This window comes from Vicugna pacos, unplaced genomic scaffold (genome assembly GCF_048564905.1).
Source record: "Vicugna pacos unplaced genomic scaffold, VicPac4 scaffold_21, whole genome shotgun sequence".
NCBI classification, from domain to species: domain Eukaryota; kingdom Metazoa; phylum Chordata; class Mammalia; order Artiodactyla; family Camelidae; genus Vicugna; species Vicugna pacos.
Window position 1 is genome coordinate 8366908 of NW_027328742.1, and position 144179 is coordinate 8511086.

General features: G+C 45.6%; 1 protein-coding gene, 1 long non-coding RNA gene and 4 pseudogenes across 2 annotated transcripts; 5 read left to right on the forward strand and 1 right to left on the reverse strand.

Moving 5' to 3' along the window:
• Nucleotides 1–26401: 26401 nt before the first annotated feature.
• On the forward strand, nucleotides 26402–27218 carry LOC140694337 (olfactory receptor 5G3-like; annotated as a pseudogene).
• Nucleotides 27219–30939: 3721 nt separating this feature from the next.
• LOC140694487 (olfactory receptor 5G25-like) lies at nucleotides 30940–31742 on the forward strand (annotated as a pseudogene).
• Nucleotides 31743–40084: 8342 nt separating this feature from the next.
• Nucleotides 40085–40879, forward strand: LOC140694338 (olfactory receptor 5G9-like). The gene has a single exon (XM_072957618.1). It carries the CDS (start codon nucleotides 40085–40087, stop codon nucleotides 40877–40879), a length of 795 nt encoding a protein of 264 aa, XP_072813719.1.
• Nucleotides 40880–51344: 10465 nt separating this feature from the next.
• LOC140694339 (olfactory receptor 5G9-like) lies at nucleotides 51345–52464 on the forward strand (annotated as a pseudogene).
• A 20992-nt stretch (nucleotides 52465–73456) lies between these two features.
• LOC140694482 (uncharacterized) lies at nucleotides 73457–85838 on the reverse strand. The gene is made up of 2 exons (XR_012070119.1): nucleotides 85775–85838; nucleotides 73457–73718 (listed from the first exon to the last, which is right to left on the reverse strand). It is a non-coding gene; the product is annotated as an uncharacterized lncRNA (long non-coding RNA).
• LOC140694522 (olfactory receptor 9G19-like) lies at nucleotides 73739–76554 on the forward strand (annotated as a pseudogene).
• Nucleotides 85839–144179: the final 58341 nt, after the last annotated feature.

Below are 144179 nucleotides of genomic sequence, written 5' to 3' on the forward strand. Positions count from 1 at the left end.
CTGGTAATCAGTCTGTTCAGATTTTCTGTTTCTTCCTGATTCACTCTTGGGAGATTGTATGTTTCTAGGAACTTACCAATTTCTTCTAGGTCATCCATTTATCATTGTAAAATTGTTTGTAGTAATCTCTTCTGATCCTTTATATTTCTGTGGTGTCAGTTGTAACTTCTCCTCTTTCTTTTCTGATTTTATTTGTTTGGCTCCTCTCTCTCTCTCTCTTTTTTTTTCTTTCCTTGATGAGTCTTGCTAAAGTTTTGTCAATTTTGCTTATTTTTCAAATATCCAGCTATTAGTTTCCTTGATCTTGTCTGATTTTTAAATGTCTGTTTCATTTATTTCCACTCTGATCTTTAATATTTCTTTCCTTCTACTAATTTTGGTTTTGTTCGCTCTTTAGATGTAAGGTTAGGTTGTTCATTTAAGATTTTTCCTATTCCCTTAGGAGGCTTGTATTGCTATAAACTTTCCTTTTGGAACTGCCTCTGCTGCAGCCATAGATTTTGGAACTTTTTGTTTCCATTTTCATTTGTCTCAAGGTATTTTTTGAGCTCTTTGATTTCTTTAGTGATTGGTTGCTTAGTAGCATATTGTTTAGCCTCCATGTGTTTGTGTTTTTTGCAGATTTTTTTTCCCCTTGTAGTTGATTTCTAGTCTTATTGGATTGTGGTCAGAAAAGATGCTTGATATGAGTTCAGTTTTCTTAAATTCACTGAAGCTTATTTTGTGGCCTAACATGTGATCTATCCTGGAGAATATTCCATATGTACTTGAAAAGTACATGTACTATGCTGTTTTTGGAAGTAATGGTCTTTATATATATATATAGCTATATCTTTATATATCTATATCTATATATTCCATCTGATAAAATGTGTTCTTTAAGACCAGTGATATTTTTAAATTGATTTCCTGTCTGCATGATCTGTTCATTGATGTAAGTGGGGTGTTAAAATCCCCTATTATCACTGTATTAATGTCAGCTTCTCCCTTTATGTCTGTTAATGTTTGCTTTGTGTGTTTAGTTGCTCCAATGTTGGGTGCATACATAATTACAAGTGTTGTATTTTTTGTTGGATTGATCCCCTTTTCATTATGTAATGCTCTTCATCATGTCCTGCTACAGCCTTTATTTTAAACGTGTTTGTCTGGTATAAGTAGTGCTACCCAGATTTCATTTGGATTGGCATGTAATGTCTTTTCCCATCCCCTCAGTTTCAGTCTATATGTGTCTTTACATCTAAAATGAGTCTCTTGGAAGTAACATATACATGGGTCTTGTTTTTTATCCATTCAGCTCCACTGTGTCTTTTGGTTGGAGCTATAGACATGCTGGTGTGTGTGACTGGCCCCCCTGTGTGAATGACTGTAAGGCCTGGCAGCAACTCTATTGATTATTTTTGTGTGTGTGGCCAGTCCCCAAGGCAAGTGCCACTTTAGGGGTTCACTGGTGCTAGCCAAGAGTGCCTGCCAGCACTGGTGGGGCTCAGGAGCCTGCTTTACAGGGGTTCCAGTGCTGGATAACGGCATCCACTAGGACTGGTGGGACAGAAGGGGCTGCTTTGGAGGGGCTCCAGTGTCAGCTGAGGGTGCCCACCAAGCTTTGTGAGGTGGGAGGGCTGCTTTGTATGAGTGCCATCTGGGTTGGGTCCTTTGGTGAACCCAGGGTGGGGCAATCAGTGCTAGTAAGTTAGATGGGAAGAGTGAGAAATGGTGTTGCCAGCACAAGGCCAGTTAGGTAGAGGATGAGCCAAAAATGAACAACCAAAACCCAAACTTGTGCCTGGCAGTTACTCTGTACACAGAGGAAGTTCCAACAGATCTCTGCTTTTCAGTCACATGCCCTAAAATTAGTTTTTTCACATATGGCCCACTTGCTTTTCAAACTGCTGCCTCTGAACTGGGACTTGAAGTGAGTGAGTTTTTACGTGCACCCTTTAAAAGCAGATTCTGTTTCCTTCAGTCCTCCATTTCCCCCAGATTTAAGCCCCACTGGGTTTCAAAGCCAGACATTATGAAGGCTATCTTCCTGGTGCAGGTTTCCCAGGCTGGAGTGCCTGGTGTGAGGTTTGGCACCCTTGCTCCCCAAAGAGGAACTCTGAGGCTCTGACATCCCTCCTGCCTGTGGGTCACAGCACCAGAACTGTGGGTCCCAGCCAGACTGCATCTCCACCCCTCTTACCCATCTCAGCGTGGCTTTTTCTTTTTATCTTTAGTTGTGGAAAACCTTTTCTGCTAGTCTTCAAGTCATTCTCAGGGTAGTTTCTCTATGTGTAGTTGTATCCTTGGGAGAAGGTGAGGCCAGGATCTTCCTACTCGGCCATCTTGTTCTGATCTCTTATATAACCTTTTCATTATTCTTTAGATGAAAAATCTTCTTCTGGGGGCAGAGCCACTAGATATAACAGAAAGCATTGTAGAGGAACTGAAAATGAAGGCTAATGTGCCTACATTCTTTGAGTGAGGGTCAGATAATGGTCAGAGAGTCAGAGAGTAAAAGAGGTAACAGACACAAGATCATGCTACCTTGATGGGATTTGGATTTTATTTAGGGTACAACTGGTAACCAGTGAAAAGTTTTAAGTAACTGAGAAACATGATCTGATCTGAGATTTTCAGAGATCATTCATCTGGAGACCATGTAGAAAGAAATTAGAGAAGAATGAAAGTGGAGAAACCAGTTAGAAGCTCTTCTAGTAATCCAGGTAGGAAGTGATGATGGATGGTGTTACAGAAGTGGCAGTGGAAATGGAGAGATTGTGCAGCTGAATTTATTCTTCAAGATTCTTCTCTGATCTATAAAACAGTTCAATTTTAAAAAGGCATGTCCTTGGTCCATGTAACCATTTCCCTGTACTCCTACAATACCCAATGCTTAATCCCATCAGAAGCCACATTAAGTTGAATCATATGTAATTGTCATTTTTTGGATGTCAAGTCAGTCAAATATCATGTTTCATATGGCTCAGGGTAAGTAAACTTAATTCAGTTGAACACATGCTTTTTTGACGTCTATTTTGTGCCAGCCTTGTGCTGGTTCTTACTATGTTGTGTTGTGTCTCTTTTAATCATCTGACTTTGCTGTCACACAAGGACACTTACTAAGAGGCAGAGACCACAACTTGTATATCTGCATTTCCAATCATCTGTACAGTGACTGGCAGATTTTAGCAGGAAGAGAGTAACTGTACAGAAGAAGCAAACCTGAAAAGGTTGGAGTCCTTGGCCAAGTCAGGAGAAAATGTGAATAGAATCAGCAAAGATAGTGACTGTGGGAATGATTTTCTGGTTCAAAATGTCACTGTCCTTATGTTTGGTAAATGATTGCAGACACAGAGGGAAGTGGGAAGAATAGAGAGAATTCTGTAATTCTTACCCAAACCTAAGGGGACATTGGTCTCATCCCTTTAGTGAAAGTCCAATGAATTTTTTATTTTTACATCTAAAGTTGAAATTCAGCTGACCCTGTGGTGTGGCACTATGGTCTCCAAGATTGGCTCTTGCTTTGGAACCTTATTCTGAAAGTATGAGGTTGGAGTCTAGTTGAATGACAGAATAGCCAATGAAAGTCTTTTATAAAATAAAGTAGATTTAGAACCTCAGGATGGGTGTATACAGCTCTGCAGAAGCAGCATGTGGCTTTGTGGGGGGTGGGATTTCCTCTGCAGATCCTGTGAGAGCCACATGACCTTGTCAGCAACCTAATACATGTGATCTTTGAACTTAATCCTTTGCACCCTGGGCCAAGTCCAAATAACGATCTCTGTGGCATGCCAGTAAACAAAACGGGCTCTCCTCTGACAAGTAAAATAAACACACCCAGGAGCAGCACATTTGTTTGAAATAATGATGATAATAATGGTAACAATAATAAAACATTTATTAATTACCCAAGATGTGCCAGCCCTCTTCCAGACACTTCGCATGCATTAGAAAATTTAGTCCTCACGGCAATCCTATGAGACAAGTACTGAGCACTTTCATAACTTGCCCGTATTTGCATAGCTCGTAAGTAGTAGGGCTGGGAAGTCACTTACACCGTGACAAATTTTCTAGCCATAGCTACACTTCACTGCGCTACCGTGAAGCTTCCTTCTCCTGTGCAGATCTTACCTTTGTTTTTGTCATATGATTTGTTTGAGAGCCTCCTCATTTTACTTAGCCTGGAAAATTCCTGGGTATGCATTAAGACCCATTTAAAGAAATATGTGATGACTTCTCTAACTTTTTTGTGTTTTCTTGGGACTTGGTACATTTTGCTATCACACTAAGTTGTTATTATTGGTCTAAATGTTTGCCTCCCTTTAGTAAACTGTGAGCTTCAAGAGGAACAACACTGTGCTTCTTTCATCATCTTATCCTCGGGACCAGGACCATGCCAATGCCTAATAAATGTTTTATGAGTGGGTAATGAAAGAATGACTTTAATAACTTAATTATCTGAACAGAGCCAGAATTCAAACAGTAAGCAGCCCAAATGAATGGCCCAGCACTCATGAGCTCAAGTGCATGCATTGCCCTCAGAGAAGCGTTGTGAAAGTGTGTCAAGTTATCTGTCCATCATCTCTTTCTAATGGGATGGCCCCAACCTCTGATGATGTAGTCTCACTGGAGCAACTGTGTCTCTGTAATGTGATCCCTCACCTCTAAGCACAGTGGCTGATTCAGGAGAGCTACTGAGCCCTAGATGAGCCAGTGAACTTCTTTTGGAATTGGCTATTATCTTGAACAGAGGACATGAAAATTTAAGAGCTGTTGACAGTGGTAGCTTTCCACCATTTGGACTGGGAAGCCCAAAGGCTTGTCTGTAGCCAGTGGGAAAAGTAAGGAAATACCTGGAAAAAAGAGTCAAGTTTATAAATTCAGGAAGATTTCCTGTATGGAACTCTTCTAGTAGTACCCCAGTGACTGAGATCAACAGATTCTATGAGAAAATGGCCATTTATATTGTGTTCACTATTATGTCTTCATGTCTAGCAGAGTGGGCATTTAATAATTATTTGTTCAATGAATAAATAAGCAGGGTCCTGAGAAGATGGAACACCTCAAGGCAGGGAAGGGACAATAGGTCCCAATTACCTTGATTCTGGAATTTCTTATATCTCATGTAGGATTATAATTGATTGCCATAGCTGACTCCATCATTTAACTTAGAAGCTTTTGCTTTGAAAAATATTGCAGAAGTTCATTTGGGTGGATTAGATAATCATGAGTTATCTGGAGAGCTTTTGTAAACATTGTGTTCTGGGTATCAGCCTGTGGAAATTATGATTCAGTTAGTCTGAGTTGGGGTTCTAGATTCTGCATTTTCCAAAAATTCCCTAGGTGACTTTTTTAGCATTTCATGGATTCCCTTACCCTGTGATTCACCCATCTCCTAGTTCTAATTAGACTTTTTATTGCATTAAATGTGTGTTTTAGGTAGCATTAATTTTCCTTTCACTGTTTATCAAATGTATGTAAAGCATAGCACAAACTGCCTGCTCTGCTTTTAAATTTTCCTAGTAGGAAAGCAGTTGCCACCTCCCTTCAATGAACAAAAAACTAACACTTAACTTTCAGGTCAGAGGTTTCATGATACCATCTCATCAGAATGTAAGACAAATCCCTCCACTATGTGTGGTCACGAATCTGTAATATGACAAGGTCAGAGAATGTGGATTTTTAAGAAACTAAACTCCCAGGTTGGAGTCATTTATCCTGACCCTTTTTGCTTGCTTTTCAGAGAGACAGGGCCCAGACTTAGTTCGAGGTAAACAGGAAGCTGAAACTCTGACCATGAAGGTAAACTATGTCACTGTGAATTATGAACTTGGGTCTGGGCTTAGAGATCCTGAAAGTCATGGGACCAGTGGCTGCCTATTCAGAGGGATGGTGGCTAAACTGTGATAAAGCAACCATTCATCCAGGCATCTGGGATTCTAGTCCCCATTTCTGACTAGCTGGATGCATTACAAAGCCATTTCCCTCTTCGGGGTAATCCTCATGTCCCACTGAGAGATGGCATTGAAGTTGAGTTGTTCTAAAACTCAAGGCCTCTGGGATCCCAAAGAGCATGAATTAGAAGTCAGAAGTTACCACTTTGCCTGATCATTTGGAGTCAAGGTGTTCAAAACCACAAGCACAATACTTGAGTACCACAATTGTATGGTAGAACTAGAAAATAAGGTGGTCATCCATATATATACATGTATTTATAAGCATTTGAATGAAAACAGAATTTTTCACAGCTTAGTTAAGAATCACTGCATTGGATAGTATCTGAAGTTCCTTCCAGCTCTTAGATAAAAAGAAGCCATGTTTGATTTCCTTGCTCTTAGAAGTTTTCATTCTTCTTCCCTGACCATAGACAAAGTGCACTTCATTCTACTCCATCATTTATGGAGATTAAGTCTACAAATAACATGAGGTTTCATAATAAACCTGAGCACACATGTGCCAAACATCCTACTAGGCATTCTTAAATGAGACACAGGAAAGGGAGAGTGTGTGATTGCTGCTCACCATGGTTTACCATCTCCTCCCCTTCTGCATGTCCCACACTCCTGCACCAGACTGCGTGTGGCATCACAGAGAGGACTCTGCCTTCGCTTGTACACACCACCTTGTCTTTTGAGGTGGCTCCTGTTCATTCTTCAAAACTCAGTTTTTTAAGCAGCACTCTGATTTTTCCATGCTGCACCTTGATAAAGCTGAAACTCCTTTGTGTTCCCACTGTCCCTTGGGCACGGTGTGATTGACACTCTTGTTGCATCATGTTTGTGTTGTTGTCACCATTGTTGTCTCTTTCCTCCACTAGACCATCAGTTGTTTGAAGGCAGGGATCATGCCTTTTTTCACTTAGGCAGTTTTCAACCAGGCACCGACTAGTGCTCAGTGTTTGATTACACAGTGAGTGAATGGCTCAGTGGATAACTAAGACCCAGAGATGTTCACTGTCTGCTCTGTCATAGGTTCTCTGTGACAGAGGGGCAAGGTGGGTGGGTGCAAGGCCCCCTTACAATAACCCCCCAGCTCCCGTCTCATCTTAACAGTGCCAGGCCTTGCGACTCACTTCAGCATTGTCTCTGATTGTTCTTTCTCACCCTAATTAGAAATGTCCTTAGGTCTTTAATTCCAGGTGGACTTTTTTTTTTTTTGGATGTGCTATTTACACTCTTGTATCATTTGCATCATCATTAGAGCTGATGATAATTGCAGCGTCTGCTAAAAAAAAAAAATTCTCATGAAGGGCTAAAGGTGCTTTCTGAAGTTCTAACAAGCTCTTCAAGTGACAAGAGAAAGACCCAAATCCCAGTTTTCTAAGAAGTGTTTGCTGCCGCAAGAGGCAGTCTCATGCCTGTAGGTTCAGCACGGCAGGTGATTTTCTGATTCTTGCAGCTGTTTTTACTTTTTACTGCATAACTACTAGCTTCCAAAATGTTCATTGCAATTTCTCAAGCAGTCGTAACTTGACCTTTTGCCTCATTTTGCAGGTGAGATTCAGAATATATGGGAACCTGCTCAGGGCCACACAGCTGGAAAGTGGCTGGAGTAGAGTTTGGCTGTGGTTGCAGCTGGTTTCATAGGGGAAGCTCTGTCTGTTTTTGGCACAGTGTCATCCTGCTATGACTCATTTTATTGTCAAACCACGTCCTAATGACCCTTCATCTTCCCCCTTCAGTTTGGGCAGAGCATTTAGGTATTTTATAAAGGAACCTTTCTTCAATATCTGACCTCTATGGAAAATAGTATGAAGGTTCCTCAAAAAATAAAAATTAGAACTACCACATGACCCAGCAATTCTAATTCTAGGTATATATCCAAAGAAAACAAAAACACTAATTCAAAAAAGATACATGCATGCCAGTTTACAATAGCCAAGATATAGAAGCAACCTACCTGCCCACCAATAGATAGATGAATGGATTATGTGTATGTATATATATATATACATACATACATAAAATGGAATATTACTCAGCCATAGAAAGGAATGAAATCTTGCCATTTGCTACAACGTGGGTGGACCTAGAGGATGCTGTGTGAAGTGAAGTAAGTCAGACAGAGAAGGACAAATATTGTATGATTTTACTTATGTGTGGAACCTAGAGAACAAAACAAATGAACAAACATAACTAAACAGAAACAGAGTCATGGATACAGGACACAGGCCATTGCCCAAGGGGAGGAGTGTGAGGGGAGGAGGGAAAAAGGTGAAGGAGACTGAGGTACAGATTTCCAGTTACAAAACAAATGAGCTGTGACATGACTTGCACAGTGTGGGGAATATAGTCAATAATAATGTGATTCTTTGGGTGGTGACAGGAGGTAAGTAGACGTACCATGGTGATCATTTCTAAATGTACAGAAGTGTCAAATCACTGTGTTGTGCACCACTCCTCCAGTTTAGAGCCAGCCCATAGAGGAGGGGTCAGAAGTTGAAGAAAGATTCCTTTATAACTTATCAAGCCTATTTCTTGATTTGTTTTCCTTATAACTTCTTATCATTAGCTGAACTTTCTCTAAGTTTTTATAACTTCCTTGTGTATTTGACATTTTGTGTCTCCTTCATTATAAACACCAGGGAAAGAGGGCATTGCCTGCTTCTATCACAGCTGAATCTCAAGGACCCAGAGATGTGCCTCAGGTCTGAGACACAGTTTTCAAATGAATGAGTGTACCCGAGGAGAGATGCATAGAAGAGGCTCAGCTGGTTTTAGCTCTTTTTGTCTTGGGCTATGTATTTATCATGGGCATTTTCTCCCCATGTTAATGACCCAAATACTAGACTGGAAGCACGTATTTATTTGTTTAACCTTAACAGGGAGACTTACCTCATTGAGGTAGCATTTGGAGTAAGAATTAAATAAAATGAAAAGCCTTTAGGAAACAAAGGCCACTCTTCTGCTCCCTAGGTCGACCTATTACATTTAATTAGACTTCTGATGTCCGTCTAACCTCGTTACAATCTCCCTGTGGTTTGCTCCACTACAGATGGAAACCAATGACCGAGCCCTCTCCTCTCAAAAATATAGGCTCAGAGTGGAGGCCGCCTTGCAGCTGCATGTGCCTTGGTGTCAGATAATTGCTCGTAATTTGTTTTCATATCTTATCACAGATGGAGCCTAATTATCTTCTCCTGCTGCAAAGTCTCTGGAGAAAAGGTTTAGTATCTGTTTTTTTCTTCCTTTTTTTATTTTCTCCTTAGGAAAAGTAATATCTTTGAACTTGATTTCACCTTGGGGAAGCAGAAGAGGAAAAAATTATATATTTTTAAATTTTCTTCATGCAAATAGTTTTTTTTTTAAACCCTGGCTTTCTGATTTTCTAGAGAAATATTTAGAGTGGCATCAGGGAGTTAGGCCCTGAACACAGCGTGTGTGCGGTGGTATAAATTAAGTTCACTCCAATCCACGTGCTTCTTCCTCTGGACTCCCTTTCCCCACGTCCAAGTGCAGTGGGACCTATGAGAGGCTTGCCTTCATGCTAAATTTAAAATGTCTGTTATAATGTCATCTTCTATAACATTATATGCACATATATACCTGTGGGTGTATAGTTTTAGCAAAGTGAGGTGGAGAGATGCATTATTTTCTAGTCACTTTGCCTGATGTCACCAGCTTATCTGGCTAATTCCAGGCCCTTCAGTAGCAAATTTTCAGGTGTTTATTATTTGGTCAATGACTTCAATTTCCCACTACACGTATAGAGACTGAATTAATGAGGTGCACAAGCTGGGAGAGTCATATATAATATTACAAACATTATGCAAAGGAATCTTGAAAGATTCTGCTTCGCACTTAAGAGCTTAACAGAGATGTCCAAGATGTGAGTCTGGAGAGGTATACACTTTCTGAGAGATCCAATTTACTTCCCCCGTGTGAGTGTGCATGAGTGTCTGTTATATTTCTTGTCTACCTAGGGTGCGAGGAAATAGAGTTTTGTGCAGGTGCTGCTTTCCTGGCTCAGGGAATTGTAGATGATCAAGTGACTCATTTCAAGGTCAGAGACTGGACTCAAACCTTGTGATCTTCCTCAGTGTGAACCTTCTTTCCCAGCATGAAGCAAACTGATGTCTGATAAGCCAGAGCAGGATCCACAGGGTAAACCAGGCAAACCTGCAGCTTTACTGCCTTATGTTGATAAAAGCTCAAGATAGGGAATGTGTCTTGTTCAAAACTGTACCCATCCAGTAGCATACAGTGGGCAATCAACTGATGGTTACTTTTCGGTATCCCTAAATAACAGCGCCTTCGGTTTACAAAGCACTTTGAAATGCACCAATATCTTCTGTTTTTATTTCATTTAATACAAATGACAGTAGTTCAAAGTTGGGCCTGTAATGCTTATCTTATAGATCAGGAAGCTGTACTCAGAGAATTTAAGAGATTGCTCCAAGTCACAGAGCAGGTATCTGCTGGCACCAGCTTTTCTGTCTCAACTGACTCTTGTTGCTCTGCCTTACCTGCCCTCGTTTTCTGTGGTGTTCAAAAGAAATATGAGTGAATGAATGAATGAATGAATGGTGGCTAAGGAAATGTGCTGTGCCCTGGGATTTGAGAGGTTGGCCTGACAAGAAGACCCCTACAAAGGATTCATCAGGATCCTCTTGACAAATCCAGGCTGTGGGGTTGGATTGCCCATGACAAATGTAGCAGGGGGAAACCCACTTATATTGTGCTTAGATCTGCAAATTATCTGTATTGCAACATTTTTTTCTATACGTGTATTTCCTTTTCAGTGGATCTGCTCTTATGGGTCCATATGCTGCTCAGTAGTAGGAGCCACGGTGCTGAGTTCCATCTGTTGAATGCAGTTAAAAGATCATGTGTAAGAGTCCTGTCTTTCAGGTGCCTCTTCTCCCTGCTCCTCTCCAGATCGGCCTCTGGAGGGGTTGGGGAGGGACTATAGAAGACCTTCTGGAGAATGAGATGGGAGGAGTCTCGGCTTCAGGTCTGGGAAATTGTACTGTCTTCTGGCTTCCCTGGTCTCCATGGGAACCTTCCTAACCTCGCTGTTTCTCATCCTGCCACCTTCCTCAGCTAGCAGTTTCCTGGCTCATTCTCTCTCAGCCCAGGCAGGGTGCTGTGATCTTTGGTTTTCAGGGCTTAAATGTGGTCTCGTCGGTGATGATGGCCTGGGTTACGAGAAGTGCAGAGAGCCTGGAAGGCACTGGGTACTGACTGATTCAGTCCATAGATAGGGTCCGTATCCCTAAGTGTTCAAAGCAAAATGGACCTCAGACTGTTTCGAGTGTCAGGGCTAAGAGCACACTCTCTACTCACCATCCCACCATATCACATCTCTTCCCAGACTGGCTTGCGCTGAAGGAGAAATGATGAAAATTCTTCTGCTTAGTCAGGGGATTTATGGGGAGCAGCCAGTTCTCCTTGGAGGATTCGATTAGCATCCTAAGAAGTCATCTGAAGGAGGCCTCAGGTCAGTGGACTCAAATCTGCAAAAAGGATTGTAAAACCTCTCTGCCCACCACATATCTTCTCAGAATGTTCCCTGTATCAGTGAGGTGGTCTCTCTGAGTTAGGCAAGCAGTGAGGGCCTTTGGCTCCTAGGTAGTGGCTGGATATTTGTTGGGAAGGAACATCTGGTTTTGACCCAGAGTTAATGAATCTCAAAGTCTCTTGACCTACCTGAGGGAAATGCTTTTCAAATTCAGAGGTAGAGTGAATGCACTATGAGAAATTAGAGTAATCTAAATAAAAATGCATATATATTGAGTGTCTATGATGTGCTGACACTATTCTAGGCACTGGGAAAAAATCAATGGGGTGGGAATTGGGAGGAGGGAAAAAAATCAAAATATCCAACTTCATGACACTTATATTCATTATGGGTGTCAGATAATAAAATAACTAAGTGAAATGAAGTAACTATGTTAAGTGGAAAAAATAAAGCAGTAAAGGAGGATGTGGGGGAGTTGTGTTTTAAGTTGCTTTGGTCAGAACACATCTCACTGAGGAGATGACATTTGAACAAAAACTTGAAGGAAGTGAAAAAGTGAGCCTCATGGATATCTGGAAGAGAATTTCAGGTAGAAGGTAGGGCTGTTTTAGGTATATTGTGGAGGAATAGGAAGGAGGTCCATTGGGCTGGAAAGTAATGAGTCAGGAGAATACAAAATGAAAATGAGGTTAGAGAGATGAAGGGTTAGGGCCGTGATCATGGAAAGGGCTTCTGGTTGTATGTCAGGTGAGATGGAAGCCGCCGGGATCTTGAGGAGAGTGACGTGGTCTGATTTCTTAGAGAATCACTGGGTCACTGTGCTGAGACTCTACCCCACTGCTCTAGGAGGAGAAGTGGAGGCAGGAAAACCAGTTAGGTCAGGTCACAATAGTCCCAGCAAAAGAGTTATTAGCATCTTGGGCCAGAGTGGTGGCAAAGAAAAGAGTAAGAAATAATTGAATGTGGGTGTAGTATTTTGTAGAAGAACCAGTAGTACTGATGAATGGATTTGAGGTGGGGTGGAAGAGAAGAAGGAAAATTGGGATGACTTCAAAAGTTTTGGCTTGAGTCACCAGAAAAATGGAAATACTATTAATTAATGTGTCAAAGGCTGTAGGTGGATTGGGTTAAGAGGGGAAGATCAAGGGTCTGTTTTGGGACATACTAATTTTGAGATGCCTATACAATATCCTAGAATGTTTGTTCAGTAGGTATTTGGAGTCTGTGTTAGGGAGGAGGTCCCCTGGACATAAAAATTTGGGAGTCATCCACATACGACAGTGAGATGAGATGAGAGCACCACAGGAGTGAGCGTGGACAGAAATAAAAACTTGGTAACACAGCAGAGCCCTTCCCCAGCGCCCCAGACCTTTAAATCCAACTTCCTGCTGGATGTCACCACCTCAGTATCCTGCAGGCACCTCAGGCTCAACGTGTCCAAAACTCCACCCATATTCTGAGTCCTTCCAGAGCTTCCTAAGGAGTCACAGTGCTAGCACTTCATTCAGTGATTTTAAAAGGCAATATTCTCGAGCTCTTATTATGTGTCTGGCATTTTGCTGAGCCCTTCACATGCATTATTTAAGTTAATCCTCACCATATCAGCTGGAGTAGCTATGCTGCTTTCTTTCTATTGCAGATAAGAAAATTGAGGGTTGAAAGTTTAAATGAAGTGCCCAAGATACACAACTAGCAAGTGGGAACGTTTGATGGAAAGCCCAGCTCTCTTGGATGCAGAACTTATATTCATAACCATCAAGGCACGCAACATCTTAATATTCAGGAAGAATGTCTAGAGACTTTTATGGATCCTCAAATTCATGACTTATCACAATGTTTTGGGTCCTGGGGTCTTTTGAATAACATAATACAAGCTATGAACAGTTCCTCTAGAAATATGCACATAGGCAAAGAGAGCCAACATTTTATATTCATTTCAAGGTTTCACAGGCACCTTAAAATCCATCCAGGGACTATCACCACTTAAAGATCAAAGATCTCTGCAAAAGAATTTCCACATTATGTCGCTCACATTTTCCATCATCAAGTGTAGTAAACACTTACTGCAAAATTTAAGTGACTCTTAGACTTTGTTTTACTTATTTTATAGAGCATATATTCATACAGGTCATAAATCAATACGATGCACCTTATTCCAGGCCTCATTCCTACCTCTAGTCCTATCTACTCCTTCTTGAACCTGCTAATGCCTCATATTTGTAACAACTTCTGTTACTTTTCTTGAGTCTCTATGCAGAGTCTTTTTAATATAAAAATAGCTATGAATGTATTTGCTGGTCCCCCACTCATCTCTTTCTTATATAAACATAACATAGTTTGCTGTTAGATCTTCATTTCGCTTTAATTGGTACATACTGGGTATCTTTCCAGATCAATACACAGAGAGCTTCTTCATTCATTTTTTATTGCACTATATTCCATTCGTCCCACACTGGTGGACACTTGGGTACTTTCTAATACTTTCTATCACAAACAGTACTTCAGCAAATAACTGACAAAAGTAATTGTATGCACATGCAGGAATATCTATCAGATCGAGTCCCATAAGTAGAAAACCAGAGTTAAAGAGTAAAGACATTTATAAATTTGATAAATATTACAAAGTTGCACTCCTTAGATACTGAAACCTCCTGCATACTCGCCAGCAGTGTAAGTCAGTACCTGCTTCTCTACAGCATCCCCAGCAGCTGGCATAGTGGTACACTTCTGAATTTTTGCCAGTCACATAGGTGAGAAATATTTCTGTACACTCTTAATCTGCATTTTTCCTTTCATGAGAGGGATGAGTACCTTTCACATGTGTTAGGGCTGCATTTATATTTCATTTTCTGAGAACTTTGTGTTCTCCTTTTTCATTCAGGGTTTGGTTCCTTTGGACATTAATAATTGTATAAATATGTGACTAAAATATCTATAAAATTACTAAAAATATATTTCTAAAATTTATTCTACATGGCATTATCCAAGCTTCTTTTTCTTTTTCTTTCTTTCTTTTTTTTTTTTTTTGGTACAGCCAGTACGCCTGTGGTAAGCTCTCATTGTTATCTCTCAGTGCCAGGGGTTTTCTTGATGGTGGAACAAATCCAGCTTAATAATAAAGTCTGCAGCATTGTCCCGCTCTGCCCCAAAGATAAGTCAGTCAGTCAGTGTTAACCTGCTAAATCCAGAAGCTCATTTTAACTTGGATATCTTTGTGTGCCAAAGCATTTTCATCTAATACATGTATGTTTTGTGTGTTGAGCATTTATTCTGGTCCATCCTTCCCAACAAAGAGCTTTTTCAGCTTTCAGTTGAGAAAAAAGAAAAACCCCAAACCCAAAACCAATGTTCTTTCTTCAATTAAATTTACATTAAACAAGGAGAAAACAATTCTTAAAATTCTTCCACCAACCTTTACTTGATGGTAAACCTTGTTTGACCAGGTTCACCAGCTCCTTTACCACTTATGATTTAAGAATGTGTATTTGCACGTTCCTGGCTTTGTCTTGCAGTACATTCTCACCAAGAGGCTTTTGTTACCTGTGTTTATCTTCTCATGGCTAGTCAACCACCTGCTCAGCTTTCGCTACTGTTGTCTCTCTCACTTGGTGAGTGATGTTTTTCACTAGTGAGAACACATACTGAAATAGTCCTGTTAAATTTTTTTATTTCTGTCTAGAGCGTACTTGGACCCATTCACCTTGGACTCATTACCAAACTTGATATTCCACTTCCACGTTCAAGCAAACCTTTTGCTTTCAGTCTGAGAATTATTACTTTCTCAGAGTCTTCATTTCTATCTCCAATATTAGAAATTGGCTTTCTTTATAGGAACATTAAATTTTTTTCTTTTATCCTTTAATTTTTAAAATTTAAAAAAAATGAAGTATAGTCATTTTACAATGTTGTGTTAGTTTCTGGTGTACCGCAGAGTGGTTCAGTTATACATATCTATTCCTTTTCATACTACTTTTCATTACAAGCTATTACAAAGTATTGAATACAGTTCCCTATGCTATACTGCAGGACCCTGTCTGTCTGTTTTATATATATGAGTTTATATCTACAAATCCTGGACTCCCAATTTATCCTTCCACACCCTGCCTCCTCCCAGTAACCATAAGTTTGTTTTCTATGTATGTGAGTCTGTTTCTGTCTTGTAAATAAGTTCATTTGTGTCATTTTTTTAGGTTACACATATTAGTGACATCATGTGATAGTTTTCTCTTTCTGGCTTACTCCATTTAGTATGACAATCTCCAGGTCCATCCATGTTGCTGCAAATGGAACTATTTTATTTTTTTATGGCTGAGTAGAATTTATATATTTATATATATATATATATACACCACATCTTCTTTACCCAGTCATCTGTGAACGGACATTTAGGTTGCTTCTATGTCTTGGCTATTGTAAATAGTGCTGCTATGAACATTGGGGTGCATGTATCTTTTTAAAGTAGCGTCTCCTCCAGATATATGCCCAAGAGTGGGATGGCTGGATCATATGTAAGTCTACTTTTAGTTTCTTTAAGGACTGTCCATACTGTTTTCCATAATGGCTGTAATAGGGACACTTTAAAAAATCACAGTGACCTCCCCACCAAAATAAGGTCCATCCCTTTACATGAGTTCACAACAAACACAAAACTACAAATCTGCATGGAGTACAAGCAGATGGCTAGGCTCTCATGAGGACCCTCATGCAGACGGCGTGATGTAAGTCTGTAGCAGGTGGGCTGTATGCGGTGAGGCTGACTCGATTTCCTGAGGACCTCGACACCTTTGGTGGGGGGAGGATTTGTCTGAAGGCCACAAACCTTAAAATATGCTGTGTTCATCCTCACAAACCCCCAAATAGCAATGGGTCTTTTCGTTCTATAAACCTCCATCATTCCCATACTAATGATGTAAAGGTGAACTTCATGTTAAGCACTTGGGGTCTATACTTGTACCAGAAGCATCCCTGGCAGGTCATTTCTAACTGGGACGGTGGAGGCTGCAGGTTAACCACAAATTCATGCAGCAGAAACTCTTAGTTGGAGCAGTGAACCTCTTAGGGCTGGAATTGGGGCGCGGACAGAGGCTCTTTGTGAGACTCCTGCTACGTTTGCCACTTAGATAGATCAATGATGCCTTTTTATTTTAATGCAGATTTGTTTTTAACATCTTTCTCATATGTTAATAGGCATTCATACATCTTTTGTGAACATTTTGCTTTTGAAAAAAAATTTGTCAATTCTTCAAAGAAAGGAGCTGGCTTTTTCACATTTAATGACAGCCTATCAAATTCAAATTCAAAGTGCATATTCTCCTTCTGTCCTCTCATTTTCTGGCCCTTACAACTTCCAGGAGCCACTCAGCTTTCTGTTTTGGAAGAGTTTCCTTTTCCTCTCCCCTGTCCCATCTCTGACCTCTTTGCCCTATGCTGCTTCTGTCTGGTCCCCGCCTTCTCTGGGATGAGTTGCTCACAGGGTGTCTAATCTCTGGGCCCAGCTCCCTGGAAAGGGGAGTTCATCCTCCACTCTTTTTTTCCCCCCAAGGCTATATTCATACCACTTCTGAGCTTTATTTTATATTTGCAAATAGGCTACGACTAAATGCTTTGCCTGGGCTGTGGAGCTGAGGAGAGAAGGTTGTATACCTAGATTCTATGACACATCACATACTATTAAATCCCCCTTTCCTCTGCTAGACTGTGAAATCTGAAGACAGCACTCCTTTCTTTTTCATTTGCATAAATTCCACCAACTCTTGGCAAGTCTTATAGAAATAGGTACTTACTAAATGCATAATCAAATAAATCAATGAATTAAGAAATAGCTGTTTAGTAGAAAAGAGTTCTTTCATTTTGAAGAGTTACTGAGTGTTGACTGGCTGGTAACATACCTCCCAGGTGTGTTTGCATTCCAAATCTATCAGGTGATAAAGCCTTAAGCTTACAAAGTGATGCTGTTGAAATCATGCATATCAGACATTGCCAGATGGTAGGCGAGTCAGGTGATCAGGTGTTTGTATATATTCCTAAGTGGGGGCTTTCACAGAGACTTAAAATGATGCCACACAGATTATTGTGACCATGGATCCACTTTGGAAGCTGGAAAGGTCAGTGAACTTTCATCTAGTTTAAGTTGGGGTTAATTCTACCCTGAATAAAATATCAATATTATTTTTATTGAGGTCATTTAACACAACACCAATGTCCCTTACTGTCAGCCTGGAAGCTTGCCACCCAATGGTTACATGATCATGAGTCATATTGCTTGTGTGAGACCTGTATTTCCTTATTTGTAAAGTAAGAAGTTGAATTCTGTAATCTCTGGAATGCCCTTCAGCTAAATATTTCATGTGGCCATGGACAAATAAATTACCCAAATACACTTGACTAGAAGGCAAGTGCTTTGTGTGAAATCAGTGAAATAATCACCTTTCACTGTCTTGACAAATGAAAGAAAGAAGGTGTGGCATGGAGGATTAACAAGTCACCTTTGAATTGGGAAAAAAGTGTGATTTGCCAGATTTTTGGAGGTCAATTTGTTTGGCCTAAAACTGTATTACACCAAATCATCCAACTGTCTGATTGCCCATATGACTGGGAAAGAGACTACATGGCAGGTTACTGGCCATCATCAAGTCTAGGATGAGGTCAGGTGACCATTTCTTTCCATCTCTGCAGGACAAATGTGAGTGTGTGTGTAAGTAAGCTGAACATTCACCAAAGTGGACTTGTGAGTATTTGAACGTTGTCCATGTATGTGAAATGTCATGAGAGGAAGCTGAGCAACTGCCCAAAGATCTTACAAAAATATTTACTTTGGACAGCTCTAGTCCAGGACCTAGTTAGGTTGTCAAGTACAGAATCTTGATGTCAAGGGTAATTGGATTGATGGGTTCTGACTTGAACCAACGGATGATATCTGAAAGTCTCCACAAAACTAAAGCAGAGCTCTTATGATTGCAGCACCAGGCGTGTGGTTTCCACGGACAGCAGAACCCGCACGGCCTCATTCGTTCAGATTCCCTGGAGAATGTCTACATATGCGTGTGGAGGGTTCCATACACCACTTTGAAACTTGCTTGTTGGATATGGAAATGAGTAAGGGAGTTGTGGCTAACAGTCAAATATTCAGTGACATCTGGTTGAGCTGCCATAAGAATGATATTCCAATTTCTTACCCCATATAATACATGTGGGTAGGAACTTTCACCCTTAGCCTCTCTTTTTTGAGTGGTTTCTTTCTTCTTTGCTTGCTTTCTTTCTTTCTTTCCTTTTTTTTTTTTTTTTGTGCTTACATTACTGGCAAATCTCTTCTAATGGATGTACTCTGTCTTTAGAAAGGCAATAATTTAATCTTATTTTTGTCCAATGAAACAGGATAGATCTTTCAAAAGTGACTTTGGATTTTTTTGTTGTTGTTCTCAATTATTTTCCACTCACAGTTTTATTCTCATAATAGACAATTCTTTTTATTAAAAAAAATTATTTTTGGAGAGGAAGATCTGTGGACATAAGGTAATTTTTTTCACTTGATAAATACTAGGAATAAATTCTTAATTTAATGACTCCATTAATTGAACATGAATTATTAAATTATTAATAGCTAAATCTCAGATGCAGTGATGCTCCCTAATTTCTTAAGAAGTGGTTTTTGCTTTTGGCAAATCAATTAATTAACTATAAGGATATCAGGAACAAACCATTTTGAGACATTCTGCTTTGAGTTGGTAGCAGAGTTCCTAATTAGGGATCTCTGAAGCTTACACAGGCACAGGAGACACTGTGGTGTGGTCAGGATACTGATGCTTGAGTTTGGATATTCTGTTGTTTTTGAATAGGGAGAGGAAAAACATTTGAAGAGACTGGAAATCAGTTCCGCTGACCTCTTTGCATGTGGATATACTGCCACCTGTTGGTCATTTCTTGTCATTGACCAGCTTCTGAAGGCTGATTCAGTGGATTATTTTTTGTTGTTGTTGAAGGGTAATTAATCTACGATACCACATGAGTTTCAGGTAGACAACATAGTGATTTGACATTTAAATACATTACTAGATGATGACCACACTATTTCAAATTACCATCTGCTGCCATACAAAATTACAGTGTTATAGTGACTGTATCCCCAATGCTGTGCTTTACAGCCCCATCATTTATTTATTTTATAACCAGAAGCATGTACCTCTTAATACCCTCCACCTGTTTCACCCAACCGATGAACCATGAGTTTGTTCTCTGTATCTGTGAGTCTGTTCCTGTTTTGGTATGTTTGTTTGTTTGTTTGTTCGTTTCTAGGTTCAATATATATTGAAATCATGCAATATTTGTCTTTCTCTGTTTGGCTTATTACATTCATATTTAAAGTAGGATTCTGTTGGGGTCATATTGTTGAGGTTGCTTTATTCACAATAAAAAATTTTACCTTTTGATTGGGCTATTTAGAGCATTTATAGAGTGATAATTGGTATGCTTGGGCTTAAATCTGTTGTCTTGCTTTTTGTTTTCTTTTTGTCTGTTCTTTATTAGTTTTTGCCTCATCTTCCTTATTTCCTTGTATCAGTCTTTAGTTGAAATCTGTGCCTGGGGAATGTTCATTTTTTTGGCACATCTTGGTGGTGGTGGAGAAGTAGAGGAAAGACAAATCCTGAAATAAAGAAATGCAGGTGGTGGCAGTGAAATTTGGCTGGTTTGTATGGAAATGTTAAGGGTGGGGCACAAACGGAGTCTGCCATGCTAACCAGTGTACAAGTGGGAAGCAGAGTGTGTCCTACACTTTCTGTAGTGCCTGAAATTTATCTCAGATGTGACTTTGAAACCTTCTTGCTGGCTAAAAAATGTAGAAACATTCTAAAGGTGTGGCAGGAGTGCCCAGTAAGTCATAAAGGCCCATTTTAAATTTTGCCCCAATTTAGGAGAAACTACAAATATGTCTTGAATAAACAGCTGGAAATATTAGGATACGGTCTAGTTTCATTTATCATGTCACTGGTGTCAGCTTTATAACTGCTACTTGGCTGTGTACCAGGGAGTAGATACTGGACACAAAAGGGCTTACATAGCAAAGAATTAAAGATGGTGATGTGACATGGGACATCAAGAATTAGAAGGTCTGCAAGCTAGGACCTCTGAGTCTACTGACACCTGCATCATACCTGTTGAAATGCATCTGCACTTTCCAGAAAAGTAAACTTCTTGTTTTATGTCTGGTCACTTACATGTTCCATTTATTTTTGATAATACTATAGGAAGAAAGTAAAATTTTTAGTTTTAGAGGTGAAGACATAAGTAAATATTAGATTTGGAAGTAATTTCTTAGTCAGATCATAATACAATGCATATTATTTTTCACTCTGTTTTTTTTCAGTTAATAAATAATATGAATATCTAACTCTTCATCTGATTAAATATCCCTTTCAACATAATTTTCAGTGTTTTTTTACACTTTCAAAGTATGATTGCACTTAGTACAAAATTTAAAGTACATAATACCAAATGTAAATAAACGTTGTTTCCCATTCTACTCCAAACATTCTTAAGAAGATATTTAAAATTTTTTTAAATCGAAGTACTGTCAATTTATAATGTGTGTTCATTTCTTGTGTACAATAGTGATTCAGTTATGCATATATATATTCCTTTTCATATCCGTTTTCATTATGTGCTGTTATAAGATGTTGTGTAGAGTTCCTTGTGCTGTACAGTAGGACCTTGTTGCTGATCTAATTTGTGTATAGTGGTCTCTGCAAACCCTAAACTCCCAGTTTATGTCTCCATTCTCCCCTCCTTTTTCCACCCTGGTGACTATAAATTTGTTTTCTATGTCTGTGAGTCTGTCTCTGTCTTGTAAATAACCTCATTTGCGTACTGTTTTTAAAGATGTCCCATAAAAATGATATATGGTATTTATCTTTCTCTTTCTAGCTTGCTTCACTTACTATGATGATCTCTATTCCCATCCCTATTGGTGCAAATACCATTATTTTTTCTTTTTTAATGACTGATAGTATTCTGTTGTATATGTGTGTGTGTGTGTGTGTGTGTGTGTGTATACATATACACACCACTTTTTATCCAGTCATCGGTTGATGGACATTTAGGTTACTTCCATGTCTTGGCTATTGTAAATAGTGCTGCTATGAACATTGGGGTGCAGATGTCTTTTCAAATTAGAGTTCCTGAGATATATGCCCAGGAGTGGGATTGCTGGACATAGGATAAATCTATTTTCAGCTTTTTAAGGAATCTCCATCCTGTTTTCCATAACAGCTGCATCAAACTACATTCCCACCAACAGGGTAGGAGGGTCCCCCTTTCTCCACACCCTCTCCAGCATTTCTCATTTGTGGATTTTTTTAAAGATAACCATTCTGACCTGTGTGAGGTGATGCCTCACGGTAGTTTTGATTTGCATTTCTCTGATAATTAGTGATACTGAGCAGTTTTTCATGTGCTTGTTGGCTATTTGTATGTCTTCACTGCAGAAATGTCTATTTAGATCTTCTGCTGAATTTTGATTGTGTTGTTTGTCTCTTGGTTATTGAGTTGTATGAACTCTTTGTATACTCTGGAAGTTAAGGCCTTGTCAGTCACATCATTTGTAAATATTTTCTTCCATTCTGTAAATTGTACTTTCATTTTGTTTATGGTCTCCTTTGCTGTGCAGAGGCTTACACATTTAGTCTTGTCTCTTGTTCAGTCTTTAAGCCATTTTGAGTTTTGTGTGTGTGTGTGTATGGTGTGAGAGAGTGTTCTAGTTTTATTGATTTGCAGGCAGGTGTTCTGCCTGTGTTTTCCTCTAGGAATCTTATAGTGTCCGGTCTTTCTCACATTTAGGTCTTTAACCCACTTTGAGTGTTCGTATATGGCATTAGAGAATGTTCTAATTTCACTCTTTTATAGGTAGCTGTCCGGCTTTCCCAGCACCACTTACTGAAGAGACTGTCTTTTCTTCATCATATATTCTTGTTTCCTGTGTTGTAGATTAATTAACTATAAGTGCATGGTTTTATTTCTGGACTTCTGTTCCATTGAGCTACGTGTCTGTTTTTGTGCCAGTTAGATACTGTTTTGATTACTGTAGCTTTGCAGTATAGTTTTAAGTCAGGGCGTGTGATTCCTCCAGCTCTGGTCTTCTTTCTCTAGATTGTTTTGGCTATTTGGCGTCTTTTGTGTTTCCATACAAATTAAAAAAAAATTTCATTCCTGTTCTGTGAAAAATGTCATTGGTAATTTTACAGGAATTGCACTGAATCTGCTTATTGCCTTGGGTAGTATGGCCATTTCAACAATATTAATTCTTCCAGTCAAGAGCATGGGATATCTTCCCATTTCTTTAAATCATCTTTAATTTTCTTAATATTTTATAGTTCTCTGCTTATAAGTCTTTTACCTCCTTGGTCAGGTTTGTTCCTAAGTATTTTATTTTTCATGTGGAGTCTTTAGTGTTTTGCATAGTAGCATGTTACCTGCCTATAGTTTTGTTAATGGAATCCTTCTTCCTGTTATTTTCTGTATTTCTTTTTTTGTAGATTTAATGAAGTGCTATTTTTAAAAATCTGTTTTTGTTGTTTTCTCATTGCTTTTAAGTGGTTTTAAGACAAATAACAGGTATAAATACTTTTTTCCTGACATCTTTAATCAAAAGTAGATAGCATAATTTTATCTACTAAATATGAACCACTATGAATTACACAGGTTTTGGGGATTTGTTTTCCACTAATTCAACAAATATGTACACAACACCAATTATTGATGAACTTTCGAGACAGATACTTAAAAGGGGTTAAAAATGAGCTAGCAATGAAGTGTTATGGGGGTTGACAGAATGAGTTATCAGATCTTCTTGATGGGATAAACAATTAGGTTCTCAGAGAAGCTGGTGACTGAGACAGTTCACCCTCTGTCACCAGACTCTGTGTTTCTTCTCTCTCTTGTGACCCTCCCCTCTCAAACAACTGCCTTGACTTAGCTTCCTTGCTTCTGTCCATCTTATTAGCACTGCCTGGAATGCCTTTCCCCTAACTTCAGCTTATCCAAATTAAACTTATCTTTGTAGACCTTTTCTTCTTTGAACATTTCCTCATATATTCAAGCTGACAGTCATCTGTCATACTTTAGGAGTCTGGTGACTGTTTTTCATTTTTTGCTTTGAGATAAGAAAATGCTACTTTGAATTTATGTTTTCTTTTTTATCAGATACTGTCTAATTTTGGAGATAAAAAGAATGAGGCACAGAGAGATTTAAAAATTTGCTCAAAGTGACACAGCCAGTAAGTGATGAAATTAAGGTTTGCAGGCAATGTGGATCCAGAAACTAGGCAGCAAACTACATCCTCCCAGTTGGTGCTGGGTTCTCAATGCATCACTCCCCACTCATAGGAAAGAGAGCACTCTTTTGATGGTGGACGATCCTAAAGTGGGAAAAACCATGTTGTTTTCTTAGCAGTCTTCTCTTTGAGAAAAGATACAGTTGGTAAATAACACTTGATCCAAATGCCACTGAGACCATGTTAACTTTGTCCCTCTAGGGATAAGCTCTTGAGCTTTTAGTTCTTTGGGGACCTGGCTCTAAATCTTTGAAAATTCCAAAAGAAAAATTCCCTTATTCTGTACAACAGGTAAATCAATGTGCAGGTCAAAGAGTATCCCTTTACTGCCAAGATGTTCAAGATGAGGGCTTTGCCTTCTTTGCCAAGTACCTAGAAAATCTAAGAAATATTCTTTAAAAAGTTTGCCACCATGAGGGAAGTTGAAAATTCCATCCTTATTTCTAGAAAATGGTTATTTCCCTTGAAGCAATTAATGGAGATACACAAAGGATATCCTTAGAGAAGTGAGGACATTGCATTTTGGATACTGAAGTTTTTGAAATATGATGGAGAAGCAGCAGAATGAGTTTGCACTTTAGGAATGTAATATCCCCCTCCCCAGCCCAGGTTCTCTAAAGACAGCAGACTGGCATTTTGTTCACATCCTTATGAGAGTAAGTAACTGGTCTATACGGTGATTTTTTTCTGAACTGATTTTCTTGTTTATTTCTTTTTGAGATAGAGATACTGTGATGTCCATAAAGAATTCTAAGGTCAAAGAATGTTAGCTATGAAAGCAACATAGAGATAATCCTGCATTTTTAAAAATAGAAGACTGAAAATGACTTACATTTAAATAAATAAATAGTGGTTTAACGAAAGACCAGAAGCAGTCTGTACAACCCCCTACCTCCACACAACTATACTGGCATATTTGGATGGATAAAAAGGAAAACATTCGTGCAATGGATAAGGCTTCATATCTAAACCTAGACTTTTCTTTGTGCTTAAAATATACTCCATGTACCACTAAGCAAATGATCATGATAATGATAAATATCATACATCAAATAGATATATTCACTATTTTCTCATAGACTGAGCTCCACATATAATTATTGTATAATTCAAGAGTGGTATATTGATTTACATTTTTTAAATTGAAGTATAGTTATTTACAGTGTTTCAGGTGTACAGCAATGTGATTCAGTTTCATATATGCTCTCCTTTTACAGATCCTTTCTATTATAGGCAATTACAAGGTATTGAATACAATACTCTGTGCTGTACGGCAGATCCTTGTGGTTTATCTCTTTTATAGATAGTAGTGTGTATCTGTTGATCCCAAATTCCTAATTTAATTCCTCCTCCCATTTCCCCCTTTGGTAACTATCAGTTTGTTTTCTGTATCTGTGAGTTTATTTCTGCCTTATAAATAAGTTAATTTGTATCATTTTTCAGTCTCCAGATATAAGGGATACCATAAGATATTTGTCTTTGTCTGACTTAAGAGTAATATATTGCTTCTATTTTACTGAAAGAAGACATTAATTTCAGCGGTAATAAGTGTTGTTTGAAAGTGTCTTTTCACAAAAAATATCCTACATAGTGATCTTCCCTTAGGAATTTAAAACAGTTGATTTTTTTCTTCCTTGCTAGTGAGTCAGAAATAACATATTCTTGAATGTGTTCTCTGCATAAGCTGTTATGCATTTGACATTTTACATATATTATTACTATAATTGATATTGCCTGACAGATTTCAGGATAAGTGCCCTAAAAGTAGTTTATATGAAATATGAGCAATCACATACAGTAATTCCATGTGATTTTTGGTGCAAAGGGTGCTTAGTTTTGTACACAATTTCCATGACATGTTGCTGTCCAACATTTACCAGATCACTTCATCTTACAGGCACAGCCTCCCCATTCCCTCTATGGCATCATATCACTTTATATGAGTAACTTCTGTCATTTGTGTGTGTTATCATTTCCACATCTTTTTACAACTGGGAGTAGGGAACAGGCTGAAAAACACACATGTGAATTGTGTCTTAATAGTATTACAATGGTACTGATCATTCTGTAAGACCAAGAACTCCCCTGGTTAGTCTTTCCCAGATGTCATACATTAAGATCTGAGTATCATTAGTTTTACAGTATTCCCAGTAAGGTCTTCCAATGTTTTATTTTTTAATCCCATCGTACAGTAAGATGAAACTTGGGAAGCAGTTCATGTACAAGCTTATAACTTGAAGGAGTTTTAGATAATAGAGTTGGACTCTTGATGAGAGAGAGCAGAGGTCAAGGGTGAATATCCAAGTTGACACAGGATCTTTGCATCAACTGTCCTGACCTAGTATCTAGGAATATTATCTTCCAGTTTGATATTATTTCAATACTTTTCTGTAACAAGTCTGTTAAAGATGTTCTGTTATTGAATAATATATTATTTGTTACTCTTATTGATATATTTTTAAATAATAAAATGTTTCTCTTTCTTATTAACAAATTACAGATGACCAATGGAAGATAAGAAATAGACAGCAGTGATTGAATTCCTTTTCTTGGGCCTCACAGATCATCTCCACCTGCAGATTGTCCTCTTTGTTAGTTTTCTCTTTATCTGTCTTGTCACCCTGGGGAGTAATTTGGGGATGATCACTCTCATATGGATCGATCCCAGACTCCACACACCTATGTATTTCTTTCTCAGCCACTTGTCCTTTGTAGACACATTTTCCTCTTCTTCCATTATCCCCAAGATGCAGTGTGATATCTTTGTAGAAAAAAAAGACATCTCTTTCATAGGTTGTGCTGCACAGATGTGGTTCTTTGGCCTTTTTGTGGAAACTGAGTGTTTGCTCTTGGCTTCCATGGCATATGATCAATATTTGGCCATCTGCAAGCCCTTGCTGTACACCCTCATTATGTCCCAGAAGGTCTGTGTGCAGCTGGTTCTGGGCCCTTATGCTGTGGGTCTTCTAAGCACCATGACATACACAATTCATCTTTTTGCTTACCATTCTGTGGTCCAAATATCATCAATCACTTTTTCTGTGATATTTCAGCACTGCTTTCCCTAGCATGTGCAGACACCTGGATCAATAAGTTGGTGTTTTTCATCTTTGTGGGAGCCATAGGAGTTCTCAGTGGCCTGATCATCATGGTCTCCTATGTTTGCATCCTGGTGGCCATGCTGAGGATCCAGACTGCTGATGGGAGGAGGAAAGCCTTCTCTACTCTCACCTGGCAGCTGTCTCTATCCTCTGTAGGACTCGTTTCTTTATTTATGTCTGACCTAGCTCAAGTTCCTCCCCAGATATGAATAAAGTGATTTCTCTGTTTTATATTGTGGTAGCCCCCATGTTGAACCCACTCATCTACAGCTTGAGGAACAAAGAGGTGAAAGATGCATTCAGTAGGAAGTTTGAAAGGAAAAAAGAATTTTTAGTAGATAAAATAGAATTCTAATTGTGCTGCACCACTCTTGTTAATTCAGTTATGTGTGGTCAAGAGAAGACAGTACTGAGAATGAGACATTCCCCTTAGTTCCTGGGTCTGCTGTTTTCAAGGTCATTCATATACTAGACATATTGTTTATATTGTTCTTCTTCAGTCTGCTCCTTTGCAAAATGTTGGGGAATATAAAACATTTTACATACATGTTGAAAGTAGAAATGTAAGTGATGCCAGAAGGAAGTCCAGGAGAACATTTGTGTCTTCTTACAGGTGAGAAGACATTTTATTCCAGCCCAGAAAAGCAAACATTGTAAGAGAAAGATCAACAAAGTCCATCCGTAAAGGTTTGATAGACCTTGATAAAAGCTGAACTATGGAAAGTGAGAGAACAACTGTAGAACAAGTGACTCACAATGAGTTAGTGTCCCAACAGGAAAGCGTTGGAACATGTATATACATATATATGAAACACAGTAGAGAAATGAACCAACAGATGAATGGGCAATGACATAACTGGAAATACAAATGGCCAAAAGCATAAATATATACAAAAATTGCTCAAATTCTCAGTTGCTTAAGTAAATGAAATGAAAATGCAATCTGGTTTTGTTTGTTTGTTTGTTTTTGTTTTTCCATCTATCAGATTGGTGAACATTCAGCTGATTAGGTTACAATGCTGGTAAGGTCACCATTTGGGTATTCTATACTTAGCTATAGTGGGTACATTTTCAGAAACTAATTTGCTGATTTCTAGTAAAATGCACTTGATCTTTGACCTAGCTAGCTTACATTCAGAAATTTATGCTATAGAAATGTAAATATCAGACACAAATATTGCAGCATCATTTGTAGGGGGATAAAAGGAAACAGTATAGTTTTGTATCATTAGGAGAAGCAAATCTTCTTCCTATGAATCATTGTGCAGCTAATTATAAAAAGAATGTTTTAGATATCTGTGCTTTTGTTTGGAAGAAACTCCCTGATACTATCGTAGGTGAATGGAAAAAACTCCCAAGTCAAAGTAATATCTGCAAAAATGATTACACTTAGTAAAAATAATGTGTGGGCAGAGTCTACCTACTGTGTAGAATATATTGGCATGCACATTATACAAGATGATGGAGAGAAGTATGGAAGGCTACAGACTGAACTGTGAACACTGGTTACTTCAGTGGCATGCCCATGGGAAGCAGGAGGGTGGGGTGGTGCTCCATCCTCATCTGGGTTGTTGAACTTGTTTTATAACAAATATGCCTACCTTTTTAATTAAGATTCACTTTTGAAAAGCCACAGTCTGTGTCAAAACTGAATGAATAAATTTATCAGTAAATGGATAAATTGAGGAGGATGGATTCATGTAGCCTTCTCTTAAGGCTCTTTCTACATTCCACCATTCTCTGACTTCATGAAACACTTCTGAACATTGGTGACTGAAATATTGTTCAAAACCTAAGTAAAATGGAGAGGTTCTCAGCCACTCTGTGCTTTAGTCTCTCACTTTTTCCCTCTAAAGATATGCATTTTCCTCCACCCCCATAGTTTATAACATCTATACATAGCGATATGCTTTCTCTTGACTAAAACCTTTGAAATGATAGCAGAATGCTAAAAGTGACACAATGCAAGTGTGATGAGATTTGAAAGGAACAGTAAATATTACCTTAAATGTATCCATGTAAAACTAACATCGCTAATTGTCAGTCTTGTAAAATTTTCCAGCACCATTTTACTAAGAATTGTTAAAACTTGGGCATAGGTGTGACAAAGGGAAAAGGTATTTTTCCTATTTTTATCTAGAAGGACGCAACAGTTTCTTTACCAGTCAAATTTTGCCTTAAAGTGCCTCTATTTTGCATCTTCACTGTGTAACATGTCTCAAACCACAGGTCACCTTTTCAGATGGTCACTTCCTAGTATGATGCTCGAAGTGTCTTCTATCTTTTTAATTGTTCCTTAAGCATTTATGATTTAACATCCATTGAAAGGGGATTGGGAGAAGAACCGTAGGAAGCAAGTGGTAATTATAAATTTCCTCAATGGCTCTGAGGTCCTTCTCTAAATATATGCAAATATGTGCAAATATATGCAAAACCAACTGTCCTCTGAAGCTCTAGTTACTGCTGTTCTGATGCCCTGATGTTTTTTCTGTCTAGAATACTCTTTGTACCATGGTTACATGGATAACTCTGCTTGTTTTTCATGCACTGCTTAAGCGTGGCTTCCATTCGGAGGATTAATTACCCTGTCATTACTGCAGCATCACATTCTTTTCCTTCATAAGTGTAACATGTTGCATATTAGGATAACGTTTTTGGTTTTGCTTTGTTTTTATTAGTGAGGAATATTCCCAGCTGATTCTTCATATTAGGCGTGATGGAAATTCACATGGAGTTACATTTTTTTGTTCATCTCATAGGTCTATAAGTGGTTCTCCATATTTTGGAATGAAAGGGTGGCTCCCAATATGAGGAGCAGAGAAATTCTACATCAATGAATGCCTCCAGACACTGAAATCCCCTGATATACAGTATTGGTGCCTTGGAGGAGGGCATCAACTTTAATGAGATACGGTTTCTCAAGAGATGTTGTTTTTTTGTTTTTGTTTTTGTTTTTGCTTCTGGCTTCCTTCAGGATGTTTTTTCTTTATCTTTGAATTTTTTTGTATTTTGAAATTTTTAAGCTTAGGTATAGTTGTTTGTTTGTTTTTGACATTTATCCTCCTTAGTGTTCTCTGAGCTTCCTGGATCTGAGATTTGGTGTCAAACATTAATTTGAGGATATTCTCAGTCATTATTCTCTAAAACACCTACATTCCTCATATTGTTAGTATATACACTGATTAATCTTGTCAAACTCCATTGAAGTTTTTAGTCCATAGTAAGAGACTGGTTCTTAAATACTGAGTCAGTGTTGTAACCAATGGAGTATTAGCAGAAGCTGGGAAAGAAAAATAATATCTTCAGGATGAAAAGGACACACCAGGAGGTGTTTTGGAGAAGGCATCACAGAGCAGACACTGCTGTGGCCTTTGAATCCTGTTCAAAAACCAGCTTCTTTTGTCTGAGCTTGCAGTCCTTCTTAGGCTTCAGAAGTTATCCTTTAGATACAACACTACTTTTCTAGAATCTAAAGGAATTGACAAGGAAGATACATTCTTAACAGCCGTCACCCAAGGTGAAAGTGAGCTATCAGCCTGAATTCATCAAATTCACATAATACCTTATCTATAAAATATGTCTTAAAATATCCTCTGTTCAAAAACAGGGGCTTTTGAACACAGTTAATAATCTGGACTTGCCTTGGGTAATCTCCAAAGGGAGCTCCTACACCTAAAAAATCTGATTCCCTTCAAAAATTCTGTGTTGATCAAGAAGAAACTGAAAGGCCCAGTGAGGTTCAGCGACTTACTCAGTATCACACAGATAGTTAGTAGGTAGTTATGACCACCTAGAGGTCGGAGGCAGGAGTGTCACCTGTCAGTCTAGTCTGTGAATTGTAAAAATATAGAAGTTGTATTTATTTTTAAAAATAAGAAGCCCAAGTATGAATTGATTCCAAAGAAAAATCTCTCTTTCTCTTTACAGATTAGATCAGAGAAGTGGATAATGGAAATCGCACTTTGGTGATTGAGTTTGTTTTTGTGGGCTTAACAAATCACTTCCAGCGCCAGCTTCTTCTTTTTATGATATTTCTCTTGGTTTATCTTGTCACTTTTCTGAGAAACATGGGGATAATGACTCTCATTTGGTTGGATTCTCGACTCCACTCCCGAATGTACTTATTTCTCAGCCACTTGTCCTTTGCAGATGTCTGCTTCTCTTCTGTGATATGTCCCAAAATGTTGACTGACATCCTTGTGGAGAAAAAAGTCTTCTCTTTCTTTGGTTGTGTTGCCCAGATCTGGCTTTTTGGTCTGTAAAGACTGAGTGTTTCCTTCTGCCTTCCATGGCATATGATCAGTATATGGTCATCTGTAAGTCCTTGTTGTGCACACTCATGTCCCAGCAAGTCTGTATGCAGCTGGTGGTAGGGCCTTATGCTGCCATGGGTCTTAAAATCACCATGATCCACATAACTTTCACCTTTCACCTGCCTCACTGTGGTCCGAATATCACCAATCACTTCTTCTGTGACCTTCCTGTTCTATCCCTGGCATGTGCAGACACACAGATCAGTAAATTTTTACTTTTCATCTTGGCTGGAGCTCTAGGAGTACTCAGTGGTGTGATCACCTTGGTCTCCTATGTTTACATTGTCATCGCTATCCTGAGGATCCGTTCTGCTGATGGGAGGTGGAAAGCCTTTTCCACTTGCTCTTCACACCTGACACCTGTCTCCATCCTTTACGGGACACTCTTCTTTATCTATGAACGTTGGAGTTCTAGTTTCTCCCTGAATATTAACAAAGTGGGTTCTGTGTTCTACACAGCTGTGGTTCTCATGTTAAACCCACTTACCTACAGCCTAAGAAACAAAGAGGTCAAGGACTCATTCAGAAGGACATTTGAAAGGAAGAAATTTCTTTTGAGTAAGTGAACTATGACAACATTTGTATTATAGATTGAGAAGGTAAATAAATTAGAACATCATTTGTACTACAGAGTGAGAGCTAATATATATGTACGATGGAAAAACTGCAAATTGTGTGTTGAGATTCACTCTTTATTACTCTGTGTCATCGATAAGTCACACAATGTCTTTAGGTTACAATTTTCTCATTTTGTTTTTCTTATTTCTTATTCAGTAGAAATGAACTTTAGAACTTTAAACTCAGATAAGTAGATTACTGAATCCCAAGACTTTAAAAAGCATTGTTACTCATATACACACAAAAATTTATGACTAGGATATGAGAGGTTCTTTGTTAAATCCTGAGTAAATGTTATCATCATAACCAGTGACTTTAAAGTACTTCTATTTTGCTTATAACATGTTGAGAGCTCTCATTGTCTGTGACCTTGGCCTTGACTCATTAAACACAAACTGTTGAAAAGTATACTATGGTCAAAATGTAAAAACTTCCACTTATAGGATAAATATGTCTGGGGCTGTAACATACAGTGGTGACTATAGTTAACAATACTGCATTGTATATTTCCAAGTTGCTAAGAGAGTAGATCTTAATAGTTCTCATCACAAGAAATAAAATTTATAACTCTGTTAGGGAATTGATAAACTTATTAGGGTAATCGCGTTGCAATATATATAAATACTGAATCATAATGTCATACACCTTGGGCTAACACAATATTTTATGTCGATTGTATATTAATAAAATTGGAAAAAAGTGAATTATTCAGGAACCATGCAACCATAGCACTCTCTACTACTACTTTCATGTTTAGAGGAGGTGTTTTACCAAGGTGTTTTACATCCCCTATACTTTTTGCTCATAATAGTCACTTGCTGGGCTTTTGCCATGATTTGTGCATGTGAAGTGTAGAATACATTCCAGTTCTTTAATAAAGTGTTACTATTACTATTGTTATTTATTGATTTTTGTGTCATAGGCAGGAAGTTAATTCTATTTTTACAGACAATGAGCCAAACAGCCATGAAGAATCAATGGATTGCCCATGACCTCATAATTTGGTCTCACATTTTTATTTTCTCCACTTACAATATTCTTTCAGCCATATTTCTGTGTTTTATTTACTGGAACATAGCAACACATCCAAGACATGAGGGGGATAAACCATGTTTTTGTATCATTGTAACTTAAGACTCAATGAGATCCACACTGTCATCTCTGAAGGCTTTCTTTAAAAGACATGCTTAGCATGCATGAGGTCTTAGGTTCAATCCCCAGTACCTCCGTTAAAAGCAAATAAACCTAATTTTCTCCCTTCCTTGCCAAAATAAAATAATACAATGATGTAAAGCTGTCAAAGACAATAACTTCTGCTTTATCGTGCAGTGTACTTTGGGAAGGCAGTATTCACAAATTGATCCTGATAAAGTTTCTGCTCATTTCAGTATATTTTCATTTGAAAATACTGATATACTTTGAGTAAATTGGTTTGACAGCAGGTTTCTTCCTGTATAATTAGCATCCTCATTTTCTCAACAATATTCACTTAAGACAAAGCTGATGCTGGGGACAGAAAAAATGATTTTAAAAAATGATGTTGGATCCATTGGATGTCTGCATGGAAAAAAAGTGGAATTTACCCCCATCCCACAACACACACTAAGATCATCTCCAGATGATTTGGAGATCAAGATGTGAAAGGCAAGGAATTAAAGCATCCAGAATATATTAGAGAATATCTCTTTTACAGGTGGTTGCAAATTTAAAAAGTAATAATAAGGTACAAACATACTAAACATGAAAGATAATATTGATTCTCTGAATCACATTAAAATTGAGAACTTAGGCTTACACTGAAGAGCATAAACATGTAAACCACAGCAAGGGAAATGTATTTACGACGCATATAGTTGATATACCTGGAATATATGGATAAATATTAACTTTTAAAAAAGACAGGCAATCCAGTCAAAAAATGTGAGCAAGGCACTTGAACAGGCAGTTCATAAAAGTGGTTATGTAAATGTCCTATAAATACTGCAATAGGTTGCTCAATCTCGCTAGAAACCAGGGAAATGGTGGTTAAAGGCACAATGACATACCACTCCACACTCACCGAGATGGTTAAAATGACAAATACTGACTCTCATGCACTACTAATGGGAGTGTAAATAATGGGTTTTGGAAAATTCCTTGAATTAGCAGTCAATATGAATATATATGTACCCTCTAATAAGGAAATTTTACTGTCAGGTATCTTCCCAAGTGATATGTGTGCTCATGAACACCAAAGGACATGGTGTTCACTGGATGATCGTTGGAGAAAAATTCCCAAAATGTAAAAACTGAGAGCAACTCAAATGCCCAACCACACAGAAATGGATCAATCATTTGTGAAATACCAATGTATTAGAATACTAACAGCAGTGCAATATATGAACTAGAGATTTATTCAACCAGGGATGAATTTCACAGACATGATGTGGATGGTGGAAATGGTGTATTTCTTGATGTAGGTGGTGTTTGCGTGTTTGTGTTCACTTTGTAGTAATCACTGAGCAGTACACTTAAGATGTGTACATTTTTCTCTCTGTTATTCATCAATAGAAGCTTAAAAATGTAGCATCAGGCTTACCTTTGTCAGTGAAACCTCTTTCAATTTCTCAGGAAAAAAAGCTACATGAATAGAATAGAAATTCTTCATACATTCTGATTCTCAGTGATTTTCCTGTCCATGTTGGGAAAAAGATAAACAATTATAATGTCAAATAAGGCACCCTTGTGCTGGATCCTCTATTATAATGTACTTTAGTTGAGCAGTTCCAGAAATTTTGTGGTACTTCTTGTGGGGAAAATGCAGACATTATTTCATCATTGCACTAAAATTTACTCTTTAAATAGTTTAAGAAGGAGGCAAGAAATAAAGCATTTATCTAAACAATTACAGTGATCCCAGTGGATTTTTAAAAGTGTTTAAAGAAAGCAAGAACATTTTAATTTACATCCTTCTTAGCAATAAAATCCCCAAGTTATGGCATACTTTAGGGACATAAATTCTCCCAGGACAAAAAATGATGTAACTACTTCTGGAAACTTTAAACCACGAGACTATTATTTGTTTCCAAGTGGAATCATTAGTTCCTTGGGAAGAAAACTAAGAATAAAACCAAGTGGCTCCTAGAAAGTCTGACTTCTCTGTGCAGAGCAGGGGGTGGGGGGTGGGGCGAGGGGAGGTGGGGAGATGAAATGCATGCTGAAAAAGAATGCAATTTGTACTCCATTTTAACTTTAATTCTCTAAAAAAGAAAGGAATTCGTTGAAATGTAAGTTTAGACTTTTTTTTACTACTATCATTTCTGCTTCTCTGTTTATCTTCAAGAAGTTCAAAATGAGTTAAATGGATTTATGGGAAAATAAAAATGTGTAACATTTAAAATGTGTTTATTTGGTACATAGACACGTATCTGGTTAGAATGTTGCACACAGTCTAAGAAGAAGTAATGTGAAATCCTGTAAAATGCACAGAGGTTATAGTCAAGTGAAATCCCTCTTAAGGACCCAGTGACTCTGAGGCGGGAAGCCCCATAGAAAGACTGGCAGGACCCCTAGGCAGGGCCGCTGCTTTCCTCCCAGCACCGTCTGTTTCCCTGGCCTAGAGGTTTTATCTCACTTTTTGCTTCTAAAGCGGCTAACTTACACCTAGAGTTCTATTGGTTCCCTGAGCTCACTTCTGATTGGTTATTACTCTGACTTCTGATTGGTTATGACTCTCACTTATGATTGGTCCACTTTCCTAACTTCTGATTGGTCCATTTGTAATACTTCATTTGCATGGAGCTCACTCCTGATTGGTCTATTTTTATAGAGCTTGTTCCTGGTTGGTCAAATTCTGTTGCACTTTATTTGCATATGATGTTGCAAAGTGTAAAACTGGCAGCGTATAAAAGGCCTGTGTAAACCTACAGACAGGGTCCAGAGCTTTAAGTGTTAAATCTTCTGGGTGCGCTGGCATAATAAACCTGAGTTCTCCAACTCTCCGAGTGCTGCTTGGTCTCTCTCCTGGATCCAGGGTGTTGTCACAACTGAGCTGTAACACTGAGCTGTAACACATTTTTCTGCAACAACTGTGCCCTGAATGGGAGAGAGGCTGGGCACAGCCACCCCACCCCAAACTCTGAGGTGTGGTGCCATCTGGATGCAATATTACACTGGCTTATGGGCATCATGCTCAAAGCACAGAATGGGAAGGTTAATGAAAAAACTATTAACAAGAGCACAGTTTGCAGATGTTTGAGAGCCCCTGTGCTTAAGTAACTTTATTTCTCTGAGACCTCATTGCTTTCTTTGTAATCAACAGACCCTTCAGCATTAAATCTCCACTTGGACAGTGGCTGATGATTCTGTATCCCATGAAGAACATGCAGAATTTGGTTGGGACATCGGGAGGTCTAGGTTCCCTTTGGGAGAGTGACATCATTGAAAGGATAGACTGTATTCAGCCAGGGCGGTGTCTTAATCTCAGATAATTCTATGAGATCCTTGCTCTCAGGCTTTAGGCTCCACCTTCTGCACTTACAACCTCTACTGCCTGCTCTGTAAAATGGGGATAACAAAGTGTTTCTTATCCAGGTTTGGGTGGAAATCAAGTGACCTGAAGTTTGCAAAGCACTTGGAGCAGAGTCTGGTAAGACTTGAATATTCTATAAATACTTGTTCCTTGTTCAGTATTCATTGCAACCTCAATTGTGTTGTATCATGAAGTCAACCATGGGCTTTAGCACAGCGTGCTGGTAAGTGATGGTGTATTGGTCACCGTCCCTCTGGTCTTGGCTCAGATATCTTGGGAACTCAGTTTTCTTATTTGTAAAGGGTGAATTTGGAGTTCTCTCAGCTTGTTAGAATTTTAGAAATCTAGGACTCCAGATGCATAGCTTGCAATTGTTTCTCACTTTCTCATTTTCTACCTCCTAGGCTTCACACATTTCTCATCCCAAATTGATCGTAGCTGTTTTCTTTTCTTCTCTCTCTAAAATTGCTGGAATACCTTAGGGGCATGTTTTAGATTACTACACTTTTTGGTTTTGTTTTCGATTACTTTTAAATATAAAGGTAATGCGCATATACTTTCTCCTTGTACCAAAATCTCCCTGTATCAAATTTGCATGCACATGGAGTCACCTTTGATTACCCATCGCATACCAGTTCACGGCCCCTCTGTGCTCAGAAATTATGATTGCAGATTTGGTGTATATCCTTACAGAATCTTTTATTCTATTTGCACACATTTAAATAATTGTAATTAATGAACTTATTAAGGTTTAAAACTTGTTCCTAAAACCACACTGCAGAGATCACTCTAACTTGCTGCTTCTTCACATATTTTGGAAAAATAACCATGTTTGCATATATAAAATTACCTATTTTTTAAACTTCTGCACAGTATTCCATGACTGTACCAAGGTTTATTTTGCTGTTGCTCTTGTGGACAATATTTATGCGGATTCCAGCTTTTTTTTTTTTTTATCATTTTAAACAATGATGAAGTAGACATCCTTCTTTTTCCATTGTTTTTCCTTGGGGTAGATATTATGTAATGGAATTTGTGAGTCATTAGGTACTTGCTTTTTCAAAAAAAGTCAAAACAGTGAAAAATTGCCATCCAGAGGCTCCACCCTGCAGCATGAGTGACTGCCATTTTTTTCTGGCTGTCTCATCAGTGTTTTATATTCTTAAATTTCTTTATTTTGCCAATTTGACAGGTGAAACTAGTATGAGGTTTGTTTTTTTTTTTCAATTTGGCTTTCATGATTATTTGTGAAATTAAGCATTTTTTTTTAATTCTTATTGGGATTTTGGGTGTCCGCTCTTGTGGCATGCATTATATCTTTTGCCTATCATTACAATGAGTATTTGCTATTTTAATTGATGATTAACGGTAGTTCTTTGTGTGTTCTGATTTTAATCCTTTGTAATATATGTTTCAATATTTTTTCCCAATCTGTGTGTCTTGATACTTAGAATGCATGTTGGCATACATTCGTTTAAAATTGTGATGTAGTAAAATTTACAACATGTTCTTCATGTGGTTTTTATGTTCTGTTTAAGAAAACCATTGAAAATAAATCGTAACACTATTCTTCGCTATTTTCATATAATACATTTATAGTTAAGATTTTTTTAGTTTAAGTGATGCAGAGTAGAATTTTAACAGTATTTATTTTCTCAAATGGCCATTCAACTATTGTAACACTTTTTTATGAATATTGACTTGTTGAATCTTGACTTTCCTGACTTGGAATAAAACATTTATTCATAGTCAGTTGACATACATGCCTAGGTCTGCCTGTGGATTTTCTAAAGGTTTCCTGTCCTTTTTTATTCATCTCTTTGTTCTAGTAAAAACACTTTACTCTTTTAATTATGATAGCTTTAAATCTACATTGAATATGTTTTTTTTTTTTGAGAAGCTATATTGGCTATTTTTAAATACATTTTTTCCATAAATTTTTAAAGCAGATTGTTTCATTAAAATTATATTTAGATGTTGGTTGAAATTGCATTAAATTAGCCACATAGTTTGGTGAGTGTCCTTGCTCAGTCATCCTAAGACAACCAGAAACAAGTCTGTAGTTGGACCAAGCCAGCTTTATTGAGACATTCCAATGAGATGATCACACACCAGAAGCACCATGGGTATGTCACTGAGCAAAGAGGAAATAAAGTTATTGTGGGATTTTTAAATAGGGTGGAGTTTACATGAAATTTAAATCAAGAAAACTTTGGGAAGCTCAAAACGAAGCAGGCTGTATGTTAAGGGGGCAATATCACAACACGCCCACAGTGCAGACACAGGGTCCTGTTTCCCTAGAAACTACAAAGTGTAGATGGATGTGGAATGTAGTGTCCTGAAGTCCCTCCTGTGGAGCTCTGTGCCTGTGCAGGAAATTGAGACTCCTTAGCCATGTCAAAGTGACTTACTTAGATCTTCCTGGTCAGAGTGGCATGTTTCATCTTGCTGGTATAATTAACAATGAATGTTTTTAGCTAGCCTATACTTTTAGAAAATACATTTTCTCAATGAGTGACAAGGCAGTTGTCACTCAGAGAAAGTGTTGTTAGATGCTGGCAGCTGCGGTGTTATCTGTGGGAGAAGTACTGTGTCCTGTTCTCCTCACAGCTGACTTACCTGTGTCTGCTATTCCCACCCAAAGGATGGCCACACAAGTCCTTACTCCCTGAGTCTGAGTTAATTTTTACTTTCTCAGGAGGAAATGGATCTTTATAATTGAGTCTGTTTCTGTTTTATACATAAGAAATACGTAAAACACATTTTTTTCCACTGATTTAGGCATTTCTTCCTTTGCTTCAGTAAAGTTCCACAGTTTGTACTTTTCTTCATACAAATTTGGAAGAGTCCTTGTTAGGCTTATTTTATTGTTTGTTGATCAGTTTGAGTTGATGAATATGAGATTTTTCATTATAAATCATAAGCAATTGTTATTGAATTTTTTACATTGATCTTCTAAACTATTGAACTCTTCAATTTTTTTCTTAGAAAAATCTTATTAGTTGACTCATCCATTTTCTACATGGGTGACTATTTTGCCTGCAAACGCTGACTGTATTTTCTTCTCTTTTTTTTACATTCTTATATCTTTCCTTCTTATATGTTAGTGTTTTGGCTGCAATCTCCAATATATTGTTCAATAGTATAAATTGTGAGCATCCTTACATAGTTTCTGGCTATAATGGGAATGTTCCTCTTGTTTTACTCTACACATGCTTCCTCTGAAAGCTTCAGGAAGGTTCTTTCTTACTATGTTAAATAGTTTCCTTTTTCTTGTCCATATTGAAAAGTTTTTTTTTTTTTGAGAGCCACATTTAATCAAATTCTTATAAAAATTTTATTGAAATAATACTAATGCTTTTCTTAATATGTAAATATGGTCAATAGTTTTATAGGTTTTCTAAAGTAGACCAAATTCTTAGTTAAACTTTAACTTTCTCTTTAAAACATTTAAGCCATATTGCCCTTTAGATCTGTAATGTATTTGATTTGCCAGCACTTGATTTAGGCTTTTTTTTTAACACCAGTGTTCCTAAATCAAAAATCTGTAATTTCTTTTCTTGTGTGTCACGTTATGCTTTCAAGAAATTTAAAGTTGTATTCGCTACCAATTCTCTTTTTCTGACTCTAGAGATCAAAACTCACTGATGGCTGCTGAGAACTCTACAAAGATCACAGAGTTCATTTTCATAGGCTTGAAGTACCATCCTCGGCAACAAGTCTTCCTTTTCTTGCTCTTCCCTACTCTTTTACCTCATTACTATGACAGGAAACTTGGGCATGATTATCCTCATCCGGCTCAATTTCTGCTCCCACACACTGATGTACTACTTTCTCAGTCACCTGTCCTTTGTGGACATCCGCTTTTCGTCAGTGGTGAACCACAAGATGCTCGCCGACTTCTTCACTGAGCAGAAAGCCATCTCCTTCCTGGGATGTGCCTTGCAGCAGTGGTTCTCTGGGCTCTTTGTGGCCATTGAGTGCCTTCTCCTGGCATCCATGGCCATCTGTAACCCGCTGCTGTATTCCGTTGCCATATCCCAGAGGCTCTGCATACAGCTGGTGGCGGGACCCTACACTGTGGGGTTTCTGAACACCATGACTCACACAACAGCTGCTTTTCGACTTCCCTTTTGTCGCTCCCAAGTAATCAATCATTTCGTCTGTGACTTGTCCCCTCTGCTTTCTCTCATGTGTGCAGACACCCAGATCAATAAGTTGCTAGTTTTCATTGTGGCTGGAGCTATCCTCGTGGTCAGTAGCCTGACCATTGTCATCTCCTATTTTTACATTCTCCTTGCCATCCTGAGGGTCTGCTCTGCTGCTGGGAGGTGCAAAGACTTCTCCATGTGCTCTTCCTGTTTCACAGCCGTTTCCATCTTGTACGGGGCTCTCTTCCCTATCTATGTGAGGCCAGGGGCAGTTTTCTCTTTGAACCTCGATAAAGTGGTGTCCATATTCTACACAGCAGTCATCCCCATGTTGAATCCTCTCATCTACAGCTTGAGAAATATAGAAGTGAAAGCTGCCATGTGTAGGACCATCACCAGAAGGAAGTTTTGCATCAGAAGATAGACTTCCATCTAAAATACAGAAGAGAGAAGAAGAGTAAAGCTTCTTTTTAGACATGGTTAGATTACCTGTCATCATCCAAAGAGGCCAAAGAATTTGCAGAATTTAAGGGGATGTCATACCTCCATTCTTCTGTATGATTTTTGGTACCTTTTTAAAAGCTCCATTTCATTATGTCCCTACAAATGATAAAAATCCCCAGTCACCCATGGACTCAGAGCACTTCTGCTTCCTCAGACACCTTCATTACTGGAAATAGGATAAAATCTTAAACTGTGGGGACCACCTAGCTACTAACATTCTTGCACTAGTTGGACCAATGTAAATGTCCACATTGCGTGAGAGTCTTTGAAACAGCATTTATGTTCCCTATTTCTAAATATGGAATTGAAAAGAGTAAACAGAGTAGTTACTTAGCTTACAAATGCTTTTTTTAACTAAATGAATCCCCCGTATCATATTCTTTTTCATATCTTTTATGCCTATTTGATTTATTCTTGCTTTCTAAAAATACAATGTCATGAACATTACAGGAAAGGAAAAGAAAATGTAGACAAGCAAATGAAGAACAACATTAACAAAAAAAAAAAACTTATACTCTTATTCTTCCACAAAGTGATGACTCCTGGTAATAATTTCCAGATGCCTCTCTGCCTATTTGCGTTTAGTTGTTCTAATTATAACTTCACTAATTGATGTTCAGTTTTTCCTAGTTCTTTTAAATAAAAGATAGCTTACGACAGAAATTAGAAATAAGGTGCAAAAGAGTGAATGAGAAAATGAGAAAAATCCTAAAAAATCAGAGACAATAGGTGTTGAGAAGTTAGAGGTAAACTAAAATGGATAAAATGTATATCTTATTTTCATGTTAGTCTTTTTTGTTGCTGTTGTTTCCAAATTAAAAAAAAATCAATACAATAGAATGAAGTTAAAAACATTTAACACCTTTCTACCCTGCTCTGACTCTGAAGATATTTTGAAGAATTCAAGAGGTATTATAATCATTTCAAGGAAGATTAGTGAGTGAGATGACTGTCACAATCAGTCTTCCTCACTCCAGGGTTAGTTGAACTTGCTTTGAATATTGCAGTTATTATAAACACAGTGCATTACAGGGAATGGGCATGGAGTGGCTTGGGTTCAGAAGTGAACAAGCTATGCAGGGAACTGGATACCAAGATGTGGAGATGGTTTACAGGCCGGTGCTTATCATAGTTTCAGTGAAGCAACTGTCTCAGACAGAAGGGACCAGTCCCTTGCCACATAACCAGAAGGATAGAAATAGTGCCAATAGGATGCAATTAAAAGGATCAGGATGCTAGCTGAAAACTTTCCTCCATTTAATTTATAATACTTTTTGTGGAAGCAGTTAATTAGATGGAGGGTGAACAGTTTCAGATGTATATGTGTTTGCTGCTAGTAGTGAAATAAAGTGACATCTCTTTTTCTTGCTGGAAAGTAAATTATCAGTGTTTAGATCTGTGCCTTAGAGTAGAGATTCTTTAGATTCTTGTGGCTGGTAAGGGGCTCCTCTTATCACCCATGGTATATACATACCTTCTAGAAGCCAGAGCTCTGTTTCCTTGCCATGTGACACAGATGCTGTGTCAGGGTGGTGGGCAGGGTTTATGCTGTTGCGTTCATGAACACTACCATACTTCATGATCCCTGTTGATTTCCAGCTACTCTCCATCGTCATTTATGAAACATCTCCCGACTATTCACCATCAAATATTCTGGCACCTCATGAAGCATATTTTTACTTTAAAACATTCTTATTATAGAATTTTTACACGTATAGAATAATAAAGTAGTAAAGTGAACCCTTCATCTAGGGTTCACATCATCCAGATTGCTGCTCTTTGATTGTCCTGGAGTGATCGCACACATCAGTGGTTTAACCATCTGGATAGTCTCTGCTTCTTTGCTGCCATTGTGAGACTCCACTGAGCTGCTGGAGGGCGCAGCCCTCCACTCTTGCTTTTATCATAAATTATCTCTATGCTGCATGGGAATCACTTCTCCGTCTATGACTTAGTCTTTCCCGTTTTCCTGGCTTTCTCTAAAAGAGTGAGGTCTCTAACATGGAAGTCTTATCACCAAAAGGAGTAACTATAAAGAAGATTTTTTTTTTTGCTAAGATCTAAGTTCATATCCAGGAAATGGAAAAAAAAAAGAACTATGCAAATGAAATGGATTGGGAATGTTCCTGTGCTTCTAGGCCACTTAGCAGTGATTCTCAGTAGCTGGGCAGAGGCGTGGCTGCCTGTCAGAATTTGTTTTTGTCATCTGGGTGCCAGCTTGTTCCCTCCTTTCCCAGGGAAAGGGTCAAAGTTCAAACCCCATGCTCAGCAAGTCAAATTCTGCTTCGAGGAGACTGCACTCCATCCTGACTTTGAACCCCAGACATGCCCTCAAAACTCGTTATTGGATCTCTGCACCCAAGAAAGGTTCTAGAGCACTTCCTCCTTTCTGCCTGCCTCAACACCCAGTGAATACTTCTTTTCTGGCAGTTGAATTTATAGTATCTAACTTTGATGCTATAAGATACACTCACAATTCTGATCTCTTTTATCCATGATTTTGGACTAAGAAAAATATGCAACATTAAAAATAAAAGACCCAAATTCTACTGCACCTGAGTTTTTGGGATCCAGGTAGCTCTGGTTGAGCCTGGGGCCCACAGGGAGCTTTGTAGCCCCACGCACCCCTGGGATGAGTGAGTGATGCTGGACACCTCTGAAGTAATCTGGGAGAAGGACAGTTACATAATGGTAATGCTAGGGAATTCATTTATGGTTATCCAGTGGCCAGTCTGAGTCTCAGCTCCATAATTGATCCAAGTCACAGTCCAGCATCCTCCTCCCATAATGCTTGACTCTCACAGCCCTGGGGAGCTGAAGTGATGAGAGCACCAATGTGGGTCATAGAGTCTTAGATTTTATTCATCTCACAGTGTCTGGAGACTCCACTAGGACAAGCTATACTGTGTGACCCGGAAAGCAGCTTTAATGGTTGGACCTTAAGCAGTCATCTTGGACCATGAAGAAACTTTGGTGTTCCTGATATTGTATATCAGCCATATCAGCCCTATGTTGGCTACCCCTAGATATATTTTATGACAGAGAAAATAAATCCCTTTAAATATTTTTGAACAGTTACTTTTATTTTGAGTTTTCTGTCATAGGAATAGGAAATGCTAACTCAAACGGACACAAATGGAGACAGAGGGTGGGATCGGAGCATCCACACTGCACTTTGGTTGGCTTTTGGCGTGATTGTTAAGTTTAGTGCATTAAAAGATAATGAAATTCAAAAGATAGGGGAGAAAATGAGTAGAAACATTTTGACATCCTTCAAGAGAAACCAATGCTATGAGTTTGGCTCAGTTCTTGCTTACTGACCTGGTGGCTGTGTCCAGAGTGTTGGGGTTCCCTGACTGACTTCCCCTGCTGGACCAAGTGCTTACCTCTGTGGTTTGGGAAAGGCGGGGTCTCATGATTGACAGCCTCACCAGGTATGGGATGGACAAGTTTTCTATGATAAAGAGTGGTTCTGTTGCCAAAGAAGGGAAACAGGAGATCTGGTCAGGCAGATAAACATATTTGAAATAGAACTTTGAGGAAAGAGAGAGAAAGGTTTAAAGAAGATGTTCTGGAACAAGAAAGAGACCATTTTCACACTTTCCTATCCCCTACCAACATGAGAAAGAAAATGAAAAAAAAACATTTATTTTTAATATGCTTAGTGGTGTGTGTGTGAGAGAGAGAGAGAGGGAGAGAGAAGGAGAGTGAATTTAAATGAGAATGTCACAATTATGTTTAGGTTATGCAGTATTGCAAAATTCAAAGTAAGAATCAATATCTGACATTACAGATACTTCAAACCAAAAATTTCATGTAGTCATCTGTGAGATGGGGATAACATTATGTAGGGCACTGTATTAATATAAAATTAGGTAAGACTTTATAGATAAGTGCCCAAGAGATTGTGACTGATATTTCTATTCTTCCTCTTGATATTTTTTAAGTTAATAAAAATTCCATATGATCATATTTATAAATTTTAGGAAGGCATTGGATACAATCTGCTCCTGATTAATTTGATAAAATTTTAGTAGCCTAGAAAGAGAAGAATCCTCCCTTATCACATGTCCTGGGTAAACACTACTTCTTTATCATCGGGGTCTAAGACAATATGTGACACTGAAGACGTTATTCACTGGAAGTTTGTTAAATCAATCTGAGGTCATTTTGGAGGGAATGTGATAAAACATCATAATTTTTTAATTCTTTTTATTAAAGTGTAGCCAATTTACAATGTTAGTTTCAGGTATACAGCAAAGCAATTCAGTTATACATACACACACACACATACACACATACACATACATATATATATATATGTATATATATATTCAGTTTCTATTCTATTATGCTCATTACAAGAAACTGAATATGGTTCCCTGTGCTATATAGACAGTAGGTTCTTGTTGTTTATCTATTTCATATATAGTAATGTGTATATGTTATTCCCAAACTCCTAATCTATCCCTCCCCCTGCTTTTCCACCCCAGTGACCACAGTTTGTTTTCTATGTTTGTGTGCCTATTTTTGGTTTGTAAATAAAATTTGTATCTTTTTTTAAGCTTCCAACTGTAAGCGACATCATATGACATTTGTCTTTCTCTGTCTGACTCCCTTCACTTAGAATGATGATTGCTAAGGCCATTCATGGTGCTGCAAATGTGTTATTTCATTGCTTTTTATGGCTGAGTAATACTACATTGTAGATACACACATTTTTATCCAGTCATCTGTCGATGAACATCTAGATTGTTTCCATATCTTGGCTGTTGTAAATAGCTGTGAACTTTGGGAGGATTGTGTCTTTCAGAACTAGTTTTCTCTGGGTATATGCCCAGGAGTGGGATTGCTGGATCATATAGTAAGTCTATTTTTATTTTTTTCAGGAACTTCCATATTGTTTTCCATAATGCTTACACCAATTTACATTCCCACCAACAGTGTAGGAGGGTTCCCGCTTCTCCACACCCTTTCCAGCATTTATTGTTTGTAGACTGTTTAATGAAAAACATCATTAACTTTTAAGGCTGGTATTAGTCCTGCTCCAATTTCATGTTAATAAAGGTCCCCTCAAAATGACCTTATTCTCTAAATTCTTAAAAACCTAGTTTTAAATATTTAGTATTATTTTTGAACATGAGGGTCAAAGTTTGTTAAAGTTTGTTATACTTTCACCACCATGAGATGCACTATTTCACATTCTTAATTAGCTGTCCCCCTTCTGCTCTTTATTCATCTCCTATTAGCACGGTCTCTGTGAGTATACACTTGTTCAAATAAAGAGTATGCACCATTTCTTGTGCAATGACTGACGTCATTCCTTTTTAAGATGTTGTTAAACTCTGCCACTAGGTGGCAGCATCAGCGTGTCAATCACACTGAAATTGTCCACTAACGTTTCTTTTTGTAATCAAAAGAATTGTGAACATAGTAGGCTTGGAAAAAAGCTTTTGAAAGTCTAAGAGCTGATTTTGAAGGGCTGTGAAATTGTATACAAGTTTTGTGTGTTTGGACCTCTGTACAGGAAAAGAAATGTCTTACAGATTCTTTAAAGTTCATGGCACATAAAAATTTAAAATCCCTCATCTCTTCAAACATTCTGATTTTCATTTTCTTATTTTGTGAAACTAAAGCATAAAGTAGGAAAATGATTTTCTTATTATACATAACAGAATTATGGCACACATGGAAACACATGGTTCAGAGATTTTTACTCCATCAACATTCTTATAATTCCTTACATCACCATAATGATAATAACAGACTTTCTAACATTAGCTACAAATATTTTCTAGTCTATCCAAGGCAATGTTAATAAATAAAATTATGTATTTTTAAAATTTTTTATTACTATTTTCATCTTTAAATACATATTGACCATAGATTGGAGTGTTTGGCAAATATTTATTTTTATGTTTTATGGTTTTGCATACTTGTATTTTAATCTAATTACTCAGGAATTTTAAAATACCTAAAGAGTAATCACTTTTTTCTTCATGAAATAATACTTGAATATTAATAATAATGGTAATTGTAAAATGCTACTGTCAGTTGAGCTATTAAAACACTCCTTAAGAAGAGGTGAGGTAAAATTCTTAAGTAGCAAGTGGTGGTGTAAGTCCTGGAAAGATGATTTTAAGATAACTCTGTAAGGTAGGAATTGTCCTCATTCAAGAGACAAGGAAAACTGAGGGTCCTAAAAGGGCAGTGACTTCCTAAAGCCTCACAGGAAATGGCAGACACAGACATCAGATAAATCCTGCTTTGTTCTCAAGCCCCTTCATCCACTGTCTCCCTTGTCATATGTATGACATCTTACTGCTACCTGTTTTATTCAGTCTTTCGCTTAGGTCCCAGTATCACCCGGTTCTAACTCTTACTGTTCTACAGTGTCTTTTATTTAGTAGGTCAGTATGCCTGGACCTTTATGCCCCACTTACCACTTTTGGAATTTTTCTCGGTATATTTACTAATGAAATGTTTTATGTACATCAATAATCTATTTTTTCAATGAAATGTAAATTTGAAAAATTCCTTATAAAAATCTGGTAATTTGTCAATGGAAATTTTCTATATAAATTGTCAATGGGAGTCACTTCATTCAATCTGTGGTTTCTTTTCCCTGACATTCCTCACTCTGACAATTCCCATTTGAGTAATACTTTTCATAGCACTTTATTGGTTAAGTTCTTATTTCTTAAACTGAATTTCCATAAATCCCTGGGTGTCCGCTGTAATTCTCTACTATGGTACAAGAAAAAAATACTTACATTTTTGTCTGGGTGGCACCACTATAAATATAGATAAACATTTTGAGAAGCAGTGGTCAGTATTAAGATAATAAAAGACTAAGCATTATTAATGCTCCAATGTCTTCACTAAACAGATTTCCTGCCACAGATGACTCCCCTATTGTCTGCTGCCAAGTGTCATTTCTGCCAATGTGGTTAATCAGTCTAAATGATCTGAAACATCTGAATTTCCAGCTGTGAGCCCTGGAATTTAAGTTAATCCTTGCCTGGTCCTTCTGTTAGTGAAAGTAGAGGAATAAAATTTACCTTGGTTCTTATTCACTCCCCCCAAATAATGAATTTCTTACAGGAGATAAAGAGCGTGATACACCCCGAGAATTGGGAGTGGGCCAATGCAAGAGAGGAAAAAAATGGCGCCACTCCTTTGTGTTTCCTGTTTTTATGTCCTGGCTTAGGGGTGTTTTTCATGATCGATTACTGATGGCTTATCTTCTCTGAGCGCTCAGGCTGACTGACAGCACGCATTCCTCTTGCTCAGGCACAGACACACCCATCACTTCTATGCATGTTTTTACCCATGATGCACACATGAAGAATTATGTTTAAAGGACATCCCAAGATGATTACGATGCACTGGATGTGGAAACAGCAGTGAGCTTCAGGTGAAATTATTTTAAGCAAATGAAATTGACAGACTACCTGATGCATCTAAAACTCTTTTTGTGGTTTGGGCAAAGTCTCAGGAAGTTGAACTTCTTTGGCAATATGTGGTGAATGCTGTGTTTGAGGAAAGTCCATTTTCCACATTCTTTGCCCTTGTTCCCAAACCATTAATGCACAAGAAAGAAGGACGTGGAAAGCTATGTCCTCTAGTGGCACCACCGTCTCTGCTGCTTTCATTTACAAAGGATTCCACAGAGTCTCCTTGCTTAGCTTGGAACTAGAGAAAATGGAGAGCCTATATCCAGGCAGAAACAAACATTAAATCACCAGAAAATAGATCTCATGGGACTTCCTTATGCTATGAAGCAAAATTTTAATTGGGCTTTCCCCGAGCAGCTCGTCCTCAGGATATAGTACACTTTGGGGGGCAAGCATCTTCCATAGCAACAAGAAAGACAAAATGATGCAACTAGTTCAGGGGGCTTTTAGCTAATTGATGAAGATGCTGAATATGTGTTACAGTGGAGTCTTCCATGTTTTCTTTTTGGAAGAAAATACAGAATAAAATTAAATGACTATTGAAAATTCTGACCCGTTTTTGTGTGTGTGGAGGTAGCCACGTTAAGGGAAGATGAAACCTGGGAAACTGGCTCGCTTTTGCTATAGTTCTTCGTGCCATCTTTAAAGAAGAGGGAGCCCTTTACAGCATAAGTTGTGACTTTCTGCATCATTATCTGTTCTTTCTGCCTGACTTTTAGCAAGCTAGGATAACATAAAAGAAAGTGGGACTGAAATAAGTGATATATGTGGTTCCTGGCCAAGATCAGCATGATCCTCACCATTGTTTGATGACTGAGGAAGGTCTCAGGAGGGATGACATGGGGAAACATGTTTAGGTTCTGCAACTGGGTCAAAGTATAATCAGTAAGTATGAAATGGGACTGGGATGCTGCAGCAGCAGGTCCGGGGGTAAGGCAGCACAGAATTCAGCTCACAGCCCGGTCTAAACCACCGGGTGATATCCTTGCTCCGACAAGGCTGTCATGGGCTGTGCTGATATTATCCTTGGGCTCCAGACCTGAGGTCTGATTGTGTCCCCCACCCCATATGGAGCACTACATTCTATCCTAAGCACCAAGTGACAAAGGAAAAACTGAGACATTAAAATGCACATGGAAGGCTTGGGCAGGCTTAGGAACCAAGGCTGACAAGGAAGCATTGAGGACCTCTGGGCAGTTGTCAAGTGGAAGACTGAGAAGTAGCACTGACAATAGTGGCTGATCCTGGAGGAGCTGTCAGACTCTTGAAGAAACTTGAGCAAGAGGTGCGTCTGATGGGTGGACAGTGTGACTGGCTAATCCATCTTTTTCTTTAATTCCCCTGAAGTGAAGGATGGCATATTAGCTGTAGTAGTTGCCCTCAGAGGAGGCCTTGCTAAAGTCAAATGATCAATTTCAAGTTAGAGAAGTGAAGGGAACTGTCTAGCATAAGGCTGCTGTTGAATTCCAATGTTCATGGGCTAGTAAAAAGAAAAGTTAAAAGTAAAGTGTAAGAAGTTTTCTGAGCACTCATCAACCCTCTCATTCTAAGTGGATGAGAATTCTGGGAGATCAAGGGTTTAGCCACACTGAATGAATGCAGCAACTCAGGTTCAAAGAGATCAGCTGATGTAACCAAGGTTACCCGTATAGTGGGTGGAAAAGGACATATGGATGATATAGAGGTGGCATAAGATAGGCTCTTTTCCCGGCTTCTTCCCTGTACTGTTTCCATAAAGGGGATGTTAAGCTTGACACTCTATTATCCAGTGGCCTTCCTACCAATGACCAGTGGCTAGAACCTAACACCAGGAAGAGGAAGCCAAAAATGCATTGCCTGTACTTATACTGCAATGAATTTTGAACCTCTTTGAGATGACAGGATCTGTGAAGACACAGGAAACATTTCCACAGTGTGAAAAATGAAAGGGCACAGTCTGTTTTGATCAATACATGTTCTAAGCCCTTTTCTGCCATTTGCTAGCATTATGAGCATGCCTTGATCTTCAGTCTTCCTCTTTTGCAAAGTGAAATAAGGGGGGGAGGGTAAAGCTCAGTGGTAGAGTGAGTGCTTAGCATGCACGAGGTCCTGGGCTCAATCCTCAGTACCTCCATTAAAGAAATAAATAAAAAATAAAGAAATTAATTACTTACTAAGCTTAATTTCCTCCCCCCATCAAAGTAAAATAAATAAAAAAATAATAAAATTAAAAATCAAAGATAGCGTTAAAAAATAAGGTGAAATAATGATATTTAGTTTTCAGGATTATTAAAGGGACTACATAAGGCAAAAATACGAGCAATTATTCTGCACTTATTTTGGTTCTTAATAGGATGCTGCTACATGCTTTGCATGCATTATCTCATTTAATCCTCACAACAATTTACAACATAGTTGTTACTATTATTAATCCTGCCCCACAGATGAAGAAAAGTCAGGGTTCCCAGGGTCAGACAGGTAGATTCCAGGGCCAATGGAGAACATACACTTAGCCTTGGGTTGTATCATCACCAAGCACACAGCATTCAGCCTGAAATGGAGTGGCTGCTCCTTCTTCTCCAGCTTGCCTCATTTCCACTCTCCTGCATCCCTTCACCAGGTGTGTGACCGCCTGGTGAACTCAATGAAGCTGCAGACACTGGGTGTTTATTCTGGAACTATCTCTGCTATCAGTTAGTTACAGGGACTCGAGCTTCTAGGCTGACGCTTTCTCATCCATACGTTGACAGGGTTCTATAAGAGTCTTAAAATTTTGTAGCTTCAGGTCTGGTCTTTTGCGCTGGCTTCTATCTTGCCTGTATTTCCTTAGCCATAGTGTGTAGCTAAGTTATATCCTCTCCAAAGCTCTCCTGTGTCCTCCTTTTGAAAGTATGTCCACCCAATCTGTTGTGATGCATCTGCTCTCCGTGGTGGAAACCAGCATCGGTCATGGCCAGTGAAAACTACACGCGGGTCACTGAGTTCGTTTTCAGAGGTTTGAATTACAACCCCAACTGCAGGTGCTTCTCTTCCTGCTCTTTCTGAGTTTCTACGTCATCAACCTAACCGGAAACTTGGGGACGGTTGCTCTGCTGCAGATCGATGCCCGCCTTCACACACTCATGTACTTTTTCCTCAGCCACCTGTCCTTTGCGGACATGTGCTTCTCCTCAGCCGTGAGCCCCAAGATGCTCGCCGACTTCTCTGCGAAGACGAAAGCCATCTCCTTCCTGGGCTGTGCTTTGCAGCAGTGGTTCTTTGGGTTCTTTGTGGCGGCAGAGTGTTTTCTCCTGGCGTCCATGGCCTACGAGCACTATGTCGCCATCTGCAACCCATTATTGTACTCTGTTGCCATGTCCCGGAGACTCTTTACCCAGCTGGTGGCTGGCGCCTATGCCATCGGGTTCGTGAACACTATGATGCACACAACAAATGCATTTCACCTCCCTTTTTGTGGCCTCAATGTCATCAATCATTTCTTCTGTGATATGTCCCCCCTGCTTTCCCTCATGTGTACTGACACCAGGCTCAACAAGTTAGTCGTCTTTGTGGTGGCAGGAGCCATTTGAGTCTTCAGCGGTCTGACCATCCTGGTCTCCTATGTCTGCATCCTCATCACCATCCTGAAGATCCACTCTGCTGAGGAGAGGCACAAAGCCTTTTCCACCTGCTCATCTCACCTGATGGCCGTCTCCATCCTGTATGGTAATCTTGTCTTCATTTGCGTGCAGCCTCGTGCAAGTTTCTCCCTGGATCTCAGTGAAGTGGTGTTGGTGTTTTACACCACAGTCATCCCCATGTTGAACCCACTCTTCTACAGCTTGAGGAAAAAGGAGGTCAAAGGTGCTATCCACAGGATGGTAACAAAGAGGAAGTCCTGTAGGGCCTAGATTCTTATCTCCAAAGGACACTGGGGGAGGAATCAAAGAGAACAGACCAATTGTGTAGATTCCTAAGGATTCCAGGCCACCTGAGAGTGGGGGCTTGGTGGCACCCCTTTACCCATTCCTCCATCCAGTTATTCATTCATCTGGTCACTCGATGTGGATTCATTAAACCATGCATGTGATCTTCTATTACCGTTCAAACCCACACCCACTTAATTTTGTTTCTTTCAGACACCTCACAGTCCAATTATTTTCAAAACAATGTTATTATTTAATATCACTTACTAAGTGTTTAAATCATCCCACTAATACATTTTCTTTTTCTGCTGACTCCTTGGCAAATATTCCAATTCCCAAAAATGGGAATTTAAAATTTTTTGTGCTGGGTTTTACATGCACATCTAGCTCCCTTCAATAGGCATCTGTACAAAAAAATGATGTGGGGCTTTATGTTTAACCTCATAAGTGGAATGAAGCTCTTGGCTGTACACACCACTTTGGGGGACAGCCTTGAGACAAAGGACTATGCTTGTGTCAGGAACTGAAGATGGGCCCTGTTTACAGTAATAAAGGCCCTAGTGTTTATCTCCGACACATTTCATACCTGAAAGGGCTTCTGACCGAATGGGGTAAGACTGTATTTTCTCAGGATTCAATTTTCTGGTAGACGTTTAGAGGATTAACTAAGCGTCTCTGTTTTGGGGCTCGGTTGTACATAGGCCAGCACCTTCTGAACCCTGACAATGAAGTCCTTCCCCAGTCAGGAACGTACAGGGAAATGCCGTGGTTGGAGGTAGGCTCACAGTCTAGATCTGCCTGTTCTTAGTAAGGTCAGTACATTTGTAGCATCACAAGGAACCGCATCCATGCAGCTCAGTTGGATGGTTTTGACTCCTGTGCATATTGAGTGCTGGGCAGCCTTCTGGTCTGAGTGCAGTGACGGACCACCACTGAACGGGGAGAGTGGTCACCCTGCCAGGGTCTCCCCATTCTCTTAGAGACCCAGGAAGGGTGCCCCTTCTATCCTACCTCTCTTGGTCTGGCTGTGCCTTTTCACTTTGGGATGAAGGGACCAAAAAGAGACAGCGTTTCACTGAGGAACTGCATCAGCCTTTGTAGATGACATTCCACTGTCATGCTATAGAAATGTCCTCAGAGGTTATAGGATAGCAGGTCTAAGATGTACTAATGTTCATCACCCTTTTGGTGTACCCCTCAAGCCCACAACAAGATAAATGGAAGTACTGATAATGGCTACCTTATCATAAGACCACTGTAAAGATTAAACTAGAGAAGGCACGTGGAATTACTTCATAAACTGTAAATATATCTTGCTGCCTCCTCATAAAATCTATTCAAGTGAATGACCCTGCCCTGGGACTGGCTGGGCTGGCCCCATTTACCAGAGAGCCTGCTCTAGCCTAGGGCCCAGCTTCACCCACCATTGGGCAGACATCAGCTGTGAGAAAACTAGCTTCACAGCCTGTGGACCCAGGCCACAGACTAGCAGGCCAGACCCTGCCCAGGGACCAGCTGGGTGCTGGCCCACCCACTAGAAGGCTAACACAAGCTTCAAGACACTCAGACCCCTGCAGCCAACTGTGTAAGGAACTGACCCCAACACCAGGGATCCAACACCAGCTCTGGGACCCCTGGGCCCTGCAACCAGACCCCAAGACCCAGCTCTGCCCACCAGTAGGCTGCCATGAGCCCAGGACTACCAGTGGGTGGGCAACAGCCCTGGGATCTCCTTGACCCTGACTCCACCCACCAGTAACCCAGAACCGGCCCCCGGGCCCCCAAGGATTCCACAGTCAACCACCTCCTGACCATGTTCCACCAACCAGTGATTTGGTAACTAACAGGACTAGGGGTCACCCAAGCCTACAAGGCTGCCCCCGCAGTCCTCCCACCACAGACCCTCACAGCCCTCGTGAGGGGTACCCCTAGGGCACAGAGCCCTGGTGATGAGAGTGGTGTGCTCTGCTGGGACACATATGGGACAAGCTCCTACAAATGGCAACTTCTCCAAAGTTGGAAAAGTAACCAAACTACCAGATACATAAAAACAACTCAGGCGAAAACCACTTAGTGGAAACAGCAACATTTTCAAACCAAGATGTTATAGGGTAAATGCATAGTGTTTCAGATTCCTCAATATTTCTTCCTTTCCAGGAGTTTGCAATGTGGTAATGGGAAGGGGAGTGGAGGCAGTATGGAGCAGGGAAGAGCTGGAGTTGTGGAGAAGTCACCCACGTTCTAATCCTGGATTAAGAATCCTAGATCTCTCACTTGAGTTTTATGATTTTAGGGTTGTTTTTTTTTTTAATTTTATTTTTTATTGAAATGAAGTCGATTTACAGTGTTAGTTTCAGGTGTACAGTGAAGCGATTCAGTTATACATAAACATACACACACACACACACACACACACATACATACATTTCAGATTCTTTTCCATTACAGGTCCTTAAAAGGAGTTGAATCTAGTTCCATGTGCTTGACAGTAGGTCCTGGTTGTTTAGGGCTGTCTTTTAACCCAGCCGACAAGCCAGGGAGAATAATGCCGAAGCCACCGAAGCTTTGTGACCTGTTTCGTAAAGGAGCTGATGTTCACAGGAGAGAAGCAGGAGGCAGCCTTACTCACTTTCATTATTGCCCCTTCAAAATGCTGCTGTGCTATTCCAGCCTTTCCTACCACTCCCTGACATCACAGACAGGTCCAAGAGCTTTTCCTTTCACTCAGGAGAAACACATGATTTCCTTTTCCAAGTATCAAAACGTCAAGTCCCCTGTAATGTCCAACGACACACCCTTTTCCAAATTGAAACATCTCCCTTCCTTCATCCTGGGCTCTGGAGCCTGAGTGGTGAAAGGGGGCAAATCCAATTCTCGGGTCATTGTGGCGCCTCCTTTCCCACACTCACTGCTGTGTGTGGCTGGTCCTCGATCAAAGGCCAGGGTGGAAGGAAGAGGGTCCAGAGGGCAGGAGAAGTGGACGGGCCAAGTTGGAGTCTGGTGCCAGGATCCGTTAATGACAGATGCCCGATTACTTGCTCTTTCTCTCGGAGGATGCTTTGGTGGGTTCCTCAGAGCCAGAGCGCCCCTCGCCCCAACTACCTGTGACCCCCGAGTTCAGCCCTTCAGTCCTCTGTGAGGCCAGGTCCTCCTCTGGCTGGACAGCCCTGCAAATCTCTGGCTTCTGACCCCGACTCTGGGCTGTGATTATCCCACCCCTCCAGAAGGCTGACTTGAGGCAGTCCCTTTTTAAGACAACCCAAAATGTTCCCTCTTCCATGAGGCCAATCTCTGACTCACAGGGACTGCAGGCACTTCTGGTCCTTCCGAAGTCTGCAAGAGCAGGTCTGTCCTTTGACTTGTAAAGGGAAAAGAGTAGCCTATTGACAATTCTCTCCAAAGAAACCCTCCCTAAATTGTCTTCACCTCCTGTCCACAACTTCCTCTTGCCTAGGGTTAGAGAGGTCAGAGGTGAATGATCTGATCTGCCAACCCTGGAGGCTCCAGGGTGAGACGTTCCCATGGCCTTAGGGAGGGGGTGTCCACATGCTCTGTGTGAAAATTCAGCAAGTTCGGCCACGGAGTATTTTGTCCATGATTCAGGGGCCTCTGCTAAAAACTCCGAGACAGCATCTGAGCATCCTGTTATAATTTAAATCAGAGAGTAAATGGCAGGCACCTAGTTATGTGCCTTGTTATAACAAATTCTCAATAAATAGAGGCTATTTTACAATGGTGACATTGACTAAAGCATTTTTTTCCCACCTGTGACAGTCCCTAAACATTGCTTCATGTAAAATAAAAAGTTGGTTTCTGTATTATTACCTGATGCTTCATTACCAGTACTTTACAAATACCTTACAAATTTTCAATACTGTGAGATTTCCACCGACTGAGAAAATGTACATAATCACAGAGTTATTTTTTGTATTTCTGTGGTAATGTTTTCAGAATAAAGATCTTTATGTTTGCTTTGTATAAATAATGAAACTGTTAGAAATAATAGCTTAGTTAATTTATCCTATAATTCTGCACTGGGTTTCTTTTTTTAAATTTTTATTGAACTACAGTCAGTTTACCACATTGGGTCAATTTCTGGTGTACAGCACAGTACTTCAGCCATTTAGGAACATACATATATCCGTTTTCAAATTTTTTCCACTGTAAGTTACTACAAGATATTGAATATGGTTCCCAGTGCTATGCAGTATGAAATTCTTGTTTATCTATTTTGTATATATTAGTTAGTATCTGCAAATCTTGAACTCTTAATTTATCCCCCACCCCCACCGCTTCCCCTTTGGTAACATGAATTTGTTTTCTATGTCTGTGAGTCTGTTTCTATTTTGTAAACAAGTTCTGCTTTTTTTTTTAGATTCCAAATATAAGAGACATCATAAGCTATTTTTCTCTCTTTGCACTGGGTTTTAAGTACTGTTTGTGTCCCACAATTTATAGTGCTCTCAGCTTGTAGGGAAAGCAGTGAGACCCAGAGAGGCATGGAAACCCCCTTCTCCGCTGTATATTGGAGGAGGGGATGAGAATAGGAATATGGGAACCCTCATGAATTATCTGCATGCTTTTAAGTGGTTTTTCTGCATGTAAATCAAGGACAATATTTATCCTATAGTATTGTTTCTGAGAAGTATTTTTTATTTTATCTTATTTACTTTCTGGATAATGGGAGTTTTTCAGAATAAGATGTTTAATGAAAGACTCTTTTGAAACAAAGATCAACATACCATGATAAAGCCACATTTGGGATGAGATTCTCTGAAACACTACAGAAGGCAATACATTATTAAGCACTTTACACACCGTCTGGATCACAACAATCACTGAATGCGTGGATTTGTATTGATCTTGTATTGCCTCATGCTGCCCTCAGACATTGCAGCCTAGAGACCCACATCTGCATGTCTGCTGCTCCTGTTTTATTGACTTACTTACTTTGTGGCACAGATGGCTTCTTGTGACACTGTCACATACTCCAAATAGACTTTAATGAAACCCAGCCTGCCAAGTGAGTTGGTAACTGCTGATCCATTATGGGGATTATGTCCTGTAAGGAAACCAGTGAGCTGTGGGGGCTACCCTGATTCATAGGCAGATCTCCACTGTAGCCAGTGCCTTAATCACAGGCAATATCATACCTGTGATAGGCATTGATAATCAATAATCAATGCCTGTCATAGACATTAATAATCAATAATCAATAATCAATGCCTATCATATGTCAGTCTTCTTCATTCTTTGGCCTTTTGTGTGCTTGGGACAGGGGCAGCAGAAGATACCACATGGACTAGTGAATCTTCCCAAAGTAGCATGCCCCCCAACTCTGTGAGTAATTAATAGACATAGAAAAAGATCATAATGAAATAAATTGAGGAAGACTGCATCTTACACGCTTCACTGCCCCACCCCTTGGTGACTCATACAGAATGTTCATAGACATCTGACACTAAGTAACTTGTTTATATTTGATGAAGTTAGTGTTTCCCAAACTTGTTTAGAAGTAGAGCCTTTTGTGAAGAACTCTTAGTAACATGTACATGGTGGAAATACTGTTCCAGGTCACAGTTTGAAAACCATTGTCTCATAGGGAAAGGGAAGATGTGGTTGAGATACAGATATTTCCTTCCACTTGAGGTAGAATTAATCGCACTTTGAGGAGTGACAAAGAGAAGATTTCCCAATATTCTTTACTCATGTCTTCTACATTTTTCTTTGTTTCTTAGAAATTGAAAAGAGAAAGGCATGAAGAAGGAATATTTTTCAAATTATTTTTTATTGAGTATAGTTGACTTACAGTATTACATTAGTTTCAGATGTACAGCAAAATAATTCGATATTTTTATAGGTTATATTCTGATGGAATAAATTTTCATATACTGAGGTTTGGAGAAGTCGTTCTGGCTTATACATGATTTAACTTACACTTTATGCTAATTGGAACAGCTTGCTTTGTGGCCTGTTAGACATACATTGTACATTTGTGTTAACCATAAAAGAAAAGGGTGCACTGACCAGGAGTAAAAATCTCCTGGTTTTTAAGCATAAAGATGAAATGCCTCCCATCCTGGGATGCCAATGCTGGTACTCCTTTGATGATAAGACTCCCTTTCCAGGCACCAAGGCCTTACTGATTTGCTGTGTATGAGCTGATCGGCCTTTTTTGAAATTTTGATGGAATGTACTCTTGTCATGTTTAATGTTCTTTGCTTTGACAAGATGTAAAACTGTGCTGAAAACCATTCAGGGACTGGCAGACTATGGCTGGTGGGACAAATCCAGCCTGCCACCTGCGTGTGTACAGCGTGCAAGCTAAGAATGGTTTTTACATTTTTAAATGGAAATCAAAAGCAGAATAATCACCTAAGAAAATTATTTGGAGTTCAAATTTGGGTGTCCATAAATAAAGTTCTATTAGAAGACAGCTATCTTTATGTTAGAGTTTCTCAGCAGCACCATTATTGACATTTTGGGCTGGATAACTGGCTGTGGGCACCATTCTTTGCATTGTAAGATGTTTAATCACTACCTAGCCTCTAGTTTTTAGACACTTATAGCATCCTCCATCCCGGTCATTACAACAAGAATGTACCTGGATGTCCTCTGTGGGACAAAAATATGTAAACCAGAGCCACTGATTTATGCTTGTCCATAGCTGCTTTGGGGTGACAAGGGCAGAGTTGGGTAGTTGTCACAGAGACAGTATTCCAACAAGTCCTAAAATATTTACTAGTAGCCCTTTATAGAAAAACTCTGATGACTCTTGCATTATTCTATTCTATTCCTTTAAAACAATGTTGGTCATGACCTACTAAACTGATTTTATGCATATTTCCATTTATAGGGCTTCAATTGCAGTTTGAAAAGTGGTATTCTCATTTAGCTCTAGAGAGGCAGTATATTAAATATTAGATAATAGCCAAACATGGGTTCATGTTTTGTCTGTGGCACCTACTAGCTGTGTGAACCTGAGCAAGTTACTTAACCTCTCTGAGCTTCTATAACCACATATATAGAGTGGGGATGATGATAACCATGGTTACATAGTTATTTTTGTAAAACGACCAGAATGGTGCCTTGGTAGGTAACGAGCACTAGTTGTTTGCTATTAGCACTGATGTTTGTGTTTGTCAGGGTCCTCTAGAGAAACAGAACCAATAGGAGGTGGGTGTAAAGGTAGAATGAGATTTACTTTAAGGAATTAACTTGAGATGCTGGAGGAGCTGCAGTGTGGATGGCAGACTGGAGGTGCAGGGAAGAGTCCACGAGACAGTTCATGTCTGATGTGACCATCAGGCTAAAGACCCAGGAAGAGCCGATGTTGTACTTCAGATCTGAAAGAAGCTATCTGCGGCAGGATTCCCTCTTGCTCAGGAAAGATCAGTCTTTTATTCTATTCAAGCCTTCACCTGATTGTATGAGTCCTACCCACATGCTGGAGTGCAGTTAATTTTACTCCAAGTTCACTTAAATGTTAATCTTATCCAAAACCCCCCTCACAGAAGCATCCAGAATAATGTTTGACCACATATGTGGGCACTGTGTTTCAGCCACATTAACATATAAAATTAATCATGGCAGTGCTCAACATAGTCCATGTCACAGTAAAAGAAAAAAATGATAACTCTTCAGCACCCTGAAGACAGTGGAAGAAGACTCAGGTACCTAAATGGGACTTGTTCAGATATTTTATTATTTTAAAATATATAATAACAATATACAAAATGATGGGGAAGATGTTTTGAATTTATATAAAAGCTATAAATAATTTTTTCCAAAATTTTGAATGGGAAACTTGAGTTTGTTTCCAACAGTTTTTACCTTAGGTTTTTGGTTGAAATGACTGTGAACAATGTCTGAGGAATAATTAAATTTTTTTTAAATTGAATTATAGTATATTTTCAATGTTGTGTTAATTTCTGGTGTACAGCATGAAGAATAATTTTTAGTAATAATTTAAAATTTAATTTTTACATCTCTTAAATATTTAAAGGACTGACATTAAATTGAAAGACATGATGTTAAAGCTGTTTGTTTTCTCTTCTTGACAAATGCAATGCTGAGATTTCTCATTATAATGAAAATGGTACATCTATTGAAAAGCTCTTTTTGTTCACTATCATTCCTATGCCACAGAGTAGTTGCTTAAGACTATTTTTTGAATGAATGTTTATAAATGACTAATATTTATGTGATCATATTCATCCTTATCTCAGCAGAAAATCCTTGCTTTGTCTTTGCATGTCTGAAAAGGTGATTGATACTGATAGCAATACTATTCACTGTAGTCGAAAATGTGGAAACAACCCAAAAACCCATTGACAAAAAAATGGATAATCAAATGTATATCCATACAATGGAATATGATTCAACCTTAAAAGGAATGCAATTCTGACACGTGCCACACCATGGATGGAGTTTAAGACATTAAGCTAAGTGAAATAAGCCAGGACAAATACTGTGTGACTCCACTTAGAAGAGGTACTAAGAGTAGTCAAGTTCACACAGACAGCAAGGAGAGCTGTGGTCACCGGGTGGGGGAAGGGATAGTATGGAGTTACTGATGACAGGTACAGCGTTTCAGTTTGGGATGGTGAAAAAATAATGCTGGAGATGGATGGTGGTGATGGTTGTGGGGCAGTGTGAATTTACTTAATGTCACCGTATTATACACCTGAATGGTTAAAATGATAAATTTCATGTTGTACATATTTTATAATGATTAAAAAAACTGACAGGATTTATGTAGACTAAGGGAACAATGATAATGAAGTATCAAAGTCTCTATTTTTTGTAAAAAAAAAAATAAAGGGAAATTTACAATGATTTGAAAAATGTCTTTTTATGACTTTCATCCTTGAAAGTAAAAGTTGCAGGCCCAGATGCTCCGAGTGACAGATGGGACAATGAACTACTAAAATAGTTTATTTCCCTCTGTTGAACATTTAAGCCCAGTGAACTAGAGCATTATGTCCTTTATACAGAAATATGATTTAGCTATTACCAGTCTCAACCAAGTGTCTACAAAACCATGAAGGTATTATTTGTTTCCTGGTTAAATAAGAAGTAAAAATAAAATGTTACATACCTGTTTTCAAAACACTAAACAAGGAAGAAAGATTAAAAAAAATTTAAAAAATGATCTATCTAAATTAGTAGCAGTTTTATTTGTATAATGAGATCATATATGACTTTAAAACTTTTTCTGCCTGTTTCATTATTGTTTAAGCTTTCTAGAATGAGAGTGTTTTAATACTATCTACTTAAAAAGGACCCTGAAATTCTCTTCAGAATGTCTACTTAATTCACCACTGTCCTTTTCAAGGGTAGTAACTCTCCTTTTATTCAGTTTTGGTTTAGGCTGGAATTTGAGAAGAAGCCTGGTTAACCTATTTATTACTCATTATCAGTCAATAACACTGTTTTAAATGTTGCCTTGACAGAGTGCAGGCTTCAGATATTTAATTTATTATCATTTCCTCATGTAAAAGATACATTCACTACTCTGCTCCACATTTTGATTTACCTGGTTTTAAACTTGAGGCCCCAGTGTCATGATGATGTTCTTCTAAAGGCTCTTAGGAGGTTCTGGGCCTGTGGACCTGCTGGTGGGAAAGACTGTGTTTGGGGAGAGGGAAGGAGCAGAAAGTGGGGAGAGAGGAGAGGATTGGGAAAGTTAAATGCCTGTAATTTTTGCATAATTTTGTAAAATTGAGATCCAACTAATCCCCTGGCAGATATGTGTTTATGTGGGAAGCCTGAGGGCATAAGACCATTGACAACACTGATACAGGACCCTTGACCTTGTACACATAAGATTAAGAAAATACTGGCTTGGGAAGATGACTGCATAGGAAGTCACAGAATAGAGTTTAAGACTTAACTTTGTCACTCATTTTATCTGTGATCTCCAGAAGCTACCTCGCTCCTAGGAAGGCCTCATTTTCTCATTTATAGAACAGAATTACAGCCATTTCTGAGGAACAAACTAAGGATCATTTATGAAGGCTAAAATACTTTACCATTTGTTAGCATTTGCTTTCACTATTAATAAAAAAACCCCAAAAAGATAGTCTCTATCCTTAGTAATTTCCCAACCCAATAAAGCCAGCTAATGTACAAACAACTAAAATGCATGATGGAATGTAAGTGTCATAAGAAGGAAACACAGTGATGACGACTCAAAGGAAGTAAGGAGGGAAGGAAGGAAACAAGGAAACTTCATATCAGACTAGGCGGTGACTAACCATGGTGGAGGAGGTAACCCTTGAGATTGGCAGTGACAGTAGGACGTGGACATCCAGCAAAGGTAAGGAGAGTACCAGGTGGGAGGAATAGCACATGAAAGGGCATAATGATGACAAGTAAGGGGTCACTGGGATTATAGGGACTGTGACGTAAAGTGTGGCGTGTGAAAGGCAAAAAGAATGGAGTCAGATTATGGTCTAATTAGTTTGGGGAGTTGGGACATTATTCTCTTTCCAGGAAGAGGTCAACATTTCTAACATGCAGGGCTAACCAGTCAGAGAGGTGGCTTTGTGTAGGATGGTCAGGGATGAAGAATGGGTAGAGGTGAGCAGACCTGGGAGGAACTAGCCTGAGTGAGAATAAGAGTGATGATTTAACAATAAAATGATGATGAATGTTTATTGAGTTCTTACTGTGATACAGACACACTATACTCACTGCCTCCTTTAATTCTTCATTGCAGGCACCATTATTTAACCTGTTGCTACAGTTGAAGAAACTGAAGCTCAAGAGGTTTAAATAACTTGCTTGAGATCAAGAGCTGGTATTCCAATTTAGACACACGTTACTTTGTTTTGTTCTGTTTTAATTAAGCTTTTTATTTTGAGATAATTGTAGATTCACATGCAAAAGTAACAAATAGTACAGAGAGATCACATGTATCCTTTACCTAATTTTCCATGGTAACATCTCTTGTGCTTCACCTGCTCAGCACATCCACTGTCCTCTGAACCCCTGGAAATCACTGATCTTTTTCTCTGTCTCTTTTTTTGCCTTTTCTGAAATATCATGTAATGGAAAAAATAAAATATATAGCCCTTTCAGATCAAGACACATGTTCTTCAACATAGGAATATTTTGAATTACGACCTTGTCTTCATCTTCTGATTTTTCCAATTAATTTAATCTTCTGGGTTTGCCACTTTTTTCTAAATTGGAATGAAGTTTTCTGTTGTTTGTTTTGTAGGGAAAAAGATCTAATCCAAGAAGCCAGGATAGTGATCAATGAGCTGATACTGTTAGAAAGCCGCTTTCCTGCCTTCCATCAATTTACAAAGGCATTGCCTATCCCCAGGGCCAGTGCTTTGTTGTCTAACTTGTATCAGGCCCCAGGAGCTAACTTTGATGCTGAACAGCAATTATCACCCAAGAAGTTTTCTTACTTTGAAGTGTCTTCATTAATTAGTTCCTCTGAAACTTGTTTAGGAGTGAGGCAAATAATTTCTTTCAAGTTTAGTAACTACCCATCTCTGAGCACCCAATCAGTCTTAATAATGCCCAAGGCATCTTGTTAGCAAGATCAATAAAAATGTTGGGTCTTGCAGCTTTAGTCTCGCACTGGCATATTTTACTTTAGCTTTTTGCTCTAATTATTTCTCTGAAGAGTTAACTACTGAATGCTCAGGTTCCAAACTCATGTATAGGGTGTTTTTCATTTTTTTTTGGAGTCACAGAAATGTTAGATGTGAAAGCTACCTTAGAGCTGCTCTGCTAAGAAGTAAAGAATTGATCTGCTCAGAGTCATGGGGTTAGCTGAAAGCTCAGTCTGGTTAAGAACCTGGTCCTCCTGAAATTTAGAGCACTCATTCCTTGTAGGGTACATGGTACCTGCTCATAAAACAAGAGAGGAAAGAAAGAAGGAAGGAAAACTCAAATAGCTAATCACACTGAAAGGGATTATGAATGATTTTATGATTAACTCATGACTATTCCCATAGGAAGTTCTATTAAAAAAAAAGATATTCATGTCTTTGTGGAATTTTAGAAATTTATGATAGAGCATTTAAGAAGAATTTTTGAAAAGAAAGTCAGTGCTTCCTGGTCCTTTGTAATGAAGCCAATAAAGGGGAGAAAATAGTTTCGAGCACTCAGGGGGATAATGACATAATGACCCTTGTTCTCTATTACCTCTACATTGTTCTCTTTTCTACCCAAATTTTTAAAATGAATCTTTCCTCTGTAATATATTTGATTGATATAATATTCTTAATGGATATAGCTATGTAAATTTATTTTATTTTTTTAATATATATAATAAATATGTCTTTCAAATTTAAAAAAAAATTCACAAAAAGAACGTCCCAGAAACAGAACAGGTATTGATTTATTAACAATGAAGTGCTATATAAAAAAGCCCCCTCCCCACTTAGTAAACAGGAATATAGTGTAAATAAATGTGAAAGGAGGTGAACACTTTAAAATTAAATGCAAACCCTAAAGCTGAATACAACATTCATATATGGCTTATTACCTCACAGCAATACTATTTTCATAATGATATATATGACATTTATACTTATTGGTCAGATGCTTCTGACTTGAAAGTTAAAAAAATGCAGAAAATGTAGTTTAGCCAATGCAAGGCATGTGTAGACTTATATATACACACATACATACTATGCACACACATACACCCACTAAGTAGAGCAAACATGTGACAGAGCAAACCTTAAACTAGCTTGGAGGGGGGTCCTGAAGTGATGACATAAGTCCAAATAGACATTACGGTGCTAAGGTTTAAGATAAAAATGAGAAGGTTGCAATAAAAACGCATGTGTCATTATGCAAAGGAGAGATGGGGGACCCCGCTCTTACAGCATATGCACTAATCAACTCAAAATGGATTAAAGATGTAAATGTAAGACTTGAAACTGTAAAAACTAGAAGAAAATGTAGGGGAAAGATCCCTGACACTGGTGTTTGCAATGGTTTTTTGAATATGGCACCGAAGCCCAGAAAACAAAAGCTAAAATAAACAAAAGCTAAAATGAACTATAGCCAATTAAGATGCTTCTGCACAGCAAAGAAGACAATCAACATGATATAAAGACAGCATATGTGTTGGGAGAAAATATTTGCAAATCATAGATCTGATAAGGAGTTAATATTCAAAATAGTTAAGGAACTCAAACATCTTAATAGTAAATAAATAAATAGATAAATAAACAACAATAACAACAAAAAACAAACAACTCGACTGAAAAATGGACAGAAGACTTGAATAGACATTTTTTCCCCAAAGAAGACATACAAATGACCAATAGGTGTATAAAACTATGCTCAGCATCACTAGTCATCAGGAAAATGCAAATTAAACCCACAGTGAGATATCACCTCAAACCTGTTGGGATGACTATTACCAAAATGACAAAAGATAAGTGTAGTCTAAGTGTGGGTAAAAGCAAACCCTGTGCACTTTTGATGGGAATGTAAATTGTTGCAGGCATTATGGAAGAGTATGGGGCTTCCTCTAAAAACAGAGCTACCATGTGATCCAGCAATCCCACTCCTCAGTACACAAAGAAAATAAAAGCAATGCCTTGAATAATCTAAATGTCCTTGATGGATAAATGGGTAAAGAAATCATAATTATATCTATGTATCTATGCCTATATAATTTGCTTTAAAAATGAGGGAGATCTTGTGTTTTGCAATAGCATGGATGAATCTGGAGAATATTATCTTAAGTGAAATAAGCCAGACTTAGACAAATAATGTATGATCTCACTTACATGTGAAATCTAAAAAGGTCAAATCCATAGGGGTAGAGGTTAGAACAGAGGTTACCGGGGGCAGAGATATGGGGGAAATAGAGGGATCTTAGTCACAGGGTGCAAGGTTTCAGTTGTGTAAGGATGAATAAGTTCTAGAAATTGAATGTACGGCATGGTGGCTCTAGTTAATAGTTTCTGCATATTATACTGGAAATTTGTGAAGAGGTTGGATCTCAGGTGTTCTCACCACACCCCAAAAATGATAATAATGTGAGGAAATAGATATGTTCATCAGCTGGACTGTAATAATTATCTCACTGTGTATATGTATACCACTCATCATGTTATACACCTTAACTATATACAGGTAAAAAAAATTAAAGAAGAATGGGGAGGTTTAGTTTCTCCCTTTCACATCATAAAAATGTACGAGTAATTTGTTGTCTACATTCAGCAGTCACTATAATTTTTATTGTTAATACATTTATATTAAAAATAATATACACACAGTAAATATTCCAATAAGTTATGCAAATGAGTACATGATAAGAAGTGATGGTTGCAGCCCAGACCTCCCACTTCCCTGTATGACATGGGTCAGTATAAACAGTTCTGTGTTTCCTCTCAGAGGATTTGTATCCATTTACAGGAATATGTATGGATATATCTTTGCATACCCTGGCAGATGGGAAGATACTGTACACACTGTGGCATTTTTTTTAACTTAAACAATAACTCAGAGATGAATATGTTTCAGCATATTAACTAACTCACTCGCTCAGCATGAATTTATCACGTGCTCCCATGCTGGGTGCTGTGCAGGGGGCTGGGCCAGGCCAGGGGTATAACGCACTGGTGAGCAAAGGTAAATTTGGACCCAGCTTTCCTGGGGGTTGTGGTTTAGGGAAGAGGCAGGGAAACAGACAGCTTCAAATAAATTGTTCAGCATGATAAGGGCTATGAGGTTGAGGTTCTTGGTCGTGGATGCTTGGAAGGACTTGGATTCTGTGAGTATTTGGAGCGGCAGAGCCTGGCTGGTGGAAGGTGCCTCTTGTACAGATATTCTGCACGTGGCATTATTCTTACACAGCACAAGATGGCAAATGTTCTCCAAGGAAAGTGTCTTTCCTTGCTAGGATGAAGTCGGAATGTATTTTTTGACTGTGCACATGTGGACATAAATAATTATATAGAAAAGTAAAATCTGTAAACATATCATTTGTGCACAGTGTCACTAATTGTATTTAGTGCTCTCCTATCCTACCTGTAGTGATGAAAGACTTGAAGTCATGGTGCAGGAGCGATTTGTAGATTTTACAGAGACTTTAGGATACAGCACTTTGACCAAAATACTATCGTTTCTTCCTTTTCTTTCCAAGGTTCAGAGACAAATCCTTGCATACTCCATCAAAAGGCAATGCTTTTGAAATTTACAAACAAAACATTTTATATATTTAAGATGTACAACATGATACTTTAATATGCATTGCAAAATGATTGTGACCATTAAGCTAATTAGCACATCCATCACTTCATGTAGTTACCATATTTTTGTGTAAGAGCACTTAGATGATTTCAAGTGTACAACACAGTATTATTTACTACAGTCGCCACATTGTAGGTTATACCCCCAGAACTTAGTCTTAAAACTGAAAGTTTGTACCCTTAGACCATTTCCCCATTTCTCCCACTGACCAGCCCCAGCAACTACCATCCTACTCTCTTCTAGGAGTTTGACTTTTTTGACTTAACACATAGATGAGTTCCTGCAGTACTTTTCTTTCTGCCTCAGAATCTTTCTACTCAGCAACGTGTCCTCCATGTTTGTTTTCACAATTGCAAGGTTTCCTTCTCTTTGATGGCTGAATAATGACTTAGTCCATGATGTTCCACAATCACCTCTGCCCCCATGCTCTTGGATGAAGTCTGCACAACTGGACTCCTTTTTCCCTGAGGCTGAGTGCTGCCCAAGGAAGCTCCTTGGTTCTGAGTGTAAATTTACATTTATGCCCCCAAGCTTATGTCTCTCCTTATGGTCCCTGAAATAACTTGAATTAAAATAGGCACACAGCTTAAGTTCACCCATATACAGAACGGTTTCAATTTTGTAGAAAATGGGGAACCAATAGGATAGACCTTAAGATACTAGAGTGAAAATATGGTATAAGTTCTTGGAGAATCATCAGAGTAGCTGTGTGGAGGCAGGATGGAAAGCAGGAGGAACCAGTGGCCAGAAGTCCACTGATGGCACAAGAGTCTAAACATGAAAGGGTGACAGCCAGATGGAGCTGACGCTTTCAAGATAATGCATTGCAGCAGGTTCAGCAAGGGTTACAGAAACTGAAAACTGTTAAATCCGAGATAAACCTCTGGGAGAAAATCAGACAAGACCTGCTGTCTTCATGTGAATAGTCTATCTGGTGTGTGTGAAGTGGGGTACTGGATCAGCCTGCCAGCAGCATCCCTCTTAGTTGGGGGCGTGAAAGCAAATGTAGTTCCATTTTTAAATTTTTCATATTTTATTACAACTTGTTATTGCAACGATGAAAGCAATCTCCAAGGAAGATTTTGTTTTCCTTTATCTGGAGTGTCTGCAGACAGAGGGCCTAATTTAAATCCCCAGTTCCGGCTCCTGCCATCTGGGTGCCTCAGGTAAGTGATCTAAGCTTCCTAAACCAGTCTCCTACCTGTACATGGAGATAGTGGTAGATATGGGATTCCAGGGAGGATAAATGAGATTAAGAATGATTATTACCACGCCTGCCTCAAGTTAGGGCTTTCTGGATTTAATTTGTGCGGGAGCCAATCAGGGGAATAAAAGACAGAATGTGCTAAGAACTTTAACAAAAGAGAGCAGGTTTTGAAACAAGTCTTCTCTCCAATAAACTTTAAGGGTTTTGAGGAAAAGGACTCATGTATTAAATGGACTCAATGTATTATAATTCATTCATTCATGAGTTAAATTTTGCATACTTCCAAGTCTGCATTTATGGTTTTCTTGTTAAGAAAAAATTTTTTTTTGTATCAGTGAGGGTCTTACCAGGAGACAGAAACCCCAGCAATTATATTGACAGAGAAAATTTAAGTGAAAAGAATTGCTATTTGAATGGCTGAAGCACTGAAAAGACCAAGAGGAAAACTTGAGTATGAAAGAAGTAGCAACTTTAGGAAGCAGCTACAGCATGTAGGGCTGGGGCAAAAAAAGGGGAAAAAGTTGAGATTATTAAAACTTAAAATATTTGAAGAGCCTGAAAAGCTAACACACCTACCTCAGAGAAACTGTAGCTCTTCAGGGAAGTTCAGGGGCCCTCCCCTCCTCACCTACCACATGATCTTGAGTCCCATATATTTGAGGTGTGTGTCTTTGAGGTGCTGTAACAAGGTGTTGGAAAGACTGCAAGCTGGCATCAAATGCTACTGCAGGAACAACATTGCTATATTGGGGTGAAGAAGCATCTCTAGGGTGACACTCATGGAACAGAAAGTGAAAGCAGAAAGGAGCAAGTCTGTTCCTCCTCTCCAGGCCTCCAGCCTCCCTCTGCCTAGCGGTTTGCAATGTCCCAGTCAAAGTATCCTGAAGCGCAGTATGCGAGTGGGCTTGAAGCTGAGAAGCAACAGCTTACTAGTCAATCAGTGTTTACGATGTCTCAGCACAAATTAATCTCTCTTCCTTTGTACAAACCTTGCCAGACCATTACACTATTTTATTTCCCTTATAAATCTGATGCTGACTCTCTCACTTTCCTCTCACTGTACGTTTTACATAAATCTATAATTACATCTCTCACACATTTCCTGTGCTTATTTCATGACGGGTTCTCAGAGCGCAGATTAGGGAACTTGCTGCGGGGGGTGGGGTGGTCTTGACACTTTCATGGAGTCCATACGCTCAGTATTTTCATCAGAACCCGTGATTTTACAGATACTGGCTGTATATTTTACATTGAAGTTAACTTGAAGAATACTATTTGGGTTTTGTTATAGTGTCAGAAAAGAGTATCACAATTGTCTGGAGACGATTTAAATATTCTCCTCTTTTCTAATTGCCTGTGTGTTTAAGGCTGAATTTTCTTCATATGCTTCAACCCAAACAACCCAAACAATGTATCTTGAGACAGTTGACCCTTGAACAGCAGGTGTTCAAACTGCGTGGGTCCATCTCTATGTGAATTGTTTTCAATAGTAAATACTACAGTCCAGTCCCCTGTTTGAATCCACAACGCGAAACTGCAGATACAAAGGCGCCGTGTATATGGAGGGCTGACTATAAATTACATGTGGATTTTTGACTCCATGGAGGGTGGGTGTCCATAACATCTGCGTTGTCCTAAGATAAACTGTACACTGAATTGAGAACATATATATGAATTCAGCTGTCTTGTTAAAGCCAGACATTTATAAATATAATTATAATATAATATAATATAATATAATATAATATAATTAAAAATATAGAACTCTGCTCACCATATTTTTCTTGGTATGGGAATATAGTTATCTGTATTTATTAATCTATTTTATGTTAACATGCAATGGGTATATTCTTTATTTTAAATGAATTAATAAAAACATTTCTTATTTTTATATCTGAATGAAATGGTAAATATTGATTGATAAAACCTACATAAACAACATCTCTTTGGGGTCTTCAGTAATTTTTTTAAGAGTGTAGGGTGGCTTAGGTCAAAAGTTTTCAGAATCACAGTTTTAGCTGATAGTTGAATAGGTTGCACATGCTTAAACTACACCACCATTCCTGCCTCCCCAAGCTTTAGACTCCTTCCTTTACAGTGTGTAAAGGACAGTCTTGCATCTCAGCTGTATTGACTGTGGACTTCTGTTGCTATTATTTCATGGTTTATCTATCTTTGTTCAGCTTCCTTAGTCTGCCTTCCTAGCAAACTTCCCAGACCTTGCAGCGAAAATTTGCACAGTCCCACGGCACCTCAGGTGTGTGCACATGCCCTCCCAGGGAAGCCCTTGTGCTCTCCACCTGGACCTAGAAGCAGAGAGAGATGTGGTGTGGTTTATCATTATCACTATCATTATCCCTTGTGGGCTGCGAATAATTCCTGAGTGTCTCTTGTGTGGGTTATTCCCATCTGCTGAATTCTCTTTTATCACAAATGCATGAATGAAACTCAAAGCCAAGGACTTTACAGGTTAATTGGACCAATTATATTCATGATGAATGATCTGTCTCTACTTCATTCCAGAAAGGTAACTAAGCATTATAACTGGTCACTTGGCACCAGAGTAGCTCACGGAGATCTTTGCTTTTAGCAGCATATCCCAGCGGCCTGCTCAGGTTTTATGTTTTCTCCCAGTATTGTTGCCTTTGGAAATAGGATTTTTGTGGTTTGAAAGAAGGCACTTTTTATTCTAAGGTACTGTGCAAAAATCTGAACTTGAGTTGAAATTCAAATGAAGTAACTGTTCATCTTCATGAGGTAAGTACTACGTTAATAATTAACCTGGTGTAAAAGGTCAATAAATCACCATATGGACAAAAACAAAACATGTTTTAGTATAACCCAACCATAACATATTTCTACTTCATGAAATACAATAAGGTTTTCTCTCCTGTGATTATTTTTGATGGAGAAAGCTGAAATGTCTCCGAATGTCTTTTGTTCCATTCTTATCCTCCTTTTCAGTGAAACAGACAATTCGATGTGTACTTGATAGATGTTTTCAGTCTCACAAACCCTCTGTAGTTACGTGTAGCTCTCTGCGTGGCCCCGTTTCCCCTCCTGTTATCTTGCCGCAAACTCATTTGTTCCCAGAGTGCGGAAATATTTGTATGGGTGAATATTTTCATGACTTTGAAATATTTCTTTTTCTATGTGAAGAAATGAGTGGGACAGGGCTCTTTAAGAGAAGGAGTACAATTTTATCTCCACTCATCTGTATCTATTTATCTCTATGTCTCTATTGGCATTTATTTAAGTATCTGTATCTATTTCAGTATATAATATATCCCTGTAGTTGTATTTCTGTCTATATAGGTCACTTTTTTAACACCTCAGATCTGCATATAAAATATAGATATGGATAGATTTTATATATAGCTATGTCCTTGGGGTCATACTGTACTATTATACTTCATATATAACTCAAGAAGTATCTGATTAAAGTATTGAACAGAATGACACAGACGGCAAGTGCTTCAAGCCTGGAGAGAATTGAGAGATCACTAAGACATCAGCTCCTTTTGGATGAGCACTCCTAGAAGCATCTCCATCTTACAAAGTTCTCCTGATGAAGGGAGATGTTTCAGAGATGAAGAGGAGAGATATTCTGTGGGGAGATCTCTGAGTGTCTCTTGAATCTAACAAGGCATGCAGCCAGCTTTAAATCTGTGAATGAATGACAAGTCAAGGTATCTCAAGAAAACTCTGGTTTTTGGTGTCTACATATATAAGACTACTATTCAATATATTAGCTTATTCATTACACTGTAATCATTCTCTGTACAAGGATCTTTGGGAGAAATGATTTTGAAGTTGGTAGCAAGAACAGCAACCTTTTGGTTGATTTGCTTGTCTTTTGGATGCTACTAACTGTGTATATGGGCTGCTCGAAAGTTTTGGGTCAGATTCGTGGCTTGCCCAGAGCAGTGGGCAGGACCTGATGGTGTGTAAGTAAGTTTTATCCTTGCCTCCACGCTATGTCTGGAGCTTGTTTCTCTTTTTCCATTTTTAAAATTTGTGCCATTTATCGTGCCCTGTGTCTAGCATTAAGATATCTTCAACCCATTTTTATTTGTAAAAGCATTGATAGAGATGCCATATATGTAGACATTCACATGTATGTCTATTTCATGTTTTAATACCTGTAGAGGAAAATGAGAGAGATTAGGGAAGAAATATATTTTGCAGTTTACATTCCCAATTGCAGTTCTGCAAGTGAGCTCAGCGTTTTCCCAGCTTGCACAAAAGCCATGCATTAAAGAATACAGTTGTAAAGTATATAGAACTGAATGATAGGTTACAGAGATGAAGAAATCATGAAGTTATACAGAATGCAACATGTAGTTTTAACTTCCAGTTTTCAAAGTGCAAAATCACATTGGTGATCTCATGTAAGTCTCACTGAACTAAGCAAGGTAGGTGAGGAAATAAAGTTTTAGAGGTTATAATTTTATTTAAAATTGACAGCAGCTGACTCAGATGAGAACCCGGGTCTATTGACTCCTGATCTTAAGCTGCCTCTAAGAATGTGCTGCATGAAAAAAGATCTTAGCCCCTGACAGCCTTGAAAGTCTAAGGTTTTGAAACGTTACTTATTCCAGTCTTCTTTTGCTTATTACGAATCATTTCTACTTTGATAATAAATGTAGCATTGGCATTTATTTTAAAGCTAAAAGTTGTAGATTCCATCCATCCATCAAACAGATAAGTTCCAAGAGAGCAATCCTTTATTTTTCTAGCTTACTTTTAAGTCTATCACTTAAAAAGAATATTTTCTTTCTCCCCAAGCATAAGAGATTTTGAAAGCCTTGGATCTAATAGCAGAAATGTTATATTCAAAACCCTGACAATTGTAATTTACTCCTTTTTGGATTGTGCTGGGTGGCTGGACGGTCCCTGTGGGTTGTGACATAGACAAGCAGAGATGGTGCTTCCTTCCTCCATTGCAGGCAGCAGTCCAGTCTCCTGCTTCTAATTTTGAAGGAAAGAAGATGGTTAGAGGTTGAATTCCATACATCCTGTATTAACAAACTGCCATAAACTTGGTGGCTTAAAGCAACAAAAATGTATTCCCTCACAGTTCTGGAAGTCAGAACTCAGTATCAGGGGCTAAAACCAAGGTGTTGGCAGGATCACACTCTACCCAGAGGCTCTACAGGAGAACCCTTCTCTTCCCTCTCAAGCTTTCTGTGGGGGCTGGCATTCCTCATGGTTGAGTCACCAAATCTCTGCGTCTGTGGTCATACTGCTTCCTTCTCTGGGGTCTGAAGTCAGAACTCCCTCTCCCTCCTGCTTACAGGGACATTTACAGTTGTATTCAGGGCTCACCCTGATAATATTCTTTTCTGAAAACTCTTATTTTTTAACTTAATAACTCTCTCCATTAAGTAACAGCCCTAGGTTCCAGGAATTAGGAAAATATGGACTTGAAAAAATACATGCACCCCAGTGTTCACAGCAGCATTGTTTAGCCATGGTGTGGAAACACCCTAAGTGCCCATCAACAGATGAATCGATAAAGATGTATACACATGCTCACGTGTGCGCATGCTCACACACACACACACACACACACACACACACACACACACAATGGACTACTACTCAACCATAAAAAAGAATGAAATTCTGCCATTTGTGGCAATGTAGATGGACCTAGAGAATATTATGCTTAGTGAACTAACTCAGACAGAGACATTCAAATACTGTATGAGATCACTTATATGTGGAATTTAAAAAATAATACAAGTGAATATATATGCAAAACAGAAATAGACTCACAGGTACAGGAAACAAGCTGGTGGTTACCAACAGGGAAAAGGAAGGAGGAGGGGCAAATTAGGGTTATGAGACTGAGATACAAATTACTACGTATAAAATAGATTATCAACAAGGATATATTATACAGCACAGAGAATTATAGCAAATGTCTTGTCATAACTTTAGATAGAGTACAAACTGTAAAAATACTGAATCACTATGTTGTACATCTTAAATTAATATAACTTTGTAAATCAACTGTACTTCAATTTAAAAAAAGAACTTGAATATCTTTATGGATCATATACAGCCTACCATATTCCCCTAAATCATTCAGTTTGGCCAGTTTATTTTATTTTATTTTATTTTATTTTATTTTAAACCTCTGATTCTATCAGCAATTCAACCACATTTTGAACACAATTATCCATGGATTAATATTTTTGCTTCCTTTCAGCATACATTTGAGTGTCATACTGGTGACTATGGTCTCAAATTCCTATAATATAAGAAACTCTATTCTCAAGTTACACATTTTTTTTGACTTTATGTATAGCTGTCTTCTTGACTTTGTGGAGAAAATATTGAATAAAATATAAGTGTTGTCTTCAAGAAAATTATAGTAAATGCACTTCGAAGGATATTCCAGAATATGGTTAGAATAATAAAAGTATGTTTCTCCATGTAATTCTCTAGTAAAGACAAAAGATTCAAGGATGTGAAGAGAAAACAAAGTCCCTTTTTCCTATCTTCCACATGGTCCCTAATCACCCTAAGTGCAAACAGAAGAGAAGATGAACAAGTCACCATCTCTCAAAAGGAGGACAATTAGATTAAAAATACATGTTTGACACATACTATGTTCTGTGCATAATGACTATATCTTTCAAGACAGCATAGAATAATCCTCAGTTATCTGACAAAAATGACACCCAGCTCAGTATAAACATGTCCTATAATGAACAATGTGTCTGCACATCAGTTGAGTTCTTCAGTGATCTACAATGACAGATGATGGGGAGCTGACATCGCTGTATCTTAAATCATGATTTGTTGACTAATCTTTTCACAGGAAGGAACCAAAGAGACCCAAAATCAGCGGACGAGAGAAACTTCACCACAGTGAAGGAGTTCATGCTTTTAGGGTTCACGACAGATCTCTGGTTACAGAGAGCTCTCTTTGGCATTTTCCTCATCATTTACATCTTCAGTCTCTTAGGGAATATCATCCTGATTTCTCTGATCTGTGCGGATTCTGAGCTCCATATGCCCATGTATTTATTCATTGGAAACTTTCATTCCTGGATCTCTGGTATGCTTTCGTCTATGCCCCCAAAATCCTGATAACCTGCATTTCTGATGACAAAAGCATCTCCTTTGCTGGCTGTGCAGCTCAGTTCTTCTTCTCAGCTGGTCTCACCTACAGTGAGTGTCATCTGTTGGTCGCCATGGCTTATGACCACTTTGTGGCCATCTCCAACCCCTCGCTTTATTCCCAGGTGATGTCCCCATGGTTATGTGCCAGTCTCATTGTAGCTTCATACTTTTGTGGCTTTCTGAACTCAGCCATCATCACCAGTGAAACATTTGCCCTGAGCTTCAGTGGGGACAACCTCATTGATGATTTTTTCTGTGATTTGCCTCCACTTGTCAAGTTGGCTAGTGATGTGGAGGAGAGTGACCAGGTGGTGCTCTATTTTATGCTTGCCTCCAATGTCATCACTCCCTCTGTGCTTATCCTGGCCTGCTATCTCTTCATCATTGCTGCCATCCTGAAGATCCGCCCCACCCAAGGCCACCTCAAGGCCTTCTCCACCTGTGGCTCTCACTTGACAGCTGTCACCTTGTACTATGGTTCCATTCTCTTCATTCACTCCCGGCCAAGTACTAGCTATGCCCTGGAAAGGGATAAAGTGGTGTTGGTGTTCTACATGGTGGTGATTCCCATGTTGAATCCCTTGATCTGCAGCTTAAGAATAAAGATGTTAAAGATGCCCTGAGGAAAACGATAGATAGAGCCGAGTTTCTCAAACAAAGGCTTTGGTAAACAAAGGATGTATTATTATTATTATTATTATTATTATTATTATTATTATTATTGTTGTTGTTGTTGTTGTTGTTGTTGTTGCTGCTGCTGCTGCTGTTGTTATTATTATTATTATTTTTTTAGGATAGTCTTTATGTCATTGATAAGAGCCTGTGGTCTCAGAAATAAATAAAATAAGCAACTGCTGGAAAACTGCTATGCATGCTAGATGGGAACAGTCTGTAGTACTACTGGGATTCTGGGGAAGTTGTAAGTGTAAGTTGTAAGTGTAAGTTGAAAGTGTTTTTTTTTTTCCAGTTTTTAATATTACTTGACAGTTTGTAAGCTGCTTGTAAGTATATAATATTTCAATCTCTTATATGGAATACTGATTCGAGTTATGGACTCACTGTCATGTTTAGGTGGATGAAATGGCTTGCTTCTAGTCAAGCAACTCATGGGTGAGGAGACAAGAAGCAAGCCCAGGGATTCTGGCTCCAGAGGCACATAGTTATTTGTTAGGAGGGAGAGGTACTTATGAGGTCATAAGTGAACTACCTACTGTAAAACGCCCTGCAAAATACATTTATATTTCTTTTCTTATCTTCACACTTTTGCTTGCTATGATACAAAGATTTCCTTGACAATGTATGTAGGAAAGAACAAACATCTTTATTTAGAGTCACTGAAGGATTCCAATAAAAGAATATTTTCACCAAGAATTAAAAGAACCAAGGACAAAAGAACTGCTGCATGAAGCAGACAGAAATGGACATATAGATAGAGATAGATGAGCAGAGAGACAGACTTCAAAAAGCTTTACATCGAAGAGAGAATTCAGAGTGAAACTCTGAGCTAAACCAATCATTGACACAAGGTCATATGAATGTTCGGATTTCTTTGTTCGGTTTATGTATGACTTAATGAAAAATGAAAGGATGCTTTATTTTGATGGATCACATTTCCTAATTCAAGTAGTCTTTATACTTACAGAACATGGAGTTTACCAAAATAAACAAGCCCTGGTGCTGATAAGCGGTACATCATTTTGCTAAGGCTGCTGTAACAAAACGCCGCAGGCTGGTGTCGTAAACAGAGGAACTGTACTCCTCACGGTTCTGGTGGCTAAAAGGCCAGGATGAGGGGCCGTCAGGGCCGATCTGTTTTGACGCCTCTCCCCGCTGCACACACACGGTCAGCTTCTGGCTTCATCCTCACGGGGTCTGTTTTCTGTACACAAGCATCCCTGGTATTTCTCCGTGTGTCCAAGTTTCCGATCTTTGTTTTTGTAAAGACACCACTGAGATGGGACTAGGGCTCCTCCTAACCACCTCATTTTAAGCCAGTTACCTTTGTGACGGCTCTGTCCCCAGATGCAGCCACCTCCCAGGCCACTGGAGGGTAGGGCTTTGACATGAGGATTTTGGAGGGTTACAACGGAGGCTGTAGCACCAAGGATTGATAGGGGGTTTCCTGAAAAGCAAGACAGGGCAGCATGGCCTGGACAGACAGAGGCGCATATGAAGGGAAAACCTTATAGCTCCCCAGATAATTCCTGGAAAAGCCTAATTGGCACAATTTGGGGTTCCTATTATCAGATACATGTGACCACATATACGATTACACTGTGACTTACGTCCATGTTGCGAGTCCACTTCTAAAGAAATGCTCCTCATTTCATCATATCCTAATGACTAGATTACTCCCATAATCCAAATGAACTTTAATTGTGTCTCTGGAGACTGAGGTGTCTGGTTCTGGGCTATTCTGTGGGAGGGGTCCCCAAGGGCTGCTGAGGAAATACATCTGTTGGGTCCAACAGAACAGGCCAAGGCATCAGAGGAGGGGGTAGAGCGTATCGCTTCCCGGAGTGTCCTTCCTGACCAAGGTAAGCAGCTGGCCTCAGGGGCAACTAAGTGGTTTGGCTTCTCTGTGATCTGAGTTGTGACCTCAGACATGACCCGGGGCGTCCACTTGAAGGAAGGTTTGTCCTGAGCAGTTGGAGCTCGGATAGAAGTAGATGATACTTCGGGGAAAACCTGCCTCAAATGATAAAAGTAATTACCCATTAATTAACTTAAGAAATATTAATTAAGTGCCAACTGGATGTTAGGAACAGTTTTCTACTTTGGGATTCAGCAGTCAACAAAAAGCAAAGAAATCTTTTTGGTCCGTGGTTAATGCATTCTAGTGGGGAAAAATATACAACTTAATAAACTAGAGTTAGAAGATGACTGTAAGTCTTGGGGAAAACAGAGCCGGGTCTGAGCAGAATAATAAAGATGGGGATGGTTGGTCAGAAGAGGATATGGACTTTAAAAGAGAGTGATAAGAATGGGCAGAAATGTCAGAAAATGACATTTGATTGGGACTTACGAGAGACGAGAGTGTGAGCCTGGCAAATATCTGGGGAAGAGTGTCTCAAGGGAAGACAGTTCAAGTATTTTGATGCTGGGGCAGGGCTGCTGCTTTTGAGAAATAGAAAGCAAGGCTGGAAGAGAGTGAAGGATGGGGGAGTCTTAGGAGATAAGAACTTGTAGGTAATAGAGGGTTTACTCATAGAGGAACTTGAGGCCACTGTATGGAATTTAACTTAGAGTAAGTTGATAGATTTGTAGGGTTGTTTTAAGAGCAGGAGTGAAATGACTTACTTTCTGTTTGTGTGTTCGTAAAGGACCTCATGGACTACTGTACTATATATAAAGTCCATAGAGACGTACACGCATGCATTACACACACCACACATCCCTACAGACAGACAGACTTAAGCCAAGCATGCCAAATAAAAATCCCTACATGACGTGAAGCAAACCAGACCCTTCAATAACCCAAGGACGCCCGGTCGACTAGAGATCCTTGGGGCCACAGGAGGACAGGTAAGCCGCATAGGCACACGGAGCACAATCCCAAGGCCCGAGGGGAGCGAGTGGGCCGCGAACCCCAGGGGCCACTAGGGAATCCCCATGAGCCGCGGGGAACCGAGAGGCCCGCGACGGCTGGTCGACCTCGGGGAGCCGGGGGGGGGGGGGGGGATACGCTCGGCGATGCACAGGTGGAGACGACAGGGCTGCGACGGCTGGTCGTCCTCGGTAGGGGGATGCACTCGGAGATCCACAAGGGCGGAGGGGGCCGCGTAGCCCGCAGGACACAATGGGATCCAACGTGGCCGCGGGAGCGACTGGGACACGAACCACATGGGACACTCAGGGATCCCCCTCAGGGCCCGCTGGAGCCGTGTGGAGCCTCTGCTTCTGGTCGACCGCACGTCGACCCAGAAAAAGAAGGGGAAGCCGGCCTGCCTAGGGGCCGCGACCACCCACAGAGGCCCGTGCGCCGGTGGGTCGCCTCGGGCCGGCGAGGTTTCACAACGGGGCGCAGCCGGCACCGACACGGCGCGTGCCGGCTCGGACACCCCACAGGCGCCCGGGGGTTCCCGCCTCCCGCAGGGACGCGTTGGGGGCGCGCCGAACACGCGGCCACCGACCGTCCGCCGGGCCGCCGGGCGAGGCCCCACCCGACGCCCGCGGCGGCGGCGAGCGACGTGGCGCGGTGCCCCGGCCCCGGGGAGGCGGAGTCTGGGGGACGACGAGGGACGGACCCCCCGAGTCCCCACGGGCCCGACCGCCCCGACCCCAAGGCGGACGGGCGACTCCCCCCTAAGGGTCTTTAAACCTCCGCGCCGGGACGCGCTAGGTACCTGGAGAGGGCGAGGCGGGCGAGTCGTGGACGGCAGGACCCCCCAGCCCCAACCGTCGGCCACCGCCCCGACGCCGACCGCCACACTCCGGCCAACGACACGGGGCCACACCGGGCACCGGCCGGCCCCCGCCCCACCACCGGGTCCCACACCGCCAACGCGTGCCGGCGGCAACCTTACCCCGTTCCCCCCGCGTCCAGACAGACCGCCCGCCCTCCTTCCCACCTCCACCTCCAAACCCAAAGGCCCTGCAGGGCCACCAACCCGCACCCGCGTTCCGGGGTTCCCCTTCTCGCCACGGGGGACGAGGGGGGCCCACGATGCGACGCGGAGCACAACGGGCGGGGCGCCTTGGGCGTGTGGGGCGGGAAGCGAGAGGCGAGAGGCGTGAGCCGGCCGGCAGGCCCGGCCGGGGAAAAGAGGCCCGAAGCTCGCTCGGGTGGGGGGGAAGCCGAGAGGCACGTGGCAAGGCGGGGCGGCGGGATCGGAGGAGCAGAGGGCCGACGACGACCCGTGGGGACCGGCCCAGGGCGAGCAGCCGGAGGCGGCCGCGGCCGCGGCCGCGAGGAGCGGCCGGCGCCGGAAAGACGAGGGCGCGGCGTGCGGAGGGGGGCTGGCACAGCCCACAGAGCCCTCGGACCCTCCTCTCGGCAAATGGCGGGGAGGCCGGGCGGGGAGAGAGAGAGAGAGACACGGTCGCCGGAGGCGCCGCGGGCAGACGCGGCGTCGCCTCGGGACAGGAGGCCGTCCGGCCGAGACCACGCGTGGGGGGCACGCGGTGCGCAGGAGGAGGAGGGGGCGGGCGGGGGGAGACGGGCGGGGAAGGGAGGCGAACGAGAGCCGCCCCACAAGCCGTCCCTTGCACGCCAACCCGCCACTGTTTCCCTCTCCCTCCCCTCCGGGACGACCGCCGGCCCGGCCCGGTCCGGACCGGCCAGGCCACCCGCCCGCCCGGGCAGGCGGGGCAGGCCCGCCCGCGGCACACCTCCGGCCGCCCTCTCCTCCCTCTCCCGTCCGTCCGTCCGACCGTCCCGCGCCGCACGGGTGGGAAAAGCGAGCGAGCGAGCGAGCGGGCGGGCGGGGCGGGCGAAGGCGCTGGCCAGGCGCCCTCGCTTCGCTTCGCGCCGCTCTGCTGCGCACGCGCGTTAATGATCCTTCCGCAGGCTCACCTAACGGAAACCTTGTTACGACTTTGACTTCCTCCCGATAGTCAAGTTCGACCGTCTTCTCGGCGCTCCGCCAGGGCCGTGGGCCCACCCCGGCGGGGCCGATCCGAGGGCCTCCCAAGGGCAGGGACTTCATCAACGCAAGCTTATGACCCGCACTTCCTGGGAATTCCTCGTTCCTGGGGAAGAGTTGCAATCCCCGATCCCCATCACGAATGGGGTTCAACGGGCTACCCGCGCCTGCCGGCGTAGGGTAGGCGCACGCTGAGCCAGTCAGTGTAGCGCGCGTGCAGCCCCGGACACCTAAGGGCATCACAGACCCGTTGTTGCTCGATCTCGCCTGGCTGAACGCCACTTGTCCCTCTGAGAGGTTGGGGGACGCCGACCGCTCGGGGGTCGCGTAACGAGTTAGCATGCCAGAGTCTCGCTCGTTGTCGGAATTAACCGGACAAATCGCTCCACCGACTAAGAAGGGCCATGCACCGCCACCCACGGACTCGAGAAAGAGCCAGCAGTCTGTCAATCCTGTCCGTGTCCGGGCCGGGCGAGGGTTCCCGTGTTGAGTCCCATTAAGCCGCAGGCTCCACTCCTGCCGGTGCCCTTCCGTCAATTCCTTCAAGTGTCAGCTTTGCGACCATACGCCCCCCGCAACCCAAAGGCTTTGGTTTCCCGGAAGCTGCCCGGCGGGTCATGGGACTAACGCCGCCGCCTCGCCAGCCGGCATCGTTTATGGTCGGAACCACGACGGTATCCGACCGTCTTCGAACCTCCGGACTTTCGTTCTTGATTAACGAAAACATTCTTGGCAAATGCTTTCGCTCTGGTCCGTCTTGCGCCGGTCCAAGAATTTCACCTCTAGCGGCGCAATACGAATGCCCCCGGCCGTCCCTCTTAATCACGGCCTCAGTTCCAGAAACCAACAGAATAGAACCGCGGTCCTATTCCATTCTTCCTAGCTGCGGTATCCAGGCGGCTCGGGCCTGCTTTGAACACGCTCATTGTTTCCAAGTAAACGCTACGGGCCCCGCGGGACACTCGCCTAAGAGCATCGAGGGGGCGCCTGGAGGCAAGGGGCGGGGACGGCCGGCGGCTCGCCTCGCGGCGGAACGCCCGCCCGCCCGCTCGCTCCCAAGAGCCAACTCCGAGCTTTCCAGCCGCAGCAACTTTAGTATACGCTCTTGGAGCTGGAATTACCGCGGCTGCTGGCACCAGACTTGCCCTCCAACGGATGCTCGCCAAAGGATTTCCAGTGGACTCATTCCAATTACAGGGCCTCGAAAGAGTCCTGTAGGGTTTGCCGTCACTACCTCCCCGGGTCGGGAGTGGGTAATTGGCGCGCCTGCTGCCTTCCTTGGATGTGGTAGCCGTTTCTCAGGCTCCCTCTCCGGAATCGAACCCTGATTCCCCGTCACCCGTGGTCACCATGGTAGGCACGGCGACTACCATCCAAAGTTGATAGGGCAGACGTTCCAATGGGTCGTCGCCGCCACGGGGGGCGTGCGATCGATCGATCGGCCCGAGGTTCTCTAGAGTCACCAAAGCCGCCGGCGCCCGCCCCCCACCCCCGGTCCGGGGCCGGGGGGAGGCTGACCGGGTTGGTTTTGATCTGATAAATGCACGCATCCCCACCGCGAAGGGGGTCAGCGCCCGTCGGCATGTATTAGCTCTAGAATTACCACAGTTAGCCAAGTAGGAGAGGAGCGAGCGACCAAAGGAACCATAACTGATTGAATGAGCCATTCGCAGTTTCACTGTACCGGCCGTGCGTGCTTAAGACATGCACGGCTTCATCTTTGAGACAAGCATATGCTCCTTACTGGCAGGATCAACCAGGTAGGCGAGGTAGGCGAGACCGCGCGCGCACACACGCGCGCGCACGCCCCGGGGTGGGGGAGCGCGCGGCGCAGCGGGGCGGAAACGGGACCGTCCGTGCCGGACGCGGGGTGCGCGAGACGCCAGCGGGGGCGCGGGGCGCGGCGCGAGGGGAGGTGGCGGAGGACGGAGCCGGCCCCGAAGGCCCCCCGAGCCGCCACCGCGGCGAGGGGGCCGACCGCCACGGGCCCGGGGACGCAGACAGCGCAACGCCGCCGGCGCGGAGGGAAGCGTAACGCGCCGTGGCGCGGCCCCAAGGGACGGGCGGACGGGGGAGAGGACGGACGGACGGAGAGAGGACAGGACGAGCAAGGAAGCAGCGGCCCACGGCCGGCGCGCCCGCGGACAGGCGACGCCGCCTGGAAGCCGGCAAGCAGGAGAGGAGGGCCGTGGAGCCACCGCCAGGGGCCCGCGCCAGCAACGCAGACACGAGTCGGCCGCCGGGGTGCGACACGGGATCTCAGCGCCACAGGCCCTCCGGCACGGGGGCGGCCCCGCGGCACCCAAGGCGCCGACTGGCTCTCTCCTCGGCACCCCACGGCACCCTCACGGGGGCTCAGGGCCACCCTCGCCCGACACCGCAGAGCCTCAGAGCGGCCCACCGCAAGGCTCTCCCGCCGCACGGGCCGGCGCTGCCCTGCCCCGACGCACACCCAAACGTTCGTGCCGTGCCGTGCTGAAGCACCCCGCCTACCCCGGCGGGTCCGACGACGCTTCACCCGGGGCCACCTCCAGTGGAGGGACAGCACCCACACGCGGTGAGGCCACGTTCTGGTCCAGGGCGCGGGGTCGGCGGGGGAAGGCTCGGCGCGGGTGGCCATCGGTCCGGGCAGGGGAGGGCCGCCGACGACGGGGAGGGGCCGCTCGCGCGCAAGAGCGACGGACGCAGCAGGGGTAGGGGGTGTGGGCGGGCACCAGCCCAGGGAAGAGGAAATCCCGAGACACGACCGGGCCGCCGGGGAAACAACCGCAGGATCCCACCGCCCCCACACGTGGGGGCGGCCCCACGACGCCCAGGACGCCGGCCGGCCTCCGCCAACCCTCGGCGGTTCGTCCCACACCCCGGCCCCGCCGCCGGGACTCGCGCGCAGCAGGCTAACCCCCAACTCGAGAGGATAGCCCCTTCCGCTCGCTCACTCGTCCGTCTGTCTCGTCTGTCCGTCCACCACGCCACATCATCCAGCTTCGTCTGGCTCGCCCCCAGGCCTCGCGGCCCGGGGAAACGCTCCCAAGCGAGGCGGCCCGACCCGTAGCCCACGCATCGCCACCGGTGGCTGCGCCTCGGGACCAGAACAGGTGGGGTGGCTCCTCGCGGCGGGGAGACGGGGGGGCACAGAGTCGGGGTGGACCGCCTTCCCCCTCCCCCACGGCACGCGCCGGTGAGGCAAAGGCCGCGCGCACACACGGCCCCGCGCCAGACGCCGGGCCCGTCCCGGCAGAACCCTCCCCCGACTCGGAGGGGGGAGGCGCGCGCCACAGCAGGCAAAGAGCAGCACACGGCCCCACCGCGGGGCCCGCGCAACCCACACGCCAAAGCGACGGGGCCCTGCCCACACGCTGTGGCAGTCACCCCCGTGGTGACTGCACGCTCTGGATGGAGGAGCGGCGGCTGGGGGTTGTCCGGTACCCCAAGGCTCCCCTCTCAGATCGCTAGAGAAGGCTTCCTCTCACCGAGGGCACATCGCCCCCTACCCAGCGTGCCCCCTTCAGGCCTACGGCAGTCCGCCAAGGTGGACGCCAGCGCTCGGCTGGGCGGGAGGGGTCTGCGGGAGGGGTAAGCGGTGGGCCGAAAAGCGAGCGTTCGCGGTCGGGACCGGGGAAAGCCCGTGCCGCCTCGCGAGGAGGCGCACCCAAGACCGCGTGGAGACGAGACACACGCGCGCCCACAACGGCCCATCACCCGGCCCCACCACGTTCGCTCCCACGCCCGGGCGCGAACCCCGCAGAGGGGGACCCACCCGGCGTGCGCCCGGCCACATCAGTCCCCCACGGTACAGGGTGAGGGCGACGATCAGGAGGCGGCCCGGGCCCCACCGCGGGTGGGGAGCGGCCACGCCTCGCTTACCATCTCGACCCCTCCGCGCTCCTCAAGAGTCGCTCGGGACACACGACCACCACAGGGGTTACCCGAGAGGACTCGCTGGGGACCGGGAGCGATGCCACCGCTCGGCCTCGGGCACCTGAGGGACAACCTGGAGCGCTCCAGGGGCACCACAAAAGGCCAAGGCGAGACACACGCTCACACCCCGACCAGGGGATAACGTGGCGTGGCGGCGGGGCAGCCCTCCCCCACTGCGGGGGAGGGCCACTCGCGAGACAAGACGCCTAGCAGGCCAGGAGGCGAGAGAGTCTGCCGCGTCACAAGACCCCGGCCCCGCCAACACCACAAGGCACGGGAGACCGAGGTCGTGCCGGAGTCCGCACCCCTTCCTTGCCCCGCCACCCACGGGCGGCGGAGGAGAGGCGAGGGGCCCGCAGGCAGAGCGAGAAGAAAGGCCACGTTTACCATGAACGTCCCGTCCCTCGTCTGGCGCGGCTTAGGCCCGGCCCGGGAGAGCATGACACCACCGCATCAGTCAGGTGAGCGAGCGAGCGAGCCATGGAAGCCCCAGAGGGGAGGGCGCGGCGAGGACAACCACCAGAGGGGGCCTGCTTCAGCTTCACCAGGCGCCACCCACTCCTCGGTCCTCTCCAAGGAGAGCGGCCAACGACCCCAGGCGGAGAATGCCTGACACGCGGCACGGAGCGTATGAGGGTGGGCTCGTGCCAGCCACCACCGGGTGCCTGCGACGGGGAGCACACGGGGTATAAAAGACCCACGTCGCCACCTCACCCCACCGCTCTCGGGCCACCGGAGTCGGGAGGCCGCACCACGGGCCACGTCAGCCGGACGCACACACGAGAGCCGGCGCGCAGGCCCGGGCGGGCGGCTCCAGTGTCAGAAGCAGAATCGGATGCTGCCAGGCCAGGCCTCATGCAGAGAAAAAGCCCAGAACCCCACACGCGTCCGGAGACCCAACAATCGGTGACAGACACCGAGGAAGACCGTGTCACCACCTACCTGCTGGCACAAAATGCCCGACACGACAGAAAAAATGACAGCGCCCGGAAACGGGTCGGGTCCACGATTTGCAGGGGGGGGCCCCGGATCTCGGTCCGGCCACCTGCCCCCAACCCTACCCCCATTAATGGCAGACCCGAAGCTCTCGGGGGCCATCTGATCGACCGTCGGGGGGGGGTGGTAGGGGGAGGGGCGAGGGGAGGGGTTTAGGGGGAGGGGCGAGGGAGGGTTTAGGGGGAGGGGCGAGGGGAGGGGTTGAGGAGGAGGAGGAGGAAGAGGAGGAGGAGGAGGAGGAGGAGGAGGAGGAGCAGTGGGAATGGGAAGGGACGAGAGGGAGACGGGATCGGGATCGGGCCGGGGACGCCCTGCCCGTTTCTCGCCCGCGTGGCCGGGGACTTGGGGAGATGCCACAGAGGCGCCTCCGACGAGAGGGCCCCCCCACGAGGGGCCGCTCCCGAGCACCGGGCCCCGGGCCCCGGGCCGGGGAAAGCCTGCCTCCCCCACATCCCTCGCAGGACGCCCCCGTGCCGGTCCCCGAGTCCGGATGAAGTCTCGGTCCCTCAAATGCCACCGGAACCCACGCGGGCAGGCTTACGGGCCGGGGGGCGCCCTCCCTGGCCTCCCGCGCCAACAGGGGCCGGCCCAGCCACGTCTCCGGATCCATTGGGACTCAGAAAACATTTCATCCAAGGAGGCGCCTCCGACGACCGGGAACCCCAGCGCGCCCGTCCCCGGCCTCACCGCACTGGGCCCGGGCCGCTCCTCGCCTCAGGAGCAGTCGTCCAAGGGACGCAGACGAGGGCCGGACCACCTAGCCGCCGGCGGCCCGGGCGCGGGACACCCTGTCCCTTTCCCCCGCGGCGGCATGGCGCAGGCCGCGTCCGATCGGCTCGGGTCGGTCCCCGCGGCTGGAGGGGCACAGGCGGATGCTGTTCGACCAGGCCAGGCCACACGGCTTCCCCCAACACACGAGATCCTGGGAGCGCGGAGACAGTCACCCCCTCATCGGCCTGCGAGTCCAATCTGTGCCGAGAGCAGGACGCGCCCGCGGCTCAGCGCCACGGGGACTGTCACCGCCGGTGTTTTGGAGGCCAGAAAAGACTGGGATAACATAAGCCAAAATATTGCAAGGTAAAGAAACACTGCCCACTAAGAATACTACACCTGTCCACAAAAGAAAAAAGAAAGAAAAAAGAAAAAGAGAGAAAAACTGCGAGACAAACAGAAAGTTCAAAAATGACAGCAGTAAGTCATTCTTGATCAAACATTATTTTAGCTGTAAATGGGCTAAACTCCCTAATAAAAAGATACATAGTGGCTGAACGGATTAAAAAGCCAAGATCCACCTATATGCTGTCTGCAAGAATTCATCTTAGATTTAAGGACACACATAGGCTGAAAGTAAAGTGAAGGTAAAAGATATTCCATGAAAATGGTGACCGAAACAAAGCAGGAGTGGCTATTATACTTGTCCCAGACAAATGTGACGTTTAGCCAAAAATGCGACAAAAAAAATGTGTTATGTAATTATAAACATGTCAGTTCACTAGGAAGTTATAACAATTGCAACTACTTATACACATCTAATAGCAGATCGTCTAAATATGTGACGCAAACATTGACAGACCTGAAAGGAGAAATTTAATGCAGTACAATAGTTAGCATCTCTCTATCTGATTATCAACAGCGGATAGCACATTGAGACAGAAATCAATAAACAACCACTGGACCTAAACAACACTTTAGACAAATGGACCTAACAGACATACACAGAACTTTTCATCCAGTTGCAGAATAATTCACACTCTTTTCAAGTGAAAACAAAACATTCTCCAGGATACATCACATGTTATGTCACAAATTGAAGAAGATTGACATCATACCAAGAATCTTTTGTTGCACCATGAAATGAAACTAGAAATCAATTACAGCACAAAATTTAAAAACTCCACAAATACGAGGAAACTAAATAACACAATCTCAAAAACCACTGGGTCAAAGGCAAAATCAAGAGAACTGCCGATTATAAAATTTGAATTTGAGAAGTCATAACTCACCTCTTCTCTCTAAGACTTTTAGATAAAACTAGACTCATCACAAGGCGGATGTCTGTTACTTAGGACTTATGAACTGTGACTAATGGCAAATGATACCTCTACATGGAACAGAACACCTCTCATGTGAAACATTTTACTAAGTGCTTAGGAGTATTGATTTTTAAACTGAGGTCATGTTTAAAGTGTTCTGTATAGAAATCAGTGAATTAATTGTCAATGTCTATTACTCACTTCAATCACAGAGAATTCAGATGCCCAGCCCTGCACATGACTGAACAGGATTCACGCAGATCTTGGGGCTAGCAGGTGCAGATTCTCTAATAACTACACACCTCAGATGTCCATTACCAGACGTGTGGACAAAGTCAGCATCACAAGAGACAAGCACCACTCGGAGGGTTGGAATACTCAGATTTGTTACACTGGCGGGCTCAGAGGGGCTTCTGCTCTGAAGCTCTGAGCACCTCCAAACCTTGTGCATTAGGTTTTGTAGAGTTAATTGCAAGCATGGGGCTATAGCCAGTAAGGTGTGAACAGCAAAAGCAGGGAATCAGTACACTGGAATTTATCTATTAGGAACAGATCATGCTACTTTTGGGAGCCCATGATTGGGTTAACAAATTGTAACAGACCCCAGCCATTCGTCTCCTTAAAGAAGAGCAAATGTGCTTAGTTGACTGCCTTGCAACCAGGCACCTGTGCATCCGCACGCCAGTCTCCTGGCCATAAAAAGCAGAGACAATGCCTTGCTTGCATAGTTGAGGTTTTAGATAGAACTCTGCTCATTGCAAAGCAACCACCCAGGCCCTCAGCTATAAACACTGGGTGTCTCTGCTGTTAGATAGTCTTCTTTGCCCAAAACAAGGAGCTGGCTGGGCTGGTGGTCTTTTCTAACATATCTATAGGGATATATCTTGTTCCCCTCTTCCCATGACTTCCCCAAAGATAAACAAAGCCTTTGTACTCACTGTGATTTCTACAATCTCAATCCCACCCTGTCTTTCCTTAAATTCCTGCATTCCATCACACAACTGTTAGTGATTTTTCCTTTGATTGTACACAATAAATGTGGGGGCATTTGAGAGGCTCGTGGAGTTGGCTCCCGACTCCCTCTCCCTCTCTTGACTTTTTCCACAGAGTCTTGAGTAATTCATTCCGTCTCAGTGGGACTTCCGCTGGCCAGAACCCAGTTACTGGCACTTGTTGGGCTAGGACTTATGAGTTAACTTGTTAGCCCAGTAAACCAACACTTACTAAACTTCAGACTTATGAGTTAGCCCAGCAGTACTTAGATCAGTAAACTGACACTTATTACACTTAGATTTAAGGGTTATCTTGTTAGTCCAGCCTGGCTTTTCCTTCTCATTATGAGAAAATGTCGCTCGTGGCAGTATTTTGACTTGAAAATGAGATAAGCTAAGAAGCACATTTTAAATATAAAATATTTTAAGTACAAAATAAGTAGTTGTATTCCTTTAAAGGCAGGAAATTAAAAGCATAATAAACTCTGACTTTGACACACTTAAAATAGAAAAGTCAACATAATGTGTTTTCATACACCTCTTTCCCCGTGTCAGTAATTTCTCAGCCCCCTTCACGTTACTCCCGAGTCCCCGCCAGTGACCTGTGGTGTTTACCTCCGACCACACGGGGAAGGGGGGCCCAGGCAGTGAGAACGAGGGGCGCGAACCCTCACCCCGTCCCAGCAGCTGAGGACAACGGCCGAAGCGGGTCCGCCGGCGCGCCCGTCCCCTCCCTCCTGGACTGGGAACCCAGCTCGGCCAGGTCCACACACACCCCGGTGTGAAGCTGGCTTAGCATGCGGGGAAACCGGCATCACCTCAGACAGCGAGCGAGGAGCGTCCTCCTCCTGCAGGAACGAGGGCCCCGCGGTCCCGAAGCCGCCGTGGCGCCGCCCGCTCCGCCCCGAGGAAAAGGAGCGTCGCCCTCAGGGAGGACGCCGACCACGGCTGTCGCGGAATGCGCATGCGCCCCACCACCTAAGACCTGTTGGCTTCGCGCGCCCCCTGCAGATCCTTGGGAGCAGTGCTGGATGTTCAGAACTCACCGGAGAACACATGACCCGTCCCAGCCATGACGCTAAATCACTGGAAATCTCAGTGCCCTGGTCTCTTTGTTAATGTCACTGGTGATGCTCTGATCCAGCCGTGTCTGCTCTCTTGCCTGGATCATGCCTCACTCCTTGGAACCACGCCTGGATCAGATGCAGAAGAGTCTCAAATCCCATATTTAGAGATGATCAGGGTTGGTCTGGAATCCAAACCCAAATCTCTCAACTCCCTGGGGTCCTCTGAGGAGCGTGGCTTTCTCAGAACCGTCTGTTCCATGTCAGGAGCAGACCAAGCCTCAGGTAGCTTAGAAGGAATGTCATGCAGCCCATGCTTTGGACAGTTCTCAGTCCTGACCTGCATCATCTTGAGACCCTTTTGTAATTCCTAACACCCTGTTTTCTCATACCTGTATTGATGGTTATTGATGGCTAACTGAAATGTTGTTCTTATAATGCAGAGGTGCTATTGTTCTTCAGATAACAGAATATTTTGAAGGGAGCAATTATTTATCACTCCCCCTAATTAAACATACTTTTACAGCTAGAAATTTTTCAGGCGGGCAATCAGGTCCTCTTCTTGTACCAGTTGCTGTGGTGCTGGGATTATCTGGTCTGAGCTCCAGATCCTGATCCTTCTGGTGGCTTATGGTGATCCCCGTGTGAACATGTTTCTCCTTGTGCATCTGTGTGGAAAGGGGACAGCCCTGTTCCCAGATGGGACAGTTTCATGCTGACGCTCAAAGCAAGCACAAAAAAGAATCACAGAGTCCCCAGTACCAGCTCTCCCAGGTAGAAACGCCACCTCCATCACAGTGTTCCTGTGCTCCCATCAGGCCTTCCCTGCTCCCAGCAGGTCCTGCATGAGCAGTGTGACAGGTGAGTGCCTGTCCCAGCACAGCATGGTGGTGACGATCCCACCTTAATCTGTTTACCTTTGGAAGTTCCCACACCTCTCTGAGCTTCACTTTGCTCTTCTCAAAGACAGGGTTGTATAGGCATGGACCCCACAGGGTTATGGGAGGAAGTCATGGTACATGCTCACCTGGCGGCTGGCTCTGCAGAAAGGGCTACTGGGCGTGCTGTGTGTCTTCACATTCATCCTTCTCTCTCCCCAGTGAAAATACTCTCAGCCTCATCCTTCCCCGGCCTGTGGCCTTTCTGCATTTGCAAAAGAACATGCCACAGCACTTTAACCATGATGCCCTCACAGCCTCTTCTAGACGTGGTGCACCTCCCATATTCACCCGCACAGATGAATCACAGGACAAACTAAAGCTGTAGGTGGTCTTTGGATCCACAACAGGGGCTGCTGTCTCCTCAGAACAAAGTAGGTTCGGGGGCCGTACTGGGGAAAGACGGACAGAACCTGGAGCTCACACATCTATTAATTCCCCTGAAGAAGAAAATGAGTCACAAAGAGCTGTGGGTGGGGTCCCAGCCTCCCTGGGAATCAGAGGACTGTTGGACTGAGCTGATCCCTGAGAGACCCATCCCCCCAACAGCCCCATCTCCCTCACCTGCTCTCTCTACATGCACCTCCATGACCTCCACAGCTGGGGGCCAGAGCAGGAGGAGTGGGGAGCAACCCACTCACAAAAGTGCCTTCAGCCCAGTCCTGAAGCTCCTGTGCGTGGAGGATGGGGTAGGCTGTGCCCATGGCCTTGGAGAGAAGGGTGTCGGTAGGACCACACTCACAGCGGGTCCCTGTCAGGCCTACTGCATGACCAGCCCTCCCGCTACAAGGACGGCTGTCACAGGGGTGGAAGTGGGCTGAGGCCACCACCTGGGTCCAAGAGCCAAAGAAGGGAGTGTGAGAGCTCAGCATGGATGAAAGGCCAGGCCTCTGACTCTAGTTCATGCAGAAACCTCCCATGCCCTTTCCAGTACCTTGGGACCCTAGCGGCATCAGTACCTGCAGCTCACCTGGCAGCCCTGCACAGTTGGCCTACACTCCACAAGCCACACGCTACAAGATACAGTTCCCTCCAACATGATGCACCTGCCCCACCTTTTCCGGGTCATCGTGAACCTTCTAGCACCCACTGAGGCAGGGCCAGAGGGTAGGAGGCCTGCAGGCAGGGGGAGCTGTCTGAGTTGGGGTTCAGAGGCTGTGTGTCCCTTTTGAAGGCAGCAGAGCTTTCTTTTGGGGGAAGACACAGGGAAAGTCAGTTCTGTGGGTGAACCTTTCTCTTTACCCTCCTCTTGTGCCAACCCCACACCTGAAAATTTGCTGGAGAGCCAGAGGAAGGGTCAACTTAGGGCCTGGAGACAACCCCTCTCTGTTTTTACCAGCACCCCTGGCGCCGCAGCCAGCGTCACCGCCACCAGCTGCTCCAGTAGTGGCACAAGCAGCATCTGCCCCAGTGGGGGCGCACTCTGAGGCGGAGCAACGGGGCCCGTCCACTCAGCATTCCATCTCCAGCCTCAAAACTGGAGACAGAGCCAGCTCCAGCCCCAGGGCCCCTCTGCCCCTGATACATGACCAGGAGGAAGGGGACAAGTAAGGAGCAGTCTGAACTCACAGCCTCCCCACAAGGCTGGCGGCAGAACTGCTGACTCTCCTGGATGTGCTGGTGGGTGGGCTCTCATGGGGGTGCTGGAGCAGGGCTTCCCTTTGAAATAAGCTGTCCCACCCCATCCTTTCCAGGATCCAGACTTCTGGGACCAGAATCCAAGACCGCAGCTCCACCGCTAATCAACCATGTGACCGGGGCAACTCTCTCAAACCCAAGCCTTCTCTGTCCACCTTCAGAGGTGGAGGATAACAGGATGTTCCGCACAGAGTGTATGTGTAGATTAAATAGGTAGAACAGAAAGAAGAGCGGGTGGGGCCTGGCCCATTGGTTGCGGGGGGGGGGGAGGAGGTCACCCTGTGCAACCAGGTCCAAGGGTCACCCAGAAATATGCCCAGAGGTTCAGCTGCCCTAGCACTTATCACATATCTGATGTGCACTTAAACACAGGGAGGGAAACAAACAGCCTGAGTGTAGCTGCCACTGGGGAGCATGCATCTGGGGAGTCAGACCAGAATGTGATCAGGATGGTGGAAGATGCCCCCTGGGGTTGAGCAGAGTGGAGCTGCCCTCTGGAGCCTGGAGTTACTGAGGTTGGGCTTGTGGAAATTCCCCTCTCCTTTACCCATCAATGCTGGGTCCTGTGGGTACTGAGTCCCACAATCGGTGTGGTGCTGGTGCCCTCAGCACAGAGAAAAACCCAGGCTTCAGCCATGTCCTCTACTTCCTGGACTCCCACTCTGGTGACCCCCACCTGGGATGCAGAGATGAGGTATCGCTGATCATGTGATGTTCCCTCTGCTCCGGGAGGTGTTGAAGAAAGTGGTTCCCTCTCAATGTCTGGGATTCACCCAGTCCCAGAAAAACAGCCCTGGCAATGAGCACATGGCACCACCATCCATGCCACTATCACTCAGCTGAACAGTGTGGCCAACTGCATCATCACCCCTACCACAAGGACTGAGTGTGGTGGCCCAGGAGCAAGCCTGGGTGGTGGAGCACTGGGTCAAGGCGGCCAGGGTATGGGATGGACCATCCAGTGGAGCCTGTCTCTGGAATCTCGGGAATGGCCTCTTCTCCTCTGCCTGCTTTCTGGATGGAAGTCTGCGATCCAGGCCCCTGCACAGTCCCAGGTCCATCCTGCCGGGGCCGTGCTGACCTTGACTCCCAGCTCTCAGTGGGTGGATGCTTCCTACCTGTCTCCTTCCTCGGGCTGAGCTAACTTCATTCCTGTGGATTTTCAACATCCTGCTGTCTGTCTTACGTATTGTGTGCCTTCTAGGTCCTCCCTGGGCTCTCTGGGGGTGTGTCTCATCCAGGGCAAATTGAGACAGTGAGGGGACTAAAGCAAGAGCAAGCAGGGCAGCAGCTTCCCACCTCCAAGCCTGCTATGTTCCCCTCCCCAAGGGTTCCAGTCCTCAGGAAATTTTGCTCCCTGAATGCAGTCCTCTCTGCTCTGCCTCAAATCACTCTCCGAAGGAGACATGGGGCAGTTTCTACGTGGGTGGGTGTCTCTCCACAGGAAGTTCAAAGTCAACGTGGGGTCACTTATTTGTCTGCCATCCCCAACCCCAGGCAGCTGGCACCTCCTGGGGGAAACAAATTTGACAGGCATGATCTGGGTTGGGGGCCAAGTCTCTAAGCCCCCTTGGGAAATAGGCCATCATTCCTACTGCTTTAGGAATTTATTTTCTTAAACGCCCCAGGGGCTGCAGTCAAATTGGAGAATTTCTAGTGTTCTCTTTATACCAACAGAGCCCTGCCCAGCTGAAACTCAAACTGGTGAAAACAGATCTTCTCAGTAGAAATGGAAATGGAGGCCCCAGGTGACCAACCCCAGGGCTCCATCCCCAGCCCCACAGCACCTTCCTGCCCAGAGAATCCCAGTGAGACCCTCATCCAGGCAGTCTGAACACTCCATGTTCTCAAGTAAAAGGGATTTGCCCTTTAACTCCTCATGCACGCATTTTCTCTGAACTTCTCCTTCCTTCTTCCCCTTCCCCTTAGGAAGAGCTTCTGGAAATGTAAAGATCCGTGTAGCAAAGCCGATTCCTGGAGCAGGGGTCTGCTCATCGAGGTAGCGTGGAGGCCTGAGGTCTGGAGGGGGGAGGGTCAAGGAGGGAAGGGGACGGGGTGGGATGTGGTTTTCAGTTGCTCACTAAAGCGTCTGAAAAATCCCCATCTTCTCTGGATCAGCAGGACGAGGGATGTGTTCTGCCCACAGAAAGGTGGAGGGGCAGGAGGCCCGGGGAATGTGGTGTGTCCGTGCTACTCCAGGAGGGGGCACTCGGATGGCAGCGCTAGCGGGTCTCTGGCTCCCATTCTAGTCCCTCCCGCTGGCACGTGGCTTCTTCCAGGCTCCTGGGTGGACGGGGTGGGTAGGGGGAACTTTCTTCTCTGACCAGCCCCATCTGTCCTCAGGAGCCCAGGTCCTTGCTGCCCATTCTGTCTTCACTGCACCTCCGAGGGGAGGGCGCCCTTCTCATCCCAAGGATGAGCACTGCAGGGGCCCTATGGTCTAGGTGTGCATATTGCCGCCCAGTCCTGGGTCCTAGAGGCTGGACCGGAGACAGGTATGTGTTCATTCTGTGACTCCACACTGCGCCCAACTCACCATCAGTGCTGGTCAGTCACGGTCAGGATTCTCACCCTGGTCCCCAGTCAGCAACGACCCAGGCCCCGGGTGGCCCATGAGAAATGTCTGGGAACTGATGGGAGCTTAGTTGATCCTTCCTGAATGACTTCAGAAGCTTCATGTGAAAGAGGAAGCAAAGTGTCCTGTCCCCTCCGACCTTGTGAGTCAGAGGTGGTGCCTCAGGGGTCACGTTCCTGAGTGCATGAAGAAAGCCTGCTGTGCAGGGGGTGTTCTGAGCTGTTCCCGGGGAGGGCAAGGCTTCAGCATGGCCTTGTTTCCAGCCTGGGTGGCTGAGACTGCAGGGATCCTGGGGCAGGCAGGGGCCGCAACCTGGCCTCCAAGGCCCATGTCCCCTCCATCCACAGCTCCACCCAGATGGGGGCCCGTCACCGCTTGGGAGCCCGAAGGGCACAACTCCCACCGATGGCGGAGCTGGGCTGGGGGAGGGACGCTGCCCCAGGGCCTCTGGCTGAGAAGGGGTTATGGCCTCTCCTCTGTGGGCCCCTGAAGCACCCCACTGCCCCTCGGCGGGCCTCTGCCTCCTCAGCCGGGAAATGGAGGGAGGATGACCCCGTGGGGCCAGCCTCACAGAGCGGCGATGAGGAGAAAGGTAGGAGGGGGCGGGGCTTTCTGTTCTGCTTCAGCAGGAGGTGAGGATAAAAGTGACATGGCCCTGAGGCCTCAGGAGAACCGGGCGGGTAAGTGGGCGTCCAATACTTGCCAGGTGAGGAAACAGGCTCCGGGGGGCTAGGCCGCAGCCCCAAGTCACACACCCAGTGCGTGCCAGCGCTGGGATTGTTCTGGAATCAGAGCATGCTGGAGGGCACGTAGCACTGCTACCAGTGCCCGGGTCAGGTGTCAGGGTCTGAGGTCGGGGGGCTTGGGGAACCGGGTGAGGGGGGCAGGCTCAATGGCTCTGTCCTCCACTCCGGCAAGAGCAGCCTCCAAGCCCAGCGCCCTGGGGCGGGGCCTCCAGAGCCCGGGAGAGGCTGCGGGAGGGGGTGAGCGCCCTGCAGGGGAGGGGCTGCAGGGTCACAGGAGGGCGCTACCCCCAGCTGGAGGCCCCCAAATCAAGGGAGGAGGGGCCTTCCTCCTCCAGCCCCGCCTCCCACTGCCACGTTAGCTAAGATCCTCCTTCCAAGTGACTGCCAGGAGGGCCTGGAAAAGCTGATGCAGGTAGACTTGGTGATGGGAGTAGCCAAGGTTCAAACACCCTGTGATTTGCTGACACAAGTCTTGGGGGTTGACTAGGAGCCAGGGTTCTTGTAGGGCGAGGGGTGTGGAGATCGAGGAGGCTAGTAAGGGTCCCAGACTGCTCCACCTGCAAACAGTGGGGTGGACCCAGAGCTGAGGGTGAGGGGTTTTCACGGAAGGGTCTGTGGGGCCCTGAGATCAGAACCCAGGTTCATCCCCTCCCTCAGCAAAAACATCACCGACCTGGTGATGCTGGACCCAGTGTGGAGGGTGATCTGGATGTGAGTCTGGGGGCTGAGCAGGGGGACCAGGGTCAAGGCCTGGGAAGAGAGAGGCCACACACCAAGGCCTGGGCTGTCAGCATTCAGCAGACCTTTTGTGAGACCCTCATGGCCGGTCCTGTGAGCTGGGGTGTCAGGCCCATTTTAGGGGTGAGGAAAAGGAGGCTCCACATACAACAGTGGTCCAAGTTCCCTGGGCTGGTGGAGCCACAGAACTGGCAAACCACAGAGCTGCAGGGTGTTTTGTTGGAGCTGGACTCAGCCTCTCCCACAGGGGCTTCCATAGGGTGAGAGTGAAATGGGGCCTCGCAAAGTCCAACATCACATAAGTGGCGGAACAGTCCCCTCCTGCCCCAGGCTTCAGCTTCCCTGTGTGTCAGCAGAGAGGGTTCTGCTACAAGCTCCCCAAGACTCAGCCCCAATGTCTTCCCTTCTTTGGTGCCAAGATTTGGTTTGGATCTAAGTCCTGATTTCTGTGCATGCCCGGCCCCCTCCTGGGGCCTGGTCACAGGGCAGCATGAGAAGGAATGGGCATGGGGGCTGGCAATGACAGCAGGGCTCTTCCTGCTGGGCTTCGGCTGCCTGCCTTCCAGGGGCGTGAGTCTCTCCCACGTGTACATGTTATTAAACTTTTGTTTGATTTTCCCCTGTTAATCTCTTTCATGTCAATGTAATTCTTAGACTGGCCAGAAGAACCAAGAAGAATAGAGCAAAACTTCTTCCTCCCCAACAGTCCACAGTGAGGATGAGCTGCAACTTCCCTGGCTAAGCACACCTCACTCACAGCTGCTGCAGGTGGAGAGCCTGGGGCGACTGACAAAAGCCAGCAGAAGGTGAGATTCTTACCAGGTCAATCCCCTGAGTCTCTGCCTGCAGAGTCTTTTGGAAATGAGAAAGGTAAGAATTTTCCTCTTCTAGAATTCTATTAGCAGGAGAAAATATTTGTAGGGTTAGCTCCTTGGACTCAACAGTTCTTGGTTTGAAATTCAGTGAATTACTCTTGGTTTGTGGATCTTTTCCCAACCAGACATTGTCACTAGTTTTCTTTATCTCTGTCTTTTGTGTCATTTGTCATAAGGAGAACAACCGCTGGTCAAATTAGACTTTCTTTTTGTCTGTCCAGTGTCTTGAGAGCTTGGCCTGTTGGCCAGTGAGGAAACTCCCTGATCTCTCCCACTCAGGAGGGGCATGCGCAGTGTGAATTTGGAGACCAGCTGAACAGACTGGAACTCCAAGCCTCCTCCTGGTCAGTCTGCACCAGTTCTCAAGGGAGCTTGCCATAAGGTGTCCCAGTCCACGAGGGGCCTCTGTTGTCTCAACCTTCGCTGCTTTATTACTGATATAACAAAGTTCTTTACTTTCTCAGACTTTCTAGGGAATGAACTTTTGGATCATGGGGGCTACATCATGTTTGCCGTCAACAAGGATACCTCCTGCACCCATGGTAGACTGGAAAGTCCCCGCTGGATCTTTCTACAAATAGGCTATTAAGATATTATTCTTCAATGGCCAATGATGGATCCTTTGAGTTGGAAAAACTTCTAAATTGCTAATTTTTTAGAAAGCTCTCATCACTGACAGCTAGTTTATTAGCACTAATGGAAAGACCAAATTAAAAAGTGGATACAACGAAATGGAACAGCTAACCTGTAGAACAGCCTTAGTTAAAAACAAAAAAAAAGGAAAAGAAAAAAGAATAGAAAAATAAAGTTTTGAAAGGCCTTACTGAATTTGCAGTCTCAGCTTCCCCAAGTGGGTTTTTCAGATGCTATTTAAAAACTTAGACTAATGTCAGGCACAATTTATTATTTTTTGTCATTGATATGTCTTGATTTATGCAATAAAGCACTAATTATTTCACTGCTCAGGTTAAGTTTTTCTGAACCTTGACTTTCCTTTGATAAAAATGACTTTCCCTCTTCCCTGAAAAATGAGAACATATCCTGTACCCCTCAGAACCAAGGGTCCTTCTGAGTTGATACGACCCCCACAGAGAGAAAGTGAAAAGCACGCTCAGAGCCTGAGGACCACGGCTCTTCAGTTGCGCCATCGCCCACGGGCGCTTTCAGGAGCTACAGTGACTGAAGGCCTCGGGACAACATCTAGCCTGGGAGGAGTTTCTCGAGACGCAGGAACAAGGAAAAGCCTCTTCTTCCTCAACGTGATGCTTAAATACTGTCACTGCCTGTCAATACAGGCAAGGGCTTCCAGTGCCAAAGTGCTTCTAAAAAGTGATGCCTGAACTTGGCCTCCTCACCCCAATGACTGAACTGAGGCTTGAGGGCAGAGTTTTGGATGAAGCAGAAAAGACTGCTTTATTTATTCTTTGCCAGGCAAAGGAGCTCACAGTGGGCTAATGCCTCCAAGACTGTGGGCCTGCCAGGGAGAGAAGGAAGGGTGCTTGAATTCAAGGAGTGGCACTGGTTTCCTTAGAGATCACATTCTGGGTGACAAATTGTTGCAAAATCGTCCTTGCTTTTGCTGAAGCAGCTCTTCCTTCCACTGGGCATGTCATTATGGGCACATGGTTGACCTCTGGCTTTGGGAATCTTCTAATATTCTTGTGCTTAGAACAAAGGGTGTGCAGGAAGGGAGGCTGCGGAAAAGCGCTAGGAAAAAAAAAGTGTGCAGTTTAAAGTCAGGCTGGTATATGTCTCTAATATCTATGCAGACTGAGACCCAGGGCCTCCTTCTGCAGCACCGGCACAGGCCAGGACCTGCATCTCAAGCAGCAAAACACAAAGAAACCACAAGAGACTACAAACGAGTGCCTGTGTGTGCAGTTGCAGTGAGTTATGAACAGTAAGAGACAGAAAACAGAAACCCAATTGCCACTTCTGAGGTGTCGGGGGCAAAAGCACACAGCCCCACCAGGGGGCTGGGCAGACCACCCAGCCACCCCTCCTCTCCAGCCTCACCCTGGTGGGCCAGAGCAGGAAAAACGCCATCTGAACCCTTGAACACCTAAGCAGTTACAAATACCAGATGGTCGCCAATGACAATACTCCCCACTGCGAATTCCTTCCATATCTATGGAAAGTGGGAAGTGGACGCCATTCTCCCCAAACTGCTTCCTAATGAACTGGGGTTTCATCTGGGTTTTTTTCTGATGGAAAAATGCACGTGTTCATGCCATTTAGAAAGGGGTCATGTTAGAGATTGTACCGTAGTTTGACAAAGGTAGGATACATAGCACATCAAAAGCTAAAAAACATCTAAAACCCTGGAATAACATTGATGAGCACAAGCAATAGCTGAAATATTCCTGAAATCATAGAGCACAGCTTTTAGGAATTGAAAACAAACTTGGAAACCAATGAGGGACGTCAGAGAGAACTCCAGGGGCATTTGTGTCAGCGCCGTCAACATCCTGAATCCAGGTTTTCACGTCATCAAGAAGGGAAGGGGCATTTCCAGATTCATCAGGGATGTGAACACAGTGCGTGGCAGGAGTAATCACACTGCTTTCTCCCTGAGAAGCCGGCAGTATGTCTAATGCCACCTGGCTCTGAAAAGCTGTCTTCCACACTAGGGGGAACTCCGTGCTCAACAGTGTAAAACTCTGCTGGCTATCATTCGGGGCTTTTGTGTGAAGTTAGCCAAGGCCTCTACGTGCAGGGTCACCTTCTCCAATCCTATATTAGGGACAAAGAAGTTGAGTAGACAATCAAACCACAGCAGCGTGAGGACAAGCCCCAGCAGCAGCCCCTCTGAGAAGAGGCTGCTGGGTCATCCTTCTCCTTGGAGTAACCAGGCGCAGCCCAGATCAGAGCTCAGGCCAGGTGAGCTTAAGCCACTGAGCAAGGAAGACTCGGGGCTGCACACCTACGGGTGTGAGGACTGCGGCAAGTGTAAATGTGAGGAGTGCACCCACCCAAGGCCTGCCATCAGCTTGGATCTGCAACAAGCAGTCCCTGCACTTGGCCCAGAATGTGACTGACTGGGACCTGTGTCTGCATGTGAAAGGTCTCATCTCTCACTTTTCCAATGATGATGAGGACGACTTGTGTCCCTGCTGCCAGTCTCACCACTGTACACACTGGTCGGCCACAGGCGTCATCTCCCTCTTCTTGTCCTGACCATGGTGTTACCTTTCCGCCTAGGGTTGCCCCAGATTGTGCCAGGGGTGTTACGATCTGGTGAACAATTCTTAATGACACTGTAAACATTCACATAGGTTGCTGCAAAACTCCCACTGTTTTTTCCAGACACAATGTGCTGTATCTCTGTTTACACAACACCACCTGTGTCTGAGAAAACCAACCTATGCCCCACTACATGACACAGTCACAAAACACCACACCACTATGTTGCACATTGGGAAGCGTGTGAACCGATCAGCACATTTTCAGACTGTGTCTTGCCCCACAGAAGCCTTCGCTGCAAGACCCTCACTTCCCTTGGACCCCATGCACACCACACAGTCACAGTAAAACTTAACTTTTACTTTCCAGGCTTCCTGACAAACCGTTCAGTGCAAAGAATATCTATGTGAAGATCCACCACTCTGTAAAAAAGAATATTTTAAGAGGCTATTTTAAATTTGATCTTGCTGGAACTTTTTATAAGGGACCTCAAGTTAAACTTTAAAAGGCCTCCCAAGGTCAGGAAAGCCACGCCACCAGCCCTCACCTGCAGTACCTGCAGGCCCAGGTGGATTTTTCTCTTCCTGAGTTCCAAAATACCTTGAGGTTCCTGCAGCTGCCATGAAGTGGCCTTCCTCATTCACTTGGAAAGGTTGCTAGGAACCTAAGAGTTTCCTGGAGGTCTCAGGTAGAAGGAAAAGATAAATGCTTCAATTCTGTTCACAAAGGTGTAATTTACCAAGTTCCTGTAAGCCATAACTAGCTTCAGGGGAAGATTACCTCATATCTGGAAAATAAAGATTAAAAGCCAGGAATAGTTCAGATAAAACCAAAAATTGGAACTATATTCATCAGTTTACTCCATTTCATGTAACTAATATTTTGTTAACAGTTTTATGAAATAAAAAATTCCATTAGATTTCTTTAATTTCTTACCCAGCTCAGTGGTGTGATCTGAAAATCAGAAACCTGTACTTATCAAAAAGTGCTTTCCATAAACCTTTCGGAAAGGAGGCATTTTGCAAGGGCATCAGAGTAAAAGCCTAACTGTCTATGAGTGACAGAAGGCTCAGGAAGGCATGGTTACAGACCTGATTACAATGCAGCTGATAAAGAAACTTGGTTAATGCTGTGACATACATTTTAAGACAATAACTGGAATTATGATTGATAATATTTTATCAGGACATACCAAATTTTAGGTATTCCATATAACTTCCAGAATCTTTATGCTAATAACATTCACATGTACCATATAATGTAAGATATTTTGTCATCACTCATTCAATAATGCTTCCTATGTAATTTAACCTATCAAATGAATGCAATCAGTTTGGGATCTCTTTTGGGGATGCTCCAGGGGCTCTTTGAAGCATTCCAAAGTTAGGTGGAGGTCAAAGAAAGTTAGTTAATATTTGATAATTGGGAAGTTTGTCAGAGTTTTAAAATACTTGGTCAGATAAGATCGTAGATCATTGCAAAACAATTCTTATTTGATTAACCAGAATGACAATAAAATATTTCAAGAGCAGCTAGGGAACAGATGGCCTAAAGACAAAGAAATTCGCATACTCTGTTATCAGAAGCCACTCAACAGTTTAAGAAATCTTTCTTTCACTAACAGAGAGTAAAAACAAATGCAACCTTGCCTCTGTCTACTCTTAACAAAATCCGTTTACCTAATTACATTTAGTCAAGCCTTAGATTTTCTTAGAAAATCCCGACCATGTACAAAATTCTTTTCTCAGTGTGTCTTTTCCACAAACCTCCTTCAACTTTCTGTATCCATATTGTTTTGTCCCTTATTTTTTTCTGTTCAGAAACAAGGAGCTCAAGGAGAAAATCATCTTTTTTCTTTTTCCTTTTAACAAAAATCATTTCCATTCCTCACACCTTTATTTACTGAAAACATACTTCCAATTTTTTCTTACACACTGAAGGGCATACATACGGCATGCGGTATTACAGTAAAATACCACCTTTCCCCTAGTCATGGGTCTGTACCTCGTGTTGAACCAAGCAATCAAAATTCTTCCCAAGGGACTGTGATGAAACAGAAATGATGTCACCCATTTTGATCTCTAAGCAAAAGACACGAAGCAGACCTCAGTCAGCAGATGGAAGCCTCAGAAACCAGAAAGAGCAGAAGCTGAAACTGAACTACAGAAATCCAGAATGGGTTCCAAGTCCCACTAAGCCCGTGATCACTACCCAGGTGGCACCTTCCAGATCAGGAATTCCAGGTAAGGGGTTCCACCAGATTGAGAATCCCTTTTCCAGAGTCTTACCCAGACATGGGCCCGGAGCCCTGCTGTGCACCCCTAGGGACTTTCGCTAATTCTGGCTGAGGGGTCGTGACTTCTCTGATGTTGCTTTTCTTTTTCTCCACATAACTTCAGTGCAGCAGGAAGTCTAAGCTGGTGCAGGTGAGGGAAAAGGGTGTTTCCCCAAATCAATAGTGGCTTCAGCAGATGCCTGGGTGGTCCCTCCTCCATTCTCCACTCCGTTCCCATAGTCCCTACCACCAGAGACAGAAAAGTATGACCCTGATGAAAGAAATTGGAGAATATGCAAATAAATTGAAAGACATCTCAGGTTCATTGGTTGGAAGAACTGTTATTGTTAAGAAATATTTCTACTACTCAGAGCGATATGTATATTCAATGTAATGCCTGTCAAAACTCCAAGGGCATAGTTCCCTTAAACAGAAACACAATTATGCAATTGAAACTTGGGTTTGAACAAATTAATAGAGCGTCAAAGTGTTCAAAAATGCAATAATTAAACTTTCAACTTTGTAAGTTAAAAGAAAATAAAGATAAACACAAGTGAATTAGGTTTGAATCATTTAAAATAAAGTAAATTTTAATAAACATTTAAACATAATTAGGAATTAAGAATGAAATGAAGAATGATTATTTTATTAATAACAATTTTAAAAAGCAAAACTTTCAGGGAAGTAAAATAAAAAAGGACAATTCAGACTTCATTCTCATTCAGGATGTAAAAATTTAGAAGTTTTAACTCTAGCTAACAACAAATGAAAAACTAAGTAAACAAGCAAAATCAATGACTCCTGTTGGAAGCCTCAGAGAACTGAGGTTACAGGTCCCATTGCCACCCCCAAACTGGAGAGACAGACAGATGGACACAAAGACATCCACTGACCAGAGTAGAAATGCACAAGCAGAAACCTCCATGGACCCCAGGCAGGAAACCCGAACCGTAGCTGACAAACTACTGGAGGCTCAGTGCTCCAGTCTGAGAGTTAAAAACGGCAGGGGCTGCAGTTCCAGGAGGCCCCCCAACTTTTGTTCAGGATTCCTACCAGGTTTTCACATTGACAGTTGGAGACAATGTGCCTCACTTCCAGCAGGGGAAACAGAAAGCAACTATTTTGAAATAGGCCCACAACATTTCATTCTTCTCAATGAGGGCTGCCCTCAAGAGACAATGAACAGACCATGAACAACTGGGGACTGAGCAGAGCATAACTGCCCTGAAATACGCAAGTCCAGCCCTCCCTGGAGAAACCATATAAATGTAACAGATGTAAGAAAAGCAGTAGCCAGAGAGCCAATCTTTATGCATACCAAAGAACTCACATGATAGAGAAACTTAATGTTCACAACCAATGTAAAAAAGCTCTCATTGATCATAAGAACATATTCTCATTGCTGAGCAGACAGGTCTATAACGACTCTGGGTGAGCCTGCATCCAAGCTCCAGCCCTGGGTGCACACAAGAAAATGATAAATAGGAATAATCTCTAAAACACAAAAGAAGGAAAAGCATTATTTTATTTGGAGAAGAAAGCTCTTAGCTTGCACAAAATAATTCTTAGTGGAGAATCAATTCAGTCAATTACACGTTGGGTTTCTATTCCTCACACAGTGACACTTGCAGGACATTGGAGGATTCTCGCTGCAGGAAACACTGTCAGTGTCATAAGTGGAAGAGGGTCTTCAGTGATCACTCATTCCTCAGTCAACTTTTGTGATCTCACACTGCAGAGATGGCAATGTTTCAGTCAATGTGACAAGGCCATCAGCTGGAATCCGTGTCAGAAAACATACTGAAAAGACAGGCTACGAAGACTCCTTTAGCATACCGCTGGGCGTTGGACTTTTGCTAATGATCTATTATTTTAACTTATAAGGTAAAGACGGGATTCCAAAATGTTCCTGGAAATGCTGAAGGAAATTTTGGAAACAAGTAATAATCAAGAAGATAAATCAACTGCAATCGATTCATACTTGCCTACATGCCTACAGTAAGAGTTGTTGCTGAATTTGTCTTGTCAAAACCATGGAACATTATGATGAATGAAAATGGAATATTTTTTTCCTTCAATAATTTATTACTAGTAATCCTTTAGTCAATTCCTATAGTTAATGAAATAATAAACACTATTACAAAGATATACATCAATCAGAAGATAACTTTGAATGGTTCTGGAAATTGTGATGCCAAAAATAATGTCTTTAATATTAATTATATATATGGATGTGTGTATGTATATACATATGTATTTAATATTTATGTGTATATACAAAAATAACAAGAATGAGAGATAATTCTGATAAAAGAAAATTGAAGTGTATTTTAAATTTTTGAGGGGGCTCCCACACCAGCCCTCACAGGCTCCCTCTTCCGCCAGCTCCCCCCTGCCCCCTCCACACCCACCCATATACGGGAGCTCAGCCACCGGCCTGGGCATCTGCCTCGGGTTGCCTTGCTGCTGAACAGCACACATGTGAAATTAAAAAAAAAAAAATCACCCCAAGAAAATGCCCTCTGTGCAAGCTAAAAATGAATGAATGAATTAATATGTCTGTCTGTCTGTCTGTCTGTCTGTCTGTCTGTCTGTCTATAAATATCTCTCTCTCCCATGTGCTCCTCACACCCCGGGACCCGCGAGTGGGCGCGGGCTCGGGCTCCGGCCGAGGGGCCTCTCCGGCCGGCGCGGCTCCCCCGGCCTCCCCGGGCGCGCTGAGCTCAGCGCCGCAGCCGCTCGCAGCAGCTCCTTCCCCGAAAGCCACGGCGCGGGGGCCGCTGACCGACCGTGTGAGTGGGGACGCGGGCCACCACCGAGGGGTGTGCGGGCTCAAGATCCAAGCCGCAGCGCCACCGCCGCCACCGCGCCCGGGGAGGCGGTTGTGGAGACCGAGCCCGAGACGGCGAAGCGCAGCGACAGCAGACGGCGCGGCCCCGGCCCCGGCCCCGGCCCCGGCCCCGCGCGCCGCCCCGTCCCCGCCGCCGCCTCCGCGCGGCGCCGCCCGCCCGCCCGCCCGGCGCGCGCCTTCAGAGCCCCGTCCGCACCGCCCTCCCCCGGGTCCCCGGGCCCCCGCCCGGACCCTACGCCTTCTCCTCCGGGGTTGCTCAGCCTGACCCCTTCCCTCCCACCGAGCAGGGCTGCACAAAAATAAAAGAAAAACAGAATGGGAGAAGGGCTTTGCTTTTCTTGTTCCCTTTGGCCGGGTGGCCGTGCTGAAACGGTCAGGTCTTTTTGTCCCCAGCCCAAGCTCACAGTCACCTGGGGAGCTCCCGAGGGGCTGGGGTCTGTGAGAGCGGGTTGAAAACTAGCAGAGCTCCACAGAGCCCGACCAGGGCGTCTGCACCGCCGCCCGATCCCGCGGAGGGATCGTCCTCCTCCAGCCGCCTCCCTCGCTCTGCGTTTCTCTTCCAACCCCCGACCTCCTCCGCTCTCCGGCCGAGCCCGCTGCCCAGCGCCAGCTCCATCCTCCACCTGCCCCCTGGCTCCTCGGTCCCCGGCCAGACCAGCGATGAGACGTGAGGCAGGCGGGGGATTTGCGAGGGGACCTGCCTGCTTCCCACTCCCGTGGCTCCCTGCCCGCTGCCTCCTCCTGCCTCCTGCTTCCCTCCTGCGCCTTTCTGACGCTCCCTAGTCGCCTCTGGTGTGCGTCTGAGTGTGCTTTTGAAAAATTGCTCCTTGCTTTTGCAACCCTGAAGCCAAAGTGGGGTGATGGGGGCACCTAAAAGAGAAGCGGGATGTTAAAAAGGCAAGAGACTGTAGATTTGCAACACTGGACAACCAGCGGAGCACCCTGGCTCATCTGATCTCTGCGCCAGGTGAGGACCTTCCCGGTTTTAGAGCAAGACTCTCATTGTTCTCAGTGCCCCCTATTTCCTCCGGGTTTAGGATCCAAGGAGTCCCAGGAAAATGTTCTCCCCCTGGGCAGTAGCAAGGGGGTATCAGGGTGGTAGTTGCGGGGAATCTCTCAAGAAGAAGCAACCATTGCTCCCATCTCAGTTTTGGTAGCTGGGTGGAGGTCCGGGTTGAAAGTAAAAGTTCCCCAAATCCCGGTGGGTTTAGGTGAAGGGGATTCCAGGGTAAAGTCAGAGCTGGGAGATCCTGCCAAGTGTGCATCCCCTTCAGTATCTGCCTCCCATCCCTTGCCAGCTCCACAAGTTTAATTTTGAAACAGTAACAAGGAGTCAGTCCTAGAGGGTGGAGACTGGCAGTAAAATTTCACAGAACTCTGAGACCGGCAATGAGTCATTCCCTGACTTAACTTGTCATCGTTGTTGCTGAGAGATGAGTGGGAAAGTGGGACATAGAAGAATGTTGCAGAAGTGGGAAGGGTTCCTTTTTCACGACCCCATAGTACAGCAAGGTGTACGTACATACACTTGATCTTGTAACCGCAAAGAATTTCCCCAAGGAGATGCATTTCATAGCTCTTCCCTGAACATGCTCACTCCTTGCTTTTGATGAAATAGTCCTAAGAACAAGCTGGGAGATAGGTGTGTTTGGCAGGGGATCAGAGGTCCCAGCACTACGGTTTCAGAGACGGAAAAGATGAGATTGTGACCCTCAGCAAGGCCTGCCTCCCCTACCTGGGGATCCCCAGAATTCCACATGCTGCTCACATCTGTACCCCTGTGGTGTCTACCACCCCAGGAGGGCAGGACCCTGTGCTGTCGGCATCACTGCTCTACCCTGGGAACCTGGCACACAGTAGGTATTCAGCAAATCATCATTGAATGAACAGTAATACTGGGTCCAGTTTCTGTGGGTGTCTGTCCCCCCAGTTCAGGGACCCCTCAGGGCCCACCTCACAACTGACATGAAAATAATGGCATCACCAGGAACAACGGCAGTTCCTCAGAATAAGTGGGCTTTTCCAAGCACTCTCCACCTGTTGCAAAGGCCTCCCAGCAGGGAGGTGGGCTGTGAGGGGCAGCACTGCACTCGCCACTGTGACAAGAAGAAAGCCAAGGGCCGCAGAGAGGAGTGCCTTTCCAGTGTCACTGCTCACATTCCCAACTTTTGGGAGACTGGAGGCTTTTCTGCTCTATTCTGGACCTGAAGCCCCAATCCTGAGTGGACATGCCTCCCTCTCTGGAGCAAGGAACCACTAAGTGACCTGTCACTTGTCACCAAGCAGAGGGATTCATCCCAGCTCATCATGCTAACTGCAGATTGGGCTAATAGCAGGATCCTCTGGGAGACAGCACACTCTTCCACTGTGGAAACGGGCGGGCGAACAGCCCGTTGTTTCCTGGAGAGGATGGTCACATGGCCTCGATCTGGCCAATCAGCATTTTCCATCCTCCCTGGCCACTGGGATTGGCTCAGGGCTGGGCACCAGCCCAATCAGGCTCCACAGAGGTCAGGCCTTGGTGCTGGAATCCTGGGGGAAGAGAAGTTCTATTTCACTTGGGAGTTGAGGGGTGGTGGTGTCAGCCTGTGGCAGTTGGTGGCTGTCTTGCTCTCATAAAGGCAGAGCCGTGTGAAGTTGGCACCAGTGGCAGAGCCCAGAGGTGGGGAAGGATGACTTCTGCTGATGTCACTGAGCACCAGATAAAGCCCTGCCTGAAGCTGTCTCCCTGTGGATGTCTCCGTTAAGTAAGTCATTCTCTCCTGCCCGGTTTGCTTCTTTAAGCCACTTTGGTTTTCTGTCACTGGTTTAAAAAAACAAAAACAAAAACAAAAACAAAAACAAAAACAAAAACAAAAACAAAACTATTCTTTCAAGTTGGCTAAATGGAGACCCTAGAACTGCAACAGTGTGGTGACAGGCAATGATGTGGCTAATAGACTCCAGAGACCTCTGTTCAAATAAAGGATTGTAACTGACAAGGGAGAGTAAACATGGCCTCAGGGAACAGATTTGCTAGTGGCAGCTCCCAGTTCCTGGATATTAGTGCGCACACACTCAGCCGGGTCTCAGCTCTGCTGTCACACCTGCTAACCCACACCTCTCTTCTCCCACCTGCCCGGCCTCGGGGCTGGACACTCCAGGGCACTTGGAACAGCCCAGGGCTTTGTGTTGTCATTTACACAGGGTGCCCCCACGTCTGAGGGTGAGGGTGATTGGTCCCAGTTTACAGAGGAGAAAACAGACTAGAGGGGCTCGCTGGTGAGCTGTGGGGGTGGGTCTCCAACCTACCAACTGACCTATGACTTCAGAGTGGACAGCCTCCCCACCCTTAGCCAGGATGCTTGCTAAGCCTAGGGGCTCAGGAGTCCTGCTCCGTCCAGCACTCCACCTGGAGGAGAGGGTGGGGAGCGGAGGGGTGGGCTCTTCTCTCTACAACACTCACCCCTGCAGGGACTCATGTGTGACACCACAGACTGTAGTTCCTTTCTTATGACCTGGGCCTCCTTGGCCAGGTGTGAGAGGCGCCTTGACATGTGGGCACTGCAGTCCATGGGCGCACATGTGAGCAGGTGCACCTATGACTGAGGGAACAGCCCCCCAGGTTAAAGCCCCCCATGCTCAGATGATTACATTCTGGAAGTGAGGGGTGCCCAGGGGTCAGGGGGCCAATTCTCACCTTGGGGGCAAATTGTTGTCATCCAGGGGGATGATATTTTAAATTAAATTACACATTTTCAATCCAATAGTCAAGCCCCTTTCTCAGCAGCTTTGTAGCCTCTCAGCTTTTACTCCTCTCTGGGACCACGTTCTTAGCTTCAAATTGAGTCCCATTATGGACATAAACATATCCCTTTCATGTGTCACCTTCAGAGTAAGAGACCACCGCCAACTCCCTTCCCTTCCCCTTGTCAACACCTCCACACAGGAAGTGAGGCTCTTTTGAAGCAGTTGTGCTGATGTGTGAGCTAAAGATTTAGAATGACCAGGCTAGGAGGGGCCTGCCCCACATGTCGGGGGGGGTGGGGGTGGGCGGGTAGCTGGTGATGATTTACCTATAAAACCTCAGCTGGTATCAGGCAGTGACAACAGAGTGGCAACCAAGGGCTGAGCAGGTGCAGAATAAGCGGATTCAATGTGTTTACGCAGCCACCTCTGGGATGGCGGCCCCGGAGCATGACTACAAGTGTGGAAGGTGGAGGGCCCCCAGAGCCTGTACCCCTACCTTCTGAAACTCAGGGTTGAGGTGTATCTTTGAAATCAGAAAACTGGGGTTCAAAGCTTCCACCATCACTTGCTCAATTATTCAAAGCAAATGAGCTTCAGTTTTCTCATGTGTGAAATCGGAACATTGAAGCCTCTCCCTCTGTCTATATATCACATTTTCTTCATCCATTCGTCTGTCGATGGACACAGGTTGTTTCCATATCTTGGTTATTGTAAAGAATGCTGCAGTGAACATGAGGGCACTATTCTCTCCTTAAAATAGTGATTACATCTCCTTTGGCTATATTCCCAGAAGTGGAATTGCTGGATCATACGGGAGTTCTATTTTTGAATTTTTGAGGGAACTCCATACTGGTTTCCACAGTGATGGCACCAGTTTACATTCCCACCAACAGCGCGTGAGTTTCCCTTTTCCCCACACCCCCGCCAGCACTCGTCATCTCTTGTGTTTTGATGACAGCCATCCTGACAGGTGGGAGGGGATATCGCACTGTGGTTTTGACTTGCATCTCCTTGATGATGAGTGATGTTGAGCGCCTTTTCACGTACCTGTTGGACATGTGTGTGTTTTCTTTAGAAAGATGTATTCAGTTCCTCTGCCCCCTTTTTAACTCAGATTGCTTGTTTCTGCTGTTGAACTGTGAGAGTTCCTTATATGTTTTGGGTGTCAACCCCTTATCAGATATATGGTCTGAAAGTACTTTCTCCTCGTCTGTCTGTTACCCTGACCTCTGCTTTCTGGATGACGGGGGTCCAGGCACTCGGGAATCATCACTTCTCACACGTGTTTCCAGTAGTGGGTGGGTGGGGGCTGTGTTCTGATAAAACTGCAGAGCTGTGGGTCACCATCCCCTCTTCCAGGAGTTGGGCTCTCAGGAGTACAGTGTGGGCAGGGATGTTTCCCTGAAGTCATGTGTCTGATAGTCACGTGGCCTGGAGCTTACATCTTCTGGCCCGGTTGTGATGGGGCAATTTGCAAAGGGAGGACCTTGCAGCTAAAACACTGAGCAGGTGCTTGTGTGCCTTGTTGGAAGGACCTGGAAACCATGTTGTGTGGAACAGGGACTTCCCCAGGTCACAAGGCTCAGTTCAGACTTCTGGGATGCCGAGGCCTGCTCCGAGCCACTGTCGCTGAGGAGGGAAGGGCCTCAGGCAGGAGGGAGGAGCTTCTGGACTGCACTTGCCCTGCTTGTCAAGGGTCAGCTCTGGTGACATGCAGCACATAGCTTAGCTTTGGGCCTGTAAGAGGAGAGATTCTTGGGGGAGGGCTGGCTTTTTCCTCTGACTGGGGGCCTACTGTGTGCCAAGCACAGCAGTCCTCTGAGTCAGTGCTGGAAAGCCAGGCACAGAGAGGTAGGGGAAAGCCTCCAGGCCACGCGGCGGTAGGGGCAGCACTGGGGTCTAATGCAGACCTGACGCCCAGCCCACACTCTCTCCTTTCCCAGGACCGTGGTGATCCCACATGTTGGGATCCCCTGAGAGGGTGTGGGCCCTGGGACCTTCCCTGCTAACATGCCAGGAGCCTTAAGAGGGGGGGTCGGGGTAATTCCTGAGTCCATGATGCCCAGAGGATGCTCTCAGCGAGGGGCCCAGCACACACTGGGCCGAATCCTAGCTCTGTCCTGAGTCACTATCCTCCCTGCCTCAATTCTGCCCACACAGGGCTGGAACAAGCAGCCACTTTACAAGCTTTTAAGGAACCTCCAGGATACTGGAAGCAGCACCCGCACACAGGGAGCGCCGTGGGGTCAGCTGCACTTGTCTCCTTGTCTTTTTCTCGCCTCTTTGCTGGATGAGGAGGAGTCCCAGCAGGGCCCTGGCTTGTCCCGATTCTCATGCCCTCTCATGGCCCAGCAGGGGGTGGTGTCCAGGCTGGACTCTGTCCTCTGCTCCTTCTGGGCACCCTCACGCCCTGCACCTTGGCTGCCTGGACACTGTCTTCCAGGGGCCTCTGTGTGCTTCACCACGCACCTGGCATTCCCCAATTCTGGGCTATTCCAGTGCCCTCTGGCCCTGGGCCTCACACCGACTCCGTGCTGAGTGGAAGTGCACTGATGGACATGCTGGGCCTCCTGGACTGTCTGGGGGAGCCCGATATCCCCGTCTTGCTCATGGTCCAGAGAGACCAAAGTGGTGAGAGGGTGTGTCTCCATTCACGTGGATTTGCTCAGAGATTCTTAGCAATATGAGGGACAAAAGGATGACATGAACACAGGAGAGCGGGGTGGAGGGGATGTCAGCAGAGCATGAGGAGGGGTCGATCCCGGGCTGGTCTCATAACCCCCTCAGCCTTGGCTTTCTCCTCTTTAAAGTGGGACAGACTATTGTGAGGTGAGCGGGATCCTGACCAATGGCCAGACACTGTCCTACACGCCTAAGAGAAGCTCACTGACTCCTCGTGGAAATCTGTGGGGCAGGGACAGGCGCTATCACCCATTCCTGCAGAAGAAGTAACTGAGGCACAGAGAGGACAGGTGAGGTGACCACCCCAGTTTACAGAGCCCAGGCCGTCTGATTCCAGTGTCCAGGCTCATGGTCAGTGCCCACTCTGGGTGTCCCACCTCCCTTCACCCTCCACTGGGACCCATGGCCGCAGCCTCATCTCAGTGTGATTGTTCATGGGGAGCAGGGTGGGGGCACTGAGGGCCCCTTTCTCTGAGCACTGCTTTCCCAGGAGGCTCAAGGGGTTGGTTGTATTCACTGCTGGACCCCCAGGCCTGGCCCCAGGCCAGCCACCCTGCAAGGCCTGAATCAATGATTATTGAGTAAATACCTGAACATCTGCATGTACCTGCGTGGTGCCCCATTTCCTCATCTCCACAGCACACCTGGCTGCACGGCTGATACTTCTTGTCATCAGGCCTCTTCCAGGGAGAGTCAAGGGGACCAGAGCTGTTCAGCTGGGGACAGCTAGCCTCAGGGGCCCTGTGGCTGCCCCAAGCCTCTCCTGGCCTGTCCCAGGACAATCCACAGGGAGGCCCAGCCAGCTTCCAGGAACAGCAATGAGGTCCTCACCCCAGGGGTGTGGAGTAGGTGCTGAGTGACTCTGCATCTGATGGGGCCCTGGGGGTCAGGCTGCTTTCAACATCCATTCCAGGACTACACCCCTGCTGGCAGCACGGAGCTGGTCATAAAGGACACAGGCCCTGGGGCCAAGGTTATAGCAGGTCCCTGCTCCCTCTCTGTGCCTCAGTGTCCTCATCTGTAACAGAGAACTAGTAACAGGGCCATGGAGGGGCTCACTGAGACCCTCCTCTGTGGCCTTGGGTGGACACTGCCCTCCCTGTGCCTCAGTGTCCTTGTCTGTAACACAGAATTAGTAGCATTTTTCTTAGCCCCTTTGGCACATTTTTCTAAGTCACTTTCCATATTGGGCCCAGGGCTCTCACAGAGCTCACAGATTGGAGAGGTAATCAGAGTGAGGTCCCAGCCCTGGGGGTGCCAGGGGAGGACAGAGGGGCTGCAGGAGGGACTTGGAATCCAGAAGAGCTTCATGGAGGAGGTGAGGTCTGAGCTGTGTCCCCAAGGATGAGCTGTCATCTAGCCAGAACCCACGTACATTATAAATGAGAGTGTGAATGAATGAATGAACATCCCTCTAACAGAGAATGAGGGGGGCGCCCCCTCAGACCAAGGCAGGAAACGCAGGGCACCCTGAGGGAACAGAGGGCCAGGCTGCAGTGTGATGCCAGCCTCATCATTTATGGACACCTTGCCGCCACTATAACCTGTGCACTGGCAAATTTGGAGTCCTCGTCTGTCCTCTGCTCCAGGGTCCTGCTGTTCATTCCCAGCACTGCCCATTTGTCAAAATCTGTGTCCTCAAGTGAACATGGACCCGCCTCATGGAGGATTGTGAACAGGGTGTATGTGTGCAGCCCGAGGCTGAAGAGGGGAGGAGAGGATGATGGGGGTTCCCCAGAGCGGGATCATGGGTTGGGAGGCATCAGAGGGATGAGGAAGGCCGAGCCTCAGGACTAAAGGATCCCACTGGTGGTGGCCTCTTTCATGAGGGGACTTCACATGGAGGAGGAAGTCATGGGGCAAGGGCAGAGCTCAGTTTGGGGTTCGCTGACCTGGACCAACTCAGCACAGAGATGTCCAGAGGAGCTGGAGGTAGGGGACAAACGAGCCACTGAGGTCAGGGTCAGAGCCTGAGACCCAGATGAGTGGGGCAGTGGTGCAGAAGAAGGGGCTTGAGGATGTCAAGATATTCACTCATTAGGACCTCAGGGCGGAGATCTTCGTGTTCACTTCACAGCTGCCTGGTGCCTAACAGAGCAGGGCTTAGGGAGGTCATTCAGTAGACACGTGCTGACAACCCAGGTTCTCCTGTTTCCACATTAAGTCCCTGGTGTGGAGCCAGATGGCACTCTCTAGAGGAATATGGTCCCACCCCTGGACTCTGTATGCCTGGAGCCTAGTGGCACTTTACCTCCCACTCCCCACTGCATGACCCTTTGCACACCTGCATTTCTACAAGATATAAAACATCTTCTCTTAGTGTGTGTTTACTCTATGAAAACTCATTGCCTCAGGAACACAGGCAATGCCCTTATCAAAGTGGTAAAGCCTGTTGTTCAGGGAAGCCTCTGACAGATCCCACAACCAACCAGGTACCTGTGCATGAACTGATCATGCAGCCCCCTCCTCCTTGTGTGCACAGAACCCCCAATAACAGACCCCACACACCTACCCTTGGTGCTCATGCAGGCACCTCTTGTCTGTGGGGCCCGATGTGGGCTATAGCAGTGTCCCTATTAAACTTTCCTAAACCCTTCTCAGATGCTGGTAATTCTTTACCAACCCAAGTAACTAGCTCGCCATTGTGCCCACAACACCTGAGACAGAATTGGCTAAATTTTACAGACTAGTGATGCAGGTTATTTAGCTAGAAAGGTGAGATTAATGCTTACAAATAAAAAACAACACACATACTCAAGGTGGGACAAAGAACCCACAAGGACACCTAAGACCCTCCACGTGCATCCCACTGTGGCCAGGGATTTTGCACTGGCTGCCCTTTCAGCCAGGAACTCTCTCCCTCTGCTTCTAAAACACCTCCAGGTATCTGCTCAAATGTCCTCCCTGACCTTATTTTTCTCCATGGAACTTATCACCGCCGGACATTGTGTATATTTTACTTATTTTTCTCTGTGTCCCCCACCAGGCTGTCTGCTGCATGAGAATGGAGACCTGCCTGTTTTACTCCCTGCTGTGCCTGGTGTCTTGAACCCGCCCAGCACACAGTAGGACCTCAGTGAATGTGTGCTGGGTGTATGATCACTGTAGGCCACAGACAAGAATCTCCCCAGCAGTGATGGTAAGAGTCGTTCATTCACTACTTACTGAGCCCTACTGTGTGCTAGGCACTGACCTGGGTGGGAGGCACACAGCGAGTGAGACACACAGTGAACACACACAGTGTGTGGGGGAGGGACACGTGCTCTGGAGAGCACACAGGGTTCAGATAAGTCAGGAGTGCAGGGTGGAGGAGGAGAGGGCCGGGTTGGGGGGCCAGTGGTGGCAGGGGAGACAGAAAGGTGGGGCCCAGGTCGTGCAGGGCTTGATGCCTCCTGTGAGGGCTTTCCCTCTGGGCAGCGGAACCATGGCTGGGTGCGGAGCATTGGCCGCGTCCTGAATGCGATGCAGGAAATGAAGTGGGTGTCTGCTGGGGAGATGTGCGTGGAGGAGGCTGTCCCTGTAGACTGTGCAGGCAGGGAAGGCTCCTCTGAGGAGGTGACATCTGAGGGGAGCCCTTGTATGGACCATGTTTCTACCTTCTGCAGACTGGATGCCTTCATCTGCCCTGCAGGCCTAGGCGGGACATGCCCTGTTCTCAGTCACCTGGACTTGGCCTCCTTACTCCCTTGTGGGCCCTCTCACCCCAGGAGGAGTCCTTCTTCAAGGTCTAACCCCCACCTTTTCCACTGGAATTGGACTCACACTAAGCCACTGTCCACCTGCCCAGCTCACCCAGAGTCAAGTCCAGACACTTGGGGTCGCCATTCCACCCTAGAACCCATGAAGTTACTCAACTGGCCAGTCCTCAGCCTGCTCACCTGCCTCACCTTTCCCTCCTGCAGTAACCCCGTGACAGCCCCTGTCCACAGCGCCCTGAGCCTCCGCTCCTGGCCCCGGGCTTCCCCCCGGGGTGTGGCCCCGCGTGGGGTGCCGGCCCGCCGCCAGTCCGGTGAGTAGACACTGCCTTTTCAATGGCAGTTGTCTCCTGATCTCTTGGCCTTCCTGAACCTTAGATTTTCTACTAAAATAATCTATTTCAAACCAGCCCGCGAGACTTTTTGCAGACACTTAGAGTAAACAAATGAAGAACAAAAGACTTGTATAACTTTTTATATCGTCAACAAGTTTAATATTTTAATATAAATTAGAATTCCTTTCCCCCATAAAATCATACGCTCCTTGAGGGTGGAGGAGATATAAACATTTTGTGGACAGGACCTGCGAAGTCCTAAATATCTGTCTTCCCAAACTGAGGACTCAGGCCCAGGCTTGACCAAGTCCTGCCTTCACACTGTGAGTGGAGTTTCATTGGTTTTGAAATTAAGCTTTTACACTTAGCTTAGTAGAGAAGTTGTCGGTTTCAAACTAATCTTTCCAGTAATAACCAAGTTACACCACTGGTGAGCCTCCCTGTTCCCTGAGTAAATCAGTTAGATCCACAGATGTCAGCAGGGAAGGAGTCAGTAGAGAGTATTTACACACACACTGCGTCTTTGGGAGACAGTGGGGCTGCACTCTGAAGGATGTCAGCTCCTGACTCATTTAGTTGGGAGCATCCATCTTCACATGTTGGATTTCCAGAGAAGTGTCCAGAGGGGAGAGTGGACTGGAGCCGGGCTTGGCTGTCACCCACGGAAGGGAGGACTGGAAACCTCAGGCAGCTGTGGTCCTGGGAGCAGCCTGATCCGGGGGCACCACTAGCAGTGTCCCCTCCTAGACTGCTGTCCTGCTTAGAGGCAGGCCCAGCTGCTGTAACAGAGAAACAGGGAGAGGTGGCCCTGGGTCAAAAGTGACAGTTCTGTAGGGTAGGTGCATCTGCGAACACAGGTGCAGCAGGACGACCATGGTTAATGACACTGCATCGTGTCGGGGACACTCACCAGGAGAGTAGCCTTGAGATGCCCCCACCACACAAAGTGAGAAATGGGTGAGGAGGTGGGTGTGTTAATTAGCTTGCAGGTAGTAATCTTTTCACCATGTATATACACACTGAAACTTCATCTTGTACTCCTTAAATTCACGGAATTCTTGTAAAAAAAAAAAAAAAGACGTGGTGTGGGATGTGAGTGGCCAGCATCTGGACCGTCTCTGACTTCCACAAGACAGAAATGACACACCTGCCAGGCTCAGACCCGACCTGCAAAGGGTGGCAGCTTTTGCTTCGTTGTTCTTGGAAAGCAGCCGGCAGGCTGGGGGGAAACCCGGCAGCCACACGGAGGCGGAGGCCCGGCCACCGGCCGCGCTGCGCCCGGGATGGCGGCCCCTGTGGGCAAGGCCTCCGCTGAGGTCCCGGCGGCGGAGAGGAGCCGCCCCCGGGCCTGCCCGCCCCGTGCAGCCCGGCGGGGTAAATGAGGGTTGCTTTAAACCGCTGAGCTTAGGGGCGGCTGGTTTCAGGACAGCAGGTTCATGAACGCCGCCCCGCCCTCGCCCCCGCCTGCTCCGGGTCCTCAGACTCCCCTCACCTTTTCAGATTGGGGTTTGTGCCCCGCAGAGCCACAGGCTGAGATCACCCCATGTGACAGGGTTTGGAGGTGCAGAGGTTGAGTGAGGTCCTGAGGGTGGCCCCACCCGGTTGGTCTGGTGTCCTTACAGGAGAGAGAGCCCCCAGAGCTGGCTCCCCGCCCCATGTGGACACAGCGAGGAGGCAGCCAGCTGGTGGCCAGGACGATTGTCATCACCAGAAAGCGACCTCGCTGGACTTTGCTGGGCCTCCCCCCACCAGAACTGTAGGAAGATGAACTTCTGCTGTCCAGGCCTCCTGGGTGGTGACCCTGGGTCGTGGCGGCTTTTCCAGCCTTGGCAGCTCTGCACACACTCCCTCCTGCCTGATGCTTTGTGCAGCTCCCGCTCAGCGACTGTGCTCCTAACTTGGGGAGGGATAGGTGGGGCATCGGCCAGGCCCCCCTCCTTATTCCCCGCCTCAAAGCACCTGCTCTTCCCCACAACACGGCTCAGGCAGCAGTGTGGCTTAAATGTCCCCGTACAATGCTTCTCCCATCCTCCCAGGTAGGTACGGGGCCTGGCACACACACCTGCTCAATTTTTAGGAAAGATGCTTTTCTTAGCCAGGAAGGTGAGGGCCCCCTCTGACCCAGAAGTCCTGCTTCCGGTGTAAATGCCAGTGGAACGTGGGAGCAGGCCTGGCAGTGTGTCCCTGGCCTTGAGCGAGAACAGGCCCAGCATGCCTCATCAGAAGCACAGACGAGCGTGGCCCATCCACACAGGGGACACTCACCAGCCATGGCCTCAGAGTGCGTCGCCCAGATGGCCAGTCCCCAAAGAGGGAAGTAGAACAGAAAAGCCCAGTGCTGGGGCTGAGAGGTGCCTGTCGGGGAGTCAGAAGAGGAGGCAGAACAGACACAGGACTGTCACTGAAGTCAGGGCACTGGACCCCTGGGAGAGGTTTGTTTTCTTTTACTGACTTGAGCAGTGAGGACAGTGGATCTTCAAACTATTAACAACACACACACACACACCCCTATGTAGGTGAGTTTTTTATGTCTCCTGTGGGTTCATCAATAATTTTTAATGAAAAAACCCCACAGTTTTTCAACAAAGTGCAAAGTTATTATTTTTAGAAGGGGGGACAGAGCCCCCGGTTTGCTCCTCAAAAACCCCGGCCTATTGCCACATTTAGATGAGCCTGGATGTCTGGCAGCACCCAGCCATCCCCTCGGGCTCACCAGCAGCAAATGAGTGAACAGCCAGTGGTTCCCAGTTCTCTTAGTGCAAACCCCTTGACCAGAAGGACCCGGACTCCCTCCCAGCACTTCTAGGTGGGCACCAGTGCTCACCGACACAGCCACACCACCCGGACACTGGCAGATGTCAGGGACCTGAGTGGCCAATAGAACCCTGTGCTCCTTCTGCCCCAGGGCAGTGACCAGGTCAGCCCAGTACCATCAGCCAGACTCTCCAAAACAAAAGCCAGCACAGGCCGGTGAGGAAGGGTGGCCTGGAGCAGTCAGAGAGCTCTTGCTCTTTGTTTTCCTTCTCCATTTTATCACAGATATGACAGAAAAAGTAGGCAGTGTGTGTGTGTGTATTTCTTAACTCCATCTTGACCTTGCACCCCGGAGGAAGCCAGTGACCCTGTTCTGTGAGCGGCCCTGTCCTGTGAGCTGCCCTGTCCTGTCCTGTGAGCTGCCCTGCCCTTTCCTGTGAGCTGCCCTGCCCTTTCCTGTGAGCTGCCCTGCCCTACCCTGTCCTGTGAGCTGTCCTGTCCTGCCCTGTCCTGTCCTGTGAGCTGTCCTGTCCTGCCCTGTCCTGTCCTGTGAGCTGTCCTGTCCTGCCGAGTGAGCTGCCCTGAGAGGGGCCCATGTGTGAGAAACGCTCACCTCCTCCACTGTCTGTGACTCCTCAGCCCCTTGGATGGTGCGGCCCCAGCTGATGTCTTGACTGCAACCTCATGAGGGACCCTAAGTCAGAACCACCCAGCCCTGTCTGCTTCTGTCCTCCAGGGACCAAGACAATAAATATTTGCTGCCAGGAGCTGTGATGCAGCGAGGGACCAGAAACACACGACGCCTCCTCCCCTCCTCTCCACCCCTCGGGGCTGTGGAGGTGAACTTATCTTCATCTGTTTACCACCTCTGCTTCCTCTGTGAGGACACGGGGTCTGTCACGGGCACTGCAGGTCCCTGGAGCTAAGGCTGACAGGGCCTCCGGGCTCAGAGACTGAAGCACAGTAAGGCAGCAATGCCAGAGGCCCCATCACTGTGAAAAGCCCCGTGTGTGAGCCCCGCAGGACACACCAGCGAACAAGAATGGACCCTGAGCAGACCTTCCTGGTCCCTGCCCAACCCCACCCCTGACTGCTTACCAAGCCACCTGAGAATGCCACTCCACCTCTAGGAGCCTCCATTTCCTCCTCAGTGGACTGGGGGTGACAGGAAGATTGAGCCCCAAGAATGTGGAAGGAGAGAAGGTGGACCCCTGGGCTGGAGAGGCTGATCAATAAAGCCGCTTCTCCCAGCACCTGCCTGAAGGTGCACTGTGAGGCTGTGAGCCCCCTCCCTGGGTGGCGCTTACAGGCAGACCTGGGTGCCCGGAGGAAAGGGCGCCTTCCCTAGTGGGTGAGGCAGCCCCAAGTGCAGGGTCTCAGCGCAGGGCCTGGCCCCGAGCAGGCTCCAGGAGTCGTGTGTTGTGTGAGTCCACCTCACATGCTGACAGCACGGTCACATATAAGCCAAGGACGGCATGTTAGGAGGACACCCGGGAAACCCATGGTGCATCCTTGCTGGTCCTAGGACAGAAGAAGCAATGCAGGACACAGAGATGGGGTAGACAGGACTCAGGCAGAAGATGCCTGTGTGTGCATGTGTCCGTGGCATCACCATGGACTGGGCAGCAGGCGGCGGGAGCAGTTCAGAGCCCTCTGGTTTCCTGCTAGGGAGGACAAGAACTAGGAACAGGATGACTTTCCAAACTGGCGTGAATGTGTGTGAGGTCATGGAAGCAGTCTCATACCTGTTAGCTCATGTCCAGGGGTCTGACCACATCAGGAGCCAGGATGAGGCTTCACATGTGCTCACGCTGAGGCCAGAGGTGTCTTAGTCTGAGCTGCCCGAGACCCACCCTGCTCCGCACCCAGCCGTGGTTCCGCTGCCCAGAGGAAATGCCCTCACGGGAGCCATCGAGCCCTGCAAGACCTGGGCCCCAACTCTGTCTCCCCTGCCACCACTGTCTCCACCGGCCCTCTTCTCCACCACTCCTGCACTCCTGACTTCCCCCAGCCCTGTGTGCTCTCCAGAGCACGTGTCCCTCCTAACATGTTGTGTGCTCACTATGTCTCACCCACTGTGGGCCTCCCACCCAGGTCAGTATCCAGCACACAGTAGGGCTCAGTAAGTAGAGAATGAATGACCCTTATCATCACTGCTGGGAAGAAATTTTCTGTGGCCTACAGTGATCACACACCCGGCATACATTCGCTGAGGACCTACTGTATGCTGGGCGGGTTCAAGACACCAGGCACAGCAGGGAGTAAAACAGGCAGGTCTCCATTCTCATGCAGCAGACAGCCTGGTGGGGGACACAGAGAAAAATAAGTAAAATATACACAATGTCCGGCGGTGATAAGTTCCATGGAGAAAAATAAGGTCAGGGAGGACATTTGAGCAGATACCTGGAGGTGTTTTAGAAGCAGAGGGAGAGAGTTCCTGGCTGAAAGGGCAGCCAGTGCAAAATCCCTGGCCACAGTGGGATGCACGTGGAGGGTCTTAGGTGTCCTTGTGGGTTCTTTGTCCCACCTTGAGTATGTGTGTTGTTTTTTATTTGTAAGCATTAATCTCACCTTTCTAGCTAAATAACCTGCATCACTAGTCTGTAAAATTTAGCCAATTCTGTCTCAGGTGTTGTGGGCACAATGGCGAGCTAGTTACTTGGGTTGGTAAAGAATTACCAGCATCTGAGAAGGGTTTAGGAAAGTTTAATAGGGACACTGCTATAGCCCACATCGGGCCCCACAGACAAGAGGTGCCTGCATGAGCACCAAGGGTAGGTGTGTGGGGTCTGTTATTGGGGGTTCTGTGCACACAAGGAGGAGGGGGCTGCATGATCAGTTCATGCACAGGTACCTGGTTGGTTGTGGGATCTGTCAGAGGCTTCCCTGAACAACAGGCTTTACCACTTTGATAAGGGCATTGCCTGTGTTCCTGAGGCAATGAGTTTTCATAGAGTAAACACACACTAAGAGAAGATGTTTTATATCTTGTAGAAATGCAGGTGTGCAAAGGGTCATGCAGTGGGGAGTGGGAGGTAAAGTGCCACTAGGCTCCAGGCATACAGAGTCCAGGGGTGGGACCATATTCCTCTAGAGAGTGCCATCTGGCTCCACACCAGGGACTTAATGTGGAAACAGGAGAACCTGGGTTGTCAGCACGTGTCTACTGAATGACCTCCCTAAGCCCTGCTCTGTTAGGCACCAGGCAGCTGTGAAGTGAACACGAAGATCTCCGCCCTGAGGTCCTAATGAGTGAATATCTTGACATCCTCAAGCCCCTTCTTCTGCACCACTGCCCCACTCATCTGGGTCTCAGGCTCTGACCCTGACCTCAGTGGCTCGTTTGTCCCCTACCTCCAGCTCCTCTGGACATCTCTGTGCTGAGTTGGTCCAGGTCAGCGAACCCCAAACTGAGCTCTGCCCTTGCCCCATGACTTCCTCCTCCATGTGAAGTCCCCTCATGAAAGAGGCCACCACCAGTGGGATCCTTTAGTCCTGAGGCTCGGCCTTCCTCATCCCTCTGATGCCTCCCAACCCATGATCCCGCTCTGGGGAACCCCCATCATCCTCTCCTCCCCTCTTCAGCCTCGGGCTGCACACATACACCCTGTTCACAATCCTCCATGAGGCGGGTCCATGTTCACTTGAGGACACAGATTTTGACAAATGGGCAGTGCTGGGAATGAACAGCAGGACCCTGGAGCAGAGGACAGACGAGGACTCCAAATTTGCCAGTGCACAGGTTATAGTGGCGGCAAGGTGTCCATAAATGATGAGGCTGGCATCACACTGCAGCCTGGCCCTCTGTTCCCTCAGGGTGCCCTGCGTTTCCTGCCTTGGTCTGAGGGGGCGCCCCCCTCATTCTCTGTTAGAGGGATGTTCATTCATTCATTCACACTCTCATTTATAATGTACGTGGGTTCTGGCTAGATGACAGCTCATCCTTGGGGACACAGCTCAGACCTCACCTCCTCCATGAAGCTCTTCTGGATTCCAAGTCCCTCCTGCAGCCCCTCTGTCCTCCCCTGGCACCCCCAGGGCTGGGACCTCACTCTGATTACCTCTCCAATCTGTGAGCTCTGTGAGAGCCCTGGGCCCAATATGGAAAGTGACTTAGAAAAATGTGCCAAAGGGGCTAAGAAAAATGCTACTAATTCTGTGTTACAGACAAGGACACTGAGGCACAGGGAGGGCAGTGTCCACCCAAGGCCACAGAGGAGGGTCTCAGTGAGCCCCTCCATGGCCCTGTTACTAGTTCTCTGTTACAGATGAGGACACTGAGGCACAGAGAGGGAGCAGGGACCTGCTATAACCTTGGCCCCAGGGCCTGTGTCCTTTATGACCAGCTCCGTGCTGCCAGCAGGGGTGTAGTCCTGGAATGGATGTTGAAAGCAGCCTGACCCCCAGGGCCCCATCAGATGCAGAGTCACTCAGCACCTACTCCACACCCCTGGGGTGAGGACCTCATTGCTGTTCCTGGAAGCTGGCTGGGCCTCCCTGTGGATTGTCCTGGGACAGGCCAGGAGAGGCTTGGGGCAGCCACAGGGCCCCTGAGGCTAGCTGTCCCCAGCTGAACAGCTCTGGTCCCCTTGACTCTCCCTGGAAGAGGCCTGATGACAAGAAGTATCAGCCGTGCAGCCAGGTGTGCTGTGGAGATGAGGAAATGGGGCACCACGCAGGTACATGCAGATGTTCAGGTATTTACTCAATAATCATTGATTCAGGCCTTGCAGGGTGGCTGGCCTGGGGCCAGGCCTGGGGGTCCAGCAGTGAATACAACCAACCCCTTGAGCCTCCTGGGAAAGCAGTGCTCAGAGAAAGGGGCCCTCAGTGCCCCCACCCTGCTCCCCATGAACAATCACACTGAGATGAGGCTGCGGCCATGGGTCCCAGTGGAGGGTGAAGGGAGGTGGGACACCCAGAGTGGGCACTGACCATGAGCCTGGACACTGGAATCAGACGGCCTGGGCTCTGTAAACTGGGGTGGTCACCTCACCTGTCCTCTCTGTGCCTCAGTTACTTCTTCTGCAGGAATGGGTGATAGCGCCTGTCCCTGCCCCACAGATTTCCACGAGGAGTCAGTGAGCTTCTCTTAGGCGTGTAGGACAGTGTCTGGCCATTGGTCAGGATCCCGCTCACCTCACAATAGTCTGTCCCACTTTAAAGAGGAGAAAGCCAAGGCTGAGGGGGTTATGAGACCAGCCCGGGATCGACCCCTCCTCATGCTCTGCTGACATCCCCTCCACCCCGCTCTCCTGTGTTCATGTCATCCTTTTGTCCCTCATATTGCTAAGAATCTCTGAGCAAATCCACGTGAATGGAGACACACCCTCTCACCACTTTGGTCTCTCTGGACCATGAGCAAGACGGGGATATCGGGCTCCCCCAGACAGTCCAGGAGGCCCAGCATGTCCATCAGTGCACTTCCACTCAGCACGGAGTCGGTGTGAGGCCCAGGGCCAGAGGGCACTGGAATAGCCCAGAATTGGGGAATGCCAGGTGCGTGGTGAAGCACACAGAGGCCCCTGGAAGACAGTGTCCAGGCAGCCAAGGTGCAGGGCGTGAGGGTGCCCAGAAGGAGCAGAGGACAGAGTCCAGCCTGGACACCACCCCCTGCTGGGCCATGAGAGGGCATGAGAATCGGGACAAGCCAGGGCCCTGCTGGGACTCCTCCTCATCCAGCAAAGAGGCGAGAAAAAGACAAGGAGACAAGTGCAGCTGACCCCACGGCGCTCCCTGTGTGCGGGTGCTGCTTCCAGTATCCTGGAGGTTCCTTAAAAGCTTGTAAAGTGGCTGCTTGTTCCAGCCCTGTGTGGGCAGAATTGAGGCAGGGAGGATAGTGACTCAGGACAGAGCTAGGATTCGGCCCAGTGTGTGCTGGGCCCCTCGCTGAGAGCATCCTCTGGGCATCATGGACTCAGGAATTACCCCGACCCCCCCTCTTAAGGCTCCTGGCATGTTAGCAGGGAAGGTCCCAGGGCCCACACCCTCTCAGGGGATCCCAACATGTGGGATCACCACGGTCCTGGGAAAGGAGAGAGTGTGGGCTGGGCGTCAGGTCTGCATTAGACCCCAGTGCTGCCCCTACCGCCGCGTGGCCTGGAGGCTTTCCCCTACCTCTCTGTGCCTGGCTTTCCAGCACTGACTCAGAGGACTGCTGTGCTTGGCACACAGTAGGCCCCCAGTCAGAGGAAAAAGCCAGCCCTCCCCCAAGAATCTCTCCTCTTACAGGCCCAAAGCTAAGCTATGTGCTGCATGTCACCAGAGCTGACCCTTGACAAGCAGGGCAAGTGCAGTCCAGAAGCTCCTCCCTCCTGCCTGAGGCCCTTCCCTCCTCAGCGACAGTGGCTCGGAGCAGGCCTCGGCATCCCAGAAGTCTGAACTGAGCCTTGTGACCTGGGGAAGTCCCTGTTCCACACAACATGGTTTCCAGGTCCTTCCAACAAGGCACACAAGCACCTGCTCAGTGTTTTAGCTGCAAGGTCCTCCCTTTGCAAATTGCCCCATCACAACCGGGCCAGAAGATGTAAGCTCCAGGCCACGTGACTATCAGACACATGACTTCAGGGAAACATCCCTGCCCACACTGTACTCCTGAGAGCCCAACTCCTGGAAGAGGGGATGGTGACCCACAGCTCTGCAGTTTTATCAGAACACAGCCCCCACCCACCCACTACTGGAAACACGTGTGAGAAGTGATGATTCCCGAGTGCCTGGACCCCCGTCATCCAGAAAGCAGAGGTCAGGGTAACAGACAGACGAGGAGAAAGTACTTTCAGACCATATATCTGATAAGGGGTTGACACCCAAAACATATAAGGAACTCTCACAGTTCAACAGCAGAAACAAGCAATCTGAGTTAAAAAGGGGGCAGAGGAACTGAATACATCTTTCTAAAGAAAACACACACATGTCCAACAGGTACGTGAAAAGGCGCTCAACATCACTCATCATCAAGGAGATGCAAGTCAAAACCACAGTGCGATATCCCCTCCCACCTGTCAGGATGGCTGTCATCAAAACACAAGAGATGACGAGTGCTGGCGGGGGTGTGGGGAAAAGGGAAACTCACGCGCTGTTGGTGGGAATGTAAACTGGTGCCATCACTGTGGAAACCAGTATGGAGTTCCCTCAAAAATTCAAAAATAGAACTCCCGTATGATCCAGCAATTCCACTTCTGGGAATATAGCCAAAGGAGATGTAATCACTATTTTAAGGAGAGAATAGTGCCCTCATGTTCACTGCAGCATTCTTTACAATAACCAAGATATGGAAACAACCTGTGTCCATCGACAGACGAATGGATGAAGAAAATGTGATATATAGACAGAGGGAGAGGCTTCAATGTTCCGATTTCACACATGAGAAAACTGAAGCTCATTTGCTTTGAATAATTGAGCAAGTGATGGTGGAAGCTTTGAACCCCAGTTTTCTGATTTCAAAGATACACCTCAACCCTGAGTTTCAGAAGGTAGGGGTACAGGCTCTGGGGGCCCTCCACCTTCCACACTTGTAGTCATGCTCCGGGGCCGCCATCCCAGAGGTGGCTGCGTAAACACATTGAATCCGCTTATTCTGCACCTGCTCAGCCCTTGGTTGCCACTCTGTTGTCACTGCCTGATACCAGCTGAGGTTTTATAGGTAAATCATCACCAGCTACCCGCCCACCCCCACCCCCCCCGACATGTGGGGCAGGCCCCTCCTAGCCTGGTCATTCTAAATCTTTAGCTCACACATCAGCACAACTGCTTCAAAAGAGCCTCACTTCCTGTGTGGAGGTGTTGACAAGGGGAAGGGAAGGGAGTTGGCGGTGGTCTCTTACTCTGAAGGTGACACATGAAAGGGATATGTTTATGTCCATAATGGGACTCAATTTGAAGCTAAGAACGTGGTCCCAGAGAGGAGTAAAAGCTGAGAGGCTACAAAGCTGCTGAGAAAGGGGCTTGACTATTGGATTGAAAATGTGTAATTTAATTTAAAATATCATCCCCCTGGATGACAACAATTTGCCCCCAAGGTGAGAATTGGCCCCCTGACCCCTGGGCACCCCTCACTTCCAGAATGTAATCATCTGAGCATGGGGGGCTTTAACCTGGGGGGCTGTTCCCTCAGTCATAGGTGCACCTGCTCACATGTGCGCCCATGGACTGCAGTGCCCACATGTCAAGGCGCCTCTCACACCTGGCCAAGGAGGCCCAGGTCATAAGAAAGGAACTACAGTCTGTGGTGTCACACATGAGTCCCTGCAGGGGTGAGTGTTGTAGAGAGAAGAGCCCACCCCTCCGCTCCCCACCCTCTCCTCCAGGTGGAGTGCTGGACGGAGCAGGACTCCTGAGCCCCTAGGCTTAGCAAGCATCCTGGCTAAGGGTGGGGAGGCTGTCCACTCTGAAGTCATAGGTCAGTTGGTAGGTTGGAGACCCACCCCCACAGCTCACCAGCGAGCCCCTCTAGTCTGTTTTCTCCTCTGTAAACTGGGACCAATCACCCTCACCCTCAGACGTGGGGGCACCCTGTGTAAATGACAACACAAAGCCCTGGGCTGTTCCAAGTGCCCTGGAGTGTCCAGCCCCGAGGCCGGGCAGGTGGGAGAAGAGAGGTGTGGGTTAGCAGGTGTGACAGCAGAGCTGAGACCCGGCTGAGTGTGTGCGCACTAATATCCAGGAACTGGGAGCTGCCACTAGCAAATCTGTTCCCTGAGGCCATGTTTACTCTCCCTTGTCAGTTACAATCCTTTATTTGAACAGAGGTCTCTGGAGTCTATTAGCCACATCATTGCCTGTCACCACACTGTTGCAGTTCTAGGGTCTCCATTTAGCCAACTTGAAAGAATAGTTTTGTTTTTGTTTTTGTTTTTGTTTTTGTTTTTGTTTTTGTTTTTGTTTTTTTAAACCAGTGACAGAAAACCAAAGTGGCTTAAAGAAGCAAACCGGGCAGGAGAGAATGACTTACTTAACGGAGACATCCACAGGGAGACAGCTTCAGGCAGGGCTTTATCTGGTGCTCAGTGACATCAGCAGAAGTCATCCTTCCCCACCTCTGGGCTCTGCCACTGGTGCCAACTTCACACGGCTCTGCCTTTATGAGAGCAAGACAGCCACCAACTGCCACAGGCTGACACCACCACCCCTCAACTCCCAAGTGAAATAGAACTTCTCTTCCCCCAGGATTCCAGCACCAAGGCCTGACCTCTGTGGAGCCTGATTGGGCTGGTGCCCAGCCCTGAGCCAATCCCAGTGGCCAGGGAGGATGGAAAATGCTGATTGGCCAGATCGAGGCCATGTGACCATCCTCTCCAGGAAACAACGGGCTGTTCGCCCGCCCGTTTCCACAGTGGAAGAGTGTGCTGTCTCCCAGAGGATCCTGCTATTAGCCCAATCTGCAGTTAGCATGATGAGCTGGGATGAATCCCTCTGCTTGGTGACAAGTGACAGGTCACTTAGTGGTTCCTTGCTCCAGAGAGGGAGGCATGTCCACTCAGGATTGGGGCTTCAGGTCCAGAATAGAGCAGAAAAGCCTCCAGTCTCCCAAAAGTTGGGAATGTGAGCAGTGACACTGGAAAGGCACTCCTCTCTGCGGCCCTTGGCTTTCTTCTTGTCACAGTGGCGAGTGCAGTGCTGCCCCTCACAGCCCACCTCCCTGCTGGGAGGCCTTTGCAACAGGTGGAGAGTGCTTGGAAAAGCCCACTTATTCTGAGGAACTGCCGTTGTTCCTGGTGATGCCATTATTTTCATGTCAGTTGTGAGGTGGGCCCTGAGGGGTCCCTGAACTGGGGGGACAGACACCCACAGAAACTGGACCCAGTATTACTGTTCATTCAATGATGATTTGCTGAATACCTACTGTGTGCCAGGTTCCCAGGGTAGAGCAGTGATGCCGACAGCACAGGGTCCTGCCCTCCTGGGGTGGTAGACACCACAGGGGTACAGATGTGAGCAGCATGTGGAATTCTGGGGATCCCCAGGTAGGGGAGGCAGGCCTTGCTGAGGGTCACAATCTCATCTTTTCCGTCTCTGAAACCGTAGTGCTGGGACCTCTGATCCCCTGCCAAACACACCTATCTCCCAGCTTGTTCTTAGGACTATTTCATCAAAAGCAAGGAGTGAGCATGTTCAGGGAAGAGCTATGAAATGCATCTCCTTGGGGAAATTCTTTGCGGTTACAAGATCAAGTGTATGTACGTACACCTTGCTGTACTATGGGGTCGTGAAAAAGGAACCCTTCCCACTTCTGCAACATTCTTCTATGTCCCACTTTCCCACTCATCTCTCAGCAACAACGATGACAAGTTAAGTCAGGGAATGACTCATTGCCGGTCTCAGAGTTCTGTGAAATTTTACTGCCAGTCTCCACCCTCTAGGACTGACTCCTTGTTACTGTTTCAAAATTAAACTTGTGGAGCTGGCAAGGGATGGGAGGCAGATACTGAAGGGGATGCACACTTGGCAGGATCTCCCAGCTCTGACTTTACCCTGGAATCCCCTTCACCTAAACCCACCGGGATTTGGGGAACTTTTACTTTCAACCCGGACCTCCACCCAGCTACCAAAACTGAGATGGGAGCAATGGTTGCTTCTTCTTGAGAGATTCCCCGCAACTACCACCCTGATACCCCCTTGCTACTGCCCAGGGGGAGAACATTTTCCTGGGACTCCTTGGATCCTAAACCCGGAGGAAATAGGGGGCACTGAGAACAATGAGAGTCTTGCTCTAAAACCGGGAAGGTCCTCACCTGGCGCAGAGATCAGATGAGCCAGGGTGCTCCGCTGGTTGTCCAGTGTTGCAAATCTACAGTCTCTTGCCTTTTTAACATCCCGCTTCTCTTTTAGGTGCCCCCATCACCCCACTTTGGCTTCAGGGTTGCAAAAGCAAGGAGCAATTTTTCAAAAGCACACTCAGACGCACACCAGAGGCGACTAGGGAGCGTCAGAAAGGCGCAGGAGGGAAGCAGGAGGCAGGAGGAGGCAGCGGGCAGGGAGCCACGGGAGTGGGAAGCAGGCAGGTCCCCTCGCAAATCCCCCGCCTGCCTCACGTCTCATCGCTGGTCTGGCCGGGGACCGAGGAGCCAGGGGGCAGGTGGAGGATGGAGCTGGCGCTGGGCAGCGGGCTCGGCCGGAGAGCGGAGGAGGTCGGGGGTTGGAAGAGAAACGCAGAGCGAGGGAGGCGGCTGGAGGAGGACGATCCCTCCGCGGGATCGGGCGGCGGTGCAGACGCCCTGGTCGGGCTCTGTGGAGCTCTGCTAGTTTTCAACCCGCTCTCACAGACCCCAGCCCCTCGGGAGCTCCCCAGGTGACTGTGAGCTTGGGCTGGGGACAAAAAGACCTGACCGTTTCAGCACGGCCACCCGGCCAAAGGGAACAAGAAAAGCAAAGCCCTTCTCCCATTCTGTTTTTCTTTTATTTTTGTGCAGCCCTGCTCGGTGGGAGGGAAGGGGTCAGGCTGAGCAACCCCGGAGGAGAAGGCGTAGGGTCCGGGCGGGGGCCCGGGGACCCGGGGGAGGGCGGTGCGGACGGGGCTCTGAAGGCGCGCGCCGGGCGGGCGGGCGGGCGGCGCCGCGCGGAGGCGGCGGCGGGGACGGGGCGGCGCGCGGGGCCGGGGCCGGGGCCGGGGCCGGGGCCGCGCCGTCTGCTGTCGCTGCGCTTCGCCGTCTCGGGCTCGGTCTCCACAACCGCCTCCCCGGGCGCGGTGGCGGCGGTGGCGCTGCGGCTTGGATCTTGAGCCCGCACACCCCTCGGTGGTGGCCCGCGTCCCCACTCACACGGTCGGTCAGCGGCCCCCGCGCCGTGGCTTTCGGGGAAGGAGCTGCTGCGAGCGGCTGCGGCGCTGAGCTCAGCGCGCCCGGGGAGGCCGGGGGAGCCGCGCCGGCCGGAGAGGCCCCTCGGCCGGAGCCCGAGCCCGCGCCCACTCGCGGGTCCCGGGGTGTGAGGAGCACATGGGAGAGAGAGATATTTATAGACAGACAGACAGACAGACAGACAGACAGACAGACAGACATATTAATTCATTCATTCATTTTTAGCTTGCACAGAGGGCATTTTCTTGGGGTGATTTTTTTTTTTTTAATTTCACATGTGTGCTGTTCAGCAGCAAGGCAACCCGAGGCAGATGCCCAGGCCGGTGGCTGAGCTCCCGTATATGGGTGGGTGTGGAGGGGGCAGGGGGGAGCTGGCGGAAGAGGGAGCCTGTGAGGGCTGGTGTGGGAGCCCCCTCAAAAATTTAAAATACACTTCAATTTTCTTTTATCAGAATTATCTCTCATTCTTGTTATTTTTGTATATACACATAAATATTAAATACATATGTATATACATACACACATCCATATATATAATTAATATTAAAGACATTATTTTTGGCATCACAATTTCCAGAACCATTCAAAGTTATCTTCTGATTGATGTATATCTTTGTAATAGTGTTTATTATTTCATTAACTATAGGAATTGACTAAAGGATTACTAGTAATAAATTATTGAAGGAAAAAAATATTCCATTTTCATTCATCATAATGTTCCATGGTTTTGACAAGACAAATTCAGCAACAACTCTTACTGTAGGCATGTAGGCAAGTATGAATCGATTGCAGTTGATTTATCTTCTTGATTATTACTTGTTTCCAAAATTTCCTTCAGCATTTCCAGGAACATTTTGGAATCCCGTCTTTACCTTATAAGTTAAAATAATAGATCATTAGCAAAAGTCCAACGCCCAGCGGTATGCTAAAGGAGTCTTCGTAGCCTGTCTTTTCAGTATGTTTTCTGACACGGATTCCAGCTGATGGCCTTGTCACATTGACTGAAACATTGCCATCTCTGCAGTGTGAGATCACAAAAGTTGACTGAGGAATGAGTGATCACTGAAGACCCTCTTCCACTTATGACACTGACAGTGTTTCCTGCAGCGAGAATCCTCCAATGTCCTGCAAGTGTCACTGTGTGAGGAATAGAAACCCAACGTGTAATTGACTGAATTGATTCTCCACTAAGAATTATTTTGTGCAAGCTAAGAGCTTTCTTCTCCAAATAAAATAATGCTTTTCCTTCTTTTGTGTTTTAGAGATTATTCCTATTTATCATTTTCTTGTGTGCACCCAGGGCTGGAGCTTGGATGCAGGCTCACCCAGAGTCGTTATAGACCTGTCTGCTCAGCAATGAGAATATGTTCTTATGATCAATGAGAGCTTTTTTACATTGGTTGTGAACATTAAGTTTCTCTATCATGTGAGTTCTTTGGTATGCATAAAGATTGGCTCTCTGGCTACTGCTTTTCTTACATCTGTTACATTTATATGGTTTCTCCAGGGAGGGCTGGACTTGCGTATTTCAGGGCAGTTATGCTCTGCTCAGTCCCCAGTTGTTCATGGTCTGTTCATTGTCTCTTGAGGGCAGCCCTCATTGAGAAGAATGAAATGTTGTGGGCCTATTTCAAAATAGTTGCTTTCTGTTTCCCCTGCTGGAAGTGAGGCACATTGTCTCCAACTGTCAATGTGAAAACCTGGTAGGAATCCTGAACAAAAGTTGGGGGGCCTCCTGGAACTGCAGCCCCTGCCGTTTTTAACTCTCAGACTGGAGCACTGAGCCTCCAGTAGTTTGTCAGCTACGGTTCGGGTTTCCTGCCTGGGGTCCATGGAGGTTTCTGCTTGTGCATTTCTACTCTGGTCAGTGGATGTCTTTGTGTCCATCTGTCTGTCTCTCCAGTTTGGGGGTGGCAATGGGACCTGTAACCTCAGTTCTCTGAGGCTTCCAACAGGAGTCATTGATTTTGCTTGTTTACTTAGTTTTTCATTTGTTGTTAGCTAGAGTTAAAACTTCTAAATTTTTACATCCTGAATGAGAATGAAGTCTGAATTGTCCTTTTTTATTTTACTTCCCTGAAAGTTTTGCTTTTTAAAATTGTTATTAATAAAATAATCATTCTTCATTTCATTCTTAATTCCTAATTATGTTTAAATGTTTATTAAAATTTACTTTATTTTAAATGATTCAAACCTAATTCACTTGTGTTTATCTTTATTTTCTTTTAACTTACAAAGTTGAAAGTTTAATTATTGCATTTTTGAACACTTTGACGCTCTATTAATTTGTTCAAACCCAAGTTTCAATTGCATAATTGTGTTTCTGTTTAAGGGAACTATGCCCTTGGAGTTTTGACAGGCATTACATTGAATATACATATCGCTCTGAGTAGTAGAAATATTTCTTAACAATAACAGTTCTTCCAACCAATGAACCTGAGATGTCTTTCAATTTATTTGCATATTCTCCAATTTCTTTCATCAGGGTCATACTTTTCTGTCTCTGGTGGTAGGGACTATGGGAACGGAGTGGAGAATGGAGGAGGGACCACCCAGGCATCTGCTGAAGCCACTATTGATTTGGGGAAACACCCTTTTCCCTCACCTGCACCAGCTTAGACTTCCTGCTGCACTGAAGTTATGTGGAGAAAAAGAAAAGCAACATCAGAGAAGTCACGACCCCTCAGCCAGAATTAGCGAAAGTCCCTAGGGGTGCACAGCAGGGCTCCGGGCCCATGTCTGGGTAAGACTCTGGAAAAGGGATTCTCAATCTGGTGGAACCCCTTACCTGGAATTCCTGATCTGGAAGGTGCCACCTGGGTAGTGATCACGGGCTTAGTGGGACTTGGAACCCATTCTGGATTTCTGTAGTTCAGTTTCAGCTTCTGCTCTTTCTGGTTTCTGAGGCTTCCATCTGCTGACTGAGGTCTGCTTCGTGTCTTTTGCTTAGAGATCAAAATGGGTGACATCATTTCTGTTTCATCACAGTCCCTTGGGAAGAATTTTGATTGCTTGGTTCAACACGAGGTACAGACCCATGACTAGGGGAAAGGTGGTATTTTACTGTAATACCGCATGCCGTATGTATGCCCTTCAGTGTGTAAGAAAAAATTGGAAGTATGTTTTCAGTAAATAAAGGTGTGAGGAATGGAAATGATTTTTGTTAAAAGGAAAAAGAAAAAAGATGATTTTCTCCTTGAGCTCCTTGTTTCTGAACAGAAAAAAATAAGGGACAAAACAATATGGATACAGAAAGTTGAAGGAGGTTTGTGGAAAAGACACACTGAGAAAAGAATTTTGTACATGGTCGGGATTTTCTAAGAAAATCTAAGGCTTGACTAAATGTAATTAGGTAAACGGATTTTGTTAAGAGTAGACAGAGGCAAGGTTGCATTTGTTTTTACTCTCTGTTAGTGAAAGAAAGATTTCTTAAACTGTTGAGTGGCTTCTGATAACAGAGTATGCGAATTTCTTTGTCTTTAGGCCATCTGTTCCCTAGCTGCTCTTGAAATATTTTATTGTCATTCTGGTTAATCAAATAAGAATTGTTTTGCAATGATCTACGATCTTATCTGACCAAGTATTTTAAAACTCTGACAAACTTCCCAATTATCAAATATTAACTAACTTTCTTTGACCTCCACCTAACTTTGGAATGCTTCAAAGAGCCCCTGGAGCATCCCCAAAAGAGATCCCAAACTGATTGCATTCATTTGATAGGTTAAATTACATAGGAAGCATTATTGAATGAGTGATGACAAAATATCTTACATTATATGGTACATGTGAATGTTATTAGCATAAAGATTCTGGAAGTTATATGGAATACCTAAAATTTGGTATGTCCTGATAAAATATTATCAATCATAATTCCAGTTATTGTCTTAAAATGTATGTCACAGCATTAACCAAGTTTCTTTATCAGCTGCATTGTAATCAGGTCTGTAACCATGCCTTCCTGAGCCTTCTGTCACTCATAGACAGTTAGGCTTTTACTCTGATGCCCTTGCAAAATGCCTCCTTTCCGAAAGGTTTATGGAAAGCACTTTTTGATAAGTACAGGTTTCTGATTTTCAGATCACACCACTGAGCTGGGTAAGAAATTAAAGAAATCTAATGGAATTTTTTATTTCATAAAACTGTTAACAAAATATTAGTTACATGAAATGGAGTAAACTGATGAATATAGTTCCAATTTTTGGTTTTATCTGAACTATTCCTGGCTTTTAATCTTTATTTTCCAGATATGAGGTAATCTTCCCCTGAAGCTAGTTATGGCTTACAGGAACTTGGTAAATTACACCTTTGTGAACAGAATTGAAGCATTTATCTTTTCCTTCTACCTGAGACCTCCAGGAAACTCTTAGGTTCCTAGCAACCTTTCCAAGTGAATGAGGAAGGCCACTTCATGGCAGCTGCAGGAACCTCAAGGTATTTTGGAACTCAGGAAGAGAAAAATCCACCTGGGCCTGCAGGTACTGCAGGTGAGGGCTGGTGGCGTGGCTTTCCTGACCTTGGGAGGCCTTTTAAAGTTTAACTTGAGGTCCCTTATAAAAAGTTCCAGCAAGATCAAATTTAAAATAGCCTCTTAAAATATTCTTTTTTACAGAGTGGTGGATCTTCACATAGATATTCTTTGCACTGAACGGTTTGTCAGGAAGCCTGGAAAGTAAAAGTTAAGTTTTACTGTGACTGTGTGGTGTGCATGGGGTCCAAGGGAAGTGAGGGTCTTGCAGCGAAGGCTTCTGTGGGGCAAGACACAGTCTGAAAATGTGCTGATCGGTTCACACGCTTCCCAATGTGCAACATAGTGGTGTGGTGTTTTGTGACTGTGTCATGTAGTGGGGCATAGGTTGGTTTTCTCAGACACAGGTGGTGTTGTGTAAACAGAGATACAGCACATTGTGTCTGGAAAAAACAGTGGGAGTTTTGCAGCAACCTATGTGAATGTTTACAGTGTCATTAAGAATTGTTCACCAGATCGTAACACCCCTGGCACAATCTGGGGCAACCCTAGGCGGAAAGGTAACACCATGGTCAGGACAAGAAGAGGGAGATGACGCCTGTGGCCGACCAGTGTGTACAGTGGTGAGACTGGCAGCAGGGACACAAGTCGTCCTCATCATCATTGGAAAAGTGAGAGATGAGACCTTTCACATGCAGACACAGGTCCCAGTCAGTCACATTCTGGGCCAAGTGCAGGGACTGCTTGTTGCAGATCCAAGCTGATGGCAGGCCTTGGGTGGGTGCACTCCTCACATTTACACTTGCCGCAGTCCTCACACCCGTAGGTGTGCAGCCCCGAGTCTTCCTTGCTCAGTGGCTTAAGCTCACCTGGCCTGAGCTCTGATCTGGGCTGCGCCTGGTTACTCCAAGGAGAAGGATGACCCAGCAGCCTCTTCTCAGAGGGGCTGCTGCTGGGGCTTGTCCTCACGCTGCTGTGGTTTGATTGTCTACTCAACTTCTTTGTCCCTAATATAGGATTGGAGAAGGTGACCCTGCACGTAGAGGCCTTGGCTAACTTCACACAAAAGCCCCGAATGATAGCCAGCAGAGTTTTACACTGTTGAGCACGGAGTTCCCCCTAGTGTGGAAGACAGCTTTTCAGAGCCAGGTGGCATTAGACATACTGCCGGCTTCTCAGGGAGAAAGCAGTGTGATTACTCCTGCCACGCACTGTGTTCACATCCCTGATGAATCTGGAAATGCCCCTTCCCTTCTTGATGACGTGAAAACCTGGATTCAGGATGTTGACGGCGCTGACACAAATGCCCCTGGAGTTCTCTCTGACGTCCCTCATTGGTTTCCAAGTTTGTTTTCAATTCCTAAAAGCTGTGCTCTATGATTTCAGGAATATTTCAGCTATTGCTTGTGCTCATCAATGTTATTCCAGGGTTTTAGATGTTTTTTAGCTTTTGATGTGCTATGTATCCTACCTTTGTCAAACTACGGTACAATCTCTAACATGACCCCTTTCTAAATGGCATGAACACGTGCATTTTTCCATCAGAAAAAAACCCAGATGAAACCCCAGTTCATTAGGAAGCAGTTTGGGGAGAATGGCGTCCACTTCCCACTTTCCATAGATATGGAAGGAATTCGCAGTGGGGAGTATTGTCATTGGCGACCATCTGGTATTTGTAACTGCTTAGGTGTTCAAGGGTTCAGATGGCGTTTTTCCTGCTCTGGCCCACCAGGGTGAGGCTGGAGAGGAGGGGTGGCTGGGTGGTCTGCCCAGCCCCCTGGTGGGGCTGTGTGCTTTTGCCCCCGACACCTCAGAAGTGGCAATTGGGTTTCTGTTTTCTGTCTCTTACTGTTCATAACTCACTGCAACTGCACACACAGGCACTCGTTTGTAGTCTCTTGTGGTTTCTTTGTGTTTTGCTGCTTGAGATGCAGGTCCTGGCCTGTGCCGGTGCTGCAGAAGGAGGCCCTGGGTCTCAGTCTGCATAGATATTAGAGACATATACCAGCCTGACTTTAAACTGCACACTTTTTTTTTCCTAGCGCTTTTCCGCAGCCTCCCTTCCTGCACACCCTTTGTTCTAAGCACAAGAATATTAGAAGATTCCCAAAGCCAGAGGTCAACCATGTGCCCATAATGACATGCCCAGTGGAAGGAAGAGCTGCTTCAGCAAAAGCAAGGACGATTTTGCAACAATTTGTCACCCAGAATGTGATCTCTAAGGAAACCAGTGCCACTCCTTGAATTCAAGCACCCTTCCTTCTCTCCCTGGCAGGCCCACAGTCTTGGAGGCATTAGCCCACTGTGAGCTCCTTTGCCTGGCAAAGAATAAATAAAGCAGTCTTTTCTGCTTCATCCAAAACTCTGCCCTCAAGCCTCAGTTCAGTCATTGGGGTGAGGAGGCCAAGTTCAGGCATCACTTTTTAGAAGCACTTTGGCACTGGAAGCCCTTGCCTGTATTGACAGGCAGTGACAGTATTTAAGCATCACGTTGAGGAAGAAGAGGCTTTTCCTTGTTCCTGCGTCTCGAGAAACTCCTCCCAGGCTAGATGTTGTCCCGAGGCCTTCAGTCACTGTAGCTCCTGAAAGCGCCCGTGGGCGATGGCGCAACTGAAGAGCCGTGGTCCTCAGGCTCTGAGCGTGCTTTTCACTTTCTCTCTGTGGGGGTCGTATCAACTCAGAAGGACCCTTGGTTCTGAGGGGTACAGGATATGTTCTCATTTTTCAGGGAAGAGGGAAAGTCATTTTTATCAAAGGAAAGTCAAGGTTCAGAAAAACTTAACCTGAGCAGTGAAATAATTAGTGCTTTATTGCATAAATCAAGACATATCAATGACAAAAAATAATAAATTGTGCCTGACATTAGTCTAAGTTTTTAAATAGCATCTGAAAAACCCACTTGGGGAAGCTGAGACTGCAAATTCAGTAAGGCCTTTCAAAACTTTATTTTTCTATTCTTTTTTCTTTTCCTTTTTTTTTGTTTTTAACTAAGGCTGTTCTACAGGTTAGCTGTTCCATTTCGTTGTATCCACTTTTTAATTTGGTCTTTCCATTAGTGCTAATAAACTAGCTGTCAGTGATGAGAGCTTTCTAAAAAATTAGCAATTTAGAAGTTTTTCCAACTCAAAGGATCCATCATTGGCCATTGAAGAATAATATCTTAATAGCCTATTTGTAGAAAGATCCAGCGGGGACTTTCCAGTCTACCATGGGTGCAGGAGGTATCCTTGTTGACGGCAAACATGATGTAGCCCCCATGATCCAAAAGTTCATTCCCTAGAAAGTCTGAGAAAGTAAAGAACTTTGTTATATCAGTAATAAAGCAGCGAAGGTTGAGACAACAGAGGCCCCTCGTGGACTGGGACACCTTATGGCAAGCTCCCTTGAGAACTGGTGCAGACTGACCAGGAGGAGGCTTGGAGTTCCAGTCTGTTCAGCTGGTCTCCAAATTCACACTGCGCATGCCCCTCCTGAGTGGGAGAGATCAGGGAGTTTCCTCACTGGCCAACAGGCCAAGCTCTCAAGACACTGGACAGACAAAAAGAAAGTCTAATTTGACCAGCGGTTGTTCTCCTTATGACAAATGACACAAAAGACAGAGATAAAGAAAACTAGTGACAATGTCTGGTTGGGAAAAGATCCACAAACCAAGAGTAATTCACTGAATTTCAAACCAAGAACTGTTGAGTCCAAGGAGCTAACCCTACAAATATTTTCTCCTGCTAATAGAATTCTAGAAGAGGAAAATTCTTACCTTTCTCATTTCCAAAAGACTCTGCAGGCAGAGACTCAGGGGATTGACCTGGTAAGAATCTCACCTTCTGCTGGCTTTTGTCAGTCGCCCCAGGCTCTCCACCTGCAGCAGCTGTGAGTGAGGTGTGCTTAGCCAGGGAAGTTGCAGCTCATCCTCACTGTGGACTGTTGGGGAGGAAGAAGTTTTGCTCTATTCTTCTTGGTTCTTCTGGCCAGTCTAAGAATTACATTGACATGAAAGAGATTAACAGGGGAAAATCAAACAAAAGTTTAATAACATGTACACGTGGGAGAGACTCACGCCCCTGGAAGGCAGGCAGCCGAAGCCCAGCAGGAAGAGCCCTGCTGTCATTGCCAGCCCCCATGCCCATTCCTTCTCATGCTGCCCTGTGACCAGGCCCCAGGAGGGGGCCGGGCATGCACAGAAATCAGGACTTAGATCCAAACCAAATCTTGGCACCAAAGAAGGGAAGACATTGGGGCTGAGTCTTGGGGAGCTTGTAGCAGAACCCTCTCTGCTGACACACAGGGAAGCTGAAGCCTGGGGCAGGAGGGGACTGTTCCGCCACTTATGTGATGTTGGACTTTGCGAGGCCCCATTTCACTCTCACCCTATGGAAGCCCCTGTGGGAGAGGCTGAGTCCAGCTCCAACAAAACACCCTGCAGCTCTGTGGTTTGCCAGTTCTGTGGCTCCACCAGCCCAGGGAACTTGGACCACTGTTGTATGTGGAGCCTCCTTTTCCTCACCCCTAAAATGGGCCTGACACCCCAGCTCACAGGACCGGCCATGAGGGTCTCACAAAAGGTCTGCTGAATGCTGACAGCCCAGGCCTTGGTGTGTGGCCTCTCTCTTCCCAGGCCTTGACCCTGGTCCCCCTGCTCAGCCCCCAGACTCACATCCAGATCACCCTCCACACTGGGTCCAGCATCACCAGGTCGGTGATGTTTTTGCTGAGGGAGGGGATGAACCTGGGTTCTGATCTCAGGGCCCCACAGACCCTTCCGTGAAAACCCCTCACCCTCAGCTCTGGGTCCACCCCACTGTTTGCAGGTGGAGCAGTCTGGGACCCTTACTAGCCTCCTCGATCTCCACACCCCTCGCCCTACAAGAACCCTGGCTCCTAGTCAACCCCCAAGACTTGTGTCAGCAAATCACAGGGTGTTTGAACCTTGGCTACTCCCATCACCAAGTCTACCTGCATCAGCTTTTCCAGGCCCTCCTGGCAGTCACTTGGAAGGAGGATCTTAGCTAACGTGGCAGTGGGAGGCGGGGCTGGAGGAGGAAGGCCCCTCCTCCCTTGATTTGGGGGCCTCCAGCTGGGGGTAGCGCCCTCCTGTGACCCTGCAGCCCCTCCCCTGCAGGGCGCTCACCCCCTCCCGCAGCCTCTCCCGGGCTCTGGAGGCCCCGCCCCAGGGCGCTGGGCTTGGAGGCTGCTCTTGCCGGAGTGGAGGACAGAGCCATTGAGCCTGCCCCCCTCACCCGGTTCCCCAAGCCCCCCGACCTCAGACCCTGACACCTGACCCGGGCACTGGTAGCAGTGCTACGTGCCCTCCAGCATGCTCTGATTCCAGAACAATCCCAGCGCTGGCACGCACTGGGTGTGTGACTTGGGGCTGCGGCCTAGCCCCCCGGAGCCTGTTTCCTCACCTGGCAAGTATTGGACGCCCACTTACCCGCCCGGTTCTCCTGAGGCCTCAGGGCCATGTCACTTTTATCCTCACCTCCTGCTGAAGCAGAACAGAAAGCCCCGCCCCCTCCTACCTTTCTCCTCATCGCCGCTCTGTGAGGCTGGCCCCACGGGGTCATCCTCCCTCCATTTCCCGGCTGAGGAGGCAGAGGCCCGCCGAGGGGCAGTGGGGTGCTTCAGGGGCCCACAGAGGAGAGGCCATAACCCCTTCTCAGCCAGAGGCCCTGGGGCAGCGTCCCTCCCCCAGCCCAGCTCCGCCATCGGTGGGAGTTGTGCCCTTCGGGCTCCCAAGCGGTGACGGGCCCCCATCTGGGTGGAGCTGTGGATGGAGGGGACATGGGCCTTGGAGGCCAGGTTGCGGCCCCTGCCTGCCCCAGGATCCCTGCAGTCTCAGCCACCCAGGCTGGAAACAAGGCCATGCTGAAGCCTTGCCCTCCCCGGGAACAGCTCAGAACACCCCCTGCACAGCAGGCTTTCTTCATGCACTCAGGAACGTGACCCCTGAGGCACCACCTCTGACTCACAAGGTCGGAGGGGACAGGACACTTTGCTTCCTCTTTCACATGAAGCTTCTGAAGTCATTCAGGAAGGATCAACTAAGCTCCCATCAGTTCCCAGACATTTCTCATGGGCCACCCGGGGCCTGGGTCGTTGCTGACTGGGGACCAGGGTGAGAATCCTGACCGTGACTGACCAGCACTGATGGTGAGTTGGGCGCAGTGTGGAGTCACAGAATGAACACATACCTGTCTCCGGTCCAGCCTCTAGGACCCAGGACTGGGCGGCAATATGCACACCTAGACCATAGGGCCCCTGCAGTGCTCATCCTTGGGATGAGAAGGGCGCCCTCCCCTCGGAGGTGCAGTGAAGACAGAATGGGCAGCAAGGACCTGGGCTCCTGAGGACAGATGGGGCTGGTCAGAGAAGAAAGTTCCCCCTACCCACCCCGTCCACCCAGGAGCCTGGAAGAAGCCACGTGCCAGCGGGAGGGACTAGAATGGGAGCCAGAGACCCGCTAGCGCTGCCATCCGAGTGCCCCCTCCTGGAGTAGCACGGACACACCACATTCCCCGGGCCTCCTGCCCCTCCACCTTTCTGTGGGCAGAACACATCCCTCGTCCTGCTGATCCAGAGAAGATGGGGATTTTTCAGACGCTTTAGTGAGCAACTGAAAACCACATCCCACCCCGTCCCCTTCCCTCCTTGACCCTCCCCCCTCCAGACCTCAGGCCTCCACGCTACCTCGATGAGCAGACCCCTGCTCCAGGAATCGGCTTTGCTACACGGATCTTTACATTTCCAGAAGCTCTTCCTAAGGGGAAGGGGAAGAAGGAAGGAGAAGTTCAGAGAAAATGCGTGCATGAGGAGTTAAAGGGCAAATCCCTTTTACTTGAGAACATGGAGTGTTCAGACTGCCTGGATGAGGGTCTCACTGGGATTCTCTGGGCAGGAAGGTGCTGTGGGGCTGGGGATGGAGCCCTGGGGTTGGTCACCTGGGGCCTCCATTTCCATTTCTACTGAGAAGATCTGTTTTCACCAGTTTGAGTTTCAGCTGGGCAGGGCTCTGTTGGTATAAAGAGAACACTAGAAATTCTCCAATTTGACTGCAGCCCCTGGGGCGTTTAAGAAAATAAATTCCTAAAGCAGTAGGAATGATGGCCTATTTCCCAAGGGGGCTTAGAGACTTGGCCCCCAACCCAGATCATGCCTGTCAAATTTGTTTCCCCCAGGAGGTGCCAGCTGCCTGGGGTTGGGGATGGCAGACAAATAAGTGACCCCACGTTGACTTTGAACTTCCTGTGGAGAGACACCCACCCACGTAGAAACTGCCCCATGTCTCCTTCGGAGAGTGATTTGAGGCAGAGCAGAGAGGACTGCATTCAGGGAGCAAAATTTCCTGAGGACTGGAACCCTTGGGGAGGGGAACATAGCAGGCTTGGAGGTGGGAAGCTGCTGCCCTGCTTGCTCTTGCTTTAGTCCCCTCACTGTCTCAATTTGCCCTGGATGAGACACACCCCCAGAGAGCCCAGGGAGGACCTAGAAGGCACACAATACGTAAGACAGACAGCAGGATGTTGAAAATCCACAGGAATGAAGTTAGCTCAGCCCGAGGAAGGAGACAGGTAGGAAGCATCCACCCACTGAGAGCTGGGAGTCAAGGTCAGCACGGCCCCGGCAGGATGGACCTGGGACTGTGCAGGGGCCTGGATCGCAGACTTCCATCCAGAAAGCAGGCAGAGGAGAAGAGGCCATTCCCGAGATTCCAGAGACAGGCTCCACTGGATGGTCCATCCCATACCCTGGCCGCCTTGACCCAGTGCTCCACCACCCAGGCTTGCTCCTGGGCCACCACACTCAGTCCTTGTGGTAGGGGTGATGATGCAGTTGGCCACACTGTTCAGCTGAGTGATAGTGGCATGGATGGTGGTGCCATGTGCTCATTGCCAGGGCTGTTTTTCTGGGACTGGGTGAATCCCAGACATTGAGAGGGAACCACTTTCTTCAACACCTCCCGGAGCAGAGGGAACATCACATGATCAGCGATACCTCATCTCTGCATCCCAGGTGGGGGTCACCAGAGTGGGAGTCCAGGAAGTAGAGGACATGGCTGAAGCCTGGGTTTTTCTCTGTGCTGAGGGCACCAGCACCACACCGATTGTGGGACTCAGTACCCACAGGACCCAGCATTGATGGGTAAAGGAGAGGGGAATTTCCACAAGCCCAACCTCAGTAACTCCAGGCTCCAGAGGGCAGCTCCACTCTGCTCAACCCCAGGGGGCATCTTCCACCATCCTGATCACATTCTGGTCTGACTCCCCAGATGCATGCTCCCCAGTGGCAGCTACACTCAGGCTGTTTGTTTCCCTCCCTGTGTTTAAGTGCACATCAGATATGTGATAAGTGCTAGGGCAGCTGAACCTCTGGGCATATTTCTGGGTGACCCTTGGACCTGGTTGCACAGGGTGACCTCCTCCCCCCCCCCCGCAACCAATG

What these genes read in the sequence shown, in the direction of transcription:
- LOC140694338 (XM_072957618.1), top strand. Translation starts at nt 40,085, where the DNA reads ATGATTATCCTCATCCGGCTCAATTTCTGCTCCCACACACTGATGTAC.